Genomic DNA, 144,179 nt, shown 5'->3' with positions numbered 1-144,179 from the left:
TCGACTTCTCCTCCTTTCTTTTCTGGTTTTTCCTTCATAAACTATTAGAGATAGTCTTTAGCTCTGAGTCTTTCTGTTTCTTCTTTTAGAGCGAAGCTCTCTTCAATGTCATGTCATTTATCTTTATGGAATACGCAATACTTTCTTTGGTTATGTTTTCCTACATCTTTATTTATTGGTGGTAGATATTGAACATGACCTTTTCCCTCCATTACAGTTAACATTTTGACTCTGGTTGTATTTAGTAGAGTTATCATCAACTTTAGGTATATTATTATGTTTCATACAGGTACTCTAAGGTTACCCTTAAATGTTGGGGTATTTCGAGGAGGATGCCTATTATCATGTTTGGGAGACATTTCCTTTCATCTGTAAGAAAATGGATGCTTCTTCATAACACACTTACTTCTTTTATACAAATATGATTCCTTATAACGTGCTTCACATTGAGAAGACTTTTGTTAAGATGTGCATCAAGACGTTCCCATAAGGAATAGTTATTGATGCCACTAATCAAAGCTTTTATTGCCATTGATTCTAATAGGTCTTCCACCTTCAAAATCTCCTCATTAAATCTTTTCAAGTAGGCTCTTGTACTTTCTCCCTCAAGCTAAGTGTTGAAGAAAAGTTTGAGTGAACTCTTTTCCATATAAATGTTTTTTTTTTTTAATTGAGCAATTAACTTACTGTATAAGTCTTAAAAATTAGATACAGAACCATGCTTCAAATTCTAATACTAAACTCGTGTAGATCTATGAAAAAGGGTAAGGAGTATTTTACACATGATGCTATTATCTTAGATCACCAATTTCAAGTTGCTCCTTACATTCTGAACAAGCTTTTTAGAATAGATAGACCATTTTAGTAATCCAAATTCATTTTTTCCACTACAAATTCTCTAAAAAAGGAGTGTTTAATATGCTACCTCATAGTGACGAATCTCCTATCTCACTTGAGTCCTTTCCTTATTCTTTAATATGTAGGCTTTTAAGTTGTAGGATGTTAGAAAGAGACTTTATAAGAGAATAGGGTCGATAGAAAATGTTATGGCTCTAGGTCTTGCCTTTTGATCTATAGAAATCATATCTAGGGGATCCTACATGAGAAGGCTCATTGTCATAATATGATCTACTCCTTGCAGGAGTAACAATATGTTATCTACTACCTTGTTTTGGTCAGTCTCTTCCTAGAACTAAAGTTATCATTGCACAAGAGGTGAGACTGGTGGAGTTGAAAGAGATGTAAAGGGTTGTATAGCAGCATGTATACTTTAAAGATAAGTAAAGAGAGCCATGAGCTGTTGTTGTGTAGCTAACACAACCCCAGTAAGAGATCTCATCTTCAACACTATATGTTAAAGGTCTACTAGAGCTTATGAGGATGGTGGGAGGTTAGGAACTAGTCCTCCTAGTGTTTCAATGTTATCTTCCATGAAGAAATTATGTTGTTGATGAAAAAGAGTAATAAAGATAAAATAAATAAGGCTTTTGTTCAGTCTCCTACAGACGATGCCAATGATGGAGCTCGAAAAACTTCACTGGATTTAAGCTTTCTTCACATACAATAATAGGTTGGATGGGGGGTGTAACATGTAAAAGAACCCTTTGATGTTGAAATCAATTTAAGGGTTTTTAGGTAGATATTATATAAGAAAATTTAACTTAGAGAGTTAAATATTGTACTTCTATATTGAGATGAAAAATCATCATCTTCTCTCCTAAACTTTGGAGCATTTAATTTATTTTAGAAAAAAAAATTGAAGCTAGTTACTTGGTAAGATGACAATTCTATTGCATAACTTATCCTGACATAAAATAGCTTGTATATGTCATTTATAACATGTGATAATTTTAGCTGAAGTGTAATAAAGTTATAATATGTATAACTTGACATACTCATAAAAATAAATAAAAAATTATTATAAAATTAAAAAAAAAAAGAGAGAAAAGAGAAAAGATGATAGGTTGGGCAAAGACCAAACTATTAAAAACTTGATTTGGCCTAGGCCCAACCAAGCTAAAAAAAAATTTAGGCCCAAGCAAGCCCAAACCTTTTTTAATGTCTTTATCACTTTCAATATCTAGCTGCAATATAGAAGTGCTAGTCTAAAAGAGAAAGAATGCCCTTTGACGTTTTCTCTCTAGTGGCCAGAGAGTATTCTAAGCAAAGAAACAAGAAAAGCATTCAGCATAAATTAGTCTCTAACCATGAGTTCATCAAAATCAGCTATCTTGTCTGTATTTATGTTTTCACAAACTGGACCAGAAAAATCGTTTCAAAAAGAGTCCTAAAAGGAAGCTGAATCCATGTTGCAGAGGATTTTCCCAAAGAAGAGGTGTAGAATGAAGAAACTCGTTACAATGAGCTGGAAGCGTTTATTCACGCATAAAGATAGACGAATTCAGTAAGAATTTGATGCAACTAACTAGAGTGATCTGTGATGTCGCATTTTGATTGCTGAAATTACGATATTACCATCTTTAAGGTAGCCAGCTAATATGGAAGAAGAGGTGTCGGGAATGCACGTATTGATATATTTGAATTACAGCTTTCAAAAGTAAACTTGCCCAGAGAATGATCATATTTCAATATATTTGCAATTGCAGAAGCATAATTTGGAGCCTCAGACAAAGATCTCACCCTGAATAGCCTGTTCGAGGATGCAAGAAATGAAAAGGTGCCTTTAAGTTTCAATTACTTTTCAGAAAACAGAGGGTGTCCAAACTCTTCATACCTGTGTCTGGATGCACCATGCTAGCTAGCACCACCACCAAATGCAAGGCTTTTTTTGCACAGTATATGGCTAGAAACCACCAACTGGGATACAAGACCATTCCAGCATAACAGATTGAAAAACTATTCACTTCCCTTCACGCACCCACCCAATAAAATATATGTGGAATAGCCATGTTCCCTAGAACACAACATGAATTCCAGTGCATGCATAAACAGTCAGAAAAGAACAACAATGGCGCGTGTTCTTGAGGGCTTTGGCATTATATTTGACAAAGCGTATGTCATCTAGTAACAGCAATACACCTAAATATGCGCAGAGGCACCCTAGGAACATTTATGCCTCAAAAATCCAAATTAGGAGGAATCAAACCAGATAACCTCTGATTGATATTAGGAGAATAAACTATTAAAAATTCCTGCATCTGAGCTTGCTTTCACATCTTTTATGGAGTCATATGTGAGAACATAGGAGTTGGGGGGGGGGGGAGGGAGGAAAGAAGTAAAAGGAAAGCATCAAAGCTGTATGTATTAGACAAGCTCATAATTTTTTTTTTTCACAACACCATCTATCACTGTGGATTGCATTTCCAACTACAAAAAGTTTCTACTTTCTGCTAAGAGAATTAAAATTTCTACGAGAACCATTTTTACCATATGCATGTTATATGTTAAAAAGCACATCAAATGACAATGACCACCACCTGTTGGTTATGGAAACATGATTTTCTTGAGAGTCAATTAAAAGTAAAGATTCGGAAACCACCTGTTGGCTATGGAAACATGATTTTCTTGGGAGTCAATTAAGTAAAGATTCGGAAACTTACTCCTAGAAGACATCACAGATTTGGCTGTGAAGATTACCTCTTCATAGGTTCTTAAGACTCAGATTCCCATGGTCTCTAACCTTGACATGAGTTTCCTCTTTAACAAGTCGAAAGGCATAGCATATTTTGAGGCCAAACAATTTTCCTGAAGTTTAATATCTCTTGGACCTTTGCACATAATTGTTATAAATAAAATTGCTAATACCCAAAACAGATCATATTAAACAAATCTCAAAGAAAATTATTGTCGATGACATAGGAATTGCATAAAGAAATGTTGGATATTCGGCTTCGAAACATGGAACTTGACAATCACATTTATGTTCCTGTGTGTTAAGATTCAAACATTTTGCAAACACTGATTACTAACCAAATAAATATAAATAATGAATAAATTATTTGGTTATAAAAAGAAAATATTTTGAAGAACTTTTCAAAAAATTAAAAAAAAAAGAAAAGAAAAAACCTTCGAGACAGCCAAATCCAGATTAAATAACTTTCACTAATTTAGAAAAATATAAAAGAAGATTTTTCCACTAGAAATTCTTTGTAACTATACCATCTTACTTGTCATGAAAAAAAACTATGTTTTTTTTACCGTAGTAACTCGCAAAAATATCTGATAGTCTTCAAACTATTGTCATACTAATTGAAACATCTAGTTGCTAACAGTTAACACGGGAGTCTGTAGGCTCTCCAACTCTTCAACAAACAAATTTTCTTAAGAATTTTCTTCACACTCCACTCATAAGTCAAAACAATATGCTGCAAAACTCTGTGCAGCTCCTTAGCCAGTTGGGCATTCTTGCTCTACTGCAAGAGTTGCTCTACCCAATGTTGCTCTCCCTATTCTAATGCTTTGGATTATCCCTTTTTATATACACATCTATATAATAAGGATATAACATTATCTTTAAGTTTCATAGTCTATTACGTTCTTAACATACTATTATCTGTGTTTCACAAAAACACTTCTCTAAAAATTATTTTCAGATAATTTGTATTTATCTTCTACATGAACTTCTTATAAAATTTATCCAAAAAATTAGATAATTACAGAAATAACCATGCCATATCCTAAAAGATAAGCTTCATTAATTATTTATCTAATTTTGGATAAACTAACAATCTAAACAAATTTATTGTTAACAACGCAAATAATCCTTCACTAATCAAAGCCAATCATTTCAACATTTACAATCTTCTCTTTTAGTTAATTTGTGAAAAAATATAATACGGATAAATTATCATATAAGTAGTTCAGATAGTTTGATCATAAACAGATACTTCATTAAAGTATTATTGCAGGTATAATTGGAACAATGGTTTGTATCATAAGAACAGTTAATAATATTTATGCAATAACACCTTAACTATTCCTAACATATTTCATGCAATCAGTTCATAATATTTTCAAATAATACTTCATGTAGAATAGTTCATAATATGTTCAAAGTGGAACTATCATTTATAAGATATTGTTAGGTAACTATATGCATCAAGTATTCAACATAAAGGTTCTTATGCTACAAAAATATCTTATTTATTATAGAACAAAATATTCAATATTCATTACTGATTAAAAAACAGTAAAGTTTCATAACAGCAAAAAAAACATTTTGACGACTTGTTGGCTTACTTGTTTCCTCTCTCTTACATATATCATTGTCTCTCCCTTGGTTTTGCACTAGTCATATTCCTTATCATTACCAACAACAAATTGATGTATTTGTTCAATGTCTAGAATGAGTTGAACAAGTCTGTCATTAACCAAAAGTTCTCTTTCACCCATACATTTTTCTTAGAGGATGTTGACATTTAGTATCACACATTCATGTTTTTATATATTTTAATAATAAAAATAAAATAAAAAATGGACTAATAATATGTTTGGTTGAGAATAAGCTTTAAACAGGTTTTATACAAAGAATATATCAATAAACATGATGAATTTCATTAATACATCAATTAGGAAGTCCAAAAAACAAGTAAAGTGAAGACTTAGATTAAGTGTTCATTTTAGTTCTCAAATGTAAATCTTTATATCTTAGTTGATAGCACAATTAAAATAAACTCACACACTTTATCGCACGTGCTCACACAACATGGCAGAACATCGGGATTAAGGAGTCGCCACCTAGTTGTTTGGTTCAGGGTCATTAGGAGACCTGGATAGACTGATTTTATATGAAATTTTAGGGTAAGAGACTACTTATTGCTAGAAAAGATATTAGCACCTCTAATGTACCTTACCTAAGATAAGTTGCATTGTATGGTTTAGATATGACTTAAAGGTATTAATAGGTTCTTAACCAATGGTCCATCTATGGCTTAAAACAATGATTTACACTCATGAATAGATTTATTATTTTGAATTTGTTATGGGTTTGTACACCCAAATAAAGTTTTGTGGGAAACAAATTTATGTAAGTGCCCTGACAGGGTTTACCAATACTAAATGGAAAGGTTTTCAACAACTCGTTTATCATGGTAAAAAATACTCTTAATTAAAATTGTTGAATATTTAAAATAATTTTGAGAATTTGATAATCAACTCCTAGTATTTAAATATCAGCCTACTTGTAGGTCCAGTATTCTTATTAGAATGTTGACCATTAAATAAACAATTTTAACATTTTTGAAATATTGGTCAAGTTCTCATGGATTCAATAAATTGGTTATTAAATCTAAATATGATTTTAATATAAAAACAATGCATGCAAAGATATTAAATCCAAAAAATGCTTGCAAAGATATTTGTTTAATTTTTATGTATATAAAAAAATGCTAAATCATACCAAGTATTTTTTTTATTTTTTTTAAGCCGAAATATAATGTTTATTTTTTTAAGAAACTTGACCATATGCATACCAAACAAAAATCATTTTTTTTGTATTATTTTGAGATGAGAAAATGTTATAGAAATTTTGGAAATCTTTGAGATTTCGATGCAAAATGGATATTTTAATACTATATTAGTATCTTATAATATAAGTCTATAGCCCTGATATTAAATAAAATTAATGAAAAAATATGCAAACAACCCATAAATAATTTTAAATTTTTCCTTAAAATTCTTTAGAAATTTTTTGGAATTTATTTAGGACTTGAAAAAAAAAAACCTTTTTTTTTTCGAAACAAAATTGTCAAAACAGGTTTAAGGGCATGTTTGCTAAACTTGTCCTTAAGCTTAAATTCCTTTTATTAAAATAGTGGCAAACCAAACAAAGCCTCAGTCGTTGACCCAACCAGGTTAACCTGACTAGCTCAACCCAAAAATTTTGGTTCGACCATAAACCGAACCCAAAAATCATGGTTTAAATTGAAAAACAACCCAAAACAAAATCAAAGCAAAAAAATAGATTAAACACCCAAAAAGCACGAGCTCAAATAATCTTGAGCAAAATGGATCAAACAAAAAAAATAAAGAACACGAAGAACATTTACAACAAACTCAGCCACATGACTCTCAAAGCAGAGCAAATATGGACAAACCAAAGACATGGACATGTTGGGAATCAAGTAATGATCAATAATTTAAAATCCATTTACTTTGATTATCATTAAAAAATCATCAAAATAGGTTTCAGTCCAAAATCGAAACCCTAGGATTAAAACCTAAAAAAACATGTTATTGATGCAAATAAACCCTGGATGATTAAAAAAAAACTAACAGTTGGAAGCTCCTGTACTAGGTTGATTTTGCAATGATGGTTCAGTTTTAGGGTTACTTGGTGGTTTTGCTAAAATTGGAGAGCAAAGGGTTATTTCTAGCCTTTTGATCTTAAGAGGGAAGTTTTAAAGTCATTGATAAGAACCCTTTGACAAGCTTTAAGTGTGAAGACATAAGAAAATATATGTGTCATAGTCAAGGCCGATTGGTATGACCACTTTCGAGTCTTCGTCAGAGCAACTCCGATGTAAGCGTTATCAAAAACCACCTGAAGTTGGTATAAGAGGTGTACACATTTTATGTTGGCTATAACTGATTAGTACTTAAAAGTATATTTTTATCAAGGTTTTATATCATCATTTTGCATTTAAAGTATCAATAACTCCTTAACTAGAGCATGTTTTATAATAACAAGTATGATAATATAAAATAGCTTTAATTTATGGTAAATGCTCATTTTAAATGCAAGCATATCTCAAAATTCAAAGGATTGATTGTTGTGATTAACTATTGCAAGTGAAAGGACAAAGAAAAGGCTAAGCTTAAAAAGGAAATGTTGATTCAATTCAAATTGGAACACTGTTCAGTCATTGCATCATATTTGGAGCTGTAGATCTTGGATTTTAGTTTGGTTTATATGGTATAGAAAGCTAAGAAATATGCCTACAATTTTCATACAGAGTGGAAGACCTAAATCTGCCGTTTTCAAATTCAAAGCTTGGCCACAAAAAAGAAGTCAGAATCTATCCTGCAATCCAGCCCAAACACTACTCAAAAGTTTACCCATAATTGGAGTTATAGAAGGCAAAATGATGTCAACTTTGGTAGATGAAAAGATAAGACAATTTCCAATAACTTTCATAAGACCATTGGCTCAAATTATGATGTTAGCAATGACATTTCATCCAGACAAGAGCTTAAGGGCTATCCACCACATCCACCAGAAGCACTACTCAGTATTTTAGCCAAATCTCGAGTTGTAGTGATCCAAATGCTTTAAAATATTGTGGGTGGGAAGAGGAGATGATTGCTAACAACTTTCATGAAGAACGTTTTGCCAAATTTGGATTGCATCAATGTCATTTCATCCAGCCAAAATGCTTGAGTGTTGCTGTCCACCAAGTCCACTAAATCAATAGTTGGCCACTACATCAATAATCAATTACCAAATGAATAATTCTGAATTTTAGCCTATAAAAGAAGGAATTTTCCATTCATTTAGGCATCTTGGTTCTTAGATCAAGATCATGTTCTTGCTTTATTTGTATTTTGTAATGTTCAAGTTTTATTCCATGTTATATTGTCCTTAATCTCTTGTGTATGCTTTTCATTTTCCTTACTATACTTATATAATTATGTTCTTATGTTGTTTCTCTTCTTCATAATGTTTAGCTAAGTTTAGCATGTCAAAGTGAAAAGATTTCACTAATGGTGTTAGGATAAGTATAATATAAACTCAATATGGACTTCAATGCTTATATCCTACACAACTTGATATTAACATGTCTTATCATTTTATCTTATCAATTCTTAATACCTTGCTTGTTAAATGGTTAACCTACATTTGTGTTGTATAACACTTGGTACATCAAATGTTTGATCCTTCATAGTCTTCGGCCGACATCGTTGTTATGAGATGAACTTGATTTATTGTCAACATAAGTTAGCATCATGAATTCTTAATAAAATTTATAAGTATGGTATTACGTAAATAAGATGATTAATATGATCATCTTGATAATTTATAAAACAAATTATACTTTACTTATCTCTAATACTATTAGTGGATCATTTGACATTGACAAATATTTTTATCATTATTTAATCCTCGTATTAATCTCACATCTTAAAGATCTCTTAAACTCTTTGTTAAATCATAAATATTATTTATAATTTATATAGTTGACCTCCCTGTGGATCGACCCCGGTCTTGCCGGGTTATTTGTTACTTTGACACTCATGCACTTGGGATAAGACATCAACTCTTTGATCATGTCACTAACCTTGCTCAATTTAAAAATTTATAGCTACCAAACTAGAAATAAGTCTTTAAATGGCCTTCAAGCTTTAAATTTTTTTCACAATTAAGCCCCTAATTTAACCAACTAAACCTTTCAAAGTCTAATTTCAATCCCCAAACTTTAATTTCTTCCAATTAACACTCAAATTGACTCTAAAACTGATTTTCCTTGCAATTAAGTCCGATATAATTAAGCCTTCTAAAATTCTCATTGAGTTCTTACCATCTAGATTTGTGTTTCTTTACCCCAGATAAATATTTACACCAATGGAGCATTTTGTTGGTCAAAATTATGTTGCCAATTTTGTCAATCATACACATTTTAGTCCTTGAACTTTTTCACTTGTCATCTTGGTCCTTAACCACTAATCTTGGGCAATCTTCTAAGTTTTCTTCATATATGTCCTCTTGCATTATTCATTTATTATTATTATTATTATTATTATTATTATTATTATATGTGGGGGGGTCAAAAATGGATAACAACACACTTCACTCTACATGCATTATAGGATTGATAATCATTAGATTAAAACTAAGATAGACGATTATAAGAATTCACCAAGTTTAAATTATTAAATCTAGAATTTTGCATGAATCATTCGATTGTTTAGGGTTACCAAATGAACCCATCAATGCTTATTCATTAGTGATGAACACCTAGAAATTCTGCAAGAACCGGTCAATCGATTAGCTTAACTAATCTAATCAATCAACCGTTTTAACTATCAGACAAATAGTAATGGCTATAAACAACTTGTTTTTCTTAGAACCATATATGTGTGTGTTTATAAATATAGCTTGTCTAATTACAAATTAGGTGTATAATCTGAACATGTATCATATACAAGCTATTTTAAGAGCAAAACAATTACAAAATCATCAATCCTTGATCATACTTTATTTTGTGCGTTTAAACCTTTATATTTTAGCACAAAGAGTATTCAATCTCATTCTCACTACACTTAAACACCTATAAGTCCTATAAGTGCTATCCAGTGAGTTACAAAGATATTAAAACTTAAATTGTGTTATTCACTCTAGTAAGAGAGTTTTTTTAGAAGGAAAAAAAAATCATCATTGTAAACCTTTAAAAGTAAGGTAAAAACTATTGGTATTAGTGAGGGAATTTCACCAAAAGAAAAATCTTAAAGAGAATATATCTTCAAGTGGTGTAAAAAGTTTGGTGTCGATTCACTAAGTGGATATTGTACTCTTGAACTTGGATTAGTGAAGAAATACAACATGTAAGTACAGTTTGGTACTTGAGATATAGATATAGGCTTGTCAAACCATGTTAAAAACAAGTTTGTAAATTCTCTCTCTTATCTCTTTACTTTACATACTTTAATTATATTATTAGCTATTGTGTTTACTTGAAGTAATTTGCATTAATTATAGAATTTAGTGATACACCTAATTCACCCCCTCTTAGATGTTAAGTTTTCTTAATCCTTGAATAATAATTGATATTAGAGCTTAGTTCTCATATATAAAGTTTGTTTAGACTTTGAGTAGAATTATAACCACTAGTTATAATCTCCAAAATAAAGTATTATCTACATCCATGCCATTTTTTTAGGGTAACTATTTTGCATATTAAAAAGCTAGAATGATAATCTATTTTTTATTGATTTTTATTTGTGGCTACCCGTAGTGAATGGACCTCATAGAAGTGAATATTGAGATTCTTAAAACTAGAAGTGAATATATGGATAATAATAAAAGTTACATTCTATGGATGTTAAACACATAAACATAATATAATTTTCATCGAGTAAAAGTGAATTCAAATGAATTACATTATGTTTATATGGCATGCTTTAGAAGTAACTCTTAAAGGAATTAACAAAGTCAAAGAGTCTAAAATCAGCATGTTAGTTCACCAATATAAATTGTTTAAAATGCTTCCTAATGAATCCATAACTAGCATGTTCACTAGAATGATTACCATAACTAATAGTTTGGATGGACTTGGTAGGACATACACTATCGCAAAAATAGTTAGAAAGATTATTAAGTCTCAACCAAAAACATGGAAAGCAAAGGTGACAACAATTTAAGAAGCTAGGGATTCACCAAACTTCTTTTAAGGGAGCTCAATGGTTCTTTAATGAACCATAAGATTACCATGGAGAAACAAGAACAAGGAGAAAAGCCAAAGAAGACTTTGGAATTCAAAACCATTCATCATATTAATGATGACGACGACGACGACGTGACATTGAAGAGGACATTGCCTTAATCACAAAGAAATTCTAAAGTTTCTTAAGGAAAAAGCAAGGTAAGAAAAGATTCTCAAACTTTAAGAAAGATGGGAACAAGGAAGATTCAAACAATGAACTCCTAAGATGCTTTGAATGCAACAAAGCAAGGCACATCAAAGTAGATTTGTCCATTTCTTCAAAATAACAAGATGAAATGTCATCACAAGAAGGCAATGAAAGCTACTTGAAATGATGATTCGAATTCAAGTTTAAGTGATGAAGAAGAATATATGGTAAACATGTGCTTTATAGAAATTGAAAGTGAAATAAAATACAATCTTTGGATGATGAATCCGACCCTACTTATAATGAGTTGTATTATGCATTTGAATCACTATATGATGAATTTAAGAAATTAGGTTCAAAATATAGTTAATTGAAAAAGAATTATGCATGCTTACTTATAGAGAAAGAAACTTTAGAAAAGAAAGGTTACATTGTGATTGATGATAGTAACAAGATAAATCTATTTGAAGATGAAAAGAAATCTTTAAAAGAAAAAATAAACAAGTTAAACAAAACTTTAGCTAAATTCACACAAGGCTAAAAAATCCTAAAAAATATGCTTTCAAGCCAAAGATGTGTGTTTAACAAAAGAGGTTTAGGTTACCAACCTAAAAAGAACCAAAAGTATTTAAAGAGTTATTTTGTTAAAGCTAAACAATCCTATGACCCTAACCATAAATGAAATTATTATAGAGCTATAAGTCATTTGATTTATACATGTCTTATTAAGAAGGACAAAGATTATAAAATGACTTAGGTTCCAAAAGGAATAACCTCTAACAACAAAGGACCTACAAATGTATGGGTACCAAAAATATCATCTTGATTTTTATGTGTAGGAATCAATGGAGTATGGAGAATGGTTTTTTGGATAGTGCTTGCTCAAGATATATGATCAGAGACAACTCATTATTATCAAGCATTACCATAAGCAATAGAGAAAATGTCATACTTGGAGACAACTCAAAAGGTAAAATAATTAGAGTTAGCAATATTGGAGGTAAATCTTCTCCTTCAATTGAAAAGGTTTTTCTTGTTAATAGCTTAAAATATAATTTGCTTAACATTAGTCAACTATGTGATAAAGGCTATAAAATTGTTTTCAATCATGCATGTTGTTTAATTCTTGAAGATGATAAAGTAATCTATGTAGGAAATAGAAAAGGAAATGTCTACAAGATTAAAATTGATGCATGCATAAGAAAAGAAAGTTGTTTTGTTACTAGCATTATTGACAGTTTTCTTTGGCATAGAAGACTAAGTCACGTTAGTATGGATATCATTTATAAGCTAGTTAAAAATAAACTAGTTAAAGATCTCTTATATGGCATTTAAAAAGGAAAAGTGATGTGATGCTTGCTAAATGGGTAAACAAGTGAAAACTTCTTTTAAAAGAAAAAATCACATTTCAATCGATAGACATTTAGACCCTGTTTGTTTGCTAAAAAGTAGTTTTCTTTTGAAAAGTGGTTTCCTTGAAAAATAGATTCCTGGAAAGTGAATTATTTTCCAATATTTGATAGTATCATGAAAAATAAGTTGGGAAACACTTTTCAATATTTGGCGATATCATGGAAAATCAGTTGAAAAATAAGTTACTCATATTTTTTTTAAGTTTATTAAAATAACAAAGAAAAAATTATACAAATTAAAAGGTTAAAATGAGAATGAAATTGAAAAAAAAATATAATTTCATAAATTATCTCAAATAAAAATAAATAACAATCAAAATAATAGAGATCAAATCTAACAGATAAAAAGTTGAAAGATGATGAAATTTAAAAAAAAATTACAATTTCTTAAATTATTTCAAATAAAATAAAAAACAATCAAAAGAATAAGGATTAAATCTGACGGATAAAAAATTTCAATTAAGAAAATAATAAGACAAAAGCAAAGAACAATCATAAAAATAAGGACCAAAGTTGATATAAAAATCAAATTAAATCAAATTCTAAGGGATGAAATTGAAAAACAATATTCAAAACAAAATATATAACAATTAAAAGTTTGAGGACCAAATTTGATAAAATCAGCAAATAACATGACATTTCTAAATTTTTCACAAATTCTGGAAAGTGTTTTTTGTCTAAAATAAAAGAAAAACATTTTCCAGAAAACCAAACCCAATTTTCCTTTAATTGAAAAGTATTTTTTGTTGACCAACTTTTCTAACGGAAAATAAATACAAGAAAATTTGAAAAAGTGGTTTCTAAAAAACTATTTTTCATGAAACAAATGAGGCTTAGAATTACTATGTAGATGGTTTTGGACCCATTAGAACTAGAAGTATATGTGGTAATAGATATGTATTTGTAATTATTGATGACTTTACAAGATATACTTGGGTTTTGTTTTTGAAATCTAAAGATGAAACAATTTATGAAATTGTAAAGTTTTCAATGTCAGTTTTTCCATAATAAACATAAGAAGTGATTATGGTGATGAATTTATAAATGATTTGTTTAAAATGTTTTGTGAAGAAAAATGATACCACCATAAATTTTCAACTCATAGAACTCCCTAATAAAATAGGGTTGTGGAAAGAAAAAATCAGGTTTATAGTATCTCAAATACTATGGTTAAGGATATGTATTAACCGTTTGTTCCTCGCAATCGAGTTTGAACTTCCAATCTTCGGTCGTCCAGATAATTGTATGAGAACAAGTTAAGGCTCAGACGGGTTAGCTTAATGCTAAGACAATCCAACTTAGATCCATGATGGCCAAACTTTGGCGATTGTACGATGAGCTATTGTTAAGCCCTGGTAGTACATCTGGTCTACCCCATCACCCACCTAATCCTAACAAAGATCCACCTCCACCTCCACCTCCACCTCTTTCTCCTTCTTCAACTTATGTTCTTTAGATAAATTATATTCAATAATATTTTTAAATTAATAATAGAATTTTGGTTTATTTCTTTTAATTTTCTTTGTTTTGTTTATTTCAATTTTTAAAAATATTAAATATAATATTGATGGAATTACCAACAGAATAATAATCACAAAATGAATTACCAATAGAATAGTAATCACGTACAACATTACCAACGGACTAAGTCCCTTGGATAGTTCAAGAGAGCATGAAAAAAAATTATAGGACTTTGTTATTGACAATTACAGAAAGAATTAGTAATAAACTAAGTCTATCAAAAAGTTTTAAAGAGTTGGATAAAAAAATTTATAGGACCATGTCATTGACAATATATGAATATCTGACGAGTTGATTTCATCAGTAATATGGATTCTATCAGCAATGAAATTACTAATAATGTATTTTTTTTTTTAATATGTCACGGTCACTAATGAAATTACTGATATAATGACGTCAGTAAATGTTTTTTGTTTGACATATTTCTTTCATCTGTAAATCAATTGATAATTATATTATTAACAGAATGACCGACAAGATAGAAAACATCAATGATATATTTTTCTATTACCAATGCCCATCTAAGATTAAGAAGGTGTTTGAAATTATAATTGTGGTTTCTTTTCAAAGTGTTTTTCATTTAAAAATACATTAAAATAATTGTTTTTATTTTTAAAAAATTATTTTTAACATCAACATATCAAAATGATTTGAAAAATAAAAATAAAATTTTAATATAAAATAAATAATTTTTTTAAAAAAAAACTACTTTTAAAATATAAAAATAAATATGCTTTAAATTTATTTTAGATGAATGTTTTTCCATCCATGAATGTTTAAATACGACTGAATATTTTGTCGGTGTTATTTTATTAGTATTATAGTTGTGTACTACTCCTCTTCCGTGGCTGTGGCTGTGAGGCTACTCCTGTTTCTGACCTCCATGCCCATAGGACAAGAAAACACTGCCGCCATCGCTCCGAAATGTGGAGCTCCTACGCTCTCCACCATTTTTAATTTCCACTCTCTTTTCTTGATTTCTGCTCGTATGGTACTACTTTCTCTCTTCTTCTGTTTTTAATGTGTCAAAAAAGAAGAAGGCCATTACTGTTGTTGAAAATCGAAGATGATATCTACTAGTGACAGTCTTTAGACTTGAGAGAAACATCTTTATAATCTCTCGCAGTATTTGTTGAAAATGTTTTTTTTTTCTTAAAAAAAAAAGTTATGAAGATACAACGTGACTCCTTGTCTGGTCTTTACCTTGCTCATCATCTCTTCAACTGTCATCCCAAAACAGCCACATGGACGTCTTAGATTGGCAAAGCAACTGAACAATGCTGCTCCCATGGAGGACCAGTGTTAACTGTCCAACCGACGTCGTTTCTTTTTTGCCTTGCATTGTCAAATAAGGAAACTACGACACCATACTCATATTTTGCTTCTCAATTGCAAAATTAGGGCTGGCACATCAACTGTTGCCTTGCCCTGCCGAGTACCTCAAGGTCGAGTAGCAGAGAAGAACAAGATCATATCACATGAAGGCATAAACAAACCCTTAATAATAAGAAATTTTGAAGGACTGCCAACGGAGAGATGGGGAATCCAAAGCAAAAGTGGAAATCAGAGGAAGAAGAAGCGTTAAGAGCAGGCGTTGCCAAACACGGTACTGGAAAATGGAAAAACATACAGAGAGACCCCGAGTTCAATCCTTACCTTCGTTCTCGCTCTAATATCGATCTCAAGGTTTTCTTTTCTTTTTTGTTCGTTTTTTATTATTATTGTAATTGTTGTATGATTTGATGATATAATATTAATAATGTTAATGTCAATAGGATAAATGGAGGAATATGACTGTAAGTGCCGGTAGCCAAAGCGTTAAGGACAAGTCACGGACGCTAAAAGCGAAATCCAATCCCGATGCTGCTGCTGTTGTTGCTGCTTCAACTCCTCTGTCCAATCCTCATTCTTCTGCTGTTGCTGCGGTTGATGTCGTTATCGACGATTCTTCCGAAGCTGCAGCAGATTCAAAAACTGCTCCCAAGTACGTGCTTTAAATTCCATTTTTTATTTTTTTTAATGGAACAAGATGGTTTGTGAGTTCCTTTGAGTTGGTGCCAATTAGTGTATGTATTATAATGACATAATTTGTATGGATCATAAGTCAAGCATTGCTTTCTCGGTATAAAGTAATTTAGAATTGTGGCGTGGCGTGCCTACCTACACTTGGAGAAATTTCAACAATGCCTTGATATTTGATTGAATTACTTGATTTGGCAGATACGATGCAATGATTTTTGAAGCAATTTCAGCATTGAATGAGCCAAATGGAGCAGACACTAGTGCAATCATCAGCTACATTGAGGTCTGAACGAATTTTGTTTCCTTGAAATGTTTTCTGTTTTTGTATCTTATAGTCATTGATTTACCATCAAGATTGGTTTGTACTTGCGATATGGGACACAATCTCTTTGATTTTGTTAGCTCTGGCAATCATGTAGTTGGACTTGATGTAGAATACATATGGATTGTATACCTTTGTTTTCTTTTTCTTTTTGAGATATGGACTAGAATTGGACTTGCCAAGTATATCATGTGTTAAACTCCTAGAGCTGCAATAGGAGAAAGAGAACCAATGCCCTTGAAATCTCTCTCATCTAACATGTTGTGCATGGAGAGGAGAGGAGAAAATTGTTAATATTCCTCTGACTCATAAACAGTATCAGGAGCAAGTCATTTCATCCATATCCCACACCCCTGGGCATACCTCAGAGGTCGCTATCCTGAGAAAGGAAAACTAAAAGGAAAGAATAAGAAACCACGTTTCTGGATGAGATTAGTGTATGATTATGAAAACATAAATTATGTAAATCAACCATTAGTTTCTTGTTATTATTTCTTATTTACCATTGGTGATTTTCCCGGCTCTATGATTTTTAAGAAATATGATGCCAATGTTTGTTTTTTCTCGATAATTCACACAGAGAAGGCAAGAGTTACCACAAAATTGTAGGAGGCAATTAAGTTCAAGGTTGAGGAGGCTTGTAGCTCAGGAAAAACTTGAAAAGGTGAGTTGTTTATCTTTCCAATGTAACTTCTTTGCTGATGATAATATCCCTAATACATCAGCTCACCTTGTCACACTGCTAAATAGTTTTTCTTTAATTTAAAATGTTGAATCAAGTTGTTTCCTTTTTTTAATTTCCATTTGCATTTTGTTGCGATCGTCTCCTCTTTGTTCATACTTTTATTGCTTCATGGAGAATTGGGATTGAAGAGGAAGAGTTTGTTGTAGCAAGTTGATTGCATTTCTCAAAGACCATCACCGCCACACCCCACAAAAAATGAATGGAGAGGATAGAGATTCATATATGGGTTTGTAAAATTTGTTCATTAATTCTTTTTAATAATATCATTGGAAACAAATGATAGTAAACTTGTCACTAGTGATCGCTGCAAAGAATACCCAATCTCTTGTATATTTTCTTTTATCCTTCAACGAACTGAAGGAAAAACTATGACATTTATAGAAGCAGAAAAGGGAATTTGTTTTAGTCGTGGAAGGGAACAGTTTGTTCGTACGAGAATATTTAACACAAAGTTATGCTATGTAGACATTGGGAGTACATGCTGAATGGTTGAAAGTTTTAACGAATTAAATGCAGGTCCAAAATTGCTACAAGATAAAGAAAGCTTCTTCATTTGGGACAAAAACACCAACTCCTAAGCAGAAAGAGGTGCGTCCCAAGCCTGAACAGAATACTGGCCTTATAAATTCTGGCGATACCGTCGCAGAAGCAGCAGATGATGCTGCATATATGGTTGCAGAAGCAGAAAACAAATCATTTGTTGCAACTGAAGCAGTTAAGGAGTCAGAGAGGGTTTCAAAGATGGCTGAAGATGCAAATTCACTACTACAGTTGGCCAACGAGATACTTGAGAAATGTAAATTCATCCTTGCTTCTTCAGTCACTGCTTTTCCACTTTCTATTAACTTGTGTCCTTATTCCTTACTTTGGCAGGTTCACGAGGTGAGATTGTGGTCATGGGATGAGATACGAGCTTGGACTTTTAAAAAAACGGACTGGAGATGACCCAACAACTAGAATGCATGTAAATAGTGCCTGTTATTCATAGTTTTTCCAGGCATGATCAAGCTAAATCTTATGGCTGGTTTTGTGGTAGCAATTATAGTGTAATTTCTCAGAGAAGATATTGCAGAACACATTTTGTTTTGATGTCCTTAAAGCTCATGTTTCTTTGATTTGACAAAGATGGCATAGTAGCAGAAGCGGCAATTCCTCTTTCTTGATTCTCAAACCAAAAATTATCTTGATCTGCTAGACAAAGTATGGTTTTTCCTGAAAATCTATTAGAATGTGCAAATGCAGTGTGCATGACAAGGAAGCATGAGCTTTGATTATGGCCTTTCATCTTTTAGTTTGATGCTCTATAATGTGTTAATAATGACCGAGTCTGGCCGCGCCAAGTGATGATAACATTGTCTGGGAAAGGATGCATGACTAGTTCCAAGTATGGTAGGAACTGGAAAACTGTTGGGCGTTCTCTCTCTCTTTTTTTTCACTGGTCAGGATTTAGTTCAGAAATACACTTATACTTTCTATTTAAGAGGGGTAAGTAAAATAACCGATAAATTGATTAAATTGATAAGTAGTATAATAAGTCAACAAATAACTATCAAAATAAAAAAAATCAAATCTAGTATAATAACTAAATAAAAAATAATAATGAGAGATTAAATTGAAAAAAAAAAGAAAAGAATAAAAAAAATATATAACAATCAAAAGAATAAAAATAAGAATCAAGTCGGATACAAAAATTAAATGAAAAAAATATTAAGGGATGAAATTGAAAAAACAATAACTTAGAAAAAAATAAAAAGCAAAACAAATAACAATTAAAAAAAATAAAGATCAAAATTGATGTAAACATGAAATGAAAGGATACACTTGATTTTTGGAGAAGGAAAATGTGAAATTAGAGTCGAGGAGAGAGAAAAAATAAAGAAAAAAAAAATTCATTAGAGTCCAACTATTATTTCGTGCCTAACAACTAAAAAGAGAACAACGCAATGCTTCCAACGTTATTATAGAAGGCAATGTTTTACCGTAAAAAAACACCGCATGTGTAGCCCAAAAAGCATGAATGCCTCCCACTTACTAGCATGTGCATATCATGCACTAGCCACCTTCTCTTTTAACTATATTTATATTTGTTAAAAAACTAAATTGCCCTTCATTGAAATTGATTATAACTAAAAAAATCATGATGAAAATAAATAAATAAAAAATTTAGATGCCATTAAAAAAAAAAAAAAAGGGGACAATGTAATCATTGCACTATGCAATCAAAGAGTTACAAGACTAAAAAGCCTCTGGACCATTGTTTGTTTTTTTTACTTGTAAAGGTTTTTAAATCATTTCATTATACATTATAAATGTTAAATGTTTAATTTATTCTCGATTAATATGATAATAACAAATTAATCCTTTAAAAAAAATTATTTTATTACTAATAGTTAGTTAAATGATTTTGTTTGAGAATAATAAAACAATCATTTCATTATTTCTATCTATAATAAATTGTGTTTGATGGTAAAGATTGATTTTTTTTAACTTTTGTTTTAATATGAGCCTAAATTAAGAATTCATGCTTTTAACCAACCAAGAAATTTTATGATATTAAGAGAGTACTTAATAACATCCTATTAGTTCTTCTTTACTTATTTTGAATAAATAAATAAATACAAATAGAAAAAAATTAGACAAGATATGCTTGTAGCTTCTAGTGAATTATAGATTTTATTATTTCCTTTTTATATTTGTTTTTTTAAAAATAATTAATAAAATATCACTATTATTTTAATTACATGGCGGCTAACGAGAATCGGAGTCATGATGCTATTTCCACAACATGATACGCTGGATGAAAAATAAAATAAAACATCTGAAATTTGAACAGAGACCATCACGATCTTTTTCTGAATTCTGTTTCTAAAACATGATGTCATATCATGCAGTAGTAGCAGAAAAAGCGAGCTCTATTTACCAGTTTATCTGTTGCTTTGCCAGTCAACCGGAGCAACTACTAAGATAGGTCGCCATGACTGTGGAAACAGCTGTCTTGGATATGTCAATAAACAAAATCGATTGATGCAGCGATCCAGGGCTTCAACCATGGATAAGAAAGCAGTTACACATGGTATTACAGCCCATACTAAAATGCTGTCCCCGTTTATTAAAACAAAGAAATTTACCGTTCCATTTAGCACATGCAAGACTAAAAAAAGCGGCAAAAAAGCATACTGCCCCCAGGTCCCAAGTCAAAGCAAGAAGTGATATCCCAGTTCAATTATCTTGTAGTTAGTGATTGATTTTAACGTTGAGCAACATCCCCACCCCAAGTATCTTCTTCAGACTTTAGATCAACCATCGTTGTGTGGGAGATGGGAGATCCAAATATGGAAAGCTACTCAACAGAACAAATTTAGTTAATGTCAGAAGATCAGATATAGCAAATAGATTTATGAAAAGACCTCGTGTGACCTTAAGCAATAAATAAAGCAAACTATTGTCTGTAGCATGAAGGAAGGGGGAAAAAAAAGATGGCGACATGAACTCAAAAGGGTTATTCAAGCTCTCAAAACAATTTTCGTGTCCAGAGAACATAATGAAAAGCGAATAACATTGCAATTGCCTCAAAAACTTAAGCTTATGGAAACACAAGCTTTTTTTTTTCTCAAATACAGTGCATAATCTGACCCTAGTGCTGAGGGAAAACAAAAATACGGGCAACCACATACCCATTCAGTCAAAGATACTGCAGGACCAACTTTCAGATATTTCAATCTATAAGAGGACAAGCCCCAGTTCCGAGGGTCTCAAGGCATGCTGTAAGCGGTAATTGTAAAGATAGTAGTGTAGTTGCCCATCGCCTGGTCCAAATTTCAGTTCCTTCAGGAAAGACTCGTTATGCATGACATCCAATGCATTAAAAACATCAAAATCCTTCTGCTTGGCAACAATCAGTGCATCATTCATTAACTGAAGCAATGGAGTCTTCACGCAAACATTGTAATATGAATAAGCAGCTTTCAACGTCAAGTAATTCTGGTTGCCTAGGATAGAGGATGGAAGCGTGTAGAAGCTGCAGAAGTCAGTGATCTCATGAGTCTCTGGACTCTCAACCAAGTAACTATCAACCACGTTCTCAGTTGGAAGAAGCCAGTGCTCCACATCATTCTCATCAAAATCAGGCGCAACAACAAACTGGCTCAAGTAATTTCTTAGCAACCTTGTAACAGCAGGTACATCACGAAGTTCCATTTTTCTAAATCCAGGGGTGGCGGGGGAATCTGGTAGCTTGTAGAGTTTTATTGTCCGACTCATTGTCATCCTTGCACCAAGCCTTGAAAAGCCAACATCAATAAGCTTTTTCGGGTTCAAAGACCTGTGCCAATACTGACAGGTTGTTATTGGTGTTGGAAGAACCACACCAGCAGTATATGCTGCTTGCCAAATATTCTCTAAATGAACCCTCCTAGTAACCTCCTTGATCATAACAGGGGCAAGTCTCTTCGACCGAAGCTTCTTATGAACACACAAGAAATTGATCTCAACCATTTTCACAACTTCATCACGCACCCGAATCCTTGCAGGGACACCTGTGATGAAAGCAACGAGCTTCTGGGAAGCTTTGGCACGAACCCCAATGTGCCAGCTTGGATAGTAACCCGGGGGACACAAAGCCCATCTAAGAAACTCCTGTGAGTAATTAAACCTAAACATGTTCTCATCATCTTCAACATAGTTGTTTTTCAAGAGATTATAGACCTCATTGCAAGTCTCCTCGGACTCCATGTCACAGGTGGTCCATTCATACTGAGTAGGGAGATTGTATGGTTCTTGTTTAACTTCAGATAGTGGGGTTGGAGACTCAATAGGGCCCTCGGGCAAACTTGAATCACCAATGTCTTTGAATTGACCAACAGGTTGACTTTCCCAGAACTTGTGTGTCTTGCCTAAGGAAATGGAGTCCTGAAACCTACGGGCTATAGTTGCGAGGGAGCTATCTTCCTTGGCAATTAGGTTCGTCTCAGAATCATGATCTGGGTTTTCTTTCGAAGACACAGGTGGTGAATTGTTATTGTTATCCATTTCAGCGAATGGATTCTAACAGGAGCGAGAATTATTGGAAAATTCCCTATCAAATGAAAGAAAACTTGATATAAAACACCAACTAAAACGAATAAACAAAGTGAAACAACGAATGCAGAAATCAGTAGAATCAATGTATTGAGACTCGTATGTTGTAATTTGTGTTCATACAAGTACACATCCTTCTTGTTCCACTTGACCCATTACCACATACACAAAAACAGAAGGAAAAGAAAATTTCAGATCTACTACGACATAGGCTGACAGATCTATAAGAATGTGATGAAGAGATTGAGATTATCAACTTACGCTGCAGAATCTTTGCAAGAATAGACCTTCACGTTACTGCAGATCTCCTGATGGTTTTGAGAGGAGAGGAGAGGAGAGGATAGGAGAGGAGCAATCAGATTCTCATAGCCAATTTCGTTCACATTGTTTGGGGAGGCGGCTAAAAAGATGCTTATTTCTCGTTTCAGTTTGGGGACTGCCGCGCGTGGGGGTTTGTGAGGATTTAACCCCTGGGAGGGTAATTTATTTGATCCCAGCGCTTTTTCTTTCTTTCTTTCTTTTATTAGTTTTTGAGATCTGTGTTTGTTTGTCAGCATAAAATCCGTCTGCAACAAAATGCATGTTCATGACATGCGATAAAAAATTGATCATGGGCATCCCAAATCCGGTTTTGCAACCTGGTGCGCAAAGAGAACGCGAGTTTAGGGGGACGGTTTTATTATTATTATTATTATTATTTTCATTTTCTTACATCAATGATGATAAAAAAAAAATCAAAATAATTTTAAATTATAAATATAGTAAAAATAACTCAAAATAGTTTTATTACACAAAATAGATAATATAAGTTAAAATCCATAATGATTAAAAAATTTGATTCAATTTCCCAACAATTTTTTCCAGTAAAAAATTATTCCTAATCAAACAAATTTATAACTTCTTTACAAGTCAAAAAAATTTAAAAAAAATGGCTTAAATCAATTTGTAAAAATCTTACCCAACTTATACACTATGTATTTTTTTCTTAAAAAATGTTGGACACTTGTTTAATTAAAATAATTTAAATGAATTATAGGTCAATAAGAAAATAATCTAAAAAATCTCTGGTTTTTCTATTCAAATAAGCTTTGGTTTTTTTTAACTATTGATTTATAGTGGCTAATAAAATATTAATAATAATGGGATTTAATTCTTATTAATTTTTCAACATTTTAACTTTCAAAATTTATTATAAAAAATAGAGTGAAAAATAAGTTTTTTATTTCGATTTTTTCAGATTTTTTCACTCTTTCTTGTCTCATTTTTAGCATTTTCATTCTCTTTTATGCTTTGATTTTTTCTCTCAAATATAAAGTTTAGGTTTATACTTTGTTGAGAGATATTTAAGTTCTTTTATTTTGATTCAAGAACCCTATTTAGAAATGTATCTAAATTAATATGATGTTTTAAAATATTAAGAGGTATATTGAAAACATCATAATTGCACATTAGAGTTTCATAAAATACTTAAATCTAATTGTATACATGTTATTCATATTGTCACACTCGACATCGCGGTAGCCTTAAAAATTAGTATTTTTGGGAAGAATAGATTTTTGGCATCATATTCTTTGATGGGGAATGGTCTTGTTTAAGGAGTCGCCACCTAATATTATGGTCACTAGGAACCCTAACTGATCAACATAGATTCTATGGTTCGGGACTGGTTACATAAAAGGAAAGATATTATCACCCCTTGAACGTCCTACCTGAGGCAGGTTGCATTGCTAGTTTCGTCTAAATTGCTAAATGTTTATTAGTTTACGCTATGATAATTTGCTTATAATATTCCTGATTCTAGCACCAGTGAATATTCAACTACAGATACTTCCAACTCTGGTGTTGGTAAATATCACGTAGCTATAAAATAAATTAGATCAATATTTTTTTATTTCCCGACTCTAGCGCCAGTGAATAAATAAATAAAAATAAATTTATTTTTACGCATGTACATATATTTTTTTTATTTTTCTAGCTAAATAAAATAAAATACAATGAATAAAAGTAATATAAATTTAAACCGGTATTTTTATTCCTGACTCTACGTTAGTGAGTAAACCAATAAATTTAGATTATTTTTATTCATGCATACATATTTTTTATTTTTTTTGACCTTTTTTTATTTTTATTTTTATTTTTATTTATTTTAAGGTTGGGCCCGGCTCCGCCCATATGGGCCGAGCCGGGCCGGGCCCAACCACCGAGTCGGTCACTGGCCCAAGCCAGTGACCAGCTGGGTAGAAGGCTAATACACGCGTGAAGCAATTTCACGCTTGCATCAACAGTGCGAAGGTAATTAAATTACCTTCACACTGTTCAAATGCTTATTGAACACATACAATGAAGGGGAATTGGGCGCACCTGCTTCTAGAGATTATGAAGAAGGCTGCGATACTGGTGACCGCTGCTCTCCCTTCTCTCCCCGTTGTGCCCCCATGTCCTCTCCTCTTTTGATTTCTCAGTTTCTGAGATGAACGAGCTGAGAAAGTAATGGGTATGTTGATTCTCTCTTCTTTTTGTTTTTTACAAAATGGTTTTCTCTCATCTCCTTCTCTGTGTATTATTTCTTTCTTTGGGTTTTTTGCTTTTGTTTTGGCTCCAGTTCTACCTCTGTTCTTGCTCTGTTTTTGGGTTAATTTTTTTGTCCCCGTTCTGGGTTTTTCTTCCCCTTTTTATAGAGACCTAGCAGCTTGCCTCTAACCAGTCATGCCTTTGCAGGACTGTTATCTTCCCCGACGAGATCATGGGCGAGAGACGTGGTCCACATTTGGATCGACTCCGTTGTAGATTTTCAACTTGTTGAATCGGGATGGAGAAGACGAACACGGATGTTCCCAACAACAACGACGTTTTGATAGCAATGGATTCTACTAGCAACGGCGACGTTTCATCGGCAATGGACATTTTCATTTTGACCCCTGAACTTTGGAAATTCAGCAATTGGACCTCTAAGCAATTAAAAATTTCTTTTAATTTTGCCCCTTTGGATTAATTTCAATTAAATCCCTAAATTATAACACTATTTACAAAACAGTCCATAATTTCTGGATTGTTCAATTTAACCCTTAATTAAATCTTTAACTTTTAATTCTTTCAAAATTGATTAATTAACTCTCAAATTTTATAATTACATCCCCAAACTTCAAATTTTATGTTGTTTTAACCCCATTGTCAGCTATATTTAATTTTTATTATTTGTTCAAAAATTGGGTTATGACTCATATTAGATAAGGAGATTACATAATGAATCCTAATACAAACTGAATTATAACTTATTGTGCATCTCCTTTTCTAGTAATTACTTGAATCATAACATAACTTATAAATATCAATTTATTTCATTGCGAACTCTTGCTCTGAATAGGACTAAATTTTTTTAGTCGATTATATGAACTTTTATGTTGTGATTGATCGCTTCGTGTCTTCCCTTGTCGATCTAAACTCTTTCTAAACTTCGTCAATTTTACTGTAATTGATCAATTCTAGCCTTCCTTTCCCTATATAGTAGTGAAGAATTATTGTTCTTACATAGTCAACAAGTGGATGCTTATTTTCGATATAAACATGTCCTTATCATAAAAGCTCGATGCCAAATTGAAGAATAGAATTAGGTTAGATGATTTTTATTCATATCATTAAAAGCTATTTACACATGATAAATATCAATCATTTAAGTAAGTTAACTATATAGTTAGGCCATAATCTAAGAGCTAAAGATAGGTTGCTTCTTGATTCCATAAAGTAACCCATCAAATACATACATTTCCCAATTAAATGATGGGATTACAAACAAGTCATGAAATATATGAAAAGAAGGCAAGCTAATATAAGTTCTTATAGTTTGACTAATTACCAATTATACGACATATAAAAGGAATTTTTGCTTAGAATATAGCATTGCTACCTATTTACTAAAAGATTTGTAGTTTTTCAAGGATGGTTTTCCAAGGATCGTTACTATCTATATCAACAGTAAAACTCCTATCCTTCTTTTCAAATTTTCAAAATACAATTTCTTTCAATTTAATCTTTTTATATCCTAATTAGAAAAGATTAATTTTGAAATAATGGTAAGACTACCAAATTAAAAGAAATAGGACTGCAATGTAAAACATGAATAATATATATATTATCTCAAATTCTCGATAATTTTTATTTTGGTCCAAATGTTCTTTTTTTTAGTCTCTAACTTTGAAAGATGAGAGAGAAAGTCATCTAAAAATAGAGAGGAAGAAGAATTATTGGTTTGTCCACTTTTCGACAACAAAACTCATCATTCTTGATGTTAACAAATTCTATTCGATGAGAGAATACTAGTGAGTTTTCCCTTTAAACATGCTTGGAAAAAAAGAGAGGTCATGTTCCATTTTATTTTATTTTATTTAGTTGATTTTAATTTTTTTTAGGTGATTTTAGGGTTGGTAGGTGGTTGCAGAGATTTTAATAGTATTTATTAGATATTTTTAGGTAAAACAAAATCATCATAATTTTCCATCCACTATTATGATGGTTGGATTCTAGGTTGGGTGGTAATAGAGGACGTATTGCTTGATTTAATTTTTTTTTTTTTAAATAAAGAGTGAAATAAATGTTATTTGTCTCTTATTAAAGAAAATGAATAAATATGGCACAAACGCGTGGGCCTAAGCTTTTTTTTAAGGTCCTGACACACTACTCAAGCATGTATATCTAGCCTTACCCAATTTTTTTTATTGGTTTAAGTTGGGGAAAGTATGCATTTAAGAAGATTTTTATGTGTTTATTAGGTGTTTTTGAGTGAAAATAGGTTTAAAAAATGATTTTGAACCTAACCTTTGATATTTCAATTGCCACAATGGTGGCTGAATGGTAGCAAGCAACACATCTTCTATCCTAGCAGGCGATGCATTTCTTGTTTCTTTGTCTTTTTTAAATGAGTCATGTTGTCTGCTCATTATAAAAGACAAAAAAATATATGGCCAAGATGTACGGGCTTGCCCCAGACCTACATGCCTAGTGAGAAACTCATATTATGTTATCTTTTTAGTATCTTATTCTTAGTCTTTTATGCATGTTTTATTTCTTACAATAACTAACTTAACTTTTTTGTGCTCAATAGTGCTATAAAGACACAAAATATAAAAAGAGATACATGATGCATTTGTAGCACAATTTCAAGCTAAGAACTAGAAAGTGTATATTAGGATGATTCATTACAACTAAGAAGTGAAAATCCTAATTTTATTAGGAATCTAACTCGTACAAGGAATCCTAGTGGGATTAAGAGTGGTTAGAGCAAATTCATCAAATTGGATCACCTTGTACTTTTTGGATCATATCGAATGTTGTAGATGAGATTGTGTTACAATTCAAGTTGAGCTAAAAACTAGACATCTCAAGCTTTCTATCCATATATGATAAGCCTAATAACTCATCCAAACAAAAGAGAACAACATCTTTTCAATCAGGATTGGAATCTTCTAGTAGACTAACACAAGTCTAACCCATATTTTCATGTTAAGATGATGACATGACAACTAATTAGTGACATGGAAAGGGTTCCACATGAACAAGTAACCTCTCTAGAAGGTCAAAGTCAATTCAAAAGTTATTATAATGAGATTACTATAAGAAAATCTTAAAGTAATTTGATTAGGAATTAGTTATTAATTAAGATACTTCTCCATCTCCATAACGTTATATATAAACAACCCTAACCTCTATAAAACAAAGATCACGTTTAGAATATAGGAGAAAAAGAAGGAGGGGTTCCATTATTTTTTGAGTATTATTATTTTATAATCTCTTTTATTTTCCAAATTTGTGACTAGCTTAGTTTTCAATTTTAAAAGATTAATACTCTTGAATTTTAAATTATTATGAGGATTTGTGATTAAAATTATTTTATATTTGATTGTGATACATGAATATCTTATATTTTTATATGATTAAACTTGATGATTAATGACTGAAATTCTATATGATGCGCAACATATGTTTTTTGGTTTTAAATCTATTGCTAGTTATTAGTTTATGATGGATTCATAACTAATTAACTTTAGTAACAAGAGTATCTGATTTCCAAACCCATATTTGACTATTTGTTACTTGGAAAATATAAGTCTTAATTAAATTAACTTTCAATGCGTGTTTAATTATCATGAATTAATTGCATCAATCTTCATCTTAATGTTGCTACACAATTAAATCTTGCATGCTTAATGAAGGTTATTATATGATCAAGGTTAATTGATGCATAAATACTAGGTTAACTAAAAAGTAAGGATATGTATATTTTATTTTTGTTTTTCTTGGTTGATTTATTTATAATCACAAATCTTATTAGAAAACATATTTGAATTCAATGATTGATATTTAATTATCCTTGTGTTTTTAATTAGTTTATATCACAAACAAAACCCCTTTTACTTTTTGTTTAAAGTATATTCAGTATATCTTTACTCGGTTTGCTTTAATTTAAAGTTAAATAGCTTATCTTGATTGAACAATTAACCTCTAATATTTGTATCTTTGTGGGACAATACCTTTACTTTCCTATACTACAAATAATTAATTTTAAGAGTTTAAATTGACATGATTTAGATACTCGTCAAATTTCTAGTGCCAAAATTTTTTGACACTTCAATCTTGCATGTCCTCAAATGAGGAAAATAAAAATCAAAGACAATAGACTCCACAAATAAGACACAAAACTACAAAAGAAAAAGAAAAACTAATGACTTGAAATAAAAGCAAGTAGGTTGAAAAAAAACAAAAACAAGTCTAAACAACATATGTATTTAATTTTTCTTCCAATCTCCCCACAATATTAAATAGTACAAACATTAGAAGCAAGAAACGAGTTAAAAGAGTTTAAAGTATAAAATTTCATAAATTTATTCACAATGCAACTTTTGAACCTTTCTTAGCCTTTGAAACTTAAATAAAATGTGTTTCGTACCAAAGTAGTAAGTCCTCTCATTAATATATACTCTAACACTCTAATGTTTATGACTTATATATTTTTTTTCACTCAAATTCATTTAATATTATGATCTATCATATGTTTGATCTTCAATCTTATCTCCACTACTAAGTACTACACGCAACATCAACTTGGAGGCCAAATAAAAAATAAAGAAGAAAAAGGAAGAATAAAAACAAACAAAAGAAATAACAACATATCAGAACTCAAAGAAAACCACTTTCCTTTTTCCACACATGGTATTTTGTTTTCTTTAATGGAACATACATTTGATTGCAATCTATTCTAGGACAATCTGATATGAGGCATGAATCTTTTATTTGTTGGTTTGTTACATGCCCAAGTCTATTTCAAATTAAATGTTTCCATGGAAGCTGAATATATATCAAGAGGCAAGGGGTATCACATGCTTTTTCTTCTTTTTTTTTCCTATGTTGTCAAGTAGAGTTGAATGGCATGTATGATTGTCAAGGAAAATTACAACTAGAGTGACATTGCAGGAAAAGGTATGCTTTTAGGCTCATCTTTTTGAAGAGCAAGGTTCTCATAAATCTAATTTCTTTAATTTGATGCAAATATAATTTGGCAAGACTTGTTGACAAAGAAAACACATAGTATATAACACAAAACTAAATATAACTCAATATACATCAAATGAAAAAAAGCCTACCTGTATATAAACAACGAGCAACAAAAACAAAGCTCTACTAAACTTGACAAAAAAAGAATCAAGCATAATTTTAAAGTAAATAAGATAAAAGAACCCAATTCTCTCCCATTAAACCCTTGTAAACATTGATGTAAACAAAGAAAAAAAATGCAAAAACAAGTAAAACAACAAACCAACCATCACAACGTGCTAAGCAAAAAGTAAGAGAAAAGACAGGTGCAGACCCTAAAAAGATTACTAGTCAAAACCTAATCAGAAACAAAAAAAAAGAAACCAAATTAAAAATAACTACTTATCTTATTGGTGATTACATGTTTGCAAAATGGAAGAACTGGAAATTGGTATGCCTGTCCAAAAACAACTAGATATTAAATCCAAATCAACCTCATCATCTCTTCTGAGGTAGAATTGACAACCTGGATGTTATATGATAGTATTTATGGATCCAACTAGCACAAAACACACCCATCTCAACTCTTTCAAAAGAACAAATAGGCCCACATCTGATAATCAAAGTTAAACTGATGAATATCTGTCTATTTTTCCAAAACTCTTAGCCATGTATTGCATCCTAACTAACTTGTGTGTGGCTTCGGAAGATAAAAGACACTTAGATGTAAGAGAAAAGAAAAGAGAAAGGACACTAAGCAATATGCAATTTCATAATGAGTTGTTCTCTATATCCATAATAGAATGAATATATGATCACTTATCTCTTTTACTATTATCTTTTAGTTTTGAATTGAATTTGAACTAGTTTGCTAGCTTGCATTATATTATGGATCGATTTAAAAAAAAACATGAAAAATGTCTAGGCCACGAGGAATTATTTGGTATTGTTTTTAGAGGGTGTTTGGGAGTGTGGTAGCTGTTGCTTTTCAACTAACTTTTCGTGCCGAAAAGCATGCCAATAATGTTTTTTCATTTTTTAAAAATAATTTTTGATATCAGCACATCAAAACGATCCAGAAAGTACAAACCGCACTTAATTTTAGCAAAAAAATTTTTTTTTTGAAATTTTTCAAAAAGCAGGTTGAACCACAGTGCCAAACGGGCACTTAAACTTGACTTAACAGGTTAACCTTAAAACCTCATAATCAAACTTGTTACCTTGCTCAGGTTTAAAAACAACCCACATAGAAATTGTCTTGACATGATCTAATTGACTCGATAGATCTAAAAACAACTCAGATGATCGATAAAAAATATGTTTTGACTTTTTAAAAAAATTCAAAATAATGTTTTTTTTAACACTGAGATGATGACATATTAGATATATCCGAGTTTCGTGACTTAACTCACTAAAACCAACTTAGATTATGGACTCCATTACATTTTAAAACTTTTTTTTTAAGAAAAAAACTATTTTTTACTTAATAATATGATAAAAAAAAAATAGACACTTATAAAATTGAGCACTAATCAAATACTGAGATGTATGTTTGAGACTACAACCTCATAGAAAGTAAACCAAAACAAATTACGAAGACCAATTCATGATAAATCAAAAGGATAAAATTGAGAAGAATAAGCCAAAAAAGATTTAGACGAAAGAAAAATATTTAGAAGATATAATTAAAAAATAGGATAAAGGAAAAAAAAAGGACTTGACCAGATGGGTCCACCTTGAAACTTCTTGACCTGACCCCTTGTATAGCATGAGTTTAAAATTAACCTATATGAGAGTTACCTTGACATGACTCAATCAATCTGGTGGGAAAAAAAAAACCTAAACAAGTAAAAAGCATGGTTTGACTTTAAAAAAATTTTAGGATGACATTTTTCTTTTTGAATATTGAGAAGATAATATATTAGATCAACATCAGCTTTGTGGATTAACGTTTAGAACCTGTGATTCAAATCATTGACCCCGCTGGGTTTAACAATTTTTTTTAACTATTTATTATTTAATGATGTGATAACAGAAATAGATGATTGTAAAATTAAGCACCACTCAAATATTGAGACATTTTTTTAAGAGTGTGATAATCTCATAGAAAGTAAACCGAAACAAATTATGAAGACTAATTGAAAATTAACGAAATATTTAAAGATAAAATTAAAATAAAAATTTCATTGAAAGATATATATATATATATATATATATATATATATATATATATATATATATATATATATAAAGCAGGAGTAGCTCCTTTATTGTTCAAATGAATAAAAAAAGAGCTAGTGTTTTACCTTAGTCTTTTTAGTGCAATAGATAACAAAGAGTTTTTCTATTTTTTTTTTTAAATAGCACAGTGGAGGAAAAGAAATCCAAAATAGCACAATTGAAAAGGTAATTCTCAAGCTAACACAATTTAATAGGTCGAGTAGATAGCATCTCCGCAACTTAAGATGTATAAGTCTCACTCGCACAACCATCTAAAATGTCTATTTTTCTATGTGTTTAGTGTGTGTGATACATGTGCTAACAATTTTATTTTTTTTTTTGTTTCTAGCATGTGTGGTACACACATCAACATGTGAAATATGCTATCATCTTTAGGAGACACGTGTGCCTCACTACCGGCTCCAAAGTGAATTGTATTGTTCATTATTTTTTAAGTAAATAATATAATTCTCTTGCATTGTTCACATGAATAATATATTAATTAATATATATTGTTCATGCGAATTGCATTGTTCATTAAATAGTGCAATTAGCATCAACAGTGCAATTAGCATCAACAATGCAAAAAAAGAAAAAAATTCTTACTCTTTTTTTTTTAATTGTGATTTCAATGCAAAAAATATATAGGATACATAAATAGTAATTTTTTTTTCCATGAGTAAACAACTGCAAATTGTATTATAATTAAAATACAGCCACATAAATAAACAGCCTCTACGTGTTAGAAACGGAATGAAATTGACTTCCTTGCGTAAAGTAGATAAAATGTCAAATAAAGGAGGAAAGTTCGTATTCACAAGATATTAAAAAGAAAAAGAAAAGGAAAGCCACTACCTCGACCCACAGGTTTTTTTCCAATTATTAGAGGACCCAAAAATCTAGAAGGCAGTAAATGCACGCATTCATGAACCCATGAACATGAAGGAAAAAAACGGGAAATTTTTTGAAGAGTTGACTGAGACCTTTTCCTTGTCCTCGCCTGCGTAGCGGTTCCTCTCTCTCTCTCTCTCTCTGTGAAACAAACACTCCCATCTCCATGAACCACTAGACCGCCCAAGCGCGACAAATGAATAAAAAAATGTAAAAAATTGCAACGTCGCTAACTCTAAAACCGGTTTCCTGTGGACTTCTTACCCTCTTTGCATAATCACCACACCTTGTCACCCCAAAACCGACAATGAATAATAAATAAATAAATAAATAAATAAATATTCCAATTTCATTTTTGTTTCTTTCTTTTCTTTTCTTTTTTAATAATAAAAAATTACCCGTATTAAACAAGAAAATACGCTATAATTTTTCACTATATGCCCTGCACTGCAATTGAGTTTGTTTTTTTAACATATTTAAATCATGGCGGAGCCAGAGTCACCGGAGAATCGTATAGCGGCAATGGAAACTACATCTTCCTCGACGTCAGATCTCAACTTCTCTATTCGACGGAGGTCTACAGTCACGGACTCGGCTTCGACGGAAATGATGGGATCGGAGGGTTTGAAAAGTAGTGGTAAAGCATGCGATAAGGTTAAGATTGAGAATAAATCAGATATGAAATTCAATTATCGGCCATCAATGCCCGCTCATAGCGGTGTTAGAGAGAGTCCTCTTAGTTCTGATGCTATTTTTAAACAAGTATGGATTGTTTTTCTTTCTTCTTCTTAATTTGCATTTTATGGATGGATAGATTTTGTCTTTACTACAAATTTTTTTCTGCAGAGTCATGCAGGTCTCTTCAATCTCTGTATAGTAGTGCTTGTGGCTGTAAACAGCAGGCTTATCATTGAAAATTTAATCAAGGTTGTTCTTTTCCCCTTTTTTCCGTGTGAACATTCATGTTTTGTTTTGTTTTGTTTTTAGGTGGGAGAGGTGATACAGGCGTGTTCTCAGTAATTTATAATGTTAAGGGCTTATTATTATTTTATTTTTTTTGCAGTACGGTTGGTTAATCAATTCAGGATTTTGGTTTAGTTCAAAATCATTAAGAGACTGGCCCCTGTTTATGTGCTGGTAATTTCTCCCTTTTTATTCTATTTGATTGATGAAGATTGTTTTCGTTTTTTTTTTTTTTTTTTTTTTGGTTTTGACTCCGAATTTCTTCATATGTTAAGGATTTGTAATCCCTTTTAGAAATCGAATGGGATTCTTTCCCTTTTCACAAGAAATGTCTCTCTCATTATTGCTATTATTACAGTCTTAGTCTTCCAGCATTCCCTCTCGCGGCCTATCTCGTTGAGAAGTTGGCATATCGAAATTGTATATCTGAACTTGTAAGTGCTGGAAGTCTGATTATTTTGCTCGTTGCCATTAATAGAGCTGGCTTATTATAATTCCTCAAATAAATAACTTTAAGTTTAAAATTGCAGGTTGTTGTTTTCCTTCATATAATCATCACCACAGCATCACTTTTGTATCCAGTTTTAGTAATTCTCAGGTTTTTATTTATTTATTCATTTGCTTTTCCATATTCTTTTTTGTTATCTACTGCAAAATTAAGTATGGTCAACTGTTAATTTATCACACTAGGAACTTAATGGCCTATATGTGGCCCAAAGGATTTGCATATTTGCTATGGTTTCATAAGAATGAAAAATAGTACTCCACCACAAAATTGCTTCCCTCTTGAAAATTAGATATTCTAAAAAAGTTGAGTTCATGTTTAGGAAGATTTCTATAAGAATCTTGAGGTTTAGCATAGCTAGCTTTGAAAGAATTTGGTTGTCATACCAAAGAAGAATGCAAAAGGAAACACTATTGTTGGAAACACATGGCGAGGATTGAAAGATATTGATAGCTGGCTCATGACTTGCATTTTGCACAGATTGTTGTATAGTATTTTGAAACAATTGATCTGAAAAATAATACAGAACAACTGATAACAATAGAGCATTAAAATGGTCAAGGTTTTTATAGACAAGAAAAAAAAATGCATTTTAAATTGCACAAGCACAGGGGTGGGTTTATCTAACTGAAGGTGCTAAGTTCACTTTCGATTCTTCACGTCATTTTTGTAGCACTTGATACTGGATATTTTAGTTCTCTGATTAATGATATAAGAGATTGGTGGAAAATAATTTTTTAGTGAGTTTGTGGTGCATAAATTTGATTTAACAAATGAATTTTCATATTCCTGCTAGCATTCATTGAAATTGAAACAATAGCTCATGAGAGCAACATTTATCTTAAGCTAGCTCATAAGCTTTTGGGAGTTGGATCTGAAGTGTTCTTCCCTATCCCATTTATATTGCAAACAAAATAGGATGTCATCTTTGCATTTCAAAACTGATAAGAGAAGAAAACTGACCCAACCTTTTTAATAGATATCCAAAGACTAGGATCAGAAATGTTCCTCTCCTCTAAAAAATCCACCCGTAAAATCGAATTCATGAATATCTTCAGTGATCAATCTTCACATGCTATCAGTTTCCACCGTGATTCTCCTAAGGTTCTTTTTGAAAAGAGCCTTGTTGAATCTTTAAGTGATCTGTATCTTTTATTGTTGTAATCTGCGAGTTTGGGCAAGGTAAATGATTGCAAGATCCTTTAGGGATATGCTGTGTTTTGGGTGTCATAGAGCATGTTTTGATTGGGTGGGGTGGGATTCTGAAAATCTCAAAGATCATTCTTCTTACAGTAATAATTGTGGGACAGAAGTTTTCTCAGATGCCTTATAAATCACTTCTTCTGGGATGTGTGTAGCAATACCTTTAGCTAATAGTTAAGGGGGATAGAGATGATTTGGATTAGTTTTATGGTCTTTGTATTTTCAAAATCATGAATGCTTATTTTTCATGGTTGTAATCATACATTGGTGGAAAAAAGCAGTGAAAATCTTGGAAGTACCTGTGTTTTGGTAACTGAATTTACCTGAGATCGTATGAATTTCCTCATCTCCCATCCCTCAAGCATCAGAATTTTTGCAAGTTTGTAAATTATGCAGTTCTATTTCGTTGAGCCCTCTCTCTCTCCCCAATGCAAACTTTAGAATGCCAGAACTATTGTTGGGGTAATTTATTGTGCAAGCATAACACGATGAGTTCTTTGACGCCTTTTTTTCCTCTCAAAGCGGAAATGATAAGACAAATGTCTTAATAACTTTGTTCTTGTAGGGCATTATCATTCTTACTCATTAGATGTTAACAAAGACACTCAAGTAGTCTTTGGCTAAATTGTGCAGGTGTGATTCTGCTTTACTATCTGGTGGCACATTGATGCTCTTTGCTTGCATTGTGTGGTTGAAATTGGTATCTTTTGCACATACAAGCTCTGATATGAGAGCAATTGCCAAGTCAATTGATAAGGTAAATATACCTGAAAAAGCTCAGCAGGTTTGTTTACCAGGATTTTCACTCAAAAAGCTATTGTATTGTCTCCTATATAAGATTAAAAATTGAAGAATTGAGAAAATGTACTGGGAGTAACTAACAGATGTGTTATCATCACTTTTTATCTTTGTTTTTTCCTTCCACTATCACCACACATTAAATATTTCTCACTTTATCGAAGTTAATCAATCGGTTCCTCCCAGCCATTATTCACTGAGGTCCTGTTTGATTTCAGGAAAATACCCCATCCATTTCTTCGAATGCGGATAATTCTTATGATGCTAACTTTAAGAGTTTGGTCTACTTCATGGTGGCTCCCACATTATGTTACCAGGTAATGAGTCTTGTTTCTTCCACAAATATTCCGATTGCTGTTTACATTATTAGATTTTTATCAACTCTTATTTGCTCATCTTGCATTACCTCATGATATTCAATTTGTTTCCAACTATTCTGGAGGATACATGGCAATAATAAGACCTTTTTTCTTGTTACAAGAGAATAAAAGAAAAGGAACTAGGACATATATGGAGGAATGTCTCCCTGCATAAATGCAATGAGAGGACTTTGCTATAACAATTGGGTTTATTATCCTGTATATGGAACGATTGGTGCAGAGTAGTTTTTAACCCTGAATTGTGCGATATTTCTGCATTTCCTCAACCTGCTGAAAATATTTTTATGTTATCTCTGTTGTATAGGATTGACTGTGTTTTGAATGTCCTCGTTGCCTTGCTTGGCCATTGGGTGTCTCATTTTCATCAGTTTTTAAGATTTTAGGATGCATCCAAGAAGCTTTGTTTTCAGATGCATTTATGGTTATTTTTGTTTGCGTTTTTTTTCCCGGTTTCAGGAGTTCGGGTATAAAGACCTTGCTGTAGATGTGCTAAATATTGCAACCATCCTAATTATGTTAATCTTGTGCTGTTATGTTGGCAGCATATTTGCAGATACAAATGATGAGGAGGCATGATTAAGTATAGTTAAACTGCTATTCTACTATTAAGTTATTATGTTCTCATGGCAAGTTACTTTTTATAGAGAGAATTGTCAGAAACTGAGAGTAGGAATGTATGATAAAGCAAGTTAGAGAATGTCCTAGAAAGAAAGCCAAGAGGTAATAATGATGGCTCACCAGTCCCTTGGAATATCAGAAACTGAGAGTATGAATATATGATAAAGCAAGTTAGAGAATGTCCTAGAAAGAAAGCCAAGAGGTAATAATGATGGCTCACCAGTCCCTTGGAATACCAGCTAAGGAAACTTCTAGAAAGATCAGCTTTACATAACAAACAATTCTATTCCATCTCTGGATAAAAGATAGTGGGTAAAGATCCTTGAAATTTGCTCTGTTATAATCGACCAAAATTACTAACATTTAAAATAGAATCTAGCTTTTTATGTGGTCATTAATTTCCTTAAGACTAGTGTTAATGTATGGGCCTTTCTTCTGGTAATGCTCTGTTTCATGGCCCAAACTTTTATATAGCTTTTGCATTGTGTTTGTGTGGCTATAGCTTATAAATAGGACTTCTTTCTCTAGTATGTGGTTGCTATATCTTGTCCTTGTTTTTGGGTTCTCTTATTTTTGCCCTCCATGCAATGTCATTGCAGTCAAGCTATCCACGCTCTGCATCTGTTCGAAAGGGTTGGGTGGTTCGACAATTTATCAAGTTAATAATATTTACTGGATTCATGGGATTTATCATAGAACAAGTAAGTAGAACTTCACATTTAAACTAGTTCTATATGCTCTTTTGTCTTTTATGAAATAAAGGCATGCATTCATGACAATTTTGGTGGGTGTAATTCTGCAGTATATCAATCCTATTGTTCAGAACTCGCAGCACCCTTTGAAAGGAAATCTCTTGTATGCCATTGAGAGGGTCTTGAAGCTCTCGGTTCCTAATTTATATGTTTGGCTCTGCATGTTCTACTGCTTTTTCCACTTGTGGTGAGTGAACTTTTTTTTTTCTTTTCTATATTCATGGATATTTTCCCCTTTGTTGTAAAAATTATATTAACTGCCAAAAATGTTAACTAATTGTTTTATTAGTACCACAAAGCTTGTTGTTATAGCTGTAGTGAGTTCACCTTGATGGCTTCAGTGCAAATTAGTTTGTTGTGACAAATTGATTAGAGCAATAGTGTTATATTTGTGGCTTCTTTGGGTTCTCTGGATTGTAGTTGTAGCTCTATTGGACAAATTTACTTCAGCAACCCTGAACTACATTCCCTTCAAAATATTTCTGTTATAAATTTTTCTCCTAACAAGTAACAACTTAAATTTTTAACTGTTTGCAGATTCCTTTGTAATAAGAGCAATTTTTTGAAAGTTTCTTATTAGTTTGTTTAATGCATAATTTTTATTTCCTAGCATGATTTCTGAAGTTATGGCATATTTCTGGAAATTTATGCTAGATTTCTTCCATCTCATAAAGGGTGAACTTTAGGACAAGGTTCATCTCTTTGGTTTTAGTTAAATACTGTTTTGCACTTGTAGGTTAAATATACTTGCCGAGCTCCTTCGCTTTGGTGATCGGGAGTTCTACAAGGATTGGTGGAATGCAAGAACTGTTGAAGAGGTAAGAACTCCTTTTCTGGAAGTTTTTGCTTCATGTTGTATCTATCAACAATCCTTTGCTGATTTTCTTTCCATTTCAAATTTGTTTCTGGAATTGTGGCTTTGATCAGTACTGGAGAATGTGGAATATGGTATGTTTCTATACTTCAACTCTTTAATTTATATCAGATTATGGAGACATGTTTTTACTGGTAATGAATTTCTTTTGTAAAATGAATAATTCCATGGAAAATTAATTCCAGGAAAAAAAAATGAAATTTTATGACCGTGGAAAATGAGGATAAAAATATTTTCCAGTGCTTATTGTGCACTGAAAATGACTTTCTTTTCTTTGTTATCCATTTTTCATAATAAACTTTTGGGCAAAACATACAGGCTGAATCTATGTTATGGACCAATATGGTCAAGCACGAAATGTTTTGTGTTTCAGCAGTTGTGTACCAAAATTTATTCTTGTTTTAGATATATAACATGAATGGTGTGGAACTCTTACACATACTACCTTAGAAGTTACCATAACGTTTTAATTAATTCAAGAGCCTTGAGAGGAAAAATGTTATTTCCATTTTAAAGAGAAAATGTAAAATGTAAAGGAGCTATGGAATTGGAAAATATCTATATGAGTTATTTTTTTGTAGTTGCGTAGATGGCTATTAGATCATGAAGGGGGAAAAGATGCTATATCTATTTATTTGATTCTGGGCCATGGTTACCATGTGTCTTTTGAATGTAGTTGTGAGTTAATGCTATGACTGAACAACAAGGGATGTCTATTAGTTGCAAATTGTTATATACAATGAAAGTTGTGTCATCATAAAGATATTAGATCGAAAGTCTTCAATTCTATTTAATCTTTAATCCGTGTTGGAGGAAATATTTTATTTGTTGCTGCAGTTGTCAGCAAGACCATGGTAATCAATTCTTATTGTAATACTGTAGTTATTATAATGAAAAGATGTGCTGCTTACAGAAGCAAACACACACACAGTCTGGCTGGCCAAGCATATCTCTAATTGAATCCTCATTTTTTACAGCCAGTTCATAAGTGGATGGTTCGCCATATCTATTTTCCATGTTTACGGAATAAAATACCAAAGGTAACTTCCCTTTCTCTCTGTGGACTGTAACCAATACTTTCTTTGTTGGAAAGTATATGAAAATTTCTTTTTTTTTACTGTATTTGTTTCTCTGCATATGTCATGATAAATTTTCCATTTCATGTTTGATGATGTTATAAAGTGACCCATGGATTGCAAGACATGTTACAATTTGGTTTATCTTGCAATTCTTTCTTTATTGAACCTTCTTTCCAACATTCTTTTTATTCTTTCTGCTAATTCCAAAAGGAAAAAAAACAGGTCAGAATAACAAATATAGAAACTTTAAACCTCTAATTATGATAATTGTTGACCATAGCTTTTGGAAGAAAGATGATGCACAGAATATGAAGGGGGTTATCCTAATGTTTATCACATTTTCCTTATTCTTTATTTTATCTAAAAAATCTCACACTTAAATGTAAAGTAGTACTTCAACTTAGAAAAATATCATATAAAAACTGGACATCCAAACATGGTTATATCAACAGGTTTGGGTATCGGCACCCAGGTTCTCATATACCTGTTTCATACCTTGATGGTTTGAACCCCATATCATTCCCATATGCTACAAGTGTGATAATCAGTTATGGATTAGTCAGGTGCTCGATGGATAGGGAAAATTGCTATTCCTACCTTTGTCATTGTGCTTTAAGTTGGTTCTTTTGTGCTTCAGGTCTATATTCTTATACTTCAGGTCTAGTGCTTTCAGGTTTCTTGAATTCGGTTCTGTACTGCTCCAAGAGCATAACTTTGTGCATGAACTCCAATTCAAGACTTTTGTGTTGTGGCTCCATATCTACCCAGTCCCACCCCCCCCCCCCCCAAACATCTCTTCCAAGTTCAAATGAAATTTCAAGTCAAGGGCCTATAAGTTACCTTGATTCTTCTAGATGAGGTCCATCTTATGTAAATGTATCTAAGATTGATGTGATGCACAAAAGAGATTTGAAGATGAATTAATAAGCTAAGAAGAGAGAGAGAGAAGAAAAAAAAAAGGGAGCTAAGATGAATTAATAAGCTAAGTTACCTTGATTCTTCTAGAAGAAAATGCTGAAGAGAAAGAATGGGGGTTGAAAAAAACTGCAACTTTGCAATTTTTATTCAATTCATCAACTGTCTAACGCTTAGAAAATTAGGAGATAAATGCTAAAACCCTAACTAGAACAAGCAATTGGGTTTATAGCCCAATAATAATTAAATCAAGCCCAATAAATAAAGCCTAATTAATACTTCTCAACTAAATTTCAAATAAATTAAACCAAAACGTAAGCTAAAGCCCAATCTTTTAATGGTTTGGGATACCCTTCATCATCTATGATCATAAGAGTACATAAATAATGTCTTGGGTCCGGTGTCCCAACTATGATACCTGAATATCTGGATTTTATTTGTAGTTTTGTAACTTTGATGATATCCATCAATGATGTGGATACATCTGTGCTTTATTTTCTTTTGATACTTTTGTAACTTAAGAGCCGTTGTAGTCTGCAACAGTTTATTTTCTTCTTAATGACATTGACATTACATGATGTAAGCTTGCTCTTCTTTTTAATGGCTTTAACATCATGGCCATTATTGTGAGTCATTTTTGCATGTTTATATTTGAATAACAGTGTAGGCCACTCTTGGGGCACATTATTGAATGGCTGCCTGTTATTAACTAAGCGTTTCCATGTGATTCTATATACTGTTAGCCAAAATCTCTATTTGCGATACTCTATTGGCTGCTACTCACAATTATCCTTTTTTTTCCCCATTATCATTGCAGTGGGCAGCCTTACTTATTTCCTTCTTTGTCTCAGCTGTATTTCATGAGGTATTATTGGTTTGACATTTTATTTTTGTTATTTGATGACTTTTCCTTTTAACTAATTTATCTCATAGTTGGTCTTGTGGTTGCATAGAGAATTGAATTCTCATGTATTTATTTTTTGGTTATAGAAGAGTATCATTTCTAGGAAGCATCAACCATGATATGTATATATGATATGATACTAATACTTTATTACTTCAAATTTCTGGAATTTTAGGATATGATAGGTCATGGATACTTTCATTAAAAAATAATTTTATAATGTACTTTCTCATATTTATTCAAAATAATTATTCAAATTAAATAAAAATATATTTAAAATATGAGAAAAATTAATTTGTTTGAATAATACCAATAGTGACAGTTAAGATAGCATATCACATTTGTCATTTTATTTTATCCATTAAAATAAAACAAAATTGGAAGCTTTGTGGATTGATAGAAGCAAACTATAGCTATTTGTAAGGTTTTTTTTTTTTTTTTTTTTTTTGTACTATTTCACATAGCTTGTAAATCAGTAAACTTGCTCAACTCTTTGTAATCCGCTATCTTCAATTCCTCCCCCTTTTGCAACCAACAGCCAACAAGCAATGCATGAAGCACAATACCATTTTTTATTTTTAGCTGTTCCGTGTCATATTCTTCTTGACTATTCTCTGCATTTATTCAAAAAATTTGTTCTGCCTTTTATCACACAAGCAAGCACATAAAAAGAAAAGCCTCAATTATTTTTAATAGAATTGATGATTAGCAGCACTGAAATAAATCATTTCATTGAAACTAAATTTCCTAGAACTAAAGCACACCCATGAACAATTGAACATACCTTGAGTCCTCCTTTTACATGTAAGAACTTTTGCATCATAAGAAGAATGGTTGAATCCCCTTCCCTTTGTCATCATAAAAACATTGAATTGGCAGAAACTCTCATTACATTTGCACAAGAAAACAAAGGAGCAATGTTTCATGCAAGTCAAGAAGATGCTTGAATGAGCTACGGAGGACTGAATAATGAATGATACTTGGAAATTAAATACAATGAATTGAAACTACTTCTAGTAGATATTATATGACCATATCTGTCAAATTTACCTCTTAGGATTCCTTATTTCAATTCTAGATCTCAAATTTGACACCAGAAAACTTGAAAATGTTTATTGATTTGTGAAATAAAAACCACCGAGATGGAGGAGAGATTTTCATTCAAACTTGGGGTGACATTAAAATTAAGGTTTCTCTTAGGGATTTGAAAAACTATAACAACAAAAAATAATAGGGGGTTTGTCCTAAATTCGAAATACACGAGATTAAACATAAGTAATTGTAATGTTATTTGGATTTTCAAAGAAAAAAAAATTGATTAGGGTTAGGCTTTCTCTCACCGATTTTTTTCTGCTCTTTTTCTGATTTCAATCTCAGTCAAATTTTCAAAAGGATCTTCTACACATTTGATTGATGATTTTGGTTTCAATTTTACTCAGATTCTCATTTAATTTGGGTTAGGTTTAGGCTTGTTTGCTTCTCTGATATTGATGAGAGAAACAAAATGGTTCAGAGAGGGAGATTTTGTCAGGAAAATTTTTGGGTGAAATGCTTTGCTGCAACATGTGAATTTTTTATTTTTTTTTTGTATCAGGCTACTTTTTTCTTTTTAGATTTCCACGAACAGAACCACAAACATCGTTTGATGAAGGAGTAAAATGTAATATATGGGAAATTATAGTACAAAGTGTTACCACACTCAAACCAAAAGGTGATTAACGTAATTTACTGTGATATTTGGTTTTCATTGATTTTGGATTTGGCAAGTATCTGATATGAATTGGGGAGTACCGGAACAAGTATAGTATTGAATACTATACTTGTTGCAATACATGAGGCATTTTGAAATATCTGTTCTTCCCTATTCAGCGATTCAGCAACTCATACAGACACCTGATGTGAAACCAAGGATTGTGTTTAGGGATTCATCACTCCTTTTCTTTTCAGTCTTGATGGCTAGAGTGATTTTATGTTGAACTTATTTGGGTTAATTGCAACTATTGAAAGTTCGACTTTGAACGAGATGAACTTGACATGAGTGACAAATTGCATGAGGATTGTGACAACATGATGAAAAGATCTGTCTTCATATGTGAACTATACAGTGTCTGGAATTTGCTTTATGTTATCTCAATGGTACAAATAATGGTAGGTTCAAATAGGGAAGAGATAAAACGAAATGTGAACAAATTACAGAATAACTGATGTATGGCAGTAGAAGCAAAGAAACCGATTGTCCTAAAGTAAGTAGGAAATTAAAATCCTGATAAAATATTACCTTTTAATAAAAATAATAACAAAGTCCTAAAATTCTATCTAAATAATAATAGAACTCTAAACGCACTTAAGTAAACTTTACTGTTCCCATATTTTATCAGCAGCTGGCAGGGTTGACACTTATGTGATGGTCTTTTATTGGAATCAAAATTATAGGACATGAAAGGAGAAAATTATCAGAAATAATTTTAAAAACCTGTCGCTTTGAAATAAACAAGTGTAGGCTATATTCCTTTGTTGTGCTGTAAAATGTTAAATTTGCTGGTGACAAAAGATGGTTCCTATTGCAATTAATGCTACTGATGTGGGTTGAACTGTTACCTTGTTAACATTTCATAGAAAATATAGCTGTAGTCAAGGTGGGAAATATATTCATGTAGCGGATCCAACTTGATTGGGATAAGAATGTAGTTGTTGCAGATGTACTCATACCTGATTTGTCTCGCTTAGGAATGTAGTGATTCCAATTTAGCGATAGATTAATACCTCAGCTTTAATAGTAATTGCTTGCTTTAGAATCTTGAAATGGTGCACCTTTGGCTCAATATAATAATTTCAGTTACACTGATGTACTTATGTGGCATTTGTTATTAACTATGCAGTTGTGTATTGCTGTTCCTTGCCACATGTTCAAGCTCTGGGCATTTATTGGAATTATGTTTCAGGTAAGATAGTTCTGACTACTGACTGCCAGAAGTTTGTTTATCTGACTGTTTTAAAATCAGTTATCTGCTTGCTCCCCACCCCCTAAAAGAAGAAAAGGAAGACAGAAAAGTAATCATCTCAAGTGTGCTGGATTACCTAATGCAATACATGGTTTCCTTTTCTCGTTTGGATCAGGTCCCCTTAGTGGTGATCACAAAATTCCTTCAAAATAAGTTCAAAAGCTCAATGGTATGTCTATTTTTTCATCTCATTATAGAAAGCATATTTTAGTGCGCGCATATATCTTGTCAGTGTCAAGTTCCATGAAACAATCATCCATATGGAAAGCGAAACAGGTTAAAATCTGGAACATACATTTGATATAGCAGACTTCCAATTCTGCTATATTCCATCTTAAAGTCTTTTTGAGGTTCTTGCTAGCATGTTCATGGACCGAGGTGGTAGTATATTGCTATGGAGTAAAAGAAAAAGCGAACTCCAATAATTAATTGTTCAGTAATCTATTCTAGTCTTCTAGTCCATGACAGAACATTACTCGTTTCATGACAGGTGGGCAATATGATCTTCTGGTTATTTTTCAGCATTCTTGGTCAGCCTATGTGTGTGCTTCTATATTACCATGACTTGATGAATCGGAAAGGGAAAACTGAATGAAGATGACAAATGCGGTATGGTAGAGATCATCAAGATGAACAAATTGCACGGTTATGATAGTAGAGCAGGCATTAGGTGTGCCTTTTCTTGTGTATTCTGCAGGAGAAATTGACTCGGTTTTGTTGAGTCGAGAGATGGTCTCTTCAGGACTTTTATTTTCATGTTTCTCAATTGATGTGCAACCAATTTTGGAAGTACAAGCACTGGCAATTAAAATGCCAATGCAACAGTGGATCTGTTGTGTTGGTTAATCATTTCCAGAAAATTGTATATGTTTCTTGTTCCATCTTTTGCTTCGAAAGGAAATAAAAAAAGAAGAAAATTTCTTGCCTTCCCAGTTATTATTCATCATAGTAATTACCTGTAAATGGTACAGGTTCTTCTCCCTTTCTTCAATGGCAATAACATGGTATTTGATAGTGTGATGGGGGATATACTTCAAAATATAATTTATTCGGGGTATATTAAAATAATATATTTTTTATTTTTTTTTAAAATTAAATTTTACACAAGCACAAGAAATAAATGGTACTAGTACTTATCCATTCCTTTTTCTTTTTTGATTGGATCGGTTGTTCGTTAATAGTTTTAATAGTTTGGTTTCACAAAATTGAATTAATATTTTTTCCATTCATATAATGTTTTTGTGTGCGTGTCCTTTTTGCTTTCTATTAAGTAATTATAGTTTAGTTTTGTAAAATTGATATTTGATAAACTAAAAAATAGTATGATTTCAACACATGATGCAAAGTGAAATGAAAGAAATATTAAAAAAAATTGATGGAAATGCAAAATAGATCAAACTTCTTTTTTTTAAGCTGTTAGCATCCATCGTTTTCTTTTTTTATTGGAACTTTTTGCTTCTCATTTAATAATCATTGTAGATCCGTTTTGCCAAATTGATGCTTAGTAAATTATGAAATGGTGTTTGAAATAATAAATACGAGAGATAATGCTAGATAAAAAAAATATTAAATAAAAAAAAAAAAATAGAAATACTACATAGAAGAAAGACAATCCATTATGGTTGCAATAGTTATCCGTAATACTTTTATCTTTTTAATATATTTTTTCACATGATTTTTCCTCCAATTTAATACTTTCACATTAAGTTTACTTGAGATTGAGTTTAATGTCTTTGTTTCACTTGGCTTTATATAAATTTCTTGATATTAAGAATAAGTTTCAACATTAAGTTAATATTCAATTTGAAAAAAAATATTATTGATTCAAACCAATTAAAACTTTTTGGGCCTAATTTTTAATTGAAACAAATATTCAATTTTTTTTTATATAAATAAAATCTTTGACTTAATTTCATGTCTTAATCTTTGGTTAGAATCAACATATTTATTATCATTTATTTGCACTTATAATTCTTGATTTATTTAATCAAATATTTGTATAAACTTTTCAGTTTGCAAATAATTTTTTTCTGGTAAAAACAACGTTAATAATGCCTGTTGAGGAAAAAAATTGTTCCATTCCATAGTGTAGTGCGAAAAATAAAACTATTTCTTGTAAAGTCATTTGAGTAATTATACTAACTGGAAAACTAGGAAGAAAAATACGCAACGCTTGAAGATTAACTTGCATGATGAATGCAATATGTGCTGATAAATATAAATTACATGGTGAATATATATTTGAAAAAGCAAGGTGGATAATTTATAATTAAATAATAAATATTAGTTTAGATTTATAATCATTGAATAACTATTTTTTAATGTATATCTACCATAAATAAATAGAAATCGAAGCATCTACATGTATTTTTCTTCTATATTTTCAATCCTAGTTATTTTGTGTATATTTTTGCTCATGATATTGACCATCACCTTTTCTCCTATCCTTTTGTTATTATGTTATTGTATGTTTTGTATAAATTCAAAATAAAATAAAATCATCAACAAAGAAAGTAAAGATAGACCTCGAAACATAAAGTATTTTACGTCATACAAAGTAAGAAAAACAAATTTCTATCTAGAAAAAAAAAAAAATCTAAACCACGTGATCTTAGAAAAGATAAACAATTCCAACTTGAACGTATGAAACCTACAACTAGTTTATACTATGTTGTAATTTGTGGTTTACAAGCGAATGCCAGAGTGGAGTGGAGCAGAGCACAATTATGGTTAGGATTTCTTGGATGGTTAGGTTTTCTTAGGAGGTTTAAGGTTTGCTATAAATACATACTATGTAACCCTATTTTGACATAGTAAAAAATAAAAGCTCCTCGCTCTTGTGGATGTAGACACATTGTTGAACCATGTTAAATTTTGTATTGAGCAATATGAGGAGGTAATGCTTGATGTAGTCTTAATTGAATAACCATGTTAAACCACTTGTCAAGCATATGAGCCAATCTATGAGTTGCTATATAAAAAACATGTAATGCATGAGAGTGAGCTAGCTAAAGTAAAAGCAAAAGGAGAAGCTGTTAAGAATTCCCAAACTAAGAAGGTTGAATTGTTGAAGAGAAAGCTCGATAAAGAAAAAATTAACATAAAACATTTGGAGGAAAAGAACGGGTTGCTGGAACACCACAATTAGATGATTGATACCAACAACAATCAACTGAACAGAAGCAATATGTTGCTCTCAAAAAAGATAAGCAAAATGGGCGAGTAGATCAAACGAGCTTTTGTTTATGCTAGAAGGATTTGTCTCAATACTTGGCAAATAGGGAGAGATCTTCATCGATATCAACAAAATATAACTGAGACTGATGCTTTTCTTAGAGATATAGGAAATAAAGGCTTTGCTTCCTCCCTTGTAAATGATGATGAATGAATGTAAAAGCTGTCATTGAATATTAATGAAAAGGGCATGGACCCAACCTTTTGAACACCATATTGTACTAGTGAGTATAAATTTACTAAGCATTGACTTAGGTGAAAATTCCTCGATTGTTATAATAGAATAAAAAATCTCGCCCAAATGGCGACCATATATCAGTTTGAAAATTTGTCTAACCCACATCTAAACATGCATCATCATGCATAACTATGTATCTATGTGCATTTGTATTCATGAATCTTGGAATATGCCCAAACATGCATCATAATGCATAACTACGTATCTATGTGCATTTGTATTCATGAATCTTGGAATATGCCCAAACATGCATTCAAAATATAGACCCCCTTGACAAGGTCTACAATGCAAGGCTTTGCAAAAAGATGAAAAATGAAGAAAGGGCTTACAACCAGAAAGAGTTGGACGATGTAAAAAATAACATGGCTTGGATGACTAGTGTAAATCCTGAAAAAAAAAATCAAGGTTGAATTAAATTAAAGGAAATAAATTAAACTAGAAAGAAGTGGGGGCAAAACGAATACACTTAAAGAAAATGGGGCCTAAATACAAATAAGAATAATTATAAAGCATAAGTACTCCTCTTCTCACCAAAAACAGATTTGCAGATAACGCGAAGAAAGAAAAGAGGGAGTTTTTATATTCATTTTTACAAATCAAGATAGAAAAACCAAAATTTCAAAAAATCCCATCCAAGATTAAGTGTCATAAGTAGAATAAACACTGGTGGGAAATGGATTAACAAGAAGAGAAGAGGGGAGGGCTGGCTGTCATTAGAAAGAAAAGGAGGAATCGAAACTTTGATTCGTACCGGGTAAGGTATTTTAAACCTGCTCTTATGAGTCATTTCAAGTTGATTATGAATTGATGCCTAGATGTTAATTTATAAATTTTAGTTCTTAGACTTGAATTGAAGAAAAAGTATGAGTTTCTAAATTAAAGAACTTCATGTGTTATGTGTAAATGAAAAGGTTGACGAATCTGGACAGTTTCGTCTCTCCAGATTCGTCTCTTGACTTTCAGAGAGATTTTGGGTAGGAGGATGAAGGAATTAGGATCAGATTCCTCATAGAAATTATAGTTTTGAATGTTGGCTAACTAATGAAATTGGTCTTGCTCAATTTGGAGTTATAGAACTCCAACTATAGGTCACCAACCGAGACTGGGTCATGATAGAACCTATAGGGTAGTAGGTTTGGTTCGTTGATGAGAAATTTTGACTGTCTTAGAGGCAGAACTAGGTTCTCTTTCCTTCAGAGAACTTGTAGCCTTATGTCTTGGTTTTCCAACAAGAAGAATCTCGCTCGAATTGGATTCTATAACTCTAGATATAGTTAAAAATATGAGAAGAGGTTGGACAATAACAGTTCAATGTCTAGATAGTAACAGTTCAAAAACGAGACAGTAATAGTTCAAAAACGAGACAGTAATAGTTCAAAAATGAGACACTGACAGTTCAATGTCTAGATAGTAACAGTTGGACAGTAATAGTTCAATGTCTAGACAGTAACAGTTCAAAAACGAGACAGTTATAGTTCAAAAAATGAGACAGTGACAGTTGGACAGTGACAATTCAATATCTAGACAGTAACAATTCAAAAACAAGACAGTAACAGTTCGGGATTTAAGCAGAAATAGTTCAAATATATATATATATATAAAAGAAATGATAACTGTGGTTGCACAAAGAATGACAATATTAATGGGTGAAATAAAAAAAAAACATAAAATATTAAAAAATAACTGAAAGAAAGACTTATTGGTTGTTGATATGTTTATAATAAAAACATATCCTTGAGTGAAGAGAATTTATGAGATAAATCTATGAATTGCAGGAGGGACCACAAGCGTGATGCAAAATCTATGAATTGCAGGAGGGACCACAAGCGTGATGCAACAACAACAACAACAACAACAGGGGAGTACAAGTAGAGCTTCTATTGCAGGTAGGTGAATTGCACCTATACTTCCTAGTTAATTCCATGATTTATTTATATTACTAATGTGAAATGTGAATTACTGAATGTATGAGTATTCAAGATGAAAAGTTATGTGAATTGCCAAATGATGAAATTATCACTAACAAAGGAAATATGAGAAGTGCGATTTGAGGCGTAAACTAACATATATTTAGTGTAAAATCTTGATAAAATGCACTTTTAAGTACTAATCACACCTCCCCCAACTAGCTTATTACTAGTACCTAGTAATCAAAGCGTTAAAATAGAAAAACAATTTGCAAATTCCACAAAGTAAGGCATTCATCATTCAACTTCCATTAATCTATCCAGATAAAAAAACTTTCATTAAATTCATATATCTGCTCAATACTTCTTAAACAAGATGTTAATAAAACTTTCTTTTGTGCTCAAAATATTAACATATAGTTATGGGGCTTTACTTAGAAGAAAACAAATTTTTTGTTCTAATGTTTAAGATTAACTTCGTTGGGTTGATATTATTATCTCTTTTTTTTCTTTTTTCTTTTTTTAATACATATAACTTAAAACGCAATGCATCTTTAACCCATGTAACGAGCTTTTGGCTAATGACTCCCAGACTAGTTAGTTTTAGGGAATTAGGTGATGAGACACCTTTACGAGCTTAGTAACTCGAGTTGTAGATACTGATACGTAGATAATGCAATGTTTGATTCCCTTAAGCTTTTCTCCTCAACCCATGTAACAAGCGTTGTGCCAATAGCTCCAGGTCAGTTGACTTTAAGGTATTAGGTGTTAAAACACCCCTTTGGGCTTAATTGCTTAGGTTAGAGAGGCTATAAAACCAAATTTATCTACGTTTTTATTATCATCTTTTTTTTTTTGGCAAATTATATATTATCCATTTCCTTTAGTTGGTACCCTTAACAAAATAATATAAATAATGTAATAATCCAATCTGCAACTCATAATTATATGTTAAAGTTCGTGTATGAAAATGAAGGTTTAAAAATACTTGTTAAATGAGTATATGAGTAGAATTAAGTGATAACAATGCGAGAGTTTGTAAACTTGAATATTTCAAGAAGTATTCTGATAGACCTTGTTAAGAATGTTTACTAAAATGCGTCTCAAGAGTCAAAAGAACTCCTTTACTCTGTCATCCTAGTAACAATAGTTTTGCAAATGGTTTATGAAATATAAAACACAATTAGTTAATTTTATTTTATTTTGAAAATATCAATTACTACCCCTCCCTCCCAACCAAAACGAAACTTTGTCCTCAATGTCCTAAGGTAGAAAGATAAAGATAGAATATAGAAGACATCACCTGAAACAACGAATATTGACAATCATGAAACACACTTAAATAAATATAAGAAATAACAAAATAAAATAATATGGTATTAATAAAACCAAAAGACACAAGGTTTCATAAACGAAGGCTCAAATCTAATCTAAGCTTTTAAAGGCTTTCCTTAGTTGACCAATTTAGACGAATCATGCAGGGATCAATGGTAGGGATGAAATATTATAGTTGGTCAATTAATTGTTCAGCAGTAGCAGCAGAGATTATGATTTGTCATGCCGAAGATGTTAGAAATTGTTGTTCCACAACTTGGTCAAGAAAAGACAATAAATTATCATAAAAACCATTAACATTTAACATACTTATGGGTTTATCGTGAATGTGCAGTTGGGCCCAAGAGAAAATATGAAAGATCTCTTTCAATGTGCCCAGACCACCTGGTAAGGCAATGAAGGCATCAACATGGTTAAACATTGCATTCATTCGATCATACATTATGGAGACCTATAGTTCCTCTCCAATTGTTTTTCCAATGATGTCTCGTTTTGCTAAAGCTTTAGGGACGACCCACAAAACTTGACTGTCTCCTAAGAATGTAGTTGTTAACACACTGCCTATTAACCCAAGGTTGCCTCCCCCATATACTAAATGAATCTTTCTCTCAGTTAGTATCCGACCAAGATGATTTGCAGATTCTATAAACTCCTTTTCTTTCCCAGGACTGGATCCACAAAAAACACAAATATTTTTTATTTTCAGAGTCGAGGATCCTATCATTTCAAGACCTGTCTATGCTTGTAGAATGTATGGGTTGAGTAGAAATGAAGGGAAGAAGAAGAAGGTTTTATAGATGAGAAAAAGAAAATGCAATCTTATCACCTATATGGAAGCCAACTGGAGACTCTCTCTCTCTTTCTTTCCTTTTTTTTTTTTTTGAAAAAGCATGTGCGTGTATAGGTAATTGTGATTGTGGCTCACATATTGCCTTGGTTTTACATCTAACAACGGCTTAAACGCCCTCTATGGGTCGGGGATAGACTTCCCATCCAGTGTTCTTAAAAACTGGCAAACAAGGTCTTTTTTTAGTCAGATTTCCAAGACTATGATGAACATGTTTTTTATGAAAATGGGGCCATAAATCATGAATTGCACGATGCATATCTCCTCTATAATGAGACTTAAGAGTCAATAGAAGATTATCTAAAGACTCTCTATGTTTTGAAATAAATCCCACCTTTGACAATTTTCACAGGTTTTGCAGAATGTATATGAGTCCTTGAACATGGTGGGCCAGTAAAATCCACTTTGTAAGTTTTTTGAAATTGTCTTTTTTTACTAGAAATGATCCTCACATACCTTAAAGTGACAAAATTTAATGACACTACTTACCTCATTTTCGGGAATGCATTTTTGAAATATTTCATCAAGGCAATATTTGAATAAGTAAGGGTTATCCCAATAAAAGTTTTGCACTTCGCTCAAAAACTTTCTTTTGTCTTGGTTATCCAAATGAGCTGGCAAAAATCCTAAAGCAAGAAAATTGCTATTTTTAGCAAACCAAAGCATTGAACTAAGAGAACGTAAAGATTCATCAGGAAAGTAATCATCGATTAGTGTGATATTGGACGTTAAATCTATTGTCAATTTTGACAAATAATCCCCGACAATATTTTCGGTGCCTTTTTCATCCTCGATTAATTCCTTTTTGGTCATGGCATGAGAAAATAGAAGTGCTAGTAGGGAACCAGTTTTTTCTTTGTAATGTTCAGATTCAACCCCTTCCTTATCCTCAGAGATTAACTCATCATCTTTCTCATAAAGTTCAAGAGTGGGTTTTTCAATAACCTTACCACTGCGAAGAGTGATGACTAATTTGACTTGATTCATATGTTGGCTTCCGGAACTACATGCATTTGCATTGTATTGCCCCTCTGGATTTTTTTGTGGTTGAGATGGAAACTTACCTTTCTCTTGAAAACTGAGAGCATATGTGAATTTTACAAGGACATCTTTAAAATCTATCATGTTTTGAGCAAGTTGAGTGTTAATTGTCTCTTGCTTTGCAATGAATGTATGCAATGTTTAGGTGGAGCATAACGAGGTGCATATCTAAAAGAATTTTTGAAATTATGGTGTGCTTGAAATGATGGCTGTGAAGTTTGTGCATTATTGTTATCACTCTTCCAACTAAAATTTTGATGATTTCTCCAACTAGAGTTGTATGTTTGTGAGTATGGGTTATGATTGGGCCTTTGGAAACTATTTAAAGCACGGGCTTGTTCATAGAGGCATTCCTTGAAAGAAGGCAAATTTAGACAATCATTGATTGAATGTTCATTAGTTTCACAGATTTGACACACAATGCTTTGAATAGATTTCTTGGATATAAACATTGAAATCCATATTGAGTTTATATTATACCTATTCTAACACCATTAGTGAAACCTATTCACCTTGACATAATAAACTTAGCTAAACATAATGAAGAAGAGAAACATAAATAAACAACATAAGAACATAAGTATAATAAAGGAAACGAAAAGCATAAACAAGATATGAAAAAAAATATAATATGAAATAAAACTTAAACATTACAAAACAATAAAAATAAAGAGTATGATCTTGATCTGAACAACCAAGATGCCTAAATGCATGGCAAATGCCTCCTTTTATAGGCCAAAATTTGGAACTATTGATTTGATGACTAATTGTTGAATGGGTGACTACATCTTGACTTGGTGATAATCCTTATCTTTTTGTCTGAACAAAACATCATTGATAACGTTCGACTTTGAACCACCTGTACTCATAAAAGTTATAGGAAATTGTCTCATCTTTCCAGGAAAAAAATTGAGGTCATTTGGACTTCTAGAACTCGAGATATGGGTTGAACACTGAACAATGTCTGGGCTGTAGGAGAGATTCAGACTTCTCCGTTGTTGCTATAATTTGGAGTTGAAAAAGGCTTTTCAAATCTTGGACTCCTATAAAATTTTTAGGCTTATGTCTTAACTTTCCATCCATATAAAGCAAACCTAAATCCGAGATATATAGCTCCAAATATGACCCAATTACCAAAAAGTGTTCCAATTTGGTCTAAACCAGCATTTCTTTTCTAAGTTTAGCCCTCTCTTTGTCCTTTCAATTTCAGTACTTAAACTCATCAATCAATCCTTTTATTTATGTGATGGGCCTGCATTTAAGATGAAAATTTACCATAAACTAAACATGGACTTCAATGTTTATATCCAAGTAAGTTTGTTATTAACATGTCTTATCTTTTTATCTTACTAATTATAAATACCTTGCTTGTTAAATGATTAATCTAGATTTGTGTTGTATAACACTTGGTACAGCAAATGCTTCGCACTTTCATTGTCAACCGTATGGTATAACCTACACTTATGCTATGAAAGGAACTTGATTTGTTGTTAATATAAGTTAGCATCATGAATTCCAGACAATATTTAAAGTTTTGGTGTTACTTAAATAAGATAATTAATATGATCATGTTAACAATTTAATAATGAACTATTAAGGATAAATCATCCGATTAGAACCTCCTTTGTGTATGGTTTCCAGTTGATTATTAAAAAGAGTTTATACTACACTTATTTCTAATGCTATTATCATTGTTGAATCCTCACATTAATCTTATATCTCAAAGTCCTCTTTAACTTATTATTATTATTATTATTATTATTATTATTATATAGTTCACCTCTTTGTGGTTCGACCCCAGTCTTGCCGGGTTATTTATTACTTCGACATTCTTGTACTTGTGATAAGACATCAATTTTTTTATCGTGCCACTTATATTATTAGATATGTTATTATAAAACATGTTTTATTTAAGGAGTTATTGATACTTCAAGTGCAAAATGACGATATAAAACCTTTATAAAAATGCATTTTTAAGTATTAATCAATGCATACTGCTAAAACTTAGCTCAATGATGTGTGGTTCAATTTTGTATGTGAGCTTAAAATTTGTTTGGTCACCCCACATTGTTTATCATGTCATTTTAACAAACATAAAGTCATTTCTACAATCAAAATATTTTTAATCTTTCAGGATTGACTAACCTTAATTCCTCATATTGTAGTTTGATCAAAATATTTTGTCAAAATAAAATGTTAAACATCTCTTGACTTCAGAACAATAAAAAGGCAAAGAAAAGACATATCTTTGAAAATATGATAGGGTGTGATCTCAAAACAAAAGTGTTGAATAACAAAATTTTGTAACAAAATATGACCCCCTAATTCTCTAGCAATCATTTATGTCTTCTCATGAGCTTTGTTATGCTCATGATGATCCAGTAACAATATGGTTGATGAAACCGTCCTTCATAAACTCAGCCTGCCTCTTGCTCACCATCATCTGAACTTGATACTTGAGATTTTTCCAATTTTCAATCGAATGGCCTAGGACCCCACCATGATTTTCACATCTCTCTTATGGATCATACCATTTATGAAAAGGTGGTTACATGAGATTTGATGGAGTTAAGGCAACAAGTCTGGAGTCTAACAGATACTGGTAGACAAACTTAAGTGGTAGAGGTATGTCACTCTTTAACAAAGGCATTTGAGTAGTTGATGCTGCAACAAAACTTATCTGGACCACACGACTAAGGTTTCCCATCTGAGAGCCATCTTCTGATTCATATCTTATAATTGTTATGGAATCCATGGTAGGACCTCTATTTTTTCCATTTTAATAGCTTGTTTAATTCTTTTAGCAATCCTCATGGTTTTATAGTAATGTCGAGTTGAGCTTCCCATCAAATGCTCGTAATAAAGGGATTAGAAGGTGTTGGCAAATAACATCACCATTTCTGTTTCTATCAATGAAGGTTGGACACATGTTCACCATCTTTGTGCATATGTCCTCATAGACTCTTGGTTTCCCTTTTCCATGGACATCAAGTTGGTTCTGTCAGAAGCAGTTTCTAGATTTAAATTAACTACTTCAAGAAGGGATATGTTAGATCTTTCCACTTATTAATCTTGTAACCATTCAATCTCATATACCAACTTAACACAGACCCTATAAGACTATCTTGAAAGAAATAGATTAACATTTTATGATAATGGATCTTAGGCATCTTGTTATAGTAAACCGAATATGAGTGTTCGAGCATTCTAACCCAGTGTATTGGATGAAGCCCGACACTTTGAACTCTTTTCGCACCACAAATATTTTTTGGGAACCAAACAAACTCTAGCTGGTAATACAGGGTCAATCATATTATTCCTTTTAACTACTCTTCATTTATCTTTTAGAGCAACCCATTTATCATGGTCTATAGGACTGGTAGACCTATTATCAAAAGGTCATTCAGCTGTAAAATCCACAGCGACTTGAGCTTAAGGTGGTTAGATGGAGAGAAAATGGACCAAATGCTGCCCAGTTACTGAGTCTGCCCTTAAGTTTTGAGACGTGAGAGGGATGTGTGCTGACGATGCTTCCACAAGATGTTGTGCAGATGTTCCCTTTCCATTCTTGAAACTCAGCACTTGTTCGAGTAGATTTGTGAGTCTGGCTACTTCACCTTTGATGCTCTCAATTTTCTTTTGATAATAAGCCTCTATTTGAGCCCTTTCTTAGAGGTTGTTTGGTATTTGTGGCTGCGGGTGAGGTTCACCCGCAACCACAACTATTATTGTTTGGTAAAGCAGGAAAAGTATTTTTCTATTGGTAGGACCCATTACCAACTATAGCATAGCCACTGGTTTGCAAGAAGTAGCTCCTTGCTGCTTCTTGTGCTGAGTAAACTTATGAACACTAGAGTCATGCTCCACTGTTCATAGGTTTATTCCTTGAACAGTGGAGCATGGCTCCATTGTTCTGATCAGACTGGTTCAATTCAAAGCTATACATTGAACCGGATCTGACCCAACAAAATAAAAAAATACATTTTTAATTGTGTTTTATTCGAAAAACTAGTGTTGAACATTATTCAATGACACTACATAAATTAGACGAAGATCACTTGATAACATAGCATTTGCAGAATTTGATTGCAATCCCAATTTTGTTCTTAATTATATTTTACTCGATGTTGTTGCTCTTTCAAAAAATTTGTGAAAATTATAGTCCTTGTCGGATGTATTTCATACATGATGGAATTGTAAATAGTTTAATGGAACCATAAAAAATATTTTATATAAAGTATTATTTATTTCATGATGTAATAGCAATAGTTAAATATATAATATTTAAATTAAAAACCATCAATATTAATATATATTTTTTAAAATTATTTTATAACCTTAATTTCAAAAGCATTCTTAACCAAACACATTAAACTATTTTTTGGCCATCCTCAATTTCAACCACAATTTTAACCAAACATATATTTTTCTAAACCAACCTCAATTAAAAGTACTTTTTAACAACCTTTTTCAAACCACAACAGCAACCACAATACTAAACACACTATTTTCCATGTTTTCTCTCAATTAGGTGTAGTACACCTTAGATGAGGGACCTATGTTTCAACCTTCCAAGGATATATGCATGTCAAATATGTCAGCATGTTTTATATGATGAATGTCATAACTCATTTTTAGGTTATTCTCTAAATTCATCTTATTTCTTTCCAAAATAATAACTCATTTTTAGGTTATTCTCTAAATTCATCTTATTTCTTTCCAAAATAAAAAAAAAATATTAAAAAATATAATAAAAATAATAACAAGAATGCTGGGGTTTTAGAAAAAGCAAGAAAAATCAAGCTATAATTTTAGACAAAATCAAGAGCTTAATTGTACCTTATTTTACCCAAAAATAGAGAGGCAATGCAAAGTCAAAGTCAAATTAAATGATTATTGGACGAATCTACTTAAAAATTAAGCTTCATGACATAATTAAATTTTTAATAAGCCAATTTGATTTAATCATAGGTTAATCTAAAGTTTAATTATGTTTAAGAACTAATTTGGGTCCAATTGAAAGATTTAATTAAGTGCAAGGACTTAATTGGTGAGAAATTAATTTTGAGAGCCCTATTTGGGCTCAATTGAGAATATTGGAATTTTGAAAGACCAAATTTAATTTTTACCAAGTCAATTGATTGAAATAAAAGGTAAAATTGCAAGAACTTTTAATTTTTGGGGTCAATTAAGGGCTAAATTAAAGAAATTCGTAGTCAATAATCATTTTGAAAAAGGCACTGAACTCTAAAGACCCAATCGGCTGAATCCAGGGATGAAATTGAAGAAATTTAAAATTTTAATAGTTAATTTAATTAGAGGCTAAATTGAAGAAATCCGAGACCAAGAACCAAAATGAAAATGGCATTGAAATCTAGGGTTAAAAGGTTGTTTTGAGAGTGATTTTCAAAAGCACTTCTGAAAAAATTTGAATTTTTTTTTTTGAGTTAATATGTTTTTGATGTTTTCAAATTATTTTGATGTGCTGATCTCAAAAATGATTTTTTAAAAATAAAAAAAATATTATTGGCGTTCTTTTCTGAGTGAAAAACACTTTGAAAAACAACAGCAACCACACTCCCAAACAACCTCTAAATTGAAGTTTGGTAAGGGCAAAATTGAACAAAATTGAAAGTTTGAAGCCAATTATAGGTTTAATTAAGAAATCATAAATTGAAGGACTAAACTGAAAAATACCAAAATGATGTCGTTTTGAGCTTGACTGCTCATCTTCTTCTCTAAAGAGGCTGCTCGAGGGTCCTCCTTCTCGACGCATTTTATGCTTCATCTCTCTATCAAATTGAACAAAACTTACACCAAAATTGTAATAGCTTGGCCTAATATGTCATTTATTGTCCACTTTGGGTCTTACCACCCTTATGGTTTTATTCTTGGTGACGCGAGTCCACTTATGAGCCTAATGCCCCAAAACACGTACAACATGTTAACAACCAGCACTACTAATAAGGCTAGCTACCAAACCCTCAACCATCGATGTGGAATATTACAAAAATGATCATCTGACACCTGACTACATGTTAGTGTGAACCGTTCTACTTTATCAAGGCCATTGTATTTGTGGCATCGCTTCAAAATGGCCAACCCGACCAACCATTTTCCTACAACAAACCTAGCAGCTCATGATGGCTACTTAGAACCAACGATTGGGATCCTTCTAGGTCGAACTAAGGGCTAGGATTTGGCACCAGTTGAGACCAAATGTCCCTCTTCCAACCTCTATAAATAGATGAGGATGTCATGTCCTAAAGGAGAAGATTTTGAAGTCTAAATTTGAGAGAAAATGAAGCCCCCCCCTTTCCTTTTTGCCACCATGAACTTTCTCTCCTTTTTCTCTCTCCATTGTGGCCTTCGGCCATCACCAATCTTTCCATCCATTAGTACCATCAAACTTTCCCCCTCTCCACTGATTGTTTCCCCTTCTTCCTTTATAGCAGCAACAGCTCCTCTACCGCGAGCTCCCACTTCTCCTTTTCCCTCCTCTTGAAACTGATGCCATCGTCTCCACCCATTGTCCTATCCACCAACATAATGACCAGGTCACTAGCAACTCCCCAAGCCAGGGTGTCGGGGGGGGGGGATCAATCAGGACTAAACCCATTCCAACTCAGCCCAAGTGGATCGACATTGACCCAACCCCTCTTTTGGGCTGATCTCGGTCCAACCAAACTAGGCTCGACCCATATGGCTAGGTTGGCCCAGCCCAATATATTTATTAATAATAAATAATAATAATAAATATTCTAAAAAAAGAAAAAATAAATAAAGTCCTTTCAAAAAATTTGTGATTCTATTGCATGTTTTTCTATAAATTTTGTATAATATTGGGTTGTATTTTTTACACTGTAAGATATTGATCCAGTATTAAAATACTCGGTTTTCTTCGAAACATTTCTAAAAAAAATTCAAAAATTAAAAAAAAAATCTCAAAACTTTTAAATTAATTTACCCTTTTCAAAAACAAAAGAAAAAAAATGTTTTGTTTCCATGCACACGGCCAGATCCTAAAATGTTTTCCAAGCATATTTTCATAAAAAAAAATTGCATTTTTCTTATGTTTTAAAAAGAAAAAAAATGGATATCGTGACCAGTTTATGATTACCCATTAGGATATGGTAAAATGTCAAAAACCCTTCACCAATCATTTTGTTCATTTTATATTAGAGTTTAGATGTAGACTTTAATATTTGTGGGGTGTAAAACTATACAATAGAGTACACCATCAGGTATTAAAAATACAAAGGGTAAAATAAATATAATGCTAAAATTTGGACTTTAAAATAATTAGGATTTAATCCGATAAGGTAAAGACTCCCTCATAAAGGGAGATCTACCATGAACCTTAGATGAGACCAACAAATAGAAACTTGACTTAGAAAAACAATTAAACAACAATGCAACTTACCTTAGGTAGGGTGCACTAGGGGTGATGCGTCTTCTCCTTGCACAACCAATCTCTTACCAGACTCTTATAGACCATAGTTCTTAGTAACCATAGTACTAGGTGGCAACTTGTGAACCTAAATCATAATTTTATGATTAAACTCAAAACCTTTTTCCTTTCCAATAACACGCCTTTCATGGAGGCACACATATTTTTAAGCGAGCCCAACCATGCGACAAAGAGCCCACGTGTAACAATGAACTCGCCCTTCAAAAGGTGATATATGGTCGTAATGCTTGCATAAGAAACAAGAATTTTAATTCTTGCCCAAACTCTACAACAAAAATTTCATGAGTGACGACCATTGTATCAACTATAAGTCCTGAATTCAAGATGCTTTAAAAAAGGCTTGCCTTGATGGGAAAAAAATATATAGAGAGCATACACCCTAAAGGTTGGTTCTAATCCTTTTACGTGAGATATAAGGTAGGTTTATTACTTGATCTCTAAAAAGAGTCTCTCGTTGTCCTAGTGATCACCCTCAAGAAGGCAATATGAGGGCTCAGTAGGTAGTGGAATGACTCGTATACCAATCACTACCAATCCAAGTACTCAGCAAAGAGTTAGATGGTTTCACGAGCTTATACTCTAACTGAAAGGCATAGGGTAAGTCATTACTCTCGCACCTAACCTAAAGTTTCCATATGCTCATCCCAAAGCGATATATCAAAAATAAACTAATGATGCATGAAAATATGCACACATAGGCAAGATGCAAAAATTTTAACACATCAGATAAATCACATCAAATACACAAAGCTTATTCTAATACTATAAGAAACAATATCTTTCCCAGTGGAGCTATCACTCTATTGCACGTGGACGAGTGGTGTTGGAGGGGTCATTGGACTAGCCACCTTGTTGTATAGTTCAGGGTCACTAGGAAACCCGAATGTACTAGTTTTATTAGAGATTCAAGGGTAAAGGACTAGTTATAGCTAGGGAAGATATTATCACCCCTAACACACTCTACCTGAGGTAAACTGCTTTGTGTGGTTTGATGTGGTTTATAGATTTTGATGGTTTTATGATCAATTATTTATTTGTGGTTTAGAATTAGGATTTATTCGTATAAATAAATCTGGTTTTAAAGAATTTATTATAGACTCGTGTACCCAAATAAATTCTTAAGAAAAAGGTTTTTTGTACTTTGTATTACGATGAAAAACACTCCCTATTAAAATTGGTGAATATTTAGAATAACTCTGGAAATTTTCTAGTCAACTCCTGATATTTCAAATATCAGCCTCACTTGTAGGTCTAGCATTTTATACCAGGATTTTTAACTATTAATTCTCATTAATTAAAAAATAGTAATTTAATAAAATATTGGCCAAATTCTCATGGATTTAATAAATTGGTTATTAAATTCTAAAATGCACGCAAATACATATTTTGAATTTTCCTATGGAAATACTAAACAATATGATTTTCTTTGTATTTTTTAGAGACTTGATTGTATATAATGAAAATATTTAATTATTTTTGTCTTTTTGGTTTTAAACATTCAAAAACATATAAGAAATACAAACACATGCACCCATCCTTTTTTTACTAATTAACCCATATAAATTACAAATATTTACACAACATTGTAATTAACCACAAATCATAACAAAAAGACATCAAAAATCATCTAAATCCTAAAATGGACCTTCCAAAGACTGAGGATAGCTTGGAGAGGTAGCTGGAAACTTAATAACCACACTAGAAGATCCTGAAATTGCAGGAACAGTGGTGGCATGTGTGCTTCATGCACCACCAGAACTAGTGGTGTATGGATTCACACACCGCAACAAGTGAAACCCAAAGAACTGGTGGATTTGGAGCGGTTTCCCCTCTTCTTACTCCTTGTGCCGGTGGTGACTCTCATCGTGACCTGTAACAAAGAAAAAAAACACAAATAGTTGTTTTTATTTTCCTTCTTTTTTGTTTTGTTTATTCTTTTTTTAATCTTCTCTTTAATTTGTTTCAAACAACCTGAGTAGTTGATGGCAGTGAAGAGGAAAGAATCAGGCTAGGATTTCTGGTTGTGGTGGGTTGGTCTCTGGTGGCGCGTCGAGTAAACTCGTCTGAAGAGGTTCATGACTATTGACGCGTTAGTACAAACTACGATAGGGCCCATGAGCAAGTAAGCCAATCCACGAGATGCACAACGTCTTCTTCTTTCTCCTTGTATTGGCGATGCACCTTACCAACATCGGAGGAAGCAGATCAAGACCAGAGAAGGTTTGTCGTTGCTCTCCTTCTTTGCTAGATTTTCAACAGTGGCTAGTTTAAAGGTCCTCATCTGAAGGAGAACGAGATCTAATTGGCCAAAGCTAGGAAGGTGAAGAGTGAAATGAGGGCTAATCAATCGGTGTTGGTTTGAGAAGATCTAAGAGACTGGCTATAGGTCTATATTAGTGATGGTTTATTGGGTTTGTTGGTTGTAAGAAAGAGATGAGAGGGCTATTGTTGTGACATGTCGATATAGTGGTTGGTTTGGTAGTATCAATGATGGACGTCTGTGGGAGTGCTGAAAGAAAGGGTTTATGGTGATAAAGGAGGAAACTAGTTTGGGCAGGCTATTGACGGGGATGGTTTAGTTGTGAAGATGAGAGGATGTTGGTTAGAGGGAGATAGAGGCCGCTAGGGATGGCTGGCCTGATGAGTTTTTTTGTGGGTCTCGGTGACTGGTTGAGGGTTATAGAGGCCGGTGTTGAGGATGATGGTACGTAATATCAGCCTGAACAGGGAGGGATGAAGCTAATGGGGAGGATGATGGCCTGTGGTTTTATTATTATTATTAGGTGGCAGCTTCATTTAGGTTTCTTGGGTTTAGGGTTTTTTGTGTTGTATGGGTGTGGCGAGAGTATGTGTGAATACCCTTTTTTATTTTTATTTTTTCTTCTAAAATTTCTCCCCCTTTTTAGTTGTGTGTAACCACCTATTTATAGGTGAAAATTTTCTTTGGCTTACAGGCAAAGGAAACCTAGATCAACCATTGGATTTTAAAAATAATTTTCAGCCATTCATTTGCTAACTTGGAGACAAAGCATAGAAAAATGGACATTTGGATTAAGAAAATGATTGTAGACCATTTGATTGAAAAGATGGGTTGCTTGGTGAGAGGGTTTTCAATTTTCAAATTGGTTCTCTCCCTTCCATAATTACAATTAGATTACTAAAAAATTAAATGCATTTTTTCTTTTTTCTATTATTTTTCTTTCTCTTTTTTTTTTTAAAAAAAAATTCTTTGAAAAAGACATTGCACATGATGCAAATATATCAAAAATATATTTTTGGGTTTTTTTATATTTTTGGTTTTTTTTTTCAAAAATTGGGTAGCAACAGATGCATTCATGCTTTGAGGTTTAAATGTCATATGAGCATATGATAGGTTGGGATATAGGTCTTAAGAAGCCCTAATCCATAAATTTTACAACAAACGACTCCGAACAAGAAACATGAAAGATTACACTCACTGTAATGTCCACTACCAAAAAGAGCTAGATTCCCTAAAGCCTAACATAGCTCGAATTACAAGTTTGCTTGAGTAGACACCCGGACACCTCTATAGTAAAGAACTATCTAATTGGTTCGTTACTCTTACGACAATTCAGCTTGAAGAAAGGACAAGAGAACAGGCCAAGGACCCCCAATGTAACACAGCCTTTGTGCAGTCAACAATGCCTACATTGGCATCAACAGGTGTGGATGCATTTACCAATGAATCCAACAAGAGAAAATCCTCTGAGGACATTGATTATCATAAGATGGCAGCGTTGGAAGCCAGAATAAGAGTTATCGAAGAAGTGGATTTGTATGATCTCATGCAAGTTGTAGAAATATGCCTAGTCCCGAGTGTAATTGTACCAAATAAATTTTATGTGCCCGAGTTCATAAAGCACATCGAAACTCAATGCCTTGTCACTCACCTTAAGTCTTATTGTGCATAATGAAAAATTGTTAATGCATTTCTTTTAGAATAGCTTAAGTGAAGCAGCACTAAACTGGTATATGAGACTAGACAACACACATATCCAGAAATGAAAAGACCTTGTAGATGTTGTCATCAAGCAATATAAGTACAATATGGGTATTGCTTGTGATAGATCAAATTTGTCGCTTCTAAAAAATAAAAACAAAAAAAAACCATAAAAGAGTATGCTTAGATTTGAAGGGATCTAGCTATGCAAGTATATCCTCCACTATTAGAAAAGGAGATGGCCAGTTTGTTTGCCAACACTTTTAAGATGTCCTACTCTGAGTTCCTGAATGGAAGTGCATCCTAACACTTTATTGACCTAGTGATTGTGGCCAAAAGGATTAAACAAGCAATCAAAGTAGAAAAAATCAAAGGTCTAACGTGAACTATAAAATCATGAATTGGAAAATGGCTCTCAAATTAGAAATTTTGTTCAATTGAATCTCACTATATCATCGGTTGCTTAAATACCAGTGTCAAAGATTGACTTATATTTACTACCTTTGTATTTACCAACATCCCTTGAACACCGTACATATCACCCCACTTCCATCAAATCCCATAAAATCACCATTTCCTAGGTGGTACAATCCAAATAAAAAGTGTGAACATCATGATGGGATCCTTGATTATTTAATCAAAAACTCCAAGAATTTCATATATGAAGCCTGGAAGCTAGAAAGTAAGGGACAAGTTGAGTTTGTGAAGGATAATGTCATCTACTACATTATCACTATGTCATCATGGGTACAACAAGTGGTTGGTAAATATTAACAAGACACGAATGTCGATGGGGAATTTGACCCAATGAAGAGTGTGGTATGTGTCAAACTTTGTTATTATACATTTTGGTTTGGGGATTGCATCACATCTTTTAATGAAATGTGTTTTTTCAGCCTATTTGTTGTTTCGAAATAAAAATATGTTTTTTGTGAAAGTAATAACTTAACATTATATTGTTGTCCATGATTAGATAAATATAATGGCAGAAATGATCGAACCCTAAGGTGAGTCATGCAATAAACTAAGAGGCAAGCCCTTTGAAACTTATAAAACTAACCCTCATGATTGACTCCATAACTCCATTCAAAGCACTTTGACCGCATCAGTTTTGTAAAAAAATTCTCTTTTTCCAAAATAATTCTGAAAAAAAAAATTTTACTTTTTTATTTTAGAAATAATTTGTTTTTTTTATTAAAAAAAAATAGAGTTTAGACACTCTTTCATAAGGTGGAAAATGAATCATTCAAGAAATTTCTATTTTAAGGTGACCAAACAACTTTGAACTAAGACACGGAAAAAAAATGCACAAAAAGCGTCTATTGGGCCATGTTTTAGTTGTATGTAAATTGCATGTAGTTCGATTTGCTAGTCATTAATTCATAAAAACATAAATCTTTCTACAAAAGTTCCAAACAATGACATTGAACGGAGACATAATTTATTGGTTCTAATCACTTGTGTTTGAAATGATGAAAAAACATCTTTACTGTTCCTTCACGTTCTAAAAATATATCTCTTGTGGTTTCTATTTGAGCATGTATAAATTCTTCTTTCTAAAAATATTAACTAAAATCACACCCCATCTTGAGGGATAAACAAAAATTCTAAGAGTCAAAGGTCAATCTTAACTGGATCACACTTAATGTTAGGGAGCAACTAGAAATTCAAAGATTAAAACCAAAGAAAAGTTATGAAAAGCCGAAAAGCCTGAAAAATCTAAATATTGGGAGCATGTCCAAGTGAAAAGACAAAATAATAAAGTCAATGTCAAAACAAAATATAGATGCACCATCAAACAAAAAGGGTTCGATTTAACCAATTCCTTGATCGTTATAGGTTAACATCCATCTTAATTACCTGAGTACTGAGAATTGAAAAAATATCAGTGCATGCATGATTAAAGGAAAATGACAAATACTTGATGTTTATAAAAGGTATCCATCTTGTACATTTCTTGATCTCAGATGCAGTGGGAATAAATGAACGTTAGATTCTTTGTTTCCTTATAAACAGAGCTCCAAGCTTGAGCTTCAACTATGTTATGGATTGTGTCCGGAATTCCACATAGCTATTGTTAGTAGTGGTTAGTAGGAGTCAGATACTTGTAATTGTTAGAGCTGTTTGATATTACAGTAAAAATAAATTTTAAAAGTATTTTTTATTTAAAAATATATTAAAATAATATTTTTTTTATTTTTTTAAATTTATTTTTAATATTAGAACATGAAAACAATTTTAAAAAATTTTAAAAATAATTTAAAATAAAAAATTCAACATTTTTTAAAAACACTTTTAAAACTAAAAAAAAAAAAACTAGTATATATGCTAGTCATGTCAAGGATATGTTTCGATAACTTTACCCCACGATTAATAAAATATGTTTGACAAATTGAGGTCCCATTTTAAAGGGAAAAAAAAAAAAATTTTACCACTCGAAAAGAAAGTAAAACTTTAGAGAAACAGTAAGTAGGCATGAACAACCACCACCTCGGCTTCTTATTCTTTGCTCGCAGGCATGATGTCAAATGCCCTAGCAACGAAACCAAATCATTTCAAAACAGTCGCCAAGACTTTAGAGACACGGAAATTAGGTTGAACATTCCCGAATGTTAAAACAGCGACAATACTGATTCTCGCAATTCAGTTCTCAGTTCCGGAGTGCTCAGGGCAAGGAAAAGTCCAATGAACAAATTTATTTTGAGCATCAAACACGGCTTGGTGTTAAACGCCCGACCAAACAAGATAGAAATAAAAAAAGTCACCATTACATGCAAGCCAAAAAATCGAAATTGTTTTTTCCAAGAAAGAGGGAAAAAGATCCGACACATGTTAATAATATTTGTAAGAGTTTGCTAAGGCTACAGTAAAGAATAAAACAAAACAAAAACTGGCGAGACCAAGCTACCCTAGGCAGATAATGGAACCCCAAACCTGCGCTTAAAGCAGTTTTTTAGAACTGAACGAGAACACAATGGTCGATTTCACTTCCATCAAGTTTCAAATTTGGGTCAAAGCAACAAAAAAATAAAAAATAAAAATAGTAAAACGTATAGATTAACAAGAGAGCAGGAATCCGGGCCCAGGTGTTGGAGGTGTTTGGGGAAAGAGTACTACAATTGATTGAATACACTCAGCAGTTGTCGACCAAACTGTTTGTTGTAATTGAATCCAGCTTCCCAGGCCTGTTTCCATATAATCTGCTGACACGTTTCGTGGATAAATTGAAATCCTGAGTGATCCAGGTCGGAGCCCCTTCTTTCAAACTCTTCTAGCTCCATGAGAATAAACTATCCTACTTGAGTGTAACAGCACAACAGTACATTCATGATTTACAACAATGCACAGTGCTGAGCACCTAATAGTGAACCTTCTCATCACTATCAAAATTCAGACTCTCGATTCCCTTAAGGGTGGTTTCATAGGTCTTCATGTGAGAGGTCTTTCTGCTTGATGCAGTGCGCCTGGGGTCTGAAGATCCAAGAGGACTTCTTGGCCCACTAGAAATTTTATGTATTGCTCCTGGGCTTGCATCAGTTATGCGAGACCATTGGGGATCAGACTCACTTGCAGCAGCAAATACATCGCGGCTACTGGAAACACCTGCAGCTCGCCTTGCAGATCCACTTGATCGCCCCAAAAAAGTAGAGCTGGGTAACTGCAATGGCCAATCATAATGCGGTTTAGATCTGATAAAAAAAAATGCAGGCTATAGACCTGCATGCTATATCTGACTTTATGATATAAGAGATTAGCCATCATTGATAGCATAGAAAGCAAGCGCTGTGAAAATAAATTGATATCATCAATCTACAAAAGATTTTAAGCAACATGAAAAAAAGGGGATTTTGACGCATACAAGTTAACAGAACACATTGCCAACATATACAGGAAAACAAGAGTTTAAGCAACTGCAACAGAAGATTATGCATAACCACAAAAACCCAGGTTAGGTTAGCTAGCAGTGATGAATACACAGTGCACTTAGAAACTGTAGCCTTACAAGACCATGCCAGAAGTACAGACTCTCAGTGACCCGAGAAATAGGGGCAAAATTGATAGGATTTAACAAATGCAAGTTAACAAAACAAAATGCAAAAAAAATATAGAGGAAAAATAGAATACTTGATGTTCAACATCCATCTGGCTGTACCAAATGCTTCACCATGATAAGACAATCAGTGAAACCTTGCACAATTCAGTAGTGGAAAAAGAAGAAAAAAACCCAAGCAACTTACCACAGCATCCTTAGTAATTGGATAATCATTAGCAACTGGACTCTTCTGCTTTGAATAGCTTCCAGCATTTAAGATTGGTCCTGATAGTCTGTGGCGAGATGAGTCCATTGATTGGCCAACTGCTCGCCCTTCTTCTCCACCTGCAACAAAGAGAAAGAAAATGCACAAACCCCAAGCATATGTCAAAGGATAATCATCCACCTTCTCTTTCGAACTTATTCTTCATCAACTGACAGCCATTTGGTATTCACCCAAGGTGGACAGGTGGGCAGTATAATGAGAGGAAGAGAGAGAGAGCAAAATTAAATTGGAGAATGACTAGACAAAAGCAACTAAGAGAGATCCATAGCATCCTTGGTGCAAGCAGCAGAAAGCATTGAAAAATCTTAGAGCAAGACCATCCACTATAAAAATAGACAGTTTATGAAATGAAAAACCATTACGTGAAGGAATATTTAGAACCAATAAACTCAAAATAAGCTACCTGTTTGTCTATCTGCACTGACAATAGGAGGCATGCCAGAACTAGTTCCAACACCAGGGCCCTAACAGAAACAAGAAAAATTCAAATCTATTCAACACCAATGACCAACAGAAATAAATTGCACCATGGACACTTACAATGCCACGAGTTGGAGGATTAGCCAGCTGTGATTGCTGATACTTCAATATTGTCCAGTCAAAGACATAATCAAACTGGAAGCCTGTAAACATGATCAGAAGATTCAAAAAGGGGTTCAAAAAATGCCAATTCTATTATTCTATAATATAGAGGTAAACTTGAACGCATTTAGCTACTAAAATATCCTTACCCTCACGAATAAAGAGATCACGAAATATTCTCTTCAAATAAGCATAATCTGGCTTATCATCAAATCGAAGTGAACGACAATAATGAAAGTAAGAGGCAAATTCAGTTGGATAACCACGACAAAGGGCCTGAGAAAACACAATATCTATGATTAGATTTTTAGAATAAGCAACAGAATTAACAAGCAACCTAGGTAATTAGAACCACTTTACCTCAATTGAAGTAGAGACCTTCTTTTCACTAATTTTCTCATACTTCTGTTTCTTAGTTCCAGCTTTTAGTCCCTGCCACGGAAGGCTACATGGAAAAACTTATTAGCAATCAAATTAACAACAGATTATACACAGCTAGGTAGGGTAGGCAGGCAGAGAGAATCACCTTCCTCTCAGGAAGTACATGAGGACATAACCAAGAGATTCTAGATCATCCCTCCGGCTTTGCTCTATGCAATTCAACAAGTCAAAAATGGAGCAATCAATGTTATGAAACACATAGGGAATAACAGGAAGGCAAAAAGATAACCAGGTGAAAAAAAAAAGAGAGACCAAGCACGTACCAATGCCCAGGTGAGTGTTCATGCTTGCATATCTAGCAGTTCCAGTCAAATTTTTATTTTCCCTGTAGTATATTGATGTCAGTAATGACTTAATTACCGCATATTATCAACAAAAATACAAACAGTGAAAAGTAAAGGTAAAGCATGAGACAGCTGAATGAAATACTTCTCCAATCACATCAAAAGTAAACATAGACAATGGCACCAAGATTCTGTATCTCAATCATCAATGCAATTAAGTACCCAAAAAAAAAAGGCAGCATCACACTACAACCATTGAGGATATTGACAGATGATACAAATTTCCATATGCAGTTAGTTTAATTGAGCATCAAAATGTATTTGACATAACATAACCACAAACAAATATGCATGTGTGCAGACAAAAATAATCTTCTCACCTGTAAGGAATGTGTTGATGGGTTGAACTATCTCTGTATTTCTTTGCCAGACCAAAGTCGATGATGTATACCTGTGTGCAAGTGAACAGCAAAGTTTTAACATGGATTTCCACAAAAAGATGGGAAGAATAAACACGTGTGTGTGTGTTAAACGTATACTTCATATCAAAGACCTGATTTGCACGCCTTCCTAAGCCCATGAGAAAGTTGTCTGGCTTAATATCTCGATGCAGAAATGATTTCGAGTGGACGAACTCGACACGATTGATCTTGAAAGAACAATAGGGTGCAGCATAAATGGATAATATTTCTGAAAGATCAATACTAACACTGAATGGGGAAGTTGATGAAACTCACCATCTGATCAGCAAGCATAAGGACTGACTTCAAAGAGAGTTTCCTACTGCAGAAGTTAAAGAGGTCTTCGAGACTAGGTCCAAGCAAATCCATCACTAGGACATTATAGTCTCCCTCAACTCCAAACCACCTCACATTTGGAATCCCAGCTGCCAAGATAGAAAATGATCAGAAGAGTTTTGTAAAAAGAACGCTCATAAAAGAACAAATATTTGAAAAATAAACAGAAAAAAAAAATCAAGAAAGATTTCAAGAAACAGCATTACTCCCTCCCTGCAGGATTCTGTATAACTTGGATTCATATAGCAACTGAGGATGTTTTGTCTTGATGTTCTCCTGAACATTAAGAGATAACACAAGGATCATGCACAGCTAAAAATACAATCATTTAGTTTCAAACCCACAAAGAATATTAAAAAACACAGAACACCACAAATCATTGAAACAAATCAAGCTGGTAAATATATTGAAAAGTCAATGACATCGGTTGATCAACAGCATGAAACCAACTCATGACATTATAAACTTGATCAACATCACACTCGAATAAACTTCTCACACCAAAACATCAGTCGTAAGAAGAAATTCAAATTCGGGAGGCATAATTAGCTCACACACCATATACTGTGGGAATGCATGAAAACATAAAGAAAAGAAAAGGAACTGCAGCATATGCTAAAAATTGAATCAAATCATGGTATGTGATTTTCTTAATTCAAAAAACAAGTCAAGTGCCAACATTAATCTGAAATTCACTCAGACTCAGTAGATTCCTCCTTTATAGCTAAAATTTACTGACAACATTTCCACTCTCAGTCAAAAGTAAAATTAGGAAGCATCTATTAACTTAATCAAACAAAATAACAACAACAACAACAACAACAAATAAAATCGAAAGGGAAGTCAATTAAAAGGAAACTTACGAGCTTAATGGCGACTTCTTCATTAGTCTGGATATTAGTACCTAATTCAATCAATCCAAAAAAAAATGAGAAATAATAATAAAACTAAATAGAGCTAATCAATTAATTTCAGAAAAACAGTAATCAAAAGAAAACCTAGATAGATCTCTCCAAAGGAACCGCTGCCGATCTTCCGACCCAGCCTGAACTTATTACCAACACGAGGCTCCATCTAAAGAAACCGGAACCCTAATTTAAAAATCAAGAAAACACACAAACAAATTGATAGAAGAATGGCGCCGAGCGGGGAAATGGAGATGGATGCACAGAAAGATAACAAGAAAATATTTATCTAACCGAAAAAAAATAAAAGAAAAGGGTTAGATAGGTAGATAGACAGCGTCTGTCACTCTATCATCTTTTCTTTCGGTGTTGGTTTGAATTGAATTGATGATCCAAATTCCAAAACCAAAGTGTTAGGGGAAAAAAATAAATAAAAATTGTGGACGAAGAGGTAAGGTGGGGGAGCGGGCGAGGTATTACTTTTTCTTTTTCTTTTTCTTTTTTACTTTACTCTCCTTGTTTAAGTTTTTATTAATTATGATAATTTGTTTTCATAGGGAACCAGAGAATGGTTCTCACGCGTGTTTAATACGCGTGACCGAAAGTTCTCTGCATTTTTACCTGGGTAGGCGGGCTTAGGATTTTCTCACGCGTGTTTATACAATTTTTTATTTTTATTTTTAGTTATGTATTTGGGTAGAGTTAGGATATTGTCATCCTAGCTTAACAATTATAAATCCAAAATCATAATTAAAATTGAATGGATTGCTTTATAGATTTAAAGGATAAATATTATATTTCCATAGCTTTTTTTCTTTCCCTCAATGAAACTTTATTTTTCTTCTTTATACTATTACATGCCTCCACACATAGGTCATGTGTGATAGAGACAAAAAAAGATTAAAATTTAAACTTGTTTGTATTTATTAATTTACAATATTGTTTTTAAGTGGTGAATTTTACATTGATTGATAAGATCATTTCTTGAGAAATAAAATTACTTATGCAAAAAATTTTAAAAAAACTAATTAATTTTAGTTCTGATAATAAATTTTCATTGGTTTGGATTTTACAATTTAAATATTTTTTTTTTTAGTTTTTATATATGTAGTTTTGTTTTTCTAAGTAATGATCATATTATTTTTTACAAGTATCGCATGATTCAACAAAAGGGAAGGAACCTTAACGAAATACATAGCACTATGATAGAGTTTATAAATATATATATATATATATATATAGGAAAAGATCCATAAAAAATAAAAATAAAAAGTATAGGTGAAGAACATGTTCGTAACCTATTTTTTATTGGCTAAACGTATAGATAATTGACAGGTGACCTCTCATTTAACAAAATGGGTGGGAGGGTATAAAAAAATAAAATTTGGGTGTGGTTGTGATTGATTTTAAAAATGTTTTTTATATTAAAATATATTAAAATAATATTTTTTTTATTTTTCAAAAAATATTTTTAAGTTCAACGCATTCAAAATATGTAAAATAAATTAATTTTTTATGAAAAAAATAAATTTATTAAAACCGTGTTTTCAAATGCAGCTTTAAACGTGCAATTAACTGCTCTTTGAATATATTCAAGAGTTAGGTCCATTACACAAAAATTCAAACCCAACCAAAATTCCCTATTCGATTCTCTAACCATTCACATTGTCTAGCAAAAATGAAGAAGAAGAAGCTCTCTCTGAATCCATATTATACATGAGGTCATACATAAAAATAGAAAAAGGATGGAACTAAACTATCCTTTTAAGTACACTTAAATTAAGAGTAAATATAACTCTAAGTAGAGGTAAAAGAAATTAGCATATCGCGCTCCTTTGAAGTCCGTGGTAGCATATAATTCACAATAGGCCGCTACTTGTTTCTTTATTCCTTAAAGCTCCTCTTTAAAGTCCTTTGAATTTGAGCAAAGGATCATTATTTATAATATCAATGTACTTTCTCAACTCCAAAAAGTTAAAACTGTAACTGTTTTATATCCTTTTTTTTAATATATCACTTAATTAAAAGTTTTTTAAACTTCAAACTTCCATAAAGTCACCACTAATGTTGTTTGCCAAGAATTTTAATTTTTTTTACTTATTTTTTTATTATTTTTTAATCTTTTAAGTGTGTTATGTTAAAAATAAATTTTAAAAAATAATATATATATATATATGTGTATATATATATTATTTTGATGAATTTCCAAACAAAAAAACACTTTGAAAAGCAATCATTACCACAATGTTAAATATGTTATAAGTATTTTAATATCATATCAAATAAAAAAATTAAATTATTAAATGAATATACAATCTTATAACACTACCAAACAAGAGTTTTAGAAAGGATAATGAACCAAATAGTACATTGCATTCCTAATTTATATCAAAATTAGCTTTTAAAGAACTATATATATATATATATATATATATATGAAATTTTCCATATACATGCTACAAGCTATGGTAAATGTTGTAACCTGATTTTTACCCTATAATTTCTCTTTATGTTTTCAAAAATCAATTTTTCAATCTAATTTAATATTTGGTATTTAATTTAATATTTATCATGATGATAATAATTATAAAAAAAAAAAGGAACTAGGGAGTAAAATAAGAAGAAATAGAGGGTAAAGGGCTAAGGAGAGTAAGGAATTAAAAAGGTAATGGAAGATTATGCATAAGAAAAAAAGAAGAAGAACAAGAAAAATTATAAAATTATTGAAAAAGATCTTACACATTAAGAAGAAGAAATTTAATTAATTATAAAATCATGATCAAGAAGGAAATAATATAAATACCCAACATTATATTTCTAGTTTAGTTTTTTTTTCTATTTTACAGGGACCTTTAATAATATAAATAAAGAAGGAGATATAAAAAGAAAATGAACAGACACATAGATACAAAGAAGAGACTCTTTTAAAGAAAAATCTTAAGGACATAACAAAAAATGACAAAGAAACAACCAACAATTTAAAAAATTCAACACCACAATAACAAATTTCTAGCCTCCAATGGAGGTGACGTGCATTGTTATAAATAAAGAGTAGCAAGTTGAGTAGCATGCAAACTAACCTATGTGCCTCCCTAAACAAGTGGCATGTGGAAAGATGCTCTAAGAGTAAACTTGCTAATCGACTCGTGTAATATATATGCCAACACTTTTTTTTTAAAACTATCCTTTTTGTTCGTTCGATCCTTTCAGCCTAATTTCAACATACTCCGACAACTCATTAAAGTTAATTTCAACCTCTATATGCGATTTATTTTTTTTTAGAACAATTTATGTTTTGTCTGTTAACTTTCAACTCTGAATGTGTATTAATTTATATGTTGTTTTGAATAAATCCATGATGTATTCATGATTTTCTTTTCACTTTTGTTTATACTTATTGATTAGTACTTAAAAGTGCATATTTATCAAGGTTTTATATCATCATTTTGCACTTAAGGTATCAATAACTTCTTAACTAAAGCATGTTTTATAATAACAAGTCTAATACTATAAAATGCCCTAATATATGGTAAATGTTCATCTTAAATGCAGGTCTATCACATAAATCAAAGGATTGATTGATGAATTCAACTACTGAAATTTGTGAAGACAAAGAGAGGGCCAAACTTAGAAAAGAGATGTTGATGCAGTCCAAACTGGAACACTGTTTGGTAATTGGGTCATATCTCGAGTTCTAGATGTCCAAATGACCTCAAATATTTGCAAAGATGCAGTAAGACATAGGCCTACAACTTTCATGTTTTCATCAAGATCTAAGAAGACCGTTTTCAAGTCCAAATTATAGCAACAACGGAGAAGTCTGAATCTATCCTGCAGCCCGAACATTGTTCAGTGTTTGGCCCATATCTGGAGTTATAGAAGTCCAAATCACCTCCTTTTTTTTTTCCTGAAAATCTGAGTCAATTTCCTACAACTTTTATTTTTCAAGTGAACCCAGTTCTGATGTTAGCATTTTCGTTTTATTCAGACAAGAAGATAATGATTTTCATAAAGTCAAAAGTTGGCCAGCCACTCAACAATTAGTCATCAAATCAATAATTCTGAATTTTGGCCTATAAAAGGAGGCATTTGTCATGTATTTGGGAGCTTGGTTGTTCAGATCAAGTTCATGCTCTTTATTTCTCTCTTTATATTTTTTTGTAATTCTTAAGTTTTGCTTTCATTAATATCTTGTTTATGCTTTTCATTTCCTTTCCTTTTGTTAGTTAACTTGTATCTTATTTATATTCTTGTTTTGTTTATTTATGCTTCTCTTCTTCATTATGTTTAGCTAAGTTTATTATGTCAAGGTGAAAAGGTTACACTAATGGTGTAAGAATAAGTATGGTGTAAACTCAACATGGACTTTAATGCTTAATATTAACATGTCTTATCTTTTTATCTTACTAATTCTTAATACCTTGCTTGTTAAATGGTTAATCTAGATTTGTGTTGTATAACACTTGGGACAACAAATGCTTAGCACTCTCATAGTCCAACCGTATGGTATTACCTACACCTAGGCTATTAAACGAACTTGATTTGTTGTTAACATCATGAATTCCTGACAATATTTAAAAGTTTGGTGTTATGTAAATAAGATAATTAATATGATCATATTAATAATTTATAATGAGTTATTAATGAGAAATCATTCGATTAGAACCTCTTTTGTGTGTGGTTTCCAATTGAATAATAAGAGTTTATACTATACTTGTTTGAAATACCATTAGTGGATCCTCTAACCTTGATATTTGTTTTTATCATTGTTTTATCCTTACATTAATCTTTCATCTCAAAGTTCTCATTAATTTCTTCATCTTCTTCTTCTTCTTTTATTATTATTATTATTATTATTATTATATAATATCTCTTTGAACTTTTCATTAACTCAGTATATAGGTTGGAAACCTGTGACCCAATCTTTTAGATCATTCTCAGGTATAACAACGCCACGTACTGAGTATTATTATTATTATTATTATTATTATTATTACTACTACTACTATTACTATTATTGCTATTATTGTTATTATTGTTGTTGTCGTCTTGTTATTTATAATTTATACAATTAACCTCTATGTGGTTCGACCCCGGTCTTACTGGGTTATTTATTACTTCGACACTCCTGCACTTGGGAGAAAACATCAATCTTTTGGTCGTATCACTCGTTTATGTTAATTATTGAAATATTTAGAGTTATTTATGTTGGTCATGCTTGTTGAAGTAATTAATTTATGGCGAGTTAATATAAATTGAGTAATTAAAGGATATAATTCAAAATTTAAGTCTTTGTTAATTATTATTTTGAATCTTGCTCTAATGATAAAGAGGATTATACTTTATTGTTAAGCTAAAATCTCAAATCACTATCTTAGTAATTTTTACCTCTAATAAACATATGTTTTTAGTTAAGATGAAATATTAGCATGTATACTTAATAGGTATTTTTATCATAAAATTAAATAGCAATACAACTTTTTTTAGATAAGATATTTTTATATGATTTTCATATTCCCTTTATCATAACCAACCCTTAACCGATAAATCTTTAAAGACCAATTAGAGTTTCTAATTACCATAAAACTAAGTGGCAACTCATTTTCTTTATTTATACCTCCTTTCATATAATCAGATCATTAAGATGCCCCCTTACGACACCATTAATGAGGCATGCATGCATCATTATCACCATTTTTTCCAAGAACTTCACATATTAAGTCGATGATAATTTTATTGTAAAACATCATCTTTCTTGTTTTGGGATCAACCAACAAATTTTAATGATTATGCTCATGTAAACCCAATTGTTGAAATCAAACCAGTATGATATAAATTTGGATGTATTTTTAACAAATGGATTTGTAGATTTCTTTGGTCAAAATCCAAAAACATGTCATTCAAATGCTAAGATGAAAATTTGGATATTTTTGTTGGCATGCAGGAAATAAGTTTGTGAAGGTTATCCTTTAACTTCTGGCTTTTTTTTTTTTTTTTGAAATGAATACTCCAATAAATGGGAAGCTATTTTATAAAGATAATATTGGGTTCCATAAAAAAGTTTTGAATTTTTTAAAACGGAGGCACTTTGCTTTTTGTAGTGTTGGTTTTGCCTATTTATTAGTCGAAATTAATGATTCAATGTCATGAAAGATTATATACACCGCACAAACAAATCATGATTTTTGCTTGATGAATCTTTTTCTTCTTTTTTTAGAGGCTAATACTTATAAACAAACAAATTTCTCTTGATCATAAAAGATTTTTAAAAGCATCTGATGTAAGTTAGGGCTCACGAATATGAACAAAATGGGATATATAAAACTCAAATGGTGTTTAAGGGTGTAAAGCTATAAGATTACTTATTTATGTATTCAGATCTTTTAAATGAGAACCTCGTGGATATAAAGATCCAAAAACCTACAGTCAAATCAACTTCTCTTAAGAAAGCTAAATCTAAGATTGTGATTGAGTTTAATACAACAATAACCTATATGTATTGATGTATCAAGAATATATAAATTGAACATTTACCCAATACCTATTAAGAAATGCAAATAAGTAGTATGAAAGACACCGCAAAGCTTGACTAATTCTTTGTTAAGCCAAAGTAGTTTAGTAAAAAAGATTAATACAAAAGAATACTCTCACAACACATAAAATATGCGGCAATAGTGTATTATTCAACTTAAAAAAATAATTTCTTATAAAATAATATTTATACTTGGAATAAAGTAAACTCTATATGATCTAATTGGCAAACATCAACTCAAATTAAAAATAAGACCTAAAGTATCTCAAATAAGATCCAAAACATGAAAAATAATAAAAATAATAATTCTAAAAAATTATCATAACCCAAAATATGACCTTATTTTTTTTATTTTTTGCGAATAAGGCCTAAAATAGCAAAAAAAACAACAAAAAAATTCAAACAAACACATTTTTGATATATTTGAGTTATTTTCAGTATTTCTAGTGTCATTTGAAAAGAATTTGAAAATTAAAAATTTAATTTCAACCCGTTCAGTTTTTAACATACTCATTTTAAAATTATTGTTTATTTTTTCTCATCAGGTCAGCGTTGACGTTGCCTTTCTTAAAAAATCAAAATACAAAAAAATAAGAAAAATAAAAAATATATGGATGAAGGGACCAAAAGTGTAAAGAAAGAAAATAAGGGACCAAAGTGATTTTGGGTTGCTTGGTCACCATATTTGCTTTGGGACCAAGCAATTGAGAAGAGAAAATTATTTTACTTATAAATAATGGAGGAATCTCACAAGCAAAATAGAGAGAGAGAGAGAGCACTAACCATAGAAAAAATAGAATTAGTTAGAACATTAGCCTTATAACAAAAGAAAACCCACACACACCGCAAAAACTTTCCCTCACGAAAAAAAAAAAAAAAAAACCTAATAGCCCTATCTCTTTCTTTTTCTTTGGACACTTGCTGCTAACCATAAAAAAAAAAAAAATCTCAAAAGCCAATATCTTCAAACCTCTTCCCTTTCACTACCAACTAGATTCGTGACCTACCTTCTTGAATTTTTTCAAAATCATTTGCCACCATCTCTTTCCCTATCTCATTTAAGCATCCACTAGAGAAACACCACCTACTCCTTTAATCTTATCAGGAAAACAAATCATGACCTCACTCTCTCTTGAAAAAAATACCATCAACTTCCACCATTAGTTTCACCATCGTGTATAACCTCCATACCAAGTCTTTGTAGTAGATTGTCAGCACTAATAGCTTCAAAGACCTACTAATAGCCACAAACAACAATAGTAAAGCCAACCATTAGGAGCATCAATAAACTCCATTAATGTCTCTTCAGCAAAACACCACTAGATCTCCTTTGTGAGGAGTAATAATAATAAAAAGGAATCTCCACCATGCATAGTAATTCCATTATGAACCACCAAATGTTTCATCTCTCTTCGGCAACCATGAATGACAGCAACAATGCTAGCCATCGTAAGCTTTATTATTGATTTAGTAGCAGATCCTACCAATGCCTCTTCAACCCAGCTCCACTGTACTAACCTTCAGCTTCATTGTGAACTCCATCAGCTTCATATCAGGTATGTGTCATACAGTGTAAATCTAGAGCTTGATATTAGAAAAAAAATATTGAGAAAACACACGAGGAGCTCGTAATATAATTTCAAAATGGTACTTAAAATTTTTTAGATTGTTTTGAAAATTTTAAGGGTCTATTTGGCTAGATGCACAAATATAGAAAAACTAAAAGTAAAGGAAAAGGGTTTGGGAGTGTTTTCCAAATGCACCCTTAGCCTAAACTTAGAGGCATAAAAAATGCCTTAAGAGTAGGTGTGTTTGACAAGCATACCCTAATAAGACAAATAAGACCTTATACCTTAAGGAAAAATAAGACATGCCAAACGCACTTTTATGTTTTCACGCTAGATTTCAAATAGGAATATCTTGAACTTCTGATATTGAAATCAAGCAATTCAAAAGCTCAAATTCATCTACGTGTCCTGAACTATAACTTTGATGAAGGATTTGAAGTGAGATAAAATCATTTTAGATAATATAATCGGGCAAGAATCAGGTTGGTTAAAAAGGTTTTCTTGATCTGACAATGTCGAACATCCAAATCTGACTAAGAGTCTGCCCTAAGAATAGTGACTCTTAGGACTCAATAAAGGTATAGGTCAATTCTTCAACATATCATGAGTAACAGAATATAGCTAGAATGATCAGATATCGTATGAAACCAAGTCAAAATCAAAGCCTAAGTTGGAACAAAAAATTACGACAACAACATAATCAGTTTTTTTAAAATGCAAATTATAAGGGATTTATATGAAAACTCTTTATTAGCCTAAAAAACCTGACACTTTTAGTAACAAAGGAGAAGGATAAAAAGAGTAGAAAATAGCTCAAACAGGGTTTGAAAAAATATTTCTTTCTCCTTTTTTTTTGTCAATTTTCCAGCAAATATGAGCTACACTCCTGCACTTGGTTCAAAAGAGATACAAACCATCTTCAGCACATGGGATTCAAAAATGAGTAACAACATCCATAATTTCACAATTCACTTATTCATATAAATGCATTATTCAAATCAAAATATTACTAACTAGTCTTCTTCAAGCAAATCAATGCAATAAATAAAGTTAATCAAAACATCACTCTTTTATGCTAATTTAAGACATCAATGTAAAACATATGCATAAATATATATTAAAGAACATCAATCACATATTTTATTATCATTAGAGTTATACATTATTAATAACATATTTATTATAATCAAAACCTTTAGATGATTGGTGTGCATCTAAACTAAAATATGCTTTAAGTTTTGAATTTACAATCATAATTTTTCTTACTACTAGAAAATACATTGATAATGGTTGCACATTTTCTTGTGTAAAAGATTTTTTTATCAAACTCACGGCAAAGCGTTGGCCAAATAACTAGTGGGCATCTTAAACTTCATTTTTAATAAGAAAATACTTTTTTATTAGCTTAAAAACTCAAAATCAAATGAAATTTTTTTTCAAAGAACAATATATTTTTTCCAGCATCATTAAAGATAAAAACTACTTCTAATGAGTTCCTCTCTTCCAAAATCAAAGTTCTTGGTTGCTGAAATTCAACAGCCTAAAACCTTTCTCATCCCTCAACTCTTTTGGTGATTTTATCTCTTCTCTCACAATCTCAAAGAGATTAAAACATGATAAAATAAAAGTTTAAGATCAAAACATAATAATCTAAAAGAATATGGATGGAATATAAAAAAAAAATTAAACTTGAGCAATAAAATGGAACTTTTGCATGCTTTGTTTTTTTTAATGAAAAAGAGCTATGTTTCTTTTTTTATGCTAACCTCAGTCCTTCATATGTCAATTTTATTTTGCAAAAAGCTAAAAATTTATTTTGTAAAATCAATTATTAATTTAATGTTGAAATATTTAACAAAACATTAGGTAAGTGAGAGGAAAACAAATAAAAATAGATTTCAACACATAAACCATGAAAATATAACTTTATGAAATGAAATTTAAAATAAAAAAAATTTAGTTATCAAAATATAAACTGTGTAAATTATAGGAACCAAAATGTTAAGAAAGGAAGAAATGCATAGTGAATGAATAGTAAATTGTGTGTGTCTCTGAATTGTGATTTTTGAAAAATTAAAAGCCATGTTGTTCTAGTTCTTTTTTAATAATTATATTTTAGTTCATATAGTTAAAGGAAATTAACTAATTTTTATTGGTTTAAAAGCTATATATTTGACTTTTTAATTCTTTTACAACTTAATCCTTTCATTTTATTTATTTCATTTTTTTCTATATTGAAAAAAAAAAGAAAGAAACAATAGTTGAAATATGAAAATAAGGAAATTTTGAGAGGAAAAGATACTAATTGAGGATTGTTAATGATGATCATCAAGGAATAATTTAATCATTTTTATACTATATATATGAATTAATTAATTAGTTTTGATGAAAAAACTAAACGGACAGAATTGTAATTAAACGAGAGAAGGGGTATCTTAGGTATCTAATAGATTGTACCCCACCAACCAGTCTTGTTCTGGAACGAAACCTCTGTGGTGTCCTTCACTCTTTACAAAGCTCGTTTTCCTTTCTCAGTCCGTACGTGGTATAATTATACAAGGACAAATACTCGTATGCGTACACAGTAGTATAGCAATAAGGTACTGTTGCTTCGCCATAGAATTCGTCTTCTTCATAAGCTTTTTCAGTAATAAAGAAACATGAAAGAAATTTCGTTCATTTCAAAGCAAACAAAAAGGTTTGTTTTTTATGAATAATAACAGCAATAATAACAAAGTTTGAGAGAGACGGCTGGTTGTTTTATTTTGCAGTTGAAAAATGGATCCTGGTTCAAATGGAGAGGAGCCCACTTCATGGGAAGAGCTTTACAATATCAATTTGATGCCATCTGAGCTGTTTCTCAAGTTTAGAAAGGAGATTGAGGGGATTCGCGTTGGTGTCAATTTAGAGGTAAAATTTGAATTTTCTTGCCCTTTTTTGCTTGCCAAGATATACAGTACAGGTTGGAAAAAATGGATTATTTTTGTTATTGCTAGTTTTTGCTATGTTATGTGTGGAAGATGATCACTGAGAGTGGAGATGTGAGGGTTTTTTTTTTTCTTTTTCTTTTTGTCCTATGCTGGAAATGTAACATTGTAAAAGAAAATGTGTTTTTTTGTGGTGTTGGTTATTCCTTGCAGATGTAAGATACTTGTAAATATGAAGATTGATCCATTATGGCAATCTACTCGTATTCTCGTTCGATGTTCCTGCCATTTTCTATCTACTATGCTGTCTGGTGAATAGCTCTAGCTTTGACCATTTTGGAAAATCGTGCAAGCTTTCCATGTTTGAAAAATGTCCTATTTCGACTTGAATTCGTTGTTGTGGATCCTTCACATGGATTCACATTTCTGTGCAGAGTAATTGACACAAATGACTGGGGAGCATTTTTCTGTTATCAAAGATAGACGACTAATCTAATCAAAGCACTAAGATGTGATCATGAAAGTTTTGAATTTCTGAGTGGAACCTTAAGCTTTTGTGAGATTTTATTGCTTGGAAAATTTGACAAGGTAGTGTGTAGCAAAAGAAAATAAATAACTGATTTATTGCTCCTGTTAGAGTGACGAATATCGGTATGTTGTCAAACAAAACATAAAAAAATATTCATGTTCCTGTTCTCATTTCAGCTATGGTTGAATGGATTTTTTTTTTCTTTCAATGAATAGATGTCTATTTTGGCGATGCATACTCAATTGTTTTGTTGTTTTTCGTATGATGTGCTGCTATACATGCATTAATTGATCTGTTGTTTGTCTGGTTGTGATTTTTGGAGTCCCTATTTTGATTCAGTTCTATAATGCTCCAGTCAATGAATTCCAAGGCAAGATTGTTCTAAAACCTTTGTCCCCTGAGCGGAGGTGGAAATTCATATATGAGCCAATACATCAGGATGTACGCATTCTTTCAAAGAAGATCCCTGTTACCAAGTTTCTAAATCTCCAGGTGTGGTTTGATCCTTTTCCACATCTTGAGAACTTTAGTGTGCTAGTTTTCAAAGAGAAGAGCTTGTACTTTGGATAGCTTATTTGTTATTGAACTCAGATGTATGCGTTTTGTGGTAATTGGACTCGTAAATCTTGGAAATATAGGTAGGCATAGGCCATAATTTTCAGTTGCATGCTACTGGTTGGAAATGGAAGCTTACAACTTGTTTAGGTGGAGATGGCATATCTCGGATTCAGAATAAGACGTCACTCGGGTTGTTCCCTGGCATGGATTTGCGGTTTGGGTGGAGGGCAGATTATGTTCTTCCAGAAATTACTGGGCAAGTTCTTGGATCTTCAGTGCATTATTAGCTCATGAAGGAGAAGTTTATGATTACAGTGCTACTGTTGTTAACTGTTTCTCATGTTGGGGTTACATGCCACATAATTCAATTAGCTGCCATTGTTTATTTATTTGCATGTTATGGCTCATAGATGAAACCTTATTACACTTTCAGGGCTTTGGGCACTGATGAGCCATTGTTCAACATGAACTCGGGAAGGCTGCAAGCATCTTTAGATAGAGTTGAGGCCATTCTAACCCATTCATCATGATTGGTGTTAGAAAAATGGGTAGAGTTGCCCATCCTTGTCATTTACATTGGTCATTTGATTTCTTAAAGAATTTCCATGGAACATAAATGTCGTTTGCTGTTTCTTTTTTTCCCAACATCAATGACCATTCTACTGGTTCTTTGGAGTTATTATTTGTTGTGATATAAGCATTTTTTTTTCCGTGCCCAGCATTAATGATCATTTCTTTGGGGCTATTGTTTACAAGCTTTTGATAAAGGCACATTTATTGTTTGATGCGTATTTGCTTATATCAAAATTCTTTCAGGTCTGGAATGGCTGAAGTTTGTGTATCTCATTACTTGTGTAAAGACTTGGGTTTTCTTCCTAATTTAGGATATATTGTTAGTGATAGGAGAGAAAAATATTAAACATTATTAGTGATGCGAGAGAGAACGAAGGCCATCCCACTAGTGATATAAGTGTGCTATTATATGGTGACAACTCTTAACCAAAATGAGTTTCATAGAAAATTAGTAAAATGGAATGCATGTTTTAATTCTTGCCATGTGAGTATGGAGAGCGTAGTGGTAGAGGAAATGGGCTGTGGAGGTTTCTCCAAGTACTCCCCTCCACATTCGTAGTATCTTTGATGATATGTTGGATATAAAAGATTCTCAATTATAAGAGCATCGAGTTCTTTTTTCCTGAAACTTTGAATTTATGTCTTAGATAATTGTGCTTAAAGGGGGTTTCATTAGCAACTAGGAAAACGGTGATGCCAATATTGAGAAGGCGAAGGACAAGGCATGGAGAGAAGAGAAAAATCTGGCACTTGAATTGAAGTTCTATTCACCTAAAAAAAGCCAGGAATATTCTTTTGCTCGACTAATTGAAGTTGAAGTAATTTGAAGATAATCTCAAGTTTAAAGTGATTTATTACCAAAATCATGCTCCTCAGTTCATCCTTCCAAAATTATCTGGATTAATGCTTGTACAAATCTATGTAAACTTCACTTTCTTGACATCATTTAACGTTGTACTCAATTTTGAAAGTAATTGATCCTTGTGTCAAACCATCCCTGGTTTCATCACCCTCAGTTCTTCTCCATAGTCTGATATAAAAAAAAAAAAAAAAAACCACGAATGTTTCGTGCTCCTCCTGATAGTACGTGCACCAATATTACTGGGAGCCTCCATTGTCTTTTTCTTGAACCTTTCCATGGTCCTGTTTGTCTCCAATTGTGGGCAACTGTTTTTGAATATAAGCAATGGAAATTTTGTCACGGGCTGGGGTACCGTCACAATTGTCTTCATTTCTACATTAACCTTGGTCGAATGATAGCTCGACTTTAATATAAAGTATAATATAGACAAAAAGTGATTTTCCTAATTTGATAATTTGAAGCCCGAACAGTACGCCTTGAAAATTAAAATCGAACCACTTACTCCAAAGTTCAAAGTTTGAACCATGTGGAGAGGGAACGATGCATCGTCATCATCACCATTAGAGGTGCTAAAGTGGCCCATCTCCTCCCTAGCCGTTAACCTTAGCCTCCAACGGCCAAATCCCACCTCCACTATATATGAATTCAAATACCCTCACTCTTTTCAACAGCAAAAACTCGGGACAGCTCCAACATCAACCAAAAACATGGCCTCCTCTAAGCTTAGAAGCTCGTGTTCTTTCCCAAGCCTTCTCCTTTCATGCTTGAATTTCACTCTTTTTATCCTTTCCTCAGCCTCTATAGCTCCCATAGTTCTCCTCAAAATGCCTCCGACTTCACTGGGATTTGCTTTACTTGTTGGCTCTTGCATTTCTCTACTCTCCTCCTTCGTTGGCTTCTACTCTCAGCTCACTCACGTTTGTTTCATAACCCATGTTTCTCTCCTCCTTGCCTCTTTAGTTGGACAAGTCCTGAGCATATTAGCCTTGTTTACAAGAGAGAAGCCCAGCCTTGCTATGCTCAAATCCAGCAGGGACCCCAGAGAGGCCAAGCTCTTGGTGAGATTGGAATGTGGGGTTTTGATGGCGATGCTCATAATGCAGCTGGTTGTGTTAGTGTTGAGTTGTGCCGTGCATAACTGTTGGGTTAGAGAGTACGAGGGGTTGGAAGCTGAGAGGGAGGCTACAGCCAGGAAGAGGAGCAGAAGGATTGCAAGAGTACAAGAGGAATCCATGGCAAATGTAGCTAAAATTGTCGAAATTAAAGAGAAGGAGTTTGATGATAAGATGAAGAGCAAGTACGGCCACACCCAGTGGGTTAAAACAGATTTTGAAGGCTAAAACTCTCTCTGGTCCTTCACGTTCAGAATTGTATTCTCTGATGCATTTCTATTGGTTTTGCTGTTTCTGCCCCTTTGGGGTCACTGCTGTGGTGGCCATGTATGCTCTTATTAGATTGTGTTTTATAGCCATATTTATTAGTGAAATGCATTTCTCTGTTTTCTTCCATATTTCTCAGATGTCTAATACCTGTAGCTCATAGTAGTAAACTTACCCGCCCTATATCTTTTATATATTTCATGCATTCTTTTAATAATTGTTTTTTGGTTGGCCTTGCATCATCTTCAACAACATCAAGTGAACTCATCCCTGCATCATGTTAGTAGCGAGGTTGAAGAACAGTGGTCTCCACTTCTGAGAGGATTGGTCCGAAAGAAAATTGGTTATTCAAATTGAGAATGGGTGTTTAAATCACCCTTTTTTTCCTGTTTGTGACATTAGAAATTTCATTTACTTTTATTAAGTATCTTTGTCATTTTGAAAAGATCTCAACTATTTTATATAGAAAAATGGATTGAAGAGTAAGTCAATGTGTATAGAAGATGACATGTAGATATTCCAAATATATTGTTGAAGATGCGTTTGAAATTTTTTTGTAAGACCCAACCACCCAACCCGTATCACTAAAAAGAAGAGTTTATTTTTAAAAGTGTTGGGTTTTTTAATGTATATAAACGCAATTAAAATGATAAATTTAAAATCTCATATTAGATAGATCTAGAGTTGTTTAGGATTTATACGAAGATTATCTAAAGATTATATATTCTTTTCGGATTGGAATACTTGCTTCAAGGTTAAGTTGTCACAAATCACAAATCGTATAAATATCTGACTTTTAACATTAATCCACACGAACCACCAGTAAAAAATATCCTAAACCATTTTAAGAGGGAGGGAGGGAGGGAGGGAGGGAGGGAGGGGGAGGGATTGATATACCTTTGAATACTAGTTTTTTGTTTTGTTTTTAGGTGTTTGTGTATAAACACCATATAAATAAGAGGCATAATTTTTTATTTATAGAAAAATATAAAAACCATATAAATAACAAAATATCAATTTGCCCTTTAAATAATATATATATATATATATATATATATATTATTTTAGTCTAATTTTGTAAATTTATTCAATGAAGTCCTTGCTTGATATTTTTTAGGTCTATCAGTGTAATCCTTATATTAATTACATTTTAGTCCTTAATTTCTAAAATTTATTTAGAATCAAATCACACTTGATTAATCATCTCATTTTAATTTATGACCATTGGTTTCTCATGTAAGTGACCCATTAGGTTCTCTAATAAGTTGGCTCAAATATAAATCGTAATTCTAAATAAAATAAAATTAATTAAATTAAAAAATTTAATTTATTATCAATTCAATAATTAAATGACTTATATTTGAAGATAAAATACAATGCCTAACAATCTGTCATGATCCCTTAAATAATAAGAAAATCATAATTGATTTGACTTAACATTTCAGTAATTAGTTTTTCAATGTAATTATTATCCCTTCATAAAAAAATGTTTCAATTTAGACACTATAACATATAATATGTCTGCTTTGTTAAATCATTTTAGTTCATAACACTATAGTAATTGATTTTTTAAATAAGATTTAATTTTTTTTTCAAATCTTATTTCACCTTAGCCAATGATTTCTAAATCAATACTATTTGAGAGCATATGAAATATTTTTCTTAATTCACTAAAGATAATGAATCATCTATTGATTACTTAAATACCTTCATATAGTTTATGTTATATCCAATATTTGCTCATTTTTTACTCTTGATTAGGACACTGTGTGATCAGAACTAAAGCATAACACTCTCTATATAAGATAACTTAGTGATCTCAAGTTTAAGCATAACTTATATAACTATCACGTGAGCCTTTTTATAGACATAGATAATTTTTTTGTATGGAATTCTCTTGTAGGCCAGTTTAGTGTACATGTTATCTAAAAAGCACATGCATATTAATTCTAGATATCTCTCATATCTCAATTGATGAGAGTAAGTGCTTCATTTCATTAAAAAAAAAAAAAACATAATACGTATTGATTTCAACAACTTTAATAAATGTTCAATCTTAATAGAACATTGACTAGAAACATTTAAGAACAATACTTTGATATAATATAAATATCATAATTATAACAACTTTATAATTTTCTATGTAAAATATATTTGTTTCATAGATTTTATCTTTACTCTAGATTTATTAATCAAATATAATTGAATATTAAAAATGAAAAAAATCTATATTCATAATAAAGACATTTTACATTATTAAAATTAGCAATACGAGTAATTAACCAATTGACTATAAAACATATTCAATAATAGAAAGATCAAAGTTGTTATACTAGCATGATAATAAAATGGGAGTAATGAAACAAAAACGTATCAGCTCAGCTTGTTTGACAGTGTGGTTGCAGTTGTTTTTCAAATAATTTTTTGTATTAAAATACATACCAATGATTTTTTTTTATTTTTAAAAAATTATTTATGACATCAACACATTAAAATGATTTGAAAAATACTAAAAACATATTAATTTGAAGTTAATAAAAAAAAAATTTAAAATTTTTTAAAAGTATTTTTAAAATATAAAAAAAAATAGGTAGATAAATATCTCTAATTTGAGGAATAAATGACATGGAGAATAGTCTATTTTAAGAGGCCATCTTGTCATGACATGTCTATAGAAATAAAATCCAAGAGGAAAACCAATTCTGAAGTGCTTTTGTATGATACAAATTCGAACATGCCATACCTTTTGAAATTGCTTTTTCTTGAGCTCTCAGCACATTGATATGCATCCTTGGTTTTTGTGTTGTCATCAATAAGCCTACAATTAGATTGACAAACATTCGAGGAAGCATGTCTATGTACTTTTTTATTAGATTTTTTTTAATTAAAAAGTAAAAATAAAATTTATGTTTTATTTATTACGAGGTTATCATAGTTTTATAACTTGATTTGTATGTTAGTCTGGTTGACTCGAGTTTTTTATTTTTTTAATTGATTTTTTTTAGTTTCATCCTTTAATATTGAGTTAATTAGAAATTAGATTTTATAATTTATTTCAGCTTATATTATATGTGATTATCCTAGTCTCATGATCCAGGTTATAAGTTTGGTTGGTTGACTCGAGTGTTTTTTTTTTTTAATTTTACCTTTCAACATTCAGTTGATTTGAGTTTCATAATTTATTTTAATTTTTTTATATGATTATCCTAATTTTATAATTCATGTTTGACAAGTTAACTATGTTGACTCAATTGACTCATCTTTTTAGTTAAATTTTGTTTTAAATTTTATTTTTTATTATTGAATTAATTGAGAATTGAGTTTTATATATATAAAAAAATTATCTTTTTATAGGATTATTAAGGTCTCATGACTTGAATAACAAATTTAACAAGTTAACCCGAGTTAATCCAAGTTGATCTAATATATTGTTGTTTTAATATTTAAAAAAATATTAACATGATTTTTTTATGTCAAAATATATTTTTATTATTTATTTTGATTACTTTTGAACATTAGATCAAGTTAATCCTAATATAATATAATATTATATTTTTTATTTATTTATTTTTTTATTAAAAAATAAAAATAGATACTTTTTTATGCTAAAAAAATTAATATGACTCCGGACAATTATCTAGTAAAAACTAATAAACAACAAGTATTTTACTGTTGTGAACACCCTTTCTAGATAAAGAAATACTCATATAGAAAGAGATATTTTTCTCAAAAAAAAAAAACTCCCGATTTAAGAAAACATACCTTCAGGAGATATTAAATTTCTTACAGTTTTTATTTTGTATTTTATTTTATTACAAAAGAAAAATTCAAGCAATATGTAAATCGGGTTATAAAAGATACAGACATCTTTTCCAACGTTGTTATTTTGTATTTAAAAATACATCTCTCTAGAAGGTAGCCTGTCAACCAATTTGTGAGCCAATTTTATTTCACACGGTCTAATAAGAAAAATATTTAAATTGTTAATTATTTTATTTCACAAGTGGACCAAACAAAATGTATTTAATGCTTGACATAACAACAAGAGCATACCAATGGGTAAATCCTTGTTTTGCCTTCCCAAGGATATTAAAAAATTTCATTATAAATATATTTTTTTTTATAAAAAAAACCCTTGAATTTGAAACTTCTTGAAATAAGAAAGAATACCAATACTAGGCAAGAGAAATACTTGATCTTACATTTGTTTTTGTTTTATTGATTACCGTTTAGAAAGGATCGGGTCGGGTGGGTAACTTGATCAGGAATTCAAATTTGTACACAACATGAGTTCCAATTATTACATTAAACTGATGCAACTTCTTCACTACCATTGCTCTGTTACCAAAAGCTGCTTACCTATTTCTGCGGACACAAACTCTCGACCAAGATAATCGACAATTGCAGGCCCCCAAGAACACCAAAAATTCCCTTTCAGAGGCGTGACAGTGGCGCCTGGCCTCCATTTGCTTTGCTTAGGAAAGGGTAATCTGTGTACCCAACAACAGGATCCTGGGTGTAGAACGTTTTCCTGATATACTTGTTCAGCGGTGCGTTAAGCTTCAATCTCAAGACTAAATCTGGGTTTGAGATAAAAAGTCTACCATATGATACCAAATCAGCATCACCTTCAGTTACAGCTTGAATCCCCAGCTCCCTGGTGAACCCGCCACTGCACATGAAAGTACCCTGATATGCCCTTCTCCAGGTCCTAATCATTTGGACCTCTTCATCTTCGCTACCGGTTCTGCGTGACTCTGTTTGGCCTGAAGCTGTGTAGCGTGGCTGAGTGACATGCAGATAGGCGAGTTTTGAGCCCACCTGCAGCTGGAGCTTGTTGATTCTCTCGATCACTGAAAGGCCTAAGTTGAGTGGATCGGAGTCTGTGGCATCCAGGTGATCAATTGCGGGGGACATTCGGAGAGCTACTCGTTCTGCACCAACAGCTGAAACTACTGCCTGAATCACCTGCATCATGAATCTGCACCGGTTTTCTATTGATCCACCATACTCATCTACTCTGTCATTGATTCCATTCTTTAAGAATTGATCAATGAGGTAACCATGGGCCCCGTGGATCTCAACTCCATCAAAACCTGCATATCATATTTTCATTACGCTGTCATTGATAGTAAAAAGCGCCTGCTTCTTTGTTTTGCGGGCTAGAGTAGCAGTCGAAGCTGATTATCTAATCAATTACGAACCCAAAACTTGAATCAATAAAACTGGCTATTTAAGAAAGCCAGTCACTATAGCAGTAAAGCCATCCGGTTTCAGATGACACTACAAATTTCATTCCATGCATGATCCCAGCATCTCCTAGGTGAAATAAGAAAGTTGCACAGAGATCCACCGTTGTTTTCTATTCCCTTGATGAAACATGAGATAATCATGACTCGTGAGCAATGGAACTTTTTCAAGGAGTAAGTTGTTTTTTAGAGGCCAAAAGTAGAAAATTATAGTTCATGCAAGTGTTGCCATGTTTCTGCAAATTTAAATCATAACTAGAATTCCCATCACAGAGAGGCATCATGGTCACCGTTTAAGCAAAAATCCCAGTGAAGCTTACTCCATTTCCTCTAACATGTAATCATGCCCGTTGAAATGGAAAAAGCTCCAAAGCGTTGAAATGGAAAAAGCTCCAAAGCGTTGAAATGAAACAAACAAATGTGATTATACTGACCTGCTCGAATGGCATTCAAGGCTGCCTGGCTATAATGCTCCACCAACTCTAGTATTTCAGAGGTTTTCAAGGCTCGAGGTGCTGGGTATATGCCGTAGGTACCATCTGGCATGAGGATTCTCCATCTGTTTGAGATGGGCTTGTTTGTCGATGAAATTGGTGGAACCCCCCCAGGTTGATAGACTGATGTATTACCCAAATTCAAATAACCAGTGATTCAGTGATGATAATTTTAGCCAACAATGTCAGTAAGAAATAGTGCAAGGCTAGGAGAATGAAAATGATAGCAGGTTGATTTCAAGTTTCAATAATAGAGGAAGCAAATTTACCTTGATGAGATGCACGGCCAACGTGCCACAGTTGACAGAATATGACGCTCCCTTTGGCATGAACTGCATCCACCACCTTCTTCCATGCCTCCACTTGTGCATCTGAGTAAATTCCAGGCACATGAGGAAACCTGGTTCCACCATTAAAGACATCAGAAAGATTCTACAAAAGATGCTCGCCATAAACAATGCAATGAAATAAGTGAGAAAGCATTTCCAATGGTGGGTACCATTAATCCAATAATTCATGTGTATTTTTTAAAAAACATTTCTTGCTGTCTTCTTTTAATGCTTAGCATTTTTGTTTATATTATGTGCTAAATTTATATTTTCATTGTGTATACCAAATTAAAAGAAAAGAAAAAAAAACATTGTCGGATATGCATTTTCGACAACTATATGCTAGCGAGAAGCCCTTACACACAAAGAACTAGTTTAAGCAACAATGACTATAAAATGCAGTCCGATTGTTGCCCATCTTCACGTGTACACAAGACTCATCCTGTTGCTCAGAGAGGTATGCACATGCCTATTGCTTTTAATCAAACGTGTACAAAACAATGTCATTCTATTGGAGAAAGATTGTTGAAAGCACCTTGATTGATCTATGATTTACAAGGATTCTTTAAGAAATCGGTCACCTCCTCGCGAAAGAAAGATAATCACCCAATATTCATTAAAAATCAATGAGGAAAACCATATGTAGAATCAACAGCAAGAAAGATGGTTGGTTATGATCTTTTTTTCATAATCACACGCTTTTGAGAGTAAAAGCGCTATTTTCAGAGCCATTGTCACGATACATAGAGGGCTTGGCACCCCAGTTTTCCCTTTCGGTCTCGACTGTATTATTCCACGCGGAAGACTATGAAAAAAAAAACTCTTCACAAGTCAACACCTAAGAAGACATCAAACATGACCGGGTCTAAGTCCAAACATTAGCAGCCAGGGCGCCGGTCGTCCCCGTCATTTGAACAGAGAAAGCCAGTCAGGTTTTCAAAAAGGAAAGTTTAGGTAATGCTATCGCTAGGCCCAACAAGCACTGCAGTTCCACGGCACCCACGATAACATGACCATGCTAGACGAGACTAGAACCCCACTTATAGCGCGTGTTTTGCTTTTTGGGAGTGCAAAGATGAGAAAGGTAAAAATAAAAATGAAAACAGGGAAATTACCCAGGAGCAGTCGGGGAGATCAGAGCTCCTTCGGTGATGAGAAATCCGCCAGGAGTTGACCTCTGCGCGTAGTACTCCGCCAGCGCATCCCCTGGAATCCCATTCAACGCCCTACATCTTGTCATGGGAGCCAGCACCACCCTGTCCAGGGACAAAAAAGATAAGAACAGAAGGCTCATTTGTTTTGTGCTTTATGTACCAGGTAAGGCATAGCAATGTTGACAAGGATCCTCGTTTTCCAAACTCCAGCTTGTCCATAAATGAGAACTGCAAGGCAGGCGGTTGAGAGTAGAGAGAAAACGGGAATAACTGACCTGTGAGAGAGGCTGAACTTGCCCATCTTGCAAGGAGAGAACAGAGAGGTCCCAGTTCTATTTTCAGCCATTGTTCTTGCTTGTTCTCTCGCAAGTCTCAACCGATCTGTCAATGGATGGATCTGACGAAGAGACAGAGTCAATAATATAATATTAATACAGTTTTCTTTTCTGAGAAGAATGTTATAACAGCTAGAAGCGGGGGAATATATACAGATGCTCTGCTACCGGGTACATGATGTTTTAAGAAACACATTTTCAAATAAAAAAATATCCTGCCATTGTTGTAAATTTCTGAAATTATTCCGAGATGTGCAGACTGATGATGACTCGAGTGGTCGGCGCACTAAAACTTGTGGGGTCTCCCTATGATAAAACCCTCCTACGACTGTCCAAGGTCAATTAGGCATACTGTTCACGTGTTTGTTAGCGATTCTCGAGATATTCATGGGGTGCTGGTTGGGGGCAGCCGTCCGTTATTAAATTGCCGATACCACGCGGGTGTTTTAGATTTCGGTGTGTAAAATGTTTTTTCAACTAGTTGTTTTTTTTATTGATTAAATTAATTACATTATATTGAAATAATTTTCATATAATTTAATTTTAATTTTTTTTCTGGGTATAAATTCAGGTCAAAATATTTTTTCCTATTAATTTTTTTATTTTATTTTATTTTTATACCAATTCATCATGTTATTTTTAAACTGACTAAGTTATATATAAAAAAAATTTATTTAGTTTAATTTTAAATTTAAATTAGATAAAAGTTAATAATTTTTTTTTAATTTTTTCATATCAATTATAAGGTTATTTATTTTTGAATTGATGGAGTGAATTGAATTATATAAATAGAGTAATTTTAAGATTGACTCTTTAAATTAGATTTAATAATAATACTAAATATTTTTCTTTGACCCGAATATTCTTATCTAACGCACAACGTACCATAGACAAGTCAAAAACTAAACATTAAACCTTTATATATGTATGTAAGATTGGCAGATAAAATGTTGAATATTCCTTGCAAGCACGCACGCACTTTTTGAAAGTAGGGTCAAATGGTAACCACTTTCACGTTTTCTGGAAGATAATTGCCAAGAGGTTTGGTTACAATGAATGAAACTATATATATATATATACATTGCATCTAAATAGTGATATATATTTTTTTTCTAAATAAAGTAATTAAATTAATTGTGACGGATAAAGTTTTCTTGAAATAGTTTTCCATGCAATCATTCATGATTTTTTTTATTATCCAAGTTGATATTGTTTCTATTTAAACACGATGGTGCAAACAAAGATAATTATATCTATATATGAACATAATGCATAAATGAGAATATTATCATATAAGCATTAATATATTAAGAATGGTGTTTCTAGCATGGATACAAATATTAGAAGAATTTGGTAAACTATATTGTTAATTATGATGGAATTGTGCTAATTTACCAACAATTAAAATATTAAGCCTTTATTTGAAAGTGCGATCAAAATAAAGATTTTTAAAAATTAAATTTGTTTTTATTTAAAAATTTTATTTTTTATTTTTTGTGGATTGATGTACTTATGTCAAAATTAAATCTTAAAAAATAAAAAATATATTATTTTGATATATTTCAGAGTAAAAAATATTTTGATTGATTTTTAGATTTGTTAAAAATAGTCTATTTTTGGTTGCCTACTGTGCCTGGCTAGTCTAACATGGATTATATACAATCTCTGTATGTGCCTAAATTTGTTTCCCCCCTGTTCTGATGCGGCAAAATATGTAGTATATTGATGCTTGCATTGGAAAGTTGTGTCAAGGTTGTGTGCTCATCTTAATCATGGAGATTTACTTGTCGAGTGCTGGGTAATTACTGGAATTCTTTTGTTTAGTGAGGTTAAAGTTGAGATACGCATCAAATTTGGTGGCCTTTTGTATATATTGAATTCCTCCCGATACTTTAATTAGTTTTCTTGAAAAGACAAGTGAATTTGCCTTGCTGCTGCTGCTGCTGCTGCTCTCCCCTTCAAGTTTACTGTGGGTGTGATTTCCCTTCAATATGGCTTTATGTTGCTAATGTGGAGCATGGTTGCTTCTGAAGTTCTTTGTTGATATGTGGTGATTGAAATGAATGTAGTTATTGCACTATTGCCTTAAATATTTACATGAAAGCAAAATCTAATCTCCATGCATGCAGATCTTGACATTGGTTGCAGGAGCCCTGCAAGAGAAGCAGATTGTGGTTCTTTGTTCTAATTTGGTATGTATGTACATTTCATGTCAGCTTGACAATCTTTGTTCTCATCTTGTATTGGATTTTGGATTTTTTTGCATACTTAATGCATAAACATGGAGAATAGGATGCTGAAGAACAGCTTAACTGACTGAAAGCTCCTCAGTTGTGTCATAAATGTTCAAGTTAGGATCCTTTCATATCCCTTAGATGTAGAACAAGGGTAGAAATTGAAGAAGGGTACAATAAAATCCTAATGTTACAAACATCACAGCAAGAAGATTTCCTAAATAATGACCAGAAAACTTGCTAAAACCCTAATGTTACAAACTTCACAGCAAGAAAACTTCAAAAATAATGATAAACTTGTAGAATCGATGAAATTACAAATAACTTGAAATAATTCCTCTTCTTGCAGGCCATGAAATATAGTTTGGAGCTGTAATGATGTTAAACACTTTGCAATACAGGGAATCTTGTCTGCTTCAGTTTTGTCAATTATCCCTCTAACACTACCAGAAATTCGCTAAATACCAACGGACATACCGACAGAATTTTTTTTGTCGGTAATTTTCGGCCGAAATCACCGACGGAAAATATTCGTCGGTAATTAGGTCGGTAATTACCGACGGAAATAGGCCGTCGGTAATTACCGACCGAATTACCGACCGAAAATTCAGAATTAATGAAAAAAGGGCGGGCAGTGGCGCAGGGGTTTTGGCGGGTGATTTTTCCGACGGAATCACCGACGGAATTAAAAACTGGAGCCCGTACGCGTGATGAGATCTGTTCACCGTCAAAAAATACCGACGGAATCACCGACGGATTTGAAATGCCAGATCCGTACCGGTGACGTGACCGGTGCACCGTTAAAAATACCGACGGAATCACCGAGGGATTTGAATAGCAGGTTCGTGCGGTGACGTGTCGATTGCCCGTCAGAATTACCGACGGTTTTTGCCGACGGATTAACCGACGGAATACAAACCGTCGGTAATTCCGTCGGCAAAAGTGAATATATGGTCACTCTGCCGACACTCTCCTCCCCCATTTCTCATTCTTCTAGAAGTTGACTACTATGGCAGATTAGAAGAGGTCGTCGAATTGCAATATCATAGCGAGCAGAATAAAGTGTTTTTATTCAAATGCTATTGGTATGACACGACGGACAGAGAAATCAGAGTTGATCCGCACCATGGTCTGGTCGAAATCAACTCAAAAGGTAGACTCCGCAACATAAACGATGTCTTTGTTTTCGCAAAGCAATGTCAACAAGTTTATTACACATACACCCCTTCATTTAGAAAGGATCGTTCAAGAGTTGATTGGTTGTCCGTTTTAAAAACGAAACCACGGGGTCGTATCGAGGTTGTTCAGGATGAGAACGAAGACACAAGTATGCGAGATGAAGTCTTTCAAGTTCGTGAGTTGGTTGAACCATATCGAGTTACTCCTTCGATTGAATTGGAAGAAAATTCAAATTTTCGAGTTCTCGATGATAGTCTTGTTGATATTGACGGAGAGGAGTTGAATGTTGTTCTCAGCTCTAGCGGACAAGCAAATGTCGATGAAGAAGATGATATCCATATTGAAGATTGCGATGAAGATGATGGCAATTCAATTGACGAGGAAGAAGAAGAAAATTCCGACTAATTATGAAAATGAAGCCCTATGTAAAAACATTTGTCTCATGTAATTTAGATTATTGATGATGTATTTTGTAAAACAAAATATTTACTGTTTAAGCAATGTGGTTATTGTGTTTATGTGATGGACAGTTTATCAGTTAAGTTTCTGCAGCAAGGTAAACAGGCAATACAAAGACAACCTTTCCTGCATCATGCAATCTTACCGACGGATAGTGATCCGTCGGTATCTCACAGAGAGTTTGAAATTAATTACGCGAAATGCCACCACCACCGACGACATTACCGACGGCTTCACTGACACATACACCGACGGATTCTAGTCCGTCGGTATCTCACAGAGAGTTCGAAAATATTTACAACAAAATGCCACAATCACCGACGTCCATACCGACGGATAATTATCCGTCGGTATCTCACAGAGAGTTCGAAAATATTTACAACAAAATGCCACAATCACCGACGTCCATACCGACGGATATTTATCCGTCGGTATCTCACAGAGAGTTCGAAAATATTTACAACAAAATGCCACAATCACCGACGTCCATACCGACGGATAATCATCCGTCGGTACCTCACAGAGAGTTCGAAAATATTTACAACAAATGCCACCAACACCTAATTACCGACGGAGTAGGTCCGTCGGTAATTTGTCGGTTACACATATTACCGACAGAATTACCGACGGACCGCGCGTTTTCCAAAGTGCGTTAATTACGCCTCTGAACTTGTCAGATTACCGACGGACTACGAAAAATTTGGAGGGCTTTTAAAAATTCGAAGCGAAATTCGAAAAATACCGACAGAATTTTTACCTGTTACCGACGGAATTTTACCCTTTTACCGACGGAGGTGAAGTCCGTCGGTAAAATTGACCTATAAGTTCCAGCCCCGCCACTTCGCCTCATTTTTTCTTCTTCTCTCCGCCGCTTCGCTTCTCCTCCGTTTTTCACCTCAATCCTTAAACACTTTCACCTTTAATCTCTAGCAAGATTTGGTGTTGTAAATCTTCATTATATTAAAAGGTATGTGTTTTTTTTCTAATTTATTTTATTTTATTTTATTTTTAGTTGTTTTTATTTTTGTTGTGTTGGTGTTTTTTGTTGCAATGTAGATAAAGTTTTGAATTTGACACATTATTAAGGTATGTATATTTCATTCCCTTTTTTTTTGAATTTTTTGAATATTTTTTTAATTTGTTGAATATTTATGAATTTAATTGTTGAATAATTGAATTTAATTGTTGAATTTATTGAATATTTTTTGTTGTTGTGTTGTTAGAATTGTTATTAGTTAATTTAACTTAGAATTAGTTAAAGTTGAATATTTGAATATTTTTTGAATATTTTTTGAATTTGTTGAATATTTGTGTATTTAATTGTTGAATAATTGAATTTAATTGTTGAATTTATTGAATATTTTTTGTTGTTGTGTTGTTAGAATTGTTATTAGTTAATTTAACTTAGAATTAGTTAAAGTTGAATATTTGAATATTTTTTGAATAATTTTTGAATTTGTTGAATATTTGTGAATTTAATTGTTGAATTTATTGAATATTTTTTGTTGTTGTGTTGTTAGAATTGTTATTAGTTAATTTAACTTAGAATTAGTTAAAGTTGAATATTTGAATATTTTTTGAATAATTTTTGAATTTGTTGAATATTTGTGAATTTAATTGTTGAATTTATTGAATATTTTTTGTTGTTGTGTTGTTAGAATTGTTATTAGTTAATTTAACTTAGAATTAGTTAAAGTTGAATATTTGAATATTTTTTGAATTTTTTAAATTATAATTGTTAATGTTGAATTGTAATGATTAATTTGTTGAATTATAATTTGTTGAATATATTTTTTTTTCATATTTTTTATTGTTTTGAATTTATTGAATTGTAAGGATTAATAGTTGAATATGTTGGAATAATTAGTATAGATTGGTTCGATTGGTTGTGGCTATTGTTAATATTTGCAGGTTTGTGGATTTGGGTAGTATCCAGTATAGGGGAGGTGCTGCCGATTTTTTTTTAACTTTTGAATTTTATTATACAATTATTAATATAAAATTGTTTAGATGCGCAAAATGAAAACCAGAGCTGGTCGTCTAGTCGAATCAAGTTCGTCTAGCAGCGATGATGATGTTTCCTTAGGTGCCTCTCAAGAAGAGGCACCTACACCACCTGCGCCGTCAACCGATGCTGCATCTTCCAGCGATGTTTCACATCGCAGACGCGGCATGCCTTCGAAGCGGAATCAATTTACCCGCCAGTTCGAGGCACAGTGGAAGGACGATCTTTCAATGTAAGTTTGTTAATGTTTTAGTTTTTTTTTTATATAAAAAAAAACAAATTTAAAACATAATTTATGAAGTAATCACAAATTAATTTCATTTCTTTTCAGGTTCACAAACATTGAGGCTGCCCGATTAATATCATCGGCGTTTAAAGCGTCGATGGATATTCCATTGTTTCAATGGAGTCAGATATCCAGACATCCTGAATGGATGCCTCAAATCAATGCATGGTTTCGTAGATTTGAGGTTCGTGTTAATATATAATTTTCAGCTTATTTCTAATAAATTCAAGTTATAATTGTAAATAATTTATTAACATTTTAAAAGATTATTTTTTTATATACAGCATCGATTCTGCTGGGACGATGAACATGACAGTGTTGTGAGGAGGGTGTGGGAAAATCACGCGGCAATTAGGTAACATCGAAAACAATACGACTTTTTTTTACATAATTATTTATGTTTTGAAATGTAATTTTTTCGTGCGTGAATTAGGTTGCGTGATTTTTGGTATGACGCCCAGAAAAAAAGCAAAAAAAACAGCGAGGGATAAGGGGTTACAAGGCTGGAACGATATTGCGGTTTGGAGGGATTTCAAACCAATATACATCCCGGAAGATATATGGCCGCACTATCTTCAGCACGTGACGTCTGAGCGGTTCACTCGACGCTCACAGTCCGGTGCCGGCAACCGGAATCGGCAAATTCATGGCTCGGTTACAACGCACACCGGCGGCTCCGTTCCGTTTGCTGCACATGCGAAACGGATGGTAAGATTAATTTAAATGAAATATATCATTCAATTAATTTGTTGTTAATACATTTGTTTCATTATATATAGGCTACGTCTCTTGGACGTGAGCCGAGCCCTATGGAGCTGTTTGTGGAGACGCACGTGCGGAGTCATGACCGCCAAAAGGGGACGCAACAGTTCGTTGACAACCGTGCTCAACAGTTTGTGGTGTGTTTGTTCAACCATTTTATTTTATAAGTTATTATCATGTTTATTGAATTGAATATGATTTTTTTTTTCAGGAGACCTATAATAATCGGTTGAGGGAGAGATACGGGAATGATCCTTCGACCCATCCGGAATTCGATCCGGATTTGTGGATGGAGGCTGGATCGTCAGGTGGACCCGATAAAAATCGGGTTTACGGGCTCTCCAACACTACCGCTGCCAAGTTGCGGTCGACCGGTACTGCTTCAACCGGTGGGAGCTCCCAATCTGTATCGAGCTCCCAATCTAAGGAGTTTGTGGCCTTGCAGCAAAGGTGCGACCACCTATCAGAGGCGTACACACAACTCAAAGAAGAGCAAAGATTGGCGAACGAACAACACAGATTGGCGGACGAACAACGCAAAGCAGAGTCTGAACAACAAAGAGCGGCCTATGAAGAGCTTCGTCAAATGGTCATGAACATGACACAAGGTGGAACATGTGCGCCTAATCCTTTTTTGCCGCCTAACCCCCACCCTCCTCCTCCTCCTCCTCCTCCACCTTTATATTAATTGTTTTTTTTTTAACACATTCATTTTGTAATGAATATTATTTAACTTTGAGTTTTTGTTGCTTAATATAAATTTTATTTGCATAATTGGTTTGTATTACTATTAATTTATATTATTTTTTCTAAATAATTAAAAAAAAATTACACAGGGATTTACCGACGGAAAAAATCCGTTGGCATTGGACACCCATCACCGACATATTCACCGACGGAAATAATCCGTCGGCATTGGACAGTGTCTGCGGTATTCCATCCCATCACCGACGGAAATAATCCGTCGGTATAAAAATACCGACGAATTTACAGACGGATTTATTCGGTCGGTATGAAATATCACCGACACTTTTGCCGACGGATATAGTCCGTCGGTATTTACATAACACCGACAGAAAATATTCCGTCGGTATATTCCAAGCGGGAAACTTTTTTTTTTTTTGCGCGCACGGTCCGTCGGTAAAACCGTCGGTAAATGTTTTTTTTGTATTACCGACCGATATAGCGATGGAATGTGGAATCACCGACAAAAGGTATTCCGACGGGAGTATTCCGTCGGTAATATAGTCGGTAAATACTTTACCGACGAACGTTCTATCACACACCGACGGAATATTTCCGTCGGTAAAACTGTGAAATCTTGTAGTGTAATTCGTCCCTTTCGGTGGCAAAGCATGCTGATGCCGGTATGATTTCCAGCAGTGGTGTCTATGTCTTCTAGCAGAAAACATCAGTCTTCTTAACTTTATCTCGTATTGGTAATTATCTGCTCTAATTTTCAGATTTTACCAGATGACAAAGAACCCAGTATTTCCCATTACTTGTTGTAATTAATAGTTGAAGTCACCAGCGATACCACAGCTACCAAAAAACAGGGAGCTATTATATCATCCCTAATTCCTTATCATTCAAAGCTTGCGGGAGAAAGGGCAGTGTATGAGTGTACAGATGTGCAGGTGTGCTTCTGCTTGACCATTACTTTTCCTCATTATAGTCAATCCTCCCCAGTGGATACTGATTAGTAGACAGCATGGCAGCACGCTGTAGTGAATAGCAGGGAAGGTCACACGCCAAAAGTTGCTAAAATGCAGTATAGAATTACAAAATTACCGTACAAAACTAGCAATTTGCGTTGTATTTTTGTTGTGCTTTTTTTTTTTTTTTTTTTTTTGTGAAATTAGGTGAATGTCTTACACAACTTCGAGATGTGTATGAACGTACCGGGACTACAAAATGCAGTATAGATAAAATGACTATATATGCAACTGTTGGCTTGCAGTATAGTTACGCCAAATGACAGTATACTAGGTGATATCTCCGTTGGTTGCCGCGAGCTTATGATTGTGCGTTATTATAAATTTGTAAAAAAAAAAAAATTAAAAAATTATATAAAGAAATACTATTACAATCTATAAATGTTTTTTTTTTTAAATTAAACTACAAAGCTAAATTCTCAACTAACTTAATATTAAAAAAAATAAAATAAACAAAGATAATTTTGAAAAGGAAAATCATAAAAAAACAAAAGAAAAAAAAATCATGTACGAAAACACTGCAGCAATCTATAGTGTTTTGTGAGAAAATATACAATTGTAATTCTTAACCAACTCAATATTAAAAAAATAAAATCAATAAAAATAATTTTAAAAAAATCATAAAAAAATGAAAAGAAAAAAAATACCATGCAAGAAAACACTATAGCAATCTATAGTGTTTCATTTGAAAATCTACAATTGTAATTTTCAACCAGCTCAATATTAGAAAAAATAAAATCGATAAAGATAATTTTTTAAAAAAAATTATAACAAAAAAAATCATGTAGGGAAATACTTTAGCAATCAATGGTGTTTTAAAGCAAAAATATAAATAAAAATAAAGGAACAAACATGTGAGGAAAGCTAAAGTTAAAATCTCAACCAGCTCAATATTAAAAAAAATCAATTCAATAAATATAATTTAAAAAAAATATGTGGAGAAATATTGTACCAAAACAAAAACCATATAGGTGGAAATACTATAGTAATCTATAATGTTTTTTTTTATATATATAAAAAAATTACAAAGCTAAATTGTCAATCAACTCAATATGAAAAAAAAATGATCATTTAAAAAAAAAAATCATATAGGAAAACATTGTAGTAATCCACAATATATTTTTTTTAAATAACAAAATTAAATTTTTAACCAGTTTAATATTAAAAAAAAATATGCAAAAATAATTTAAAAAAAAATATGCAATTTTTTTTTTTAAAAAAAGTCAATCATGAGGGGAAAAAAAACATCTAAAAAAAAATATTAGTATAATAAAAATAAAAGGTCGATGGGAAAGTTTAATTATAGAGTATTGTTAATAATGTTTTATTTTTGTAAAACTCTGATGAATGTTTGACACCAAATTCTCTGACTATTCATTATTAGTGAATCGTTTTCCATTTTTTTTTTTTTTCCTTTCCGAAGATGATGACTATGGCTCTATAGAGCTTTGGATTCCCAGTTAATTTTGTAAACATATTAGTGAAACTTAATCAGTAAGATTGCATGTGATGGTACAATAATTTCCTATTGTGTCCCTGCACAAACCTATGTCCTAGCTCGTGGCAAGAGGCAGTCCTGTAGTCTTTGTGATATTTTACAATACTCTAGATGATATAGGGAATCACTGTTCCCCCCACACAAAACAATGTGGATTTCAACAGTAATCTACAGTGTTTTTTTATTTTTTTTTTCAATTTTTTTTTTCAACTTTCCTATTTTTTATTTTTTATTTTTTTATTTTTTATTAATTTTTTTCCAAAATTATTTTTGTTGATTTTACTTTTTAAATATTCACTTGGTTAAAATTTTTGTTTTCTAATTTTTTTCTTTAAAATATTGTGGAGTGCTGCGATGTTTTTCCACATATTTTTTCTATTTTATTTCTTTATTTTTCAAAATTATATTTGTCGATTTTTTTTTTAATGATGAGCTGATTTAGAGTTTAGTTTTGTAATTTTTTTCTTTAAAACATTGTTGATTTCTGCAATGTTTCTCCACATGGTTTTTTTTTTCTTCGAAATTATCTTTTTTATTTTATTTTTTTAATATGGAGTTGGTTAAAAATTACAGTTATAATATGTGAGGAAAACACTGTAAATTTCCTCGAAAATTACTGTTGATTGCTACAGTATTTTTTCTCACATGGTTTTTTCCTGTTTTTGTTATGTTTTTCCCTAAAATTATCTTTGTTAATTTTATTTTTTAAATATTAAGCTGGTTAAGAATTGCAATTACAAGTTTTTCCTCACAAAACACTATGGATTAATACAATTTTTTCTCATATGGTTTTTTTTTTTTTTTTAGTTTCTTTTGTGTTTTCTTTTTTGTAATATTTTTTTCTAAAATTATCTTCGTCCATTTTTTTTTTTTTAATATTGAGTTGTTTATAATTTAACTTTGTAATAAAGCTTAATCATGTGGGGAAAGCACTGTAGCTTTGCTCATAAAACATTGTGGATTGCTACAGTGTCTCTCCGCATGGTTTTTTTTGTTATAATTTTTTTCAAATTAACCTTTTCAATTTTATTTTTTTGAATATTGAGTTGTTTGTGAATTACAATTATAAGTCATTACAAATAAGGCTAAATCATATGGGGAAGCATTATATCTTTCATCACAAAACACTGTGAATTGCTACAGTGTTTCCAACATGATATTTTTCCCTTTTTTTGGTGTTTTTTTTCTAAAATTGTCTCTGACAATTTTTTTTTAATATTGAGCTGATTAAGAATTTAGTTTTATATTTTTTTTCTTTAAAACACTATGAATTGTTGCATTATTTTTCCATGTGATTTTTTTATTATTTTTTCCAACATGATCTTTTTTTATTTTTTTTTTAATATTGAGTTGGTTAAAAATTATAATTACAATAAAGCTAAATCATATGAGGAAAGTGTTGTAGTTTTTCTCACAAAACACTGTGGATTGCTACAATATTTCTCTAAATGGTTTTTTATTTTATTTTATCGGGAAAAGCGCTATAGTTTTCCTTACAGAACATTGTCAATTGCTACAATGTTTTTTCTCATGGGTTTTTTTCCTTCCAAAATTATCTTTAATGGTTTTTTTTAATATTAAGTTGGTAGAAAATTTAGCTTTGTATTTTTTTTTCTTTTTATTAACTAAAAAGCTAAATCATGTAGCGAAAACACTGTATCTTTCCTCACAAAACACTATAGATATCTACAAATCATTTTGTTCAGTCTCTGAGTTTTTGATCACCAACACAACTTTTTTTTCCGTCATGAAATATTTGCTCTATCATACCTTTAATTTCTATTACTTATCTAGCGTTGGTTCACAGTTATAACACTATCAAGTGCATTTGTTTTATAAGCCCGCAGCAGCGCGCGGGCATGTCATCTCGTATATGCTATACAAGATTGTCACTGGCATTAATTTTGTTTTTTGAGTATTGACCTCCATATAAACCCTGAGCAAAATATGGAAACAAATCATTACCTAGTATTTAACTGAACATAGTTGCTTTTTCTAGATCCCTTAACCTGTGGACTTGGAGCCCGTTTGGCTCTGCGGTTGCGTTTCATGAAAAACACAGCGCGCAGCCGTTTGATTTAAAAAAAAAAACACTTTACTGTTCACTGGGCCCCACTTAAATTTTGTGTTTTTAATGCAGGAGAAGAAAAGCAGCAATTCCATGCTTTTTTTACTGTTCACTCAAAAACCAGTGAATAGTGCAATTCTCTTGCACTGTTCACTTGCTTGTGTTTTTTTTTTTTTTTTTTTTTTAGTGTGTGTTATTTTTTTTTAGTGTGTTATTTTTTTAACATTTTAAAAAAATAAATTAGTTTAGAGTGAAATTTATACCTAATAATATTTTATCTAATTTTTATTACATGCTAAAAATATTATAAAAAATAAATGGTTTTATGGAATAATAAAAAATATTTTATATAAAGTATGATTTATTTCATGATAAAATAGCAATAGTTAAATCTACAATATTTAAATTAAAAATCATAAGTACTAATATATATTTTTAAAATTATTTTATAACCTCAATTTTAAAATCATTTTTAACCAAACACATTAAACTACTTTTTCTTCAACTTTAATTTCAACCACATTTTTAACTAAACACCTATTTTTTCAAACCAAACTCAACTAAAAGTACTTTTTATAAAATAAATTTTTTTAAACCACAACTACAACAGCTACCGCAATGCCAAACACACTCTGTAGTATATCAATACTATAGGACTACTGTAGTAATCTGGATTTTTTCGAGTGTTCTTCTTTTCTCATATAAACAGTTCTTCTCCAGATTGTGAAGTATGAAATATCATTATAAATAGGACATTTAGCTTTGCATTGTGTTTTAAATGTGATATTAGGGGCACCTTCTTCCTCATTGTGTCATGCAGCTTTTCGTGGATACACAGACAGCTCTTCTCTCTGTGCACAGATTTTGTTCCTTCATTTTTCCACAAGGAATAGGTCTGTTATTTCGAGGTTGATTCGTAATATACTAATAATCTATGGTAAGTAGCAAGTTCTGGATACTTATGATGCTTGGCCAATGCTCAACTGGCAACAGTCCCAAACACTAAAGACATTGCAATTCCTAGAGGTTTTAATTGGTCTCCATATTCGTCAAACAGTTAGGTGGTGGTAACCCATTCATAGTTTCATGATTTATAAAAGTGAACTATTTTGTGTCTATCCATTCTGACCGATAGCTAGCGTCGCATGACATCTTGATGAAATAACAGTACGTTGTTTTGCCATCATGATGCAGACGAGAAATACAAGACCATCTTGGCATTACCAGCCTGAATGGGACCATTCCCTGACAAGAAATGGAAATGAAGTTTGACATATTACATGTCGGGCACTAGGGAGCAGGTTGCCCGTGCTCCTGTTGCGTGGGCTCACAAAGTGATAATGGGAGGTGAGAGGCACGCGGTGTGTTCGCCCTCCTCCTCTATTGTGTGTTTTACTTGAGAGGTCAGACCATTGAAGAAGGCGGCCTCTGCTCTACCGAATTCGACGGCGTTTATGAGATCTCCAGTGAAAAACTAGACGGCAATGCCTTTAAGATGGTCAAGATGACGTTCATGCTATTTAACCACCGCCATGAGTTTTCACTCCTACTACCCGCATGCATAAAAATTTCTTCAAGAGAGGCAAGGTTATGATACATCATTTGTAAGTACAGAAACAGTAAACTTCCTTTGAACAGGAGTTGTTTGGCAGGTGGGAAGTTTGTTTAAATTGGAATATTCTAATACAAGTAAGCTGGACGTGATAGAAGATTATATCCCAGTCAAACAAAATCAACAACTTGTTTCCTCGTGATATCGATCTATTCTTCTTTTGGTTTCTGATTGAGAGAGAATCAGGCTGTGTTTAAGCATAGACTAATGAGTGATGAACACCAACCAAAAAGGGAATAGAGTAATGCCAGTGGGTGAGTCACCTCATCAGAAAACAAAGAAAAAAGTCTCACACAGACCTGCTTGTCTTTTTTAAAAAAGACAAGCAAGCTAAAACATGTTAACTCGATGACCATTTGAGCCAAGACCAAACAAGATAAAATATTTTTGTGTCGTAAAGTAAAAAGGAAAGGAAGCCAGAAAATGAGGGAGAGGGGTTTAACTCAGTTTTATCAGAACCCAGAACAGCCCTCCTGCCTTAACCTGAATCTCTCGTTTTCTCAATTTCCCAGATTGAAAAAGGTCAAATTGTAAGTGGAGGAGGAGGGTAATGGGGTCTGAGGTAAAGGAACAGAAAAGGTGAAGGAGTTAGTAGCAGTAAAAACTCAAACCGTACATCCTTCCCAGAGCAGGCAAGCATTGGCTCCAGACACCAACTCCCTTCCTCTGTCTTGATACTAAAGAAAAGAAAATATTTTAACTTTTTTTTTTTTTTTTCTCTTTTGTTTCTTGCAGTCCACTCTCCTCCTCTATTAGTTTATGCGTTTCCGTAGTGTTGTCAGAGACAAGAGCTGCCAGGCAGCTTAGCTTGCAGCATCAGAAGCATCAGAGAGGTTCAGACATAACATAAGCAGAGTGTGTGTGTGTGAGAGAGAGAGAGAGAGCAGCAATGTAATCAGAACCGTTAGTTTTTTCCATGTACAGAAATTATGCAGGCCAATGGTCCCTGAAATAAATAAACCTACTCTACTCTACTCTCCAAGCCATCTAGTAATTATAAACCACACGCATTCACTCATCCTCAACACACACAACCTACTTTCTTTCTTCCTGCAACAGTCCCTGCCCTTTCACTTCACTCTTAAAACTTAAAAGTACTTCTTTTCCGTCTTCTTCTTAATCTCTTCTCTTTTCGAGAGTTCCCTCCCCTCCTTCTCCTTCTCCTTCTCCTTCCAGAGTAAAATGATAATGAGTGGAGGAAACAGGTTTCCCTTCACTGCATCCCAGTGGCAAGAGCTTGAGCATCAAGCACTAATCTACAAGTACATGGTTTCTGGCATCCCCATCCCTCCTGATCTCCTCTTCACCATCAAAAGAAGCGTCTGTTTGGACTCTTCAAAGCTCTTTCCTCACCAACATCCACACTGTGAGCCCATTACACACTGATCTCTTGATTTCTGTCTCCACAATTTTTTTTAAGTCTTTCTTTTCTCTCATATGGGGTTTCTCTTAACTAATATATCGAGTACTTTGTGGGTGCAGTTGCTTGGAGCTGTTTTCAGATGGGTTTAGGGAGGAAAACGGATCCAGAACCAGGGAGGTGCAGGAGAACAGATGGAAAGAAATGGAGATGCTCAAAAGAAGCATACCCAGATTCCAAGTACTGTGAGAGACACATGCATAGAGGGAAGAACCGTTCAAGAAAGCCTGTGGAAGTCGCAACACAAAGAAAATCAACATCACCACCAACTGTCTCATCAATCACCAGAAACCACTCTAGTAACTCATTACTAACAACATCCTCCCATTCTCGTCTTTCGTTATTAATGTCACCTGAGACCCAACACCAGAATCACCTTCAGTATCCTGCAGGTTACCATGCCCATCCAAACCATCAATTTTTGTCTTCTTCAACACCCACTGGAATTGGTTTGTTACCTCAAGAAAATTCTACCCACTTGCTTTTGGACTCTGGTGGTTCTTCTATGACCAATACAGATTTCAGGTCTGTTTGCAAAAGTAATGTGGTATTTATATTAATACTTTTTCTGTGTTTTCTATTTTATTAAAAGCTTTTCTTAATAGTTTGTGTTTTGTGTTAAAAAAAAAAAAAAAAAAAAAAAACAGGAGGAGTGTTTACGGGCTGAAAGAGGAGGTTGACGAGCATGCTTTCTTCTCAGAACCTTCAGGTTCAATGAGAAGCTTCTCTGGTTCATCTATGGATGATGCTTGGCCACTCACCCCGCTCACAATGAACTCTTCTTCTTCTTCTTCTAGTACCAATTCTTCAAAGCAGAGGAGTTTGTCTAGTTTACATAATGAGTATTCTTATTTGCAGCTTCAAAGCCTATGCGATCATGATATCCCAAAACAACAAAAACAGCATCAGCATCACTATCTTCTGGGAAATGATATAAGTAATCTAGGACCCATGAAAATGGAGAAGGAAGAACCCCAAAAGACTGTTCATCGTTTCTTTGATGAGTGGCCACCAAAGAATAAAGAATCGTGGCTTGATTTGGATAACAAATCATCAAACAGTGCTTCAGTTTCAACAACGAGGCTCTCAATATCCATTCCTTCATCACATGACTTTCTTCCGATCTTTAATTCAAGAACTAATAATGGTAATCAATTCCAAGTCTTTTCTGGTCAATATCTATTCACTTTTTTAGTTTTTTTTTTTCCTGTGGTTTCTCTTTTTTAAACCAGATAGATTACCTTTTTTTTTCATCCATGAAAGCTTTTTTTTTTTTTTTTTGCAGATGGTTGAGTTTAAATCGGTGGGTTTCTTGATGTACTAGTCGGTGGTGGGGGGGCTCACTGCTTTTTGTCAAGAGGGCTAATAAGAACTGTTCAACTCTTTTGTTTCTTTCTCCAAAATGTGATTTGAGATTGGATTTTGTGGGTGTTTAATGAAGTATCCAATGTCTTTTGCTTTGCTGGTTCTGTTCTTCTCCCCCCACTTCACTTTAGAATTCATTAATAAAAAGATTTCAAGGACACAGGCAAAATCTACTTAATGTTATGGTAGCTAAGGCATTGATATGAATGTATGGCCTGGCTTCATTAATGGTTTGCTTTTAGTTTCGGACACTTCCCCTTACTGCAGTTATAGTTGAGGGACCTGATGCATGGCCCCAGGATTTGCTAATTTGTCACTTGTCAATTCACCTGCGAACCCTACTTGTAATCATCAAACTGACACAGCATACAATTACTTCGAAAATGGGCAATGCGCTATATATTTTGGAAGAAGACAATTACCGAATGGGTACTTGTAGTATCTCTCCATCTTCTTTAAAAATGGTTGCGCGTGAGCTAACTCTCACAAATTACATGGAAAAGAAAAATAGAGCATTTCACACACAACACACTTCTGCCATATCTCCTGCTCATGGAGCCCTTGAACTTGATGAGCACGCTTTGGAATAAGCAGAGCAGTACTACGCCAGCTTTGAACCCTCTTGCTACCTACTTCACTTTTCCTTTCTTGGTGCTTTTATTGAATGAATTTTAATCAGAAACGATCGGAGCAGAAATGGGAAGGGAGGTATGAGGTATCTCCCTGGTGTTTGGCATTTGCTGGTCATTTTGTTTCCCTCTTATCTCAATCAACTCCAGGCTCTTATCTCAATCAACTCCAGGTTGGGTATAATGCGATGAGAGGAGGGGTATTTCAGTCATGGAGAAAGGAGCCAGCCAGCCAGCCACCCATGGGGAGGTCAGGTAAAGAGCACTAGTCTGTTTGTGTTCTGAACCTTCTGATGGAAGTGCATGTGTGGGTCTGGTGCGTTCCTCAGAAAAGGAGAAATGCATAGAGACTAGACTTTAAAAAGGACTCCCCACTGAATCTTGCAGTCAGTACGGAAGCAAAGCCAGACAGCATCCTTGTTAAGTCCTCTCACCAAACATCTCTTTTCAGACTCGGACTCTGTCTCCTTAATCAAGTTTTTTTTTTTTTTTAATTAACACATTAAACTTGAAGTTTTGACAAAATATTGCACAAGCGCGAGTATTAAGAATTGCGGTAAGGTTGCTTTAAAAATGCAATATCAATTAAAATTCATCTTCAAATTAAAAAACATACAGACCAAACAGTGTCTCTTTCTACACTTACCGACGCCTTCATTATCTCTCTAAAATACCCATCAAGAAATGTCTTTATCTTGCTTTTAAAACAACCAAAAATAAAATTCATCTTAAATATTTAAATATTCTTAAATATTTTTGTATTCAAAACCCGTCACTGCTTTTGCTGCCATCACCCCAACTTTTTTTTTAATCCTACAAGAAAGATAAACATATTAAATTTTTATAAATTTGTATTTGATTTAGTTAAAATAAAATAATTATTTAGATTAAATTTAAAGTTTATGGTGAATTTAGAGTTTGATGAATTAATAATAAATTAGTTAATAATATTATCAATTAGGGTTGATTTGATATAGTTGAACATGAAAATAAATAGACTACAAACTTTTTGGATTCTGAAGGAGGGGTTAACGTTGGGGTAATGGTAAACCTCATTTTTAGTTATTAAAACTTTTATTAAAACTTTTTTCACAATCTTTAGACCATTTCTATCTTTCTATAATATCCAACTAAATCAATGAAATTGTGAAATTTTCTTACATTAGTAGGCCTTTCTTACTTCAGAACAACTTCCACCTTTCTTGGATCATCAAATATCCTTTCTCTTGATATGAAATGCCCCAAAAAGATAGATTCCTTCAACTAAAATTCACACTTACTCACTGTTATTATCTAGACATTGAACTGTTACTATCTTGAATCGTTACTTTCTAGGCATTGAACTATTACTGTCTAACCATTACTATCTAGACATTGAACTGTTATTATCTGAACTTTTCTTAGATATTTGACTATATTCAAAGTTCTAGAACTTCGTTTCAAGCAAGATGGTCTCGTTGGAAAGCTAAGACATGGAGCTACAAGTTATTTGCAGGAAAGAGAACCCAGTTCTGCCCCTAAGATAGTCAAAATTGATCATCAACAAGTCAAACTTACTGCCCTATAGGGTATGTCATGACCCCATCTCGGTTGATAACCCTTAACTGGAGTTCTACAGCTCCAAATTGAGCAAGAACAATTTCTTTAGTTAGTTAGCATCCAAACCTACAATTTCTATGAGGAACCTGATCCTAATTCCCTTATTCTCCTATTTAAAATCTTATTGAAAGTCAGGAGACGAGTCTGTCCAGATTCGTCACCCCCTTTCCTTCACATATAACTTTCACAAACTACCTTTTCTGGGTAAATTATCATGGTTTCACGTCCTCAATCACATACAACATATGAATTAACTTAATTTTAACAACAAATACTATTTTTCCCAATTAATTTATTATCAAATTTGAAATGAATTATAAGATCATGTTTAAAACACTTTACTCGATACGAATTAAGATTTTGATCTTCAACTCCCTCCTTTCTTTTCTAATGATAGTCGACCCTTCTTCTTCTCTTCTTGTTTAATTTTCTTGTTAATCCCTTGTCCACAAGTGTTTATTCCATTTATAAACCTTAATTTTTAATAGGTTCTTGAAATTTTGTTATTTTTCTTTTGATTTGCAAGAATGAATACAAAAACTCTATCTTTTCTTTCCTTACGGTTGCTGCAGATTTTTTTTTGTGAGAATAGGAGCATTTATGTTTTTTATATATTTTTTTTATTTGCATTTAAGCCCAATTTTCTTCAAGTGTATTATTTTTGCCCCCACATCGTTTTCTTCTTATAATTAAGCTATACCTGTTTTCATTTCTTATCATTTCACTCTACAACTTTTAGTTTAGTTTTTTTTATTTAATTTAATCTAAACCTCAATATTTTCGGGTTAATTTATAATGTCCTGAAATATTTCATCCATAAATTTATGTCCAAAATTTTCAAATTCCTGTTTTTATTTAAACCTATGCATAAATTCTTTACTTTTATTCCCCATTTATTTAATTTGCAATTTACAAAAAATTTTTTTTTTTTTTTCCAGGGTTTACATTGATCCTTACCTCCTAATCACAATAAATCATAAAGAAATTGATGAGAAATTCAAATTTTCTTCATTTCTTTTTTTCTCTCTCCCTAACTTCTAGCACCTCTATTTCTAAGCTTATAACCCTTTCTAAAACTTCACGTACTTTGTTTAAATCTAAAATAAAAAACTTCTCTCAAAACTTTAATCTTCCTCTATTAAGTTTTTTAATGTAAGAACATCAAAGAATTCATGCAATTTTGCTCTCCTTTCTTCCCTTGATAATTGACAGCTCTTGACTTCCAATAGAAGCCAAGAAAGCTATTTATATGCATTAATCATTATTTACAATTCAGGAAGTTTTTTGTTTACTGGTATCTTGTCTTAGCGTAATTTTTACAACGTGTCTGGCCTTCAGGTTTTAATCCATAAAACCTCATTTTAGAAAATTAAATACATTTTTTAATAACAAACCTAATTTTTTTATTCACACATTTCTTTTTTAATTTGACAAAAACATATGTTTTTTCATGACAAGCATTGTTTTCAAACAAAAACTTATTATGTTCATAAAAGCAAGATTCAATAAAAAATTTAAAAATAATAAATCAACATTTCTATGTACCTATATGAAAAAAATACGATAAAAAATAAATTTTTAAAAAAACATTATATAAAAAATGAAGAAAAATATTTTATTCTCATTTAATATTAATGAGAAAATTATTTTAGAAATTATTTGTATCAAGCTAATACATAATTATTCAAAAGCCAACCAACAATAACATCATAAAAAAACCATAATCTTCTTAAAAACAATTACATAATTGTTTTTGTGAACAATACGTTTTTTGAATGAAAGGCAATGACAATTAAAACAAAGAGGTTTGTTAAAATTTTTAATAATTTGAAATAAGTATGAAAATATATCTTTTAAATTTAAAATTCATTTTTTTTTATTAATGCATTGCTTTATATTTTTTTACAAAATTATATTTTTAAATCAAAAGCATTGTTTTCTAAATAAAACTTATCTTGATCTGAAATGCAAGTTTTAATAAAAACATATTTAAATAATATCTTAATATTTTGTACGTGATTGAAGACAAAAAAATAATAATTAATGTGATACAATTATGTCAAATTTATTAATAAAAAATATAAATATAAATTTTATTTTCATTAAATATTCATGAGCAAAATTTTATTTTTTTCTTCATAACAGGTATATAATGATTGAAAAATTTTATGTTAACATTCCCATATAAACCTATAGCATTATTTATGAGCTATGTCAAAATTAAATAATAATTTGAATATAATATTAAGTATTTTATTTCTAATTTATTTTAATTAAAATATAAAAAATATCCATAAAAATAGGCTAAATACTTGGGTTTAAAAGCTTGGGCCTATACATCCAACTTAATTGAAAGAAAGATTGGCACTCATGGGCCTACAAAGTAAGGCTTGAGTGTTTGACCTTCCTAACTTGTTTTTTTTTTTTTTTTTTTTTTAACATAAAATAAATAATGTATTTTGTTTGTTAGATTTTGACCGCCAGAGAGTTTGACAAAAAAATCACGTTATAGGTTTTTTAGATTTAGAAACTCATATTTCATATAAAATCCTATATTAAATATCATTATAGGTTGTCTGGAACCCTCAAATTAAATTTAATTAAATTTTTTTTATTAAATCTCATGTTTAAAATTATTTTGAGTGTCAAGAATTGAATCAAATAGAATTCAATCTCTAAATTTGGTATAAAAGTAAATGAGATGTCAACTCCTCTGATTTACCATTTCAAAAATAAAAATATTAAAACTTTATTTTTCAAAATATCCATCAACTCATCTTTTTCGAAGAAATAATTGAGTAAATAAGATGAGAGTAATAGAGTAATATAGAAAATACAATGAGTTGAATTTCATCTTTTTTTAAAAATATAAACTCAACGTATTTATCAATTAAATTTAAATTAAAAATTATAATTAAATTTATTTATAATAAATAATTAATTTAAAAAAAAAATCTTAATTAACCAATTAAACGGGTCAAAATATGACCTCAATACAAAATCAAATATAAGAACCTCCAAACACTCTTAAAATAGGTTAAAAAAATTAATACAAAACTAAATCAAATAAAAAATTACTTTCTTAACCAAATGTTTTTTTTTTTCCAATAAGAATAAAGTTAAAAATAACGCACGATTACCGAGAGAAACACATATAAAATTATATTATATTACTTAAAACTGGGTAGAAATGTAATTTGAGTAGGGGTGCACCTCGCAGCTTAATAAATAACTTTTTTTTTTTTTTTTTTAAATACAAAACAAAAACAAAGGCAGTTATTTCCATTTCTTCCTGCAAATTGCAATGCAAACAGGATCCGTTGCTACCCTCCAAAAAAAAAAATCTATCATATTCTAGGGTTTCCTCAAACTCATTTCTCATTTAAATCCATCTAAAACGATGCCTGTGAATCTGACGCCGAATGCAATTGAGATGATAAACGGCGGCGATGTGAACTTGAAACCGCTAGTTCAGGTTTTGGATATAAAACAGATGGGAAGCGCACAGGAGAGGTTCAGGCTCCTCGTCTCTGATTCCGTTTTGACTCAGCACGCCATGCTTGGTACTCAGCTCAATGACCGAGTCAAGACTGGCCTTGTCAAGAAAGGATCTGTCATTCAATTGATCGATTACATTTGCAGCCAAGTTCAAAACCGCAAGTTAGTCTGTTTACCTAAACTGAATCTCATCATTTCTTCCAAATTATAAGTAATTGAATCTCATCGATTACATTTGCAGAGCCAAGTTCAAACGTGGATTGGAATTCTTGAGGAAATTCTAAGTTTATTTTGAATTGAAATTTAAGATAATTGGTTGATTAAAATTGAAGTTGTAGAAGGAGCTAGTAACTGGACAATCTCTATACATGAAGAAATGTATTTATTATTAACTCTTTATTCTTTTTTAAGTGTGAGGGGGGGGGGATTATATTAATTATCAATATATACTTGAAATTAATTAAGAGTTCATTACGTGCTATTAAATAAAATAGATCATACTTTGAAGAGTATCACATAAATTTAAATAAGCTGATCAGATTTTAAATGGTGATAAACTGAAAGAATTAATGATAAAATGTGTTCTGGGACTTGTGTAAGTGTTTAGCCCTTCTTTGACTGGCACTGGCTGTTTTCTTTTTGGTAACTCTTAATACAGGATTATTGTTGTGCTCAACTTGGAAACTATAATACCAGACTGTGAAATAATTGGAAATCCAAAAATGGTCTCTGATGCTCCTGCTCAGAAGGCATTGCCTCATACCAACTCAATGCAGTCATCAACGGTTGGTTATAACAATCCGAGTTCTCAAAGTCATGGAAGTAATATGCACAGCATCAGGCCTGCTTTGAGCAGCCAAAATCATGGTGGAAATATGCAAAGTTTCCGGCCCACTTCAAGTACTCAAAATCAGGGCAGTAAAATGCGGAGTTTCCAGCCTGCTTTGGGTGCCCAGAATTATGGTAATGATGTGCAGAGTTTTCGACCGACAGTTCAACCTCCGTACCAACCCCCTCCAAGTTACAGAAATCATGGTGCAGTTATGAAGAATGAGGCACCAGCACGGATAATTGCTATTAATGCTTTGAATCCTTACCAGGGACGCTGGGCTATCAAAGCCAGAATAACTGCTAAAGGGGATCTTCGCCGCTATAATAATGCTCGGGGGGATGGGAAGGTCTTTTCCTTTGATCTTCTTGATTCTGACGGAGGTGAAATACGAGTGACCTGCTTCAATGCTGTTGTTGACCGCTTCTATGATGTTGTTGAAGTTGGTAAGGTTTATCTGATTTCAAAGGGTAGCTTAAAACCTGCTCAGAAGAATTTCAACCACCTGAAGAATGACTGGGAGATATTTTTGGAGGCAACTTCAACTGTGGATCTTTGCCCTGAAGAAGATGGTTCTATACCACAACAGCAGTTCTCCTTCAAACCCATTAGTGAAATTGAGATTGCTGAGAACAATTCCATATTTGATGTAATTGGTGTTGTGATATCTGTTAACCCTTCAGTTCCTATATTGAGAAAGAATGGTATGGAAACTCAAAGAAGAATTCTGAATCTGAAGGATGGTTCGGGTTGGACAGTTGAGCTAACCCTTTGGGGAGATTTCTGCAACAAGGAAGGTCAAAAGCTGCAAGAGATGGTTGATTCTGGGTTTTTTCCCATTTTAGCTGTCAAAGCTGGGAAGGTCAGTGACTTCAATGGAAAATCTCTGGGAACAATTTCTTCTACTCAGCTCTTTATAAATCCAGATATTCCTGAGGCTCATGCTGCAAAAGACTGGTTTGATCGAGGGGGCCGTGATGTTGCTTCTATGTCTATTTCCAAAGACATTGCGCAAGGAGGACCCAAGAACGAGGTTCGCAAAACTGTGTCCCAGGTCAAGCTTGAAGGTCTTGGAAGATCAGATAAGCCTGATTGGGCCACTGTGAGGGCAAGCGTAAGTTTTATCAAAACAGATACATTCTGTTACACAGCCTGCCCTTTGATGATTGGAGATAGACAGTGTAACAAGAAAGTGACAAGATCCGGAAACTCAAGATGGCAATGCGATAGATGCAATCAAGAATTTGACGACTGTGATTATAGGTATCTTCTTCAAGTTCAGATTCAGGACCACACAGGATTGATTTGGGCAACAGCATTCCAGGAGTCTGGGGAGGAGATATTGGGTTACCCAGCAAAGGAATTGTACTTGTTGAAGTATGAATCCAATGATGATACCAGATTTGCAGACATAATCAGGAGCCGACTCTTTTACCAGTATCTTTTCAAGCTTAAGATCAAAGAGGAAATGTATGGGGATGAACGAAGGGTGAAGATAACAATTTTTAAGGCGGACGAGGTAAGCTATTCTTCAGAGAGCAGATACATGCTTGATTTGATTTCAAAAGTTCGTACATATTGAATAATCTGAACCTAAAGCATCTGATTTTATATCCTGTAGCTTAAGCTCTTCAGAGTTGATTTAGGCTTTATACCACTTGCTTATAGGAGATTCATTGTTAAGTGATTTTATCAATACTGTCAACCAATACACGTTTATAGGCACCTTTCAGATTAAGCCTTGTAGCCTGTATTCAACACACTTTGAATTCAGCTTGAGATTTATTTTTTTGTCCTTTCTCTACCCTCTCTCTCTCAATATCCTGCATCTGGCGCTGATGTATCTGGGGAGCGTTGGCCTCTGCCAAGGAATGGTTGATATGATTCCAAAGTTCTTGAAGCTTGTGAACATATTTTAAATGTGCAGTTGACACTTAATTTTGTCATGCAATTTTGTGCCTTTTATCCTTCTAGTGCTCAATGCATACTGCGGTAAAGGTTGTGATCTCTCATTCTGAAAAATGAGAGCTGATGAGCCATAAAAATAGAACTCTATTATTTCTGTTAAATTGCCAAGTGAAAAAGATTTGTGTCCCTTGGTTGTGTTGCACCAAGACAGGAAAATTAATTTGTAGAATTCACTAGTTTTGGACCAAGTTACGTCTAAGAGCGAGTCACAGAAAACACACAAAAGACGCAGATCTTCATTGAAACACAGATTTATGACATAGGTTTGTAAAAAGAAGTCCAAGCAATCTCAGGATTATACATCTCTTAACTCCGCCTGACCGGGTCGAAATTGGAGACTCCTACCACTGCACCGGCAATGGCAGCAAACACAACTCCACCAGCCACAATGCTGAGCAAGAAGTTCTTGAGAGACGGAGAAACCCCAGGCCCAGCGGCCTCGGCTACCTCTGGAATCACCATGGAAACCGTGAGTGCACCTGCTGTCAATCCAGTGACTACCTTCTCCTTCAATGAAGCCTTGACTTGAAACCTACAATTGCATCTTGATGCCGCCGCAATAGCCTTAGATGGCCTCACTGGGAGTGGCTTGAAGAAAGCCTCGGAGGTTGGGGCCGTCTTTCGGCTCGCATTAGTTAATGGCATGGCCATTGAAACAGCTGAAGTTGAAGCCATTTCTTTCTTTAATCTTCGCGTCTGCTCTCTCTACTCAACAAGAAGCTTTCTTTTGGTGAATTCACCTTTTAAAACTGGGGGATGGTGTTATTGTTATGGGGGCTTGTCTTGCAAGGCGGAGGGAAGAGGTCCAATGAGAGGAGGAAATTTGAGATATCAGGTGGACTTGTCATCTTGATTCTCTTTCCTATGTGGCAGCTTCTCAGTTAGCAACTGGTGGATAAGGTTATCTGATTTGGGCCGCCCAATCACCATCAAGTTTGAAATTTGGAAGGGCAACTATCTAAGGCACTGTTTGGTGCTCCGGTTAAACTATTGTTTTGTTATTTTATTTATTTTATTTTATTAATTGTTTTCATATGCTGATATGGAAAATAAATTTAAAAAAATAAAAAAATATTATTTTAATATATTTTTAATTAAAAACCACATCACAAAGCAATATTTAATACAGTTCTAAACACCCTTTAAATACCAACGAGTGGATTGTTGAGTTAAAAATAGGTATTTAAAAATCATGATTTTAAGAACTTAGTACACTTACAAAATCCGTTCGAAATTTGATATTTTTTTTAAATTATAATTTTATATGCAAACAATGATTTTGAAAATGCAACCCCAAACAAAACTTAAGTACGGCATCGTGTGGATATCACTTACCAAGCAGCTGTTGGGCCCTTCCAATAGCTTCTTCAGGTTTGTTTATACTGTTTTCTGTGGAAACATTTTTTTTTTCGTTTTTTGCTTTAGTTTTTGATAATAAGGTTTGAAGTATTTTTTATTTAAAAATATATTAAAATAATTTTTTTTATTTTTTAAAATTATTTTAAATATCAACATATCTAAAAAATATATATATATATATATATATATATATATAATTTTTAACAAATTAAATTTTAAATTCTAAAATAATATTGTTTACACGCATTCCCAAATAAAAAAGAGCCCATGCCAGTTTAATTATACATGCACTCGGTTACTTCTAGTGCTCCGTAGCATGTTTTACCCATTTTTATTTAACATAAAACAAATATGTTTGCAATGAGAATCCAACTCAGTTTAATGGGTTAAATTTTTTTAAAAAATTAAATTGATCTAAATTAATTTATTAAATTTATGGCTTAAGTTATAAACTTTACTTATTTAATAATTTTTTTTAAAATATAAGAATAGAAATATAAAAATGAATTCAAAATCAACCAAACTTTAAATAATAAAATTAAAAAAGAAAACCCAATTAAAAACTCAACAATGAAATTTAAAAAAAAAAAAAAAAGTCTAGCGCGCAAACCCAAGTGGGCCGACATGCCTAGGCTTTTAGAAAAGCCTAGGCATGTAGGCTCGAGGCAAGTCTAGTGTTAAATATATTTTTTTCAATAACTTTTTCTATTTGATTATACGATAAAAAATTATAAAAATTAATTCAAAATTAATTAAATATTAAAGAATGAAAGTGGATTAAAAAAAACAAAATAAATATATAGAGAGGTCAAGTTAGGTGTGTAGGCCTAGATGACCAACGCATTTAGGGTATATATATTTTTGTTTTGTTAATGGGCAGAAGACTTGTCTGCTCCACTTATTATTATTTAAAAAAAAAAAATAATAGATGACAGGATACTTGTTGTGACATATGATACATCATCTGCTAGGTGGCGACCTAGATTATGACCACCATTATGGTGGTAACAAAATCAAGGGGAAGATATTTTTGGACTAAAAACTCATTTTGAATTCATTTTCATTTAAAATCACTTTTAAAATATCAAAAAAACCTTCATAAACCACATGTTAACCTCAAAACACCTTAGAACACTAAAAAAAAAAAAGAAGCAAAATCAATTGAGAAAAATCAAAACAAAACCTGGTCTTCTTTTTCAAGCATGTCTATATGAAAAATCTATCACTATTAAATTTCTCTTGTCAAATTAAACCAATTTAGATGTTAATGTGATGTTTTTTAGTTGTTTTTTTTTTAGGTGAAAAAGGCTAGGACATGTATTTTCTAGTCCAAAATATTGGGAACCAGTTTTTCATTGACTTTGACAACTAATAAAAGATGTGTTGTACTTTTCTAGTTATATAACACATTATTTGTTATCAAAAACTCATGCTAAATTAAATTCAATTTATAAGTACATTTGAATTAAATAACCTATTATAATTCTTATGTTTGATATAAAAATATTAAATCATTGTATTGAATTCAATTATAATGTATGGAATACCTATAAAACTAAATGGAATTAGCAAACTTTACTATTTTAGCTTTAATTTAGAAATCATTTTTGTTACAAAATTTTCTTTGTTACAAGGACCCATATTAAAAAAAAAATGATATAAAATATAATCATTTTAAAGAAGATATAAATAGAACTATCTTATAAAATTTATTAAATATTTGTTGAAAAAGATTTAAAAATATATATTTGTTAAAAACTCTTTAAGAGATTAGTGTAGCAAATAAAAGCACCCTTTGATTTATTTTTTTAATATTTTTTTATAAATTAAATTTCATTTGAAATTTAAATCATACTTTTATGAGAGTCTAAAACAAAAAAAAAATCATTTAACTATCTAAATTGAATTGAATGATTACAAACAAACTGTAACTAGTTAGGTAGCTCGCGCTACGCCACGAGCTTACCTTTTATTTTTATTAAAAATCTAGGTCCTGATGTTGGAAGGACCCATCGCTATTTTGGGTCCTACATATGGCAGGACCCAAGGTTATTTGGGTCTTGCACTACCAATGACCCAAGGTTATTTTGGGTGTTGTAGCTTCCTCACCATACGCTCCCACCAAACAATACAGTCCATAGTGAAAGCACTCCAAGTCTACTGTGCTTGTGCGAGGATCCAAGTTTATTCGGGTCCTGCAGCCAAGACCTAAGCCTATTTGGGTCGTGCACCAACAACACCCAAGGGTATTTAAGTCCTTCCGTAGCCAGGACCCAAAGCTATTTGGGTTCTACCCGACCAGGATCCAACGCTCGCCTTGGGTCCTGCACACGGATGGACCCAAGTTTATTTTGGGCCCTGTAGCCTGTAGAACCCAAGGTGATTTAGGTCTTGTCTTAATAAGGACCCAAGGATATTTTGGGTCCTGCACCTGGGAGGACCTAAGGTTATTTTGGGTGTTGCCCAACCTGGATGCAAGGCTATATGGATCTTGCCCTGGCCAGGACTAAAGGCTATTTTGGGTCATATTTTTAATAATTCTTTAAAAAATGTATGGTTTCTCTTTGATGGTATTAATATTTTTTTTCAATTTACTAATGATAATAATAACGCTAATAATAATTTGTAATTCTACCATCCAAATCAAATCTATTAATGTTTTTTAATAATAATAATATTTATGATATTAATAATACTATTTTTAATTTTAATACTTTTAACAATAAAAAAATAATTAATATTTATAAGATAAATAATAATATTTCTAAAACAAATAATAATATTTTTAATTGAATATTTAGAATTATAATAAAAATAATAATAGCTAGCACTCGCCACTTAAGCCAGCGTGTATCGTGTGCCCATGGACAACCCAACATACATGCAAGCAGCCAAAGCGCCACGTGTGTGCTTGGTTTGCCCAGCACTCAGGCAGCCAGCCCAAGCCCCACGTGTCACCACGTAGTAATTTTAAATTTTACCTTTCAATTCAAATCTATGGTTATTTTTCAATATATATATATATATATATATATTCTAATCTAGTAATTATTTTATTAATAATATTAATTATTATAAAAATAATAACATGGAGTTGGCCGTGGTCATGTGCAGGTCCAACATGGCATTGGACGCGGTTGCGTCCAGGCTCAACATGGGGTTGGGCGGGGACGTGTATAGGTCCAACCATTCCCAAACCCAACGTGGGGTTCGATGCGGACGCGTCCAATTCCAATGTTGGGTTGGGCGAGGACACGTCTAGGTATAACATTGCGGTGGACTTGGTCGCATCCAGACCTAATATGGTTTGGGTGGGGACGCGTTAAGTTCCAACATAGAGGTGGGCACGGTCGTGTCCAGCCGAACATGGGATTGGGTGTGGACGCTTCCAGGTCCAACATGGCGTTGAACGTAGTCGCGTCCAAACCCAACGTGGGGTTGGGCACGGTCGAGGCCAGACCAAACGTGGTGTTGGACGCGGTCGTGTCCAAATCCAATATAGGGTTGGCCGGGGACTCGTCCACACCTAATGTGGGGTTGGGTGCAGTCGCGTCAAGACCCAACGTGGGGTAGGGCACGGAGGGGTCTAGGGCCAACCTGGAGTTAAGCGTAGTCGCATCCAGTCCCAACGTGGGCTTGGGCGTGGATGCGTCCGGGCCCAACTTGGCATTGGGCGCGGTCGTGTCCAGACCTAGCATGGGTATGGGCGGGGATGCGTCCAGGTCCAATAAGGCGGTCATGGTCGCATCCAAACCCAACGTGGGGTTGGGCGGGGACGTCTACAGACCTAACATGAGGTTGGGTGGGGACGTGTCAACGTCCAACATGGAGATGGACACGGTCTCGTCCAGGCCAATGTGGGGTTGGGCGTGGACATGGTCGCGTCAAGACCCAACTTGGGGTTAGGCAGGGACTCGTCCAGAGCTAACATGGGGTTGGGCGGGGACGCCTATAAATCCAACATGGGGTGGGGCACGAATGCATTCAGGTCCAACATTTGGTTGGGTGTAGTCACTCCAGACCCAATATAGGGTGGGCGCGGACACGTCCAGGTCCAACATATGGTTGGGCGCGGTCGTGTCCAAGCCCAACGTGGGGTGGGGAGCGGTCACGTGTAGTCCCAACGTGGGGTTGGGCGTGGATGCGTCCAGGCTCAACCTGTCGTTGGGCGCGATGGCGTTTAGACCTAACATGGGGTTGGGTAGGGACGCTTCAAGGTCCAACATGGAGGTGGACGCGATCACGACGAGACCCAACATGAGGTTGGGCGTGTACACGTCTAGGTCCAACATGTGGCTGGGTGCAGACGCGTCTAGGTCTATTATATGGTAGGCGCGCACGTGTCTAGGCCCATCGTGGAGTTGGCGACGGTCGTGGCTAGACCTAAAGTGGGGTTGGGTGGGGACGCTTCTAGGCCCAACCTGGAGTTGGGCGCGGTCGTGTCAAGTCCTAATGTAGGGTTGGGCGGGGACACGTCCAGGGCTAATATAGAGTTGGTCGTGGTCGTGTCGAAGCCCAACGTGCGGTTGGCTGTAGATGAGTCCAGGTCCAACATGTTATTACCACAAAAAAAAATATATATAGTTAATTTGAAGGATAGAATTAAAAATTATTATTAGTATTATTATTATTTGTGCCATAAATATTATCATTTTTATTATAATTGAAGGTATTAATATTAAAAATGCTATTATTTGTGTTATAAATATTACTATTTCTATTATAGTTCAAATCATTAATATAAAAAATATTATTATTTGCGGTACATATATTTTTATTTTTATTAAAATTTAAAGTAATAATATTTATTTTTATTGTAGTTCAAAGTATTAATATAAAAAATATTATTATTTGTGGTACAAAGATTATTATTTTTATTATCATTGAAAGTATTAATACTAAAAAAAATTATTATTTATGGCCCTAGTGCCAAGTTGGGCTGACCGAGCATACATGCTGGGCAACCCAAGCGCCGGGTCTTGTCATGTGGCGCAGGTGACATGACCAAAAGATTGATGTCTTCTCCCAAGTGTAAGAGTGTCGAAGTAATAAATAATCCGGCAAGACCGGGGTCAAACCATAGGGAGGTTAATTGTATAAATTATAGACAACAATAATACAACAACAACAACAACAACAACAATAAAGAAGAAGAAGAAGGAGAAGAAAAAGAAGAAGTTGATGAGAACTTTGAGATGGAAGATTAATGTAAGGATTAAACAATGATAAAAACAAATGTCAAGGTTAAAGGATCCACTAATGGTATTTCAAACTAGTATAAACTCTTATTATTCAATTGGAAACCACACACAAAGTAGGTTCCAATCGGATGATTTGTCATTAATAGCTCATTATAAATTGTTAACATGATCATATTAATTATCTTATTTAAGTAACACCAAACTTTTAAATATTATCAGGAATTCAGGATGCTAACTTATGTTAACAACAAATCAAGTTCCTTTCATAGCACAGATGTAGGTAATACCATGCGGTTGGGTTATGAGAGTGCCAAGCATTTGTTATACCAAGTGTTATATAACACAAATCTAGATTAACCATTTAACAAGTAAGGTATTAAGAATTAGTAAGATAAAAAGATAAGACATGTTAATATTAAACATTAAGGTCCATGTTGAATTTACACTATACTTATTCTGACACCATTGGTGTAACCTTTTCACCTTGACATAATAAACTTAGTTAAACATAATGAAGAAGAGAAACATAAATAAACAAAATAAGAACATAAATAAGATACAAGTTAAGTAAGTAAAGGAAAGGAAAGGAAATGAAAAATATAAACAAGATATTAATGAAAGCAAAATTTAAGAATTACAAAAAAATGAAGAGAGAGAGCAAGAACAAGTTATTGATATGAACAACCAAGCTCCTAAATACATGGCAAATGCCTCCTTTTATAGGCTAAAATTTGAAACGATTGATTTGATGACTAATTGTTGAGTAGGTGGCCAACTCTTGACTTGATAAAAATTCTTATCTTCTTGTCTAAACAAAATGTTATTGCTAACATCAAAATTGGAATTACTTGTACTCATGAAAGTTCTATGAAATTGTCTTATCTTTCCAGGAAAAAAACTTGAGGTCATTTGGACTTTTAGAACTCAAGATATAGGCTGAACACTGAATAGTGTCTGGGCTGCAGGATAGATTCGGACTTCTTTGTTGTTGCTATAATTTGGACTTGAAAATGATTTTTTTAAATCTTGGACTCCACATGAAAGTTATAGACCTATGTCTTACCTTTCCATCCATATAAAACAGACCTAAATCCGAGATCTACAGCTTCAGATATGACCCAATTACCGAATAGTGTTCCAGTTTGGACTGCACCAACATTTCTTTTCTAAGTTTGGCCCTCTCTTTGTCCTTTCAATTTCAGTACTTAAATTCATCAATCAATCCTTTCATTTATGTGATAGGCCTGAATTTAAGATGAACATTTACCATAAATTAAATGTATCTTATATTATTAGGCATGTTATTATAAAACATGCTTCAGTTAAGGAGTTATTGATACTTCAAGTGCAAAATGATAATATAAAACCTTGATAAAAATGCACTTTTAAGTACTAATTAGTAGGTCTGGCTATGCAATATGGGCAAGGCAGCTAAAACGCCAGGTGTCCCCACGTGGGGGTGCGGTCTTGGCTCACGCCTAGGGCAAGGGCAAGCCAGCCCCAGCCTTACGTGGCGCTCGGGCTTGACCCAGCGCAAGGGCAGGTCAACCCAAACGCCAGGTGTCGTCATGAAAGGGGCTTGGGCCTGGCTGACACCCAGGGCAACTTCACCAAAACTTGAAGTAACCATTTGTTCCCAACCATCCATTCAATTTCAAATGCATCCTAGTGAAAAGAAAACCCCACCCCTCCCCCGTTGCCCTTGCAACTTTTTGTGGCAAGGGTTGGGCTGCCAATACACTGTTCTAATCCACAATGCTTTAATTCTAGGTAAATAGTAAGAGGGACACTAAGTCCTTTTAGTATATTGTCTAATAATTTTCTTTCAAATTTATTAATCATTTTATTAATTTTATTAATTATAATAAAAGTAATAATATTTCTCACATAAGCATCAGCCCAAGTGCCACGTGTGCACTGGGTCTTCCCAGCACACAGGTAGGTGGCCTAAGCACCCAAGGCTGGGCAGAACGAGCGCCAAGTGGCTGCAGCTTAGGGCGTGGCTTGCCCAACGTCTAGGACTGACAACCAAATACTAGGTGTTCGCATCCCCAGTATGCACGCCTCCAGCCTGACGTTTGGGTCCTGCAGGCTGCAGCTTTACTACATGCCCCCATCAAACAGTGCAGCCCATAGTGAAAGCACTCACGGTCTACAGTATACACGTTGCAGTGCAAAACAGTAAATCCATGGTGAATTCACATGGTGCAATCCATGGTAAATTCACTCAAAGTGCATAGTAGCTCACTCTACAGTGAAACACTAATCAATTTTAGTTATAGTTAATAAATAAGGACAGAAAATTAGAAATCTCTCTCGATTAGTCGTTTTAGAGCCTTTGTTCGAATCGCTACCACCACCTCCTATCCACAAAAGTCTAAACTGCCAAAGTTATGGCCTTGCTGTTGGTGGCACAACTGCTATAACGCTAGCTATTTACAATCTTATAATCAATCATCAAGTGGTGCACACCACGTAGATGCAGGTCAAGGCAAATACCAAATGTGTTTAGGCTTACTTTTGGGTTTATGTGGTGTCTTGAAAAAAAATTCAATGTTTAATTTAATTTAATAAAATTTTATTTTATTTATTTAAAACAATTAAAACTTTAGGGGTTAAATTTAAACCGGAGCAAATATTTAGCTTTGTTTTCTTTTGGTCAAATCAGAGACAAAGTTTTCATTTTTTTTTTTAATTTGATCATTTTATATATTATTGATGAAAGATTGGACTTGATTAATTTTTATTTGTTTAGCTTGATTTTGGGTTCTCACGATGCCAAGAAAAAATTTCAAGATTTGGTTAATGCTTGATTTACCAAAATAAAATACAATTTTATTGGTTTGAAATATTTGAATATTTAAATACTGAATTTGAAATTGAAACAAATGTTTATTAATATTTTTATTTTCAAACTAGAGATTGAAGTGGAGAAGTGGCTGGTGTGTGTAAAACACGGGCCAACATGTTAAGAAAATCATTGTATCGTGGTGGCGTGTATGGCTTTTTCTAAGATTCAACGATACCCTTCCTTGGTGGTATTAGAATTGTCTTGATAGGGGGCTTTCTTATGAGGTGGCATGTGATGATGTCCATACTCCAGTTCGGCTCTGACCATTCATTATTCTTTTATTTCTTTTTTTATTTTCTTTCTTTTATCTCCTCGGTTTTCATGATTGACATTCTTCAAAATAGCAAGTGACCATTCAATTTTTTTTTTTTTTGACATTAAGTTGAGCATTTATTATTTTGATTGTTATTTTTAACAACAATTATAATTATAATTATAATTTGACTTTATAAAATTGACACTCGGTAAACCAAGAAATCTTGTTTGGAATCAAAGATAAAAAAAGATGAACATGCAACATAAAAGAAAAGAAAGACACAATTAACTATTGATTGTAATGGTTACTCAAAAGTTTTTGTGGGATAATATTTTAATATATATATCTTTCTTTTAACTTCATGTAATTTTTGTCATGCATTGATATCTTTGCACTTCCATGGCACCAATCTTCATACACAAAATCTCTGGCATTTACAATATGAATTCATCAGAAGAATTTTTTGTTTATTAAAATCTACAACTGTCACCAAACCAAAAGTAAACAACTACTGGCAGAGTGTTCATACATATTACATTTCACGGCCCCAAGGCATTCTCGCTTTTAACAATAAAGCTAAAATCATTATTTTACATGAGTAATAGGAAAGAGATCACATTCTTCTCAGATTGTCGACCCTTGCCTGCATGTCACTGTCTATTCCGCCATCACATTCTTCTCAGATTGTCTAGCCTTGCCTGCAAGTCACTGTCTATTCCACCGTCTTCATTCCCTGTCGTTTCCACTTGTGCAACCTTACCTTTTGCAGCAGGGGCAGCAACAGCAGATGATGGTGCATTTACAAGCTGCAAGAACAATTGTTGTATATAGATTAATGATTAATTCAAACCTCAATCACTTAGCCAGCATGCATGGAAAAGTAAAAGTTGAAATGACAATATTACCTCCTGATTGACGTCAATTCCAATCTCATCAAGAACTTGGTTCACTAGCTCTTCAGTTTCTTCCTCTTCCTCATCCCCTTCCAAGGCATCATCAATGGCATCACCCATCACCTCAGTCACCATTTCCATTTTTTCATTCTGCCTCTCAAATTCTTGCATAATTTTCTGCAATGATGGCAAGTTCATCTGCCTATTCATCTGGCCCATCGCTTTTGTTACACCTTTCATCGCCTCTCCCATTGCTTGCGTCGATTTAAGTGTCTGAAATTTATTCAAAACATCCATATCTTAATATTATCAAGCCATATGACCAAGTTTGATGCATTTACTTTTTTTATGAAACAAACGGGTTCAATAAAATTGTAAAATCAACAACACTGAAAACCCTAGAGACACAAATGAGGGAAAGAAAAAGAACACAAAATTTGAACTTCAATCAGAATCAAAATTTACATGTCTCCCCATCTTAAATATTTTGGAATCTCAAAACCAATCAAAATGAACTGAAATGCAATGCAGCATGGAAAAAATTGAATATTTTCGATAGAAAAGTCTTGCCTATATATAAAACTCTGGCAACATTTGATGTCATTTTATAACTAGGATTCTTGGCAATTTATTTTGTTAAAATCCTATCTCCTATTCTGATTAGCCTCTTCAGAGTTTTACCATGCTTATATATAAGCAGATGTAATCTATGACTTCAGGAATTCAGGAAGCCTGTCTGATGAAATGAGATATCAAGTTCTGAATGTTTTTTTCTTCTCCTGTTATTCAAAAGGTACTTCATTCTGGATTAAAAAAATGCAGCGGCATAGCCTAGAGGCTTCTGTGTATTCAAGCCATTCTTTGTTTTTCCAGTCTCCTTGTTCTACATGAAAATAGCTATGTGGCAAAGATTCCAAGATTTCTAGCATGCCAGCCAAACAAAAACTCAGTGTGTATTATTAACTGTCAGCAATATATTTTCAGCCACGAAACAAGCAGTTATAGTGTTTTCAACAAAACATGGGCCAATGCTCTTGGTCTTTCGGTTTTGTGATGATCTTGCACACAAAAACCATAGTTCACGTTTTGGTCACGATTCGAAGGGAATTAATTACAGTGAGAAAAGAAAAACTGCTTGGATTTTAAAATCAGTCAAGTCACTTTTCAAAATTCCTCCCTCCCCCGAAAAGAAAAAACATTAAATTATGCATGTTGTTTTGCTACAATACACAGAGTAAGCCGAAGCAAAACACTAAATATTTTCAATATATATACATATATGATACAGATATTTTTCAAGTTAAAAAAGTAAAGGGAAAGTCATCAGCATCAGGGAACGCATCAAACATGGACAAGAAGTAGTAACAAGCAAGAGATACCTGAATTCTAAGAGATACACCCTGAAGCTGTGACTTGAGCTTATAGAATTTCTCTATTTGATGCCTAGTCCTAATAAGGTCCTTGGCCATTACTTTCACCGCTCCCTGCAAGCAGTGTCAAAAAATTAAAATTAAAATCCTGCTTTAAATTCTTTTTTTTTATAAAATAAATTAAATAGCAGCTGACCCACCATCTGCCCTTGCTTAGCACTTTTCTTGATCTCAGCGATTAGTTTCTTTTCTTGTGTCTGTAGACCTTGTCTCTCCCTCTCTATCTCTCTAATAGATTTGTCCAACATTCTCTTATTTTCCCGCAGAAGTTCTGAATTTCACAACCACAAAATAATCTCAGAGAATCAATAACCAAATTAACATCCAATAAAATTTTAAATTCATCCTTAATCAACATGAAAAATAAATAAATACCTGCGGGAGTTTTTTTCTTGCCAAAGAGGAAACTCATGTCGATGAATGAATTGGGATCGGAGAAGAGGAGTCCTCCTGGAGCTTAAACTGATCGATCGGATCTGGCAGAGTCTTTGTCTGAAGAGAGATATATAGATTGCTTTGAAGAGGTTGTCGTCGTCCAAAATTCTTCCCTCCACCCTCCTTTTCTTTTACGCGGTTAGTGGAGTTGTTAATAATCAGAGAAGCATCGGATTTTACACGTGTCTCCTTGTCATGATAGGCCCCATTCATGCTTTTAGACTTTTGTGATCTACCGGTTTATCTCATGCACTCGTGCTCTTTTTTAAACTTCTATTATTTGTTTATTTTTGTATTCCTATATTAATGTATTAGAATTAGTAAAAAGAAAAAAAAAAAAAACCCCTTTTTTAAACTTAGTAGCAAGTAATTGATGGATCTATTGAAATAGAGCGGACAAAATAGAATTTTCTCTTTTATATTTTTTATTTTAAAAATAAAAAAATCCAATTTAAAATTATAATAAATAATTTTGTATCTTTATCATTGTCATTTTTGTGCATGTTTGTTTTTTATTGCTTTTAAACATAAATTAAATGCTATCATAAAAGCTTCTAAATATTTTTAGAAATGAAGATAAAAAAATCCTTGATTAAGTTTGATATATCCATTTTTTTAAAATAAATATATTAAAATTATAAAAAATATACAAAATTATTAATTTAATATTTTTTAAAATAAATTTTTTTAAAAAATTCTTTGACGATTGAAGTCTATTACCGAGAGAAAGCTGAAGTCTCTGCCCATTTTGAAGTCTATTACAGAGAAAAACTTAAAATTGAATGCGAAGTTCAACAATAAACTAGTTTGAAAGGAACAACTTGCAATAAAAAAGTAATAATTAAAGCTATAAATAAAGCAATTAATACAACTTAAAAATAATGATAAAATAAATAGCTATATAAAAAATAAATTTATGAAAATAAATTGCAAAACAATAAGGCATAAATAGAGCTTGAGAAAATTGTATTGAATTTGTTTGATAAAAGACTAACTAGGTAGTAGAATGGCTCTCCTTAAATATCATTTTAAAGCTTAAAAACTATATTTTTTTATTAGGAAAAACATTTAAAAAAGCCCCTTACAAGCAGCTCCTAATTGGAATACCTTTGTTTATGACAATTACAAAGTTTAAATAAGGAAATAAGAAAACTATATTGTGTAGGATATTGAATCCTTGACAAATATTGAATAAGAAAACATTATGTGTAGGTGAATAAAAGATATTTCAAAAAATTATAATACAAAGTCTTCGAAAATAAAAATCTCAATCACTCTGATACAATTTAATTAAGAAGTTAGCCTTGCAATCTCGATCATCATGCTCATATATAGAAAACTAGACACATTTCTTATTAAAATAATGTGCATCTGAAATGTTTATTTTAGATTTAAATAATACTTTTCATATTTATTTTATAAAATCCTAAGAGAGAATACAATACACATACACCTGTCACACCCTAGAAATTCATACCTTTGATAATATTTAATAGTAAGATAAAGATTAGTTGCGAACTTTTACCAATACTCAAACTATTCATCTTCATCCTCCCTTTTACTTTCAAGATTTCAAAAATCTCAAACCCGATCTTCAAATCTCAAAGAAATCTTATTTTAATTCTTCTAAAATGGCATCGCCACCAACCTCTAGAAAACTCATCCTAAAGAATTCTTGAAATGATTCTAAAACTCATAAATGGAATAGTCTTAGGTCTAAACCAGAAGGTTTCCCTTAACTTAAGTAAAAGTTTAGTTTTGTATATTAAAGAAATCGATCACCTATTAAGTTTTTAGGAAAAAACTTAGATATAAAAGAAATAATAATTCGGTCACGACATACATTCAACAATACCTTTTATGTACTAGATGGAAAAAGTTTAAGTTTAGTTCAAATCCAAATTTGTTGATTGTGGAATTAATATATGATATAATACAAATAATAAAGATGATGGTTTGTCCAAATCATTAATTGATAGAAGCAGATTTGATGTTTTAAACAAAATCTAGAAATATGTTTTTTTAAATGATTTGCAACCTTATTATTTTTTCGATGATAATCCAAAGCTAGGACCACTATTGTATGAAGGTAAAAGATATTTAAAATGTCAAACTGAGTAGTTATTCCTCAATAAATGAAACTTTTTGTAAAAGAAAATCAAGGTTTTTGACAATGATAACCACAAACAATGTCGCACGTGTGCGGCGTCGCGACGATCGTCCACCCTCAAGGAAAAGTTGTAAGGGTCTATTTGGCAAATGTGGAGAGATAAGGAATTCTTGTCTCTTATCAGTGAAATATTTGAATGGAAGTTGCTACCTAGTATTATGGTCATTAGGAACCCTAACTGGTCTCAGAGATCGGGTACGGAGACTGGTTGCGTAAAGGGAAGGTATCAGCACCTCAACTACGCCCTACCTAAGGTAAGTTGCATTGTTTTATTTGTTTGATCCAAATCTAAGGTTTTATTGCTTTTTCTAGTTGTTGGTCCTATCTGTCTAAACTTTAAGAAAAGTCCTCCTCAATAAGGAGGTTCTTATCTTAATGAGGTAAAACCTAACAGTTCTAGCGTCCGAAAAAAATAATTTAATATCCAAAATACATATTACGTGTAATGTTGTACCTCGGATACTAAAAGACAAACAAAATAAAATTTTTGTTGTTTTTTTAAATTTTGGCTAATGTTCTCTTAACTTTAATAAACTGGTTATTAAAGCCAACATGCATGTTAAGACATTGTTTTTTGGTGTGTGAAAAACACAATATAATTTTTTAGCTTTGAGACACTTGGTTGTATGCACAAAAATATTTTTTTCTTTTCTTCAATATTTTTTTTGTATTTTTGGAAGTTTTGATGAAAATCGGGTATTTTAATATCAGATTTGTATTTTAACAACATAAAATACTGTTGAACATTAATCAAAATTTCAAAAAAACTACGCGGGAAAATTATAAAATTCAGAAACAAATATTTTTTTGAATTTTTTTTGAAATGGCCAGGTCAGGCTCAAAAACATGGGTTGGGTCGAACTGAGCCCAACTATATGGGTTGGGCTGGCATAGTGGACCTCTCCACTGTTCACATGCAATGTGAACAGTGGAGAGGCAAACGCAACAGACAAAGAAGGAGGTGGAGGAGGAGAGGGAAGAAGGCTGACCTGTGGTGGCATAAAGGTGGTGCTGATGGAGGCGACGACACTCTTATCGTGGCGGCACTGTTGTTGGCTGGCGGTGATCCTCCTCCTCCATCTCCCTCCTCTGTTTTTTTTCTCCTCCTCTTTTCTCTCTTTTCTTCTCTTCGTTTTTCCCCTATTTCTTCTCCTCTCTCGTTCTATTCTCTCTCTTTTCTCATTGTCTCTCTCTCGGTCTTTTTTTTTTTCCTTCCCCTTCCCTTGATTTTATAGGCAAAAACAGGGGAGGGAGACGTGGCTAGGGCGGCCATTGTGCTGTCGCCCCTCCACCGCCCCTTCAACACGTGGAAAGTGGGTTGTGTTGGTGTCTTTTTGAAGTTATCGGGGGGAGGGAAGTCGGTGCGAAACAAAGGAGAAAAGAAAATCTTATTTCCCTATTTTCTATGCGTCCAGGGGAAGAAGATGATGGTGTCGTTCAAAATGGCATCGTTTCGGGGTTTTTTTTTTTAAACAATGCATGAAACGACGTCGTTTTTCCCAAAATGCGCCATTTCATTTAAAAGGAAAAGACGGCAAAATGTGCCAGAGTTCACATTAGTCCTTAATTTGTGATTTGTTCAATCGCGTCCTCAAATGCAATTTTAATTGTAAAAATCAATTCAATTACATCGTTGCCAAATTCAAACAGCGGCCCTAAAGTTGGACGCCTTTTTCACTTTGGTCCTTAGTCTCGAATGAGTGCAATTTGACCCTCAATTGAGCAATAAACTTCTAATTTTTTTAATTGGACCCCTGGTCCGGTTTTAATTCTAGTCCCTCTATTTACGCTCATTTTCTATTTTGGTCATTAGTTTTGAATTTCTTCAATTAAGTCCCTAATTGGCCATCAAACTTCAATATTTATGCAATTAAGCCCTTGATTTGACTAAATTAAATCTCAAAAATTATAAGTTGACCCCAAAACTTTAATTTCTTCCAATTAAAGCCCAAATTAACTCCAAAATCAATTTTTCTTGCAATAAAACCTCTATAAATTCAATTTTTGATTTTAGACTTTTCTTTCTTAAATTGAATTTGCTTTGTCAATAGGGCTCTCATCAGTCAATGTTATACCATCAAATTTTAATTTTTATATTTTTGAACATCCTTTATCAATTTTTGAGCATTTTTAGGGCACTCAGACATCCTCTTCTCACTGTTATATTTTTTTATAATATTTTTTTGATTTTTTTGTTTTTTATACGGGGACTAAAAATGAGTTAGAACAAACAATATATGAATTCATGAAAGCACATATCATTCCTCAAGAAGAAGAAGAAGAAGAAGAAGAAGAATGATTGGGGAACAAATAGGAGTAATGGATACATGAAAATATATATCATAAGTGTCAATGTATATATAACAAAGATGAAAAAAACCTAAGACTATCGAAAATGACATCATGAGTTAAAATGATAAAGTTAAGTGGAACACTATGAGCTACTAATAGTAGTTAAAATGATCCTTAATCTTTCATATGTTCACACAAATTTTAAACTTTTATATTATTTTCTTTGAAACCTTCAAACTATCTTATGTCATGTGACTTTAAATTTCTTTTTTGATAAAAATAAATTGTTTAAGTAGACAAGTTTTAGCTTTAAAGTGAACGGAAAAATGCTTTTGAAAGAAAAACTTCATTTATTTGTATGTGGCATATTGTTATTTATGTTGTTAAAGCATAAATATTTTCATAGAAAAATAGCATATGTAATGCTGTTTTTATAAGTTAGAAACCAAATCTCGAGTTTGATTCACTCCAACCCAAACCATAAGGATGCCGACTAGAGTAAATGTCACCATATTGTTGTAAGCCAGACCATAAGAGTTTTTGTTTGTAAGAGTGCCCTAAATGGAAATAAAGAAAGGGCACTGAAAGAATAGGTGGTCATGAGTCTCAACATGCAACCCACAAAGTATTGAATGAAAGAAGGTGATAATTTGATAAGAATAGAGTCAGTCCATGGTATGAAGACAAAACAGACTAGCATAGTAGCCATGCACTAAACGCATACTGTGCAAATTCAATATAACAAACCATGCACACTGTGCAGCTCAACATACACTGTGCAAATCAGTGTAACAACCCATGCAACACATACTGTGCAGCAGCTGTAACAACCAAGTGTACAATTCTCTTAACAAATCTGTTAGGCAATTAAGCTTTAGTTATTTCGCTGTATATATATACCTGCATGAGGAATACAAAAATAAGCCTTTAAAAATACTACTCGTTATAACAAGCTATAGAATATAAGAGTGTCTTAGGATGTGACCTGAAAAGCATAAAAGATGATATATAGAGTCTATTTTCTCGAGTCTCAAAGAACCTCCCAAGCTGAGTCAACAATAAACTTCACTAATGAGTGCCGATGATGTTTCTTTTTGCAATCACTAAAGCATTACTTCTACCAATCAATTTGAAAATTTGATTTTTTACAAGCATTGTCATTCTCCGGTCAATTAAGTTGTTATAGAAAGTTCATTTGATTGCATAGTCCTTTAAGATGTTTAAGTGGCATTTGAAACATTGCTCATGAGTCACTACGACTAGCTGGAGATTGAGAGTAGAAAGGTATCTTTATATTTCCTTGGCAAAGGGTTTTGAAGAGAGTTCATAAAGGCTTACTTGAGATTCATGAAGTTTGAAAGAATAACATTTCATTTAGAGATACTCTTAACGTGCCCGAGATTGATAAGTCTACCCAATCACCAAGGAATTCTCAATGAATATCACTAATGATTCAATAGGCATGTTTTTCATCATTTGTTGACGATAAACGCCACGACCTAGCCAATTGACAAAGCCAACCTTGAGACATGGTGGTGAATTGAGTATAGTTGTTTGCCAATATGTCTCCTGATTTATTCGATGTAGTCGTTAACTAGACATGGAACTCATAGAATCAATCATGCCATTTTTAGATTGAAATGTCATCTAAAGTAAATCTTTGCCAAGATCCAATGATTTTGCTAGTTCACGGAGGCATTTCCAAGCTATTAAAGGCTTATATTCATGGCAATTTTTCATAATGGCAATAGTTGTTAACATTTTGTGCTTAAAAATGGTGGAAAAGCTAAAAGACGGTCTTTTCAAACATACATTACTGGAATAATAAGAAAAAAACAATGACGGTTAACATTTTAGAGAATGTAAATAACAAAACTCTTTATATATATAAAAAACTCTTTATATACATTCTCTAGTTCTTGTTCTCATCTCCTCATTTCTCTTTAATGTTCTTTATAAATTTTATTTAATAGGCAATTTAGTTAAATTTGTTTTATTTATGACTCATATTTACTCATTTTTAATTATAAGTAGTTTTGCTAATTATATTTTGGTTTGTTGAATTAATTCTATGCATATTTATTTTTTGTATAATTAATCATACTAATAAATATGTTGTATCAAATCTTTTATTTTTCTATGATTTATTTATGCATAATTTTAAAGACTCTAAAGTACTTAACTCTTAGACTCAACTATGTGCTTTTATAGTTCATAATTAGTATAAAATAATTTTATATTTTAATTCTAATTAATAATTAAAAAATATCATTTTCTAATAAGAAACCATGCAATGCATGGGTAATCAACTAGTTGAATGAATAAATGAAATTTCTACTTTAAGTTTAAGGAAATATATTTTACTAATGTTTTTATTATTTTTATAAAAATATTATTATTACCTTTTTTTCCCACATCTATTGTTATAATATTTCACTTTCTGGAAGGCCATTCTTATTATTTGGTCTTTATTTTGTAAAAAAAAGTAAAAATATTATTTATTCATAAGCTATCATTTATTTTATTTTTTTGTCTTAAATTTTTTAATTTCAGATGAAAAATTTATGTAGAAAAAAGTTTATGTTCATATATAATTTATAAAAAAATAAATAAAACATGTTATTTTTTAGTTACAACATAATTCTTTTTTTGTTTTGTTTGTCAACATTGATTTAAGGCATATGATTGTTTATATTTCTCATATTAATAACATTAATAATTATAACAATGATTTTTACCAAACACATCAATTCTTTTTCATACAACTACAACTATAGCCAAAACCACAACCAAAGCAAACTACAATACCAAAATAATCCTTAAATGTTTAGTTTGATTTATTGGGTTGGATTTAATTTGTTATTGATTAGACTAGTCTAATTTCTTAGATGCCCAATCAATTTAAAAGCATTGAAAAGTAAGTGAAGATAACCATGCTAATTTATCCAATAAATTTTTTTAAAGTAAATCTACTTTAGAAAAGTCAAGTCTGAAAAACACTTAACTTGCTTAGTAATTAATAAAGATGAAAAAAGGTTCTTTATTATTTGAGTATCTATTTGAAAATCTCTTTTACTGTTTACCACCTCTTAACAGATGATTTGATAATACTTTGCAAATACTAATACGTAACCAAATAAATAAAGAATGCAAAAAATTTAAATGCACAAGGTATTTGGTTACGAAGAAATTTTTTTTTGAATCACATATATAAAATGTGTAGCAAGATCAATGGTTACATCAGTCACAATGGCATACATGAATTATGTTTTTTCAACAGTCAGTTCTGTATGTCTAGCAATTAGCCATAAGTTGGTCATGATATTTTTTACTAACAGTCTACAGGGTGCCACCAATGACTTTATAGGCAACCTCTGTGACTTGATAGTCCATTTAGGTGCATTAAGTCTTATAAATAGATTACTCATTAGGGTTTTGGATAGTGTCTCAATTCCTTTAAAAGGAAAACTCGAATTACTGATCTTAGGCATGCCATACAAGTCTTTAATGACAAAGGGGGATAGGGTAAGGGTTTGACCCCTCACTTTGGAAGTGATTGACTTTGCATCTAAGTCAAACGGGTCACACTTAGCATAAAATCCCCTCACAATTTCTACATAAGGAGCAGGTGCCACTTCAGTCAACTTTTCCCTTTTTTTTTTGTAAAAATATCTTCAATGAAAGCAAAGACAAAATCAAATAAATTACTTATAGATACCTCATATTCTCCAAACACATTTTTCCCTGAGAAGTTGGTTTTGTATGCCTTTTATATTTCTAATGAGGTGAAACACTCCATCTTGGCAGAATATGGTTTAGGTTTTAATGAATTGGCCATGCCTTTTCCTTTCTCATCAATCTTTTGAATCTTGGAAAGTTGAATTGGGATTTTCTCAAGAGATGAGGTATCCTGCTTTTGTTCATTCGAGGAGCTTGAAGAAAATGGTGCAAGTTTCTTTTGTGCTTTCATCTTATGCTGACCTTATATAAATTAATACAACATTCATCAATAATGTTTTCAAGAAATTTCAAGTTTCATGCTTTTCAACCTCACATAAGATCCAACAACATGCTTTTTTATTGGATTAAGATATAATCTTCTTACCATTTCTCTTAAATGATGTAGAATGCAAAATTGAAGAGAAGATTTTGAATGAGTATTGAAGAGATTATTAGGGATATCAAGAGAGAAAAAAGACAAAAGGTTTTGCCTTGGAAATGGGTAAAACAAGGATTTTAAGTCAAGATGACATAAAAAGAGAATTGATTTAACTAAAGCTTGTGGTGAAAAAATATATAATAATGCAATATTTGACAAAGGCTCTACCATATCAAATCACTTTTCTTTTCTTTTTATTAATAAGTTTAACTGGCTTCTCCCATTAAAACAAATAATTTGGTTGTTTAAAGATCTTCTTGGAAACCCAAAAAACCTTCCTTGAACCACTGATCATTTTTTTTTAAATAGCCACATCATTCAAAGATACAGACCATAATAAGGTAAGCCAATTTTATCGTAAAAACACTTACAATTGACAATTTTGAAAGAGATACTTACCTTAATGATCAATCTTCATTCATGAAAGCATATCCCTTTATTTGAACAAATAGAGACGTGAGTGTGTGAGTGAGGTAAGCATACTATTCTAATTTTAAGAAAAAACTTTCTTTGATCATCTTTATACATTGATAAAATATGCTTAGCAGGGTGTCACCAGCTACTTTAAAAGTCAAACTTTATGTTAGGACCTAAATACATGAACATTTATTATTCCAAACATAAATTTTGATTAACTCAACAACTCCATTATGAAATTTCTTGTTTATCTCCGCCATGAAGTGAGCAATGATTTTTTCTACAAGGAGTTGAAGAGAGAGAAAAATGATCTATTATGATACTCCATTATCATTATTTCCATAATGATGTGAGCAATCAACTTTATCTTCATGGATCTATATCATGCATCAACACCTGACCATTTTGGCAAAGAAGAATGGATCGAACACATAAGCATTGCTCTCAAGCTGCTTGATTTTTTTGGGATATCATCACAGCCTAAAAGCTTTTCTGCCATACCCAAAATTAGATGGTCTTTTCTATCCTTTTCTATAATGGATTATAAGAATACTATGACTAGAATTGAGGTCATCAAATCAAATTTACTTTTATGCTTTGGATCATATCATATATTGATGATATTCTCTTACCAAAATGACCATATCATCAAATTGTCAATGACTTGTAATTTTGTAGCAGTTTATGACGTGAAATAGGTAGTCTTTTGATGCAACCATATTATTCGATAGTTTCACCCATATTTAACTAGTGTTTTGCCTATGTTTTATATATAAAATGCCTTGATATTCTTTGTTTTATATTTTGAAGGCACTTTTGGATGAAAGATGCAAAAAGGAGTAAATTGAAGGTAATTGGCAGATTTGACGTTCAGTCGATGTTTTGTGCAGAACGTGAGCTCTAAAGGTTGAAATGAAGTGATTCCAGTGGCATTAAAAAGCTAACATCCATACCTTTCTGGAAATCTAAGGCAAGACAATAAAATAAGGAAGAGCATGGAAATCGCAGCTTTCAAAGTCAAATCTCGCAATCTGCCAATGTTGACCTTCGGTCATTCCGACTTGAATATCTAGAGCTACAAAAGTCCAATTGATGCAAACACAATTTTTTTGGATTCCTGACTCAAAGGCCTATAAACGCTCCAAATTTCAGCCAAAAAATATGTCATATGAGGGAGATATGATTTTTCAAAGATGACAACTGAATTCTGCTAGCAAACAGGTTTCGTGAAGAAACGAGTCCAGATTACGTTCCGAAGCATCTAAACCGACATCCAAGTTTTTATTTCAGCAATGTAGCTCCTCTAAGTCAAAGCTTGAAGATTTCATGCAAAGCTATTTCTCTTTTTTTAGGAAAATAGTTATTGAACTACTTAAATGTAAATTGTCTACTTAAGGGAGGACTATTTTGTAAAATAGAGATTAGGGTTTCCTAGCATATAAAAAGAATAAGAGAAGAAAAGGGGGGCAGCCACCCAAGAGGAGAAAAACGCCCCCTACTCTAAGAAACCCTAAATCATGCATTCTTCCATCTTTTTGATTAGTTGTTCAATGAACATGCAAGGCTAAACTCATTTTCTTGGTTGCAAGGACACGGAATCCTTCAGATTTCAAGAACTGTGAGATCTATTTTACATTTTCTTTTTAGTTTATATGATGAATATGTTTGTTCTCTTATGCTTATTTTTCCTATGATTGTTTATTTTAATTGCTAGAGCGGACTCTAAGTTATTATTGTAGACAATTTATTGCTAAGTTTGATATCAAAACCTGAGTTGTGGTATATGAACTTGTGAAGCAACTGAGTTTAATAATTGTAGCGGATCTACGTTATTAATCTTAGGGAGAACATTCGATCAAAGCAACATAAGCAGACAACTTAGTTGTTAAGATTAATGAATTTATCTAGATCTTAAGGCTGCCATTGGATTAAATCATTAGTGCGGACACTGTGATTATTTGTTGGTTAGGGTTAGTTATACGGCGGATCCGTTAATTAACCAACGTTAAGAAAAGATAAAAATTCAGAATATAAACTGGAATTTTGTTTCAAGGATCAGTTCTGATTTTTATAGGTGGATGTGTGATTGCGACCAAGGTTTGTTCTCTTGATAATTTTCTGATTTTATTAAATTCTGTTTGATAGTTTTCTGTTTTATTTTTCTTTAGCCTATATAACATCTAACCCCCTCCCAAATTACATAACGTATAGCATAAAAATCTGACTTGAATCTTCCTCGTGGGATCGACCCCTTGCTTGCTCTATACTATCTTGTGTGTTGTGTTTTAAGCTAGGGTAAATAATTTGTGCGACCGGGACATCGCAACATCTTTAATGATAGCTTGTCTTTTAAGTCTTTGATAAATGCTTGTACAACATTACAACCTCTCATTAGTTGGTCAAGGAAGAGTCATATTGCCTTTACCATTCCTCTTTGTTGTTTCCTTTTAAATTGTGTTTTCTCCTTCTCCTTTTTCAAAATGGAGT

At 32.5% G+C, this 144,179-nt stretch overlaps 11 protein-coding genes across 16 annotated transcripts; 6 read left to right on the top strand and 5 right to left on the bottom strand.

The window, feature by feature from the left end:
* The first annotated feature begins 15,285 nt into the window (after positions 1–15,285).
* LOC118056695 (telomere repeat-binding factor 4) lies at positions 15,286–18,706 on the top strand. 2 transcript variants are annotated; one of them, XM_035068997.2, is made up of 7 exons: positions 15,286–15,450; positions 15,700–16,145; positions 16,235–16,443; positions 16,680–16,764; positions 17,384–17,467; positions 18,065–18,344; positions 18,422–18,706. In XM_035068997.2, exons 2-7 carry the CDS (start codon positions 15,996–15,998, stop codon positions 18,451–18,453), a joined length of 840 nt encoding a protein of 279 aa, XP_034924888.1. In that variant the 5' UTR covers positions 15,286–15,450; positions 15,700–15,995; the 3' UTR covers positions 18,454–18,706. The 2 variants fall into 2 exon arrangements, with proteins under 2 accessions (XP_034924888.1, XP_034924887.1); XM_035068996.2 differs by having other exon boundaries at positions 15,286–16,145.
* Positions 18,707–20,267: 1,561 nt separating this feature from the next.
* Positions 20,268–23,258, bottom strand: LOC118056694 (glycylpeptide N-tetradecanoyltransferase 1). 2 transcript variants are annotated; one of them, XM_073406073.1, is made up of 3 exons: positions 22,886–23,258; positions 21,223–22,622; positions 20,268–20,888 (listed from the first exon to the last, which is right to left on the bottom strand). In XM_073406073.1, exon 2 carries the CDS (start codon positions 22,574–22,576, stop codon positions 21,269–21,271), a length of 1,308 nt encoding a protein of 435 aa, XP_073262174.1. In that variant the 5' UTR covers positions 22,577–22,622; positions 22,886–23,258; the 3' UTR covers positions 20,268–20,888; positions 21,223–21,268. The 2 variants fall into 2 exon arrangements, with proteins under 2 accessions (XP_073262174.1, XP_034924886.1); XM_035068995.2 differs by lacking the exon at positions 20,268–20,888 and having other exon boundaries at positions 21,034–22,622; positions 22,886–23,257.
* Positions 23,259–33,369: 10,111 nt separating this feature from the next.
* On the top strand, positions 33,370–46,179 carry LOC118056693 (diacylglycerol O-acyltransferase 1). The gene is made up of 16 exons (XM_035068993.2): positions 33,370–34,021; positions 34,106–34,186; positions 34,323–34,396; positions 34,581–34,656; positions 34,753–34,820; positions 36,564–36,687; positions 36,947–37,045; positions 38,326–38,427; positions 38,529–38,665; positions 39,215–39,296; positions 39,406–39,426; positions 40,330–40,392; positions 42,164–42,211; positions 45,130–45,192; positions 45,368–45,421; positions 45,743–46,179. Exons 1-16 carry the CDS (start codon positions 33,743–33,745, stop codon positions 45,845–45,847), a joined length of 1,476 nt encoding a protein of 491 aa, XP_034924884.1. The 5' UTR covers positions 33,370–33,742; the 3' UTR covers positions 45,848–46,179.
* A 21,916-nt stretch (positions 46,180–68,095) lies between these two features.
* LOC118056692 (casein kinase 1-like protein 2) lies at positions 68,096–73,133 on the bottom strand. Its single transcript, XM_035068992.2, has 14 exons — positions 72,708–73,133; positions 72,573–72,613; positions 71,916–71,985; positions 71,650–71,798; positions 71,466–71,561; positions 71,293–71,363; positions 70,892–70,953; positions 70,714–70,777; positions 70,548–70,632; positions 70,337–70,463; positions 70,146–70,228; positions 70,009–70,069; positions 69,525–69,664; positions 68,096–68,944 (listed from the first exon to the last, which is right to left on the bottom strand). The coding sequence occupies exons 1-14, from the start codon at positions 72,781–72,783 to the stop codon at positions 68,645–68,647; spliced, it is 1,425 nt and encodes a 474-aa protein (XP_034924883.1). The 5' UTR covers positions 72,784–73,133; the 3' UTR covers positions 68,096–68,644.
* A 10,045-nt stretch (positions 73,134–83,178) lies between these two features.
* Positions 83,179–85,407, top strand: LOC118056691 (uncharacterized). 3 transcript variants are annotated; one of them, XM_035068988.2, is made up of 5 exons: positions 83,179–83,314; positions 83,486–83,624; positions 84,510–84,662; positions 84,809–84,984; positions 85,162–85,407. In XM_035068988.2, exons 2-5 carry the CDS (start codon positions 83,493–83,495, stop codon positions 85,256–85,258), a joined length of 558 nt encoding a protein of 185 aa, XP_034924879.1. In that variant the 5' UTR covers positions 83,179–83,314; positions 83,486–83,492; the 3' UTR covers positions 85,259–85,407. The 3 variants fall into 3 exon arrangements, with proteins under 3 accessions (XP_034924879.1, XP_034924880.1, XP_073262254.1); XM_035068989.2 differs by lacking the exon at positions 83,179–83,314 and adding an exon at positions 83,323–83,412; XM_073406153.1 differs by lacking the exon at positions 83,179–83,314 and having other exon boundaries at positions 83,419–83,624.
* A 1,406-nt stretch (positions 85,408–86,813) lies between these two features.
* On the top strand, positions 86,814–87,728 carry LOC118056690 (uncharacterized). The gene has a single exon (XM_035068987.2). It carries the CDS (start codon positions 86,871–86,873, stop codon positions 87,501–87,503), a length of 633 nt encoding a protein of 210 aa, XP_034924878.1. The 5' UTR covers positions 86,814–86,870; the 3' UTR covers positions 87,504–87,728.
* A 3,949-nt stretch (positions 87,729–91,677) lies between these two features.
* LOC118056689 (12-oxophytodienoate reductase 3) lies at positions 91,678–95,298 on the bottom strand. The gene is made up of 5 exons (XM_035068986.2): positions 95,044–95,298; positions 94,730–94,870; positions 93,555–93,685; positions 93,226–93,408; positions 91,678–92,638 (listed from the first exon to the last, which is right to left on the bottom strand). The coding sequence occupies exons 1-5, from the start codon at positions 95,112–95,114 to the stop codon at positions 91,977–91,979; spliced, it is 1,188 nt and encodes a 395-aa protein (XP_034924877.1). The 5' UTR covers positions 95,115–95,298; the 3' UTR covers positions 91,678–91,976.
* A 14,360-nt stretch (positions 95,299–109,658) lies between these two features.
* LOC118056688 (growth-regulating factor 6) lies at positions 109,659–111,866 on the top strand. 2 transcript variants are annotated; one of them, XM_035068985.2, is made up of 5 exons: positions 109,659–110,287; positions 110,404–110,640; positions 110,734–110,866; positions 110,989–111,488; positions 111,627–111,866. In XM_035068985.2, exons 1-5 carry the CDS (start codon positions 110,104–110,106, stop codon positions 111,632–111,634), a joined length of 1,062 nt encoding a protein of 353 aa, XP_034924876.1. In that variant the 5' UTR covers positions 109,659–110,103; the 3' UTR covers positions 111,635–111,866. The 2 variants fall into 2 exon arrangements, with proteins under 2 accessions (XP_034924876.1, XP_034924875.1); XM_035068984.2 differs by having other exon boundaries at positions 109,663–110,287; positions 110,404–110,866.
* Positions 111,867–117,204: 5,338 nt separating this feature from the next.
* Positions 117,205–120,207, top strand: LOC118056686 (replication protein A 70 kDa DNA-binding subunit A). The gene is made up of 2 exons (XM_035068982.2): positions 117,205–117,594; positions 118,091–120,207. The coding sequence occupies exons 1-2, from the start codon at positions 117,335–117,337 to the stop codon at positions 119,841–119,843; spliced, it is 2,013 nt and encodes a 670-aa protein (XP_034924873.1). The 5' UTR covers positions 117,205–117,334; the 3' UTR covers positions 119,844–120,207.
* A 233-nt stretch (positions 120,208–120,440) lies between these two features.
* On the bottom strand, positions 120,441–121,029 carry LOC118056687 (uncharacterized). Its single transcript, XM_035068983.2, has one exon. It carries the CDS (start codon positions 120,902–120,904, stop codon positions 120,536–120,538), a length of 369 nt encoding a protein of 122 aa, XP_034924874.1. The 5' UTR covers positions 120,905–121,029; the 3' UTR covers positions 120,441–120,535.
* Positions 121,030–130,342: 9,313 nt separating this feature from the next.
* LOC118056685 (vacuolar protein sorting-associated protein 2 homolog 1) lies at positions 130,343–132,792 on the bottom strand. Its single transcript, XM_035068980.2, has 5 exons — positions 132,595–132,792; positions 132,360–132,490; positions 132,169–132,273; positions 130,802–131,062; positions 130,343–130,702 (listed from the first exon to the last, which is right to left on the bottom strand). Exons 1-5 carry the CDS (start codon positions 132,629–132,631, stop codon positions 130,565–130,567), a joined length of 672 nt encoding a protein of 223 aa, XP_034924871.1. The 5' UTR covers positions 132,632–132,792; the 3' UTR covers positions 130,343–130,564.
* Between the last annotated feature and the right edge of the window lie 11,387 nt (positions 132,793–144,179).

This window comes from Populus alba, chromosome 18, assembly GCF_005239225.2.
Source record: "Populus alba chromosome 18, ASM523922v2, whole genome shotgun sequence".
NCBI classification, from domain to species: domain Eukaryota; kingdom Viridiplantae; phylum Streptophyta; class Magnoliopsida; order Malpighiales; family Salicaceae; genus Populus; species Populus alba.
Note: the sequence above shows the minus strand (reverse complement) of the source record. Positions and strands in the feature narration are given on the sequence as shown.

Bases quoted from the DNA above. Each gene is read 5' to 3' on its own strand.
- LOC118056695 (XM_035068997.2), top strand. From the start codon at position 15,996: ATGGGGAATCCAAAGCAAAAGTGGAAATCAGAGGAAGAAGAAGCGTTA. The intron at 16,146-16,234 runs GTTTTCTTTTCT...TAATGTCAATAG, and splicing joins GCTCTAATATCGATCTCAAG to GATAAATGGAGGAATATGAC. The intron at 17,468-18,064 runs GTGAGTTGTTTA...AATTAAATGCAG, and splicing joins CTCAGGAAAAACTTGAAAAG to GTCCAAAATTGCTACAAGAT.
- LOC118056694 (XM_073406073.1), bottom strand. From the start codon at position 22,576: ATGGATAACAATAACAATTCACCACCTGTGTCTTCGAAAGAAAACCCA.
- LOC118056693 (XM_035068993.2), top strand. From the start codon at position 33,743: ATGGCGGAGCCAGAGTCACCGGAGAATCGTATAGCGGCAATGGAAACT. The intron at 34,657-34,752 runs GTAAGTGCTGGA...TTAAAATTGCAG, and splicing joins GAAATTGTATATCTGAACTT to GTTGTTGTTTTCCTTCATAT. The intron at 37,046-38,325 runs GTAATGAGTCTT...ATGTCATTGCAG, and splicing joins CTCCCACATTATGTTACCAG to TCAAGCTATCCACGCTCTGC.
- LOC118056692 (XM_035068992.2), bottom strand. From the start codon at position 72,783: ATGGAGCCTCGTGTTGGTAATAAGTTCAGGCTGGGTCGGAAGATCGGC. The intron at 71,986-72,572 runs GTAAGTTTCCTT...CTTAATGTTCAG, and splicing joins AAGAAGTCGCCATTAAGCTC to GAGAACATCAAGACAAAACA. The intron at 69,665-70,008 runs GTAGCTTATTTT...TCTTTGTTGCAG, and splicing joins CAGTGCAGATAGACAAACAG to GTGGAGAAGAAGGGCGAGCA.
- LOC118056691 (XM_035068988.2), top strand. From the start codon at position 83,493: ATGGATCCTGGTTCAAATGGAGAGGAGCCCACTTCATGGGAAGAGCTT. The intron at 83,625-84,509 runs GTAAAATTTGAA...ATTTTGATTCAG, and splicing joins GCGTTGGTGTCAATTTAGAG to TTCTATAATGCTCCAGTCAA. The intron at 84,985-85,161 runs GCAAGTTCTTGG...TTACACTTTCAG, and splicing joins GTTCTTCCAGAAATTACTGG to GGCTTTGGGCACTGATGAGC.
- LOC118056690 (XM_035068987.2), top strand. From the start codon at position 86,871: ATGGCCTCCTCTAAGCTTAGAAGCTCGTGTTCTTTCCCAAGCCTTCTC.
- LOC118056689 (XM_035068986.2), bottom strand. From the start codon at position 95,114: ATGGCTGAAAATAGAACTGGGACCTCTCTGTTCTCTCCTTGCAAGATG. The intron at 94,871-95,043 runs GTCAGTTATTCC...GTCCCTGGACAG, and splicing joins AAGTTCAGCCTCTCTCACAG to GGTGGTGCTGGCTCCCATGA. The intron at 93,686-94,729 runs GTAATTTCCCTG...TGGTGGAACCAG, and splicing joins ATCTCCCCGACTGCTCCTGG to GTTTCCTCATGTGCCTGGAA.
- LOC118056688 (XM_035068984.2), top strand. From the start codon at position 110,104: ATGATAATGAGTGGAGGAAACAGGTTTCCCTTCACTGCATCCCAGTGG. The intron at 110,288-110,403 runs GTGAGCCCATTA...TTGTGGGTGCAG, and splicing joins TCCTCACCAACATCCACACT to TTGCTTGGAGCTGTTTTCAG. The intron at 110,867-110,988 runs GTCTGTTTGCAA...AAAAAAAAACAG, and splicing joins ATGACCAATACAGATTTCAG to GAGGAGTGTTTACGGGCTGA.
- LOC118056686 (XM_035068982.2), top strand. From the start codon at position 117,335: ATGCCTGTGAATCTGACGCCGAATGCAATTGAGATGATAAACGGCGGC. The intron at 117,595-118,090 runs GTTAGTCTGTTT...CTCTTAATACAG, and splicing joins AGCCAAGTTCAAAACCGCAA to GATTATTGTTGTGCTCAACT.
- LOC118056687 (XM_035068983.2), bottom strand. From the start codon at position 120,904: ATGGCTTCAACTTCAGCTGTTTCAATGGCCATGCCATTAACTAATGCG.
- LOC118056685 (XM_035068980.2), bottom strand. From the start codon at position 132,631: ATGAGTTTCCTCTTTGGCAAGAAAAAAACTCCCGCAG. The intron at 132,274-132,359 runs GTGGGTCAGCTG...CACTGCTTGCAG, and splicing joins GTGCTAAGCAAGGGCAGATG to GGAGCGGTGAAAGTAATGGC. The intron at 131,063-132,168 runs GTATCTCTTGCT...AATAAATTTCAG, and splicing joins GTGTATCTCTTAGAATTCAG to ACACTTAAATCGACGCAAGC.